This window comes from Ascaphus truei, chromosome 13, assembly GCF_040206685.1.
Source record: "Ascaphus truei isolate aAscTru1 chromosome 13, aAscTru1.hap1, whole genome shotgun sequence".
Lineage (NCBI taxonomy): Eukaryota > Metazoa > Chordata > Amphibia > Anura > Ascaphidae > Ascaphus > Ascaphus truei.
In genome coordinates, this window is record NC_134495.1 from 14,783,944 (window position 1) to 14,928,122 (window position 144,179).

At 43.5% G+C, this 144,179-nt stretch overlaps 1 protein-coding gene across 8 annotated transcripts; it reads right to left on the reverse strand.

Annotated features, from left to right (window-relative positions):
* Nucleotides 1-4,772: 4,772 nt before the first annotated feature.
* On the reverse strand, nt 4,773-91,193 carry SFSWAP (splicing factor SWAP). Of its 8 annotated transcripts, XM_075568646.1 has the most exons (20): nt 90,892-91,030; nt 86,287-86,424; nt 85,683-85,852; nt 84,988-85,128; nt 80,927-81,006; nt 79,866-80,091; nt 79,227-79,348; nt 78,723-78,867; nt 69,812-70,046; nt 67,344-67,475; nt 66,097-66,190; nt 52,047-52,212; nt 47,882-48,112; nt 43,928-44,115; nt 31,201-31,454; nt 20,243-20,377; nt 8,634-8,804; nt 7,546-7,618; nt 7,102-7,237; nt 4,773-5,746 (listed from the first exon to the last, which is right to left on the reverse strand). In XM_075568646.1, the coding sequence occupies exons 2-19, from the start codon at nt 86,376-86,378 to the stop codon at nt 7,124-7,126; spliced, it is 2,769 nt and encodes a 922-aa protein (XP_075424761.1). In that variant the 5' UTR covers nt 86,379-86,424; nt 90,892-91,030; the 3' UTR covers nt 4,773-5,746; nt 7,102-7,123. The 8 variants fall into 8 exon arrangements, with proteins under 8 accessions (XP_075424761.1, XP_075424758.1, XP_075424757.1 ...); XM_075568643.1 differs by lacking the exon at nt 86,287-86,424 and having other exon boundaries at nt 80,927-81,005; nt 84,996-85,128; nt 90,892-91,193; XM_075568642.1 differs by lacking the exon at nt 86,287-86,424 and having other exon boundaries at nt 90,892-91,193.
* Nucleotides 91,194-144,179: the final 52,986 nt, after the last annotated feature.

Here is a 144,179-nt window from a genome sequence, read left to right on the forward strand (position 1 = left end):
TGCCCACCTCTGGAAGTCTTAGTAGAGATTTGCAACATGGTGTGTTAAATCAAAGCCCACCACAACCACAAACAAATCCCACTTGTGAGCACATTCACATACAGTGCTTCCCCTGCAGTCAGGGATTCTGGGTAATGACATGCAAATGAGCAGTGTGTCACTTTTTGCTTCTTATCCATTTTAACATGGACCCCTATAAGCTGATGCCTGCCGCATTAAACTGCTTTTTTTTGGGGAGGGGGAGGTTTACATAAGTGCATGGCCAGCAACCCTACTCACAGACAGCTGTTTGAACCAAATACAAAAACCGTAAGATTTTAGAACACTAGGTCAGGTGCTCATTCTCTTGGTGTTTCTCACCTTTATCTTTTAAAATTATGTTAGTTATTATTTTAGCTTCCAAACAGTTTTTATGATTTTATACATATATTACCTCCCCCCACCCCCCCCCCCCCATCATTTCCAAAAAAAAAAAAAAAACCCATCCAAAAATTGCATCTGGGCAAAACCAGAGGCAAAACATTGTGTTTTGGCTGTAAAAAATAATTAAATAAGTCCAAGTGCCCTCTCTTAGAAATGCCTTCAAAGCTTACCATTTAAACAGGCACTTAAATCACTATTAAAATCCACTTGTTACATCCCGCACACATGAAGTGCATGCACGCAGATCTATAGATTTATATACACACACACACATTTCATCTTGTTGCATCTTTAGCCCTTGCAATTAGTGAAATGGGTTAAAAGTTCATTGTGTCAGGCACGGTGATGCTTTTAATGTATGCGTTTGTAATAATGAGTAGTTTGTGAAAGCACTTTCTATCGATTTTTCCGTTTGCAGACCCCTGCGCCTGTATTTTCTCTTTAACGCAGACGAGCTGTATCTGGGGAACGCAACAAACACTGGGTCAGTTATAATGATAGCAATTTCATTTTTTTTTTAATTGCCGGACAAGTTGGCACGACATGCTGCAGGTAGTTTTCTCGTAGCTCCTGGCTTGTCACCTGGACGCATCGCTCCAGCTCTTACTGTGCTGAATCCGCAGCTGCAAAGTCATTAAGTAATACGCTGGGCTTCCAGAAGAGCTGATTAAGCTCAGTGTGCAAGACGGCAGATTGACAGCAGCCGGTTATAACTATACCCTGCCAACGCTGCTGATGTTCCACGTTGCTAGAAATTGGTTTAAAGAACAATCCCTGAAAATGCAACTTTTGACAGGAAACATATCTAGCCCCATGGAAAACTAACAGGGTGCATTGTATAATAGTGACGAGTATCCGTACCATATGCAGGCAAGATCTACAGCAGGTGACCAACTCGCAGTCCTCAAAGGCCACCAACAGGTCAGGTTTTCAGGATATCCCTGCTTCAGCACAGAGCCACCTGTGCTGAAGCAGGGATATCCTGAAAACCTGACCTGTTGGCCACCCTGATCTAGTGTATTCTTATGTCTGAAATGTTGACTTGTGTTGTGCCGGCCTCTGCTGTTGCTTAGTACAGGTGTGCAAACACGTTTTAGTCTGCGCCACCCCCTGCCTGCTCTCCAGCTCCTCTCCTAACTTTTGTCCGGCGTCATCTGTCACGACGTCATGTGACAACGCTGTGTAATTTGACGCCGTGTCGTCGGAGAGAAGGCAAGTGACACATACATTAGCCTCGCACGCTCCCCCGGAATTTCATTGAAATGCTTTGGGGAAAAGCGTGGGGCCTCTGTAAGGACACACACCCCTCCCCCCAGTTTGCGCACCCCTGGCTTAGTACACAGTAATTTAATGGACAATACTTTGACAGATTAGTGTATTTACAGCGGGATATACAGGTATTAGCATTAACTACATAGCCCCATCTAACACGGTTATAAGCCATAACTACCTAGTAACCTTCCCATGTTGGGATCCCAGCCTATTACACAGGCTATATACCTCAATGATACTAACAGAGGATTATGATGGGAATTCCCCCTAGGAAAGTACTAGCAAAACCAATACGACAGTATACTCAATAGCAGTCTCTCAATAATTGAATAACTCTAACAGCAAATATTCCCCTACCCCTGTGCTCTCTCTGTGTTTCCTGGAGCCACATAGTGGCATTTTAGACATTAGGTCTTTTGTATATATGTTTAATAAATGTGATTTTATAACTGTACATGTATGGCTATGGAGTTATCTCCAAGGATTGAATTTTTCCTAGCCTAAGTCAACTGGTCTAGCGAGTGCAAATAGGAGTCTTTTAGGCCACCTCTGTGACCCACCACCCCTTTCAGCTCAATTACCCATCCCGTATGCACCCTATCCTTATTTACCAGTAAATTTTATTCTAATTTATGGTGAGCGGTAGCCAATCCCTATCTTATTACCCAGAATACCCAGCTGCAGTAGAAGCTCTGTAGGCTGTTATTATGGGATGGGGGGGGGGGGGGGGGGGGGGGGAGTGGGGCAATGATGGTTCAGTTTGTCATCATGTTAAGTTTGTAATGCTACTTACTACATAAGACAGCCCTACAATGAATGCCATGGGATTTACAACCCGCACTGCTTTATTTAGGCCCTTGTACCCAATGGAGATAAAACGGCACTAGTAATTACAGACTTATAAAAATTAACCGAGGAGCCCCTGTATATACTTGAAACAGACCGTAAAGTGAAAGGTGTGATAAAAAATAGAAAGTGAAAGTGAGTGTATGCGTGTCTTCAGCCCTTATCGATCCACTGCTGGATGAAGGCCTCCCTTATGATCTTCCCGGTACTGCGGGTGCACTCTAGGCCCTTTTTCAAGTGTTAAGCTTTCTTGGGTTGCTATAGCAATCATTTAGGAAGCCACAGCACTTCCTTTTAAATAAAAGCAGCCATATTGGGTGCCCTGGGAAGCAGGATCTTCAATCGATCACGGGAGAACGAATTGATCGGCAGCTTAGATAATTGCATTGGCGTAAAGGCTAAGGAACTGCTGCATTAAAACAAAACAACGATCAAGAGGCAATGCCCCTTTACACCCTCTCTGGGATTTCTGATCATACATAGTCAGTTGGTGCTCACACAAACTGCTGCTGCATTTGAAATGTGAGACAGGGACCCAGCCAACCCAATGATTACTTGCAAACATATTGTGACTTTATCCTCAGGATAATAAAAACAGCTTCAGAAGAGCTAATCCAAAAGCAAGGAAGAGGGTACATGTCTGAGCTCGGTGCCTTGCAGATGCTCCAGCTCTGGGTTGGAGATAGTATTGACAAGTGTGGAATGAAAGTGAATGATTAGGACATTTAAATTCAATGCGTTTTGTGCAAGCAACAGAGGCCCATTTATTTGTACCTTGATTTGTTGTTCTACCACATGCTACCTCTGTCATTTATCAGCTAAATACATTTCTCATACAGAGATGGATAGACATGCATGCACCCCCGCACAGATCGCTCAGAGAAATAACTTGTTTTCCTTCAGCAATTTATCCGTTATGTCCCGTTTTTAGTTTTATTCTTGTCTTAATCCATACTTTTTCACTACGTGGGGAAAAGAAAAAAAAGAAGCTGATTTAAGGTCTGAATACTCCAACTATACAGTATTAGAACGTAAGCTCTTTAGGGAAGGGGCTCCACTTACAATCAGAGCTGGCTCTGTATTGACATTCTGCACCTGTTGAGCATTATATATTAATCAAGTGGATAAACATATGCTCCATGCCACAGTTTTCCATATCACCTATAGGGATAGTGTGCTTGGACCATCTTCAGAAACACTGCAGCACTAATATTGGCTGTAGGTGCTCCTTTACCAGGACTTCAAAATAAACAGACTGATGATCGAAATGTCCATTCCTAGACCCAAAAAAGCGCACAAGTAGCAGATAGCCATGAGTATTTGCAAGCAAGGCGTGTGCAGAAGATCTTGATTACATTAAAAATGAGAGCACCATGGTGCAAATTAAGAGCTCTGGGCAGGTGCTTTTACCAAATACGAGAATATATCCCCTTTGTGTCTGTATAAATCCTATAGCAAAGAAATAGCGGCACAGTGCCGAGTGCCTAAATGAATACAAGCCATCGTTAACTGGCCTGCGACCAAGCACTTTGGATTATGATGTGAATCATGTTAGGGCAGCTGGCCTGAAAAGAACAGCACTTTGGCATATTTATAAAATGCATTAAAACGTTTACTGCGCTCCTTCCCTCAAGGACTTGATGTCAATATGTACTATAACAGATGGATCTTTGTTATGCCTCTGGACCAAAAAAGTGTATAATTTGTTTAGTCAAAGGTGCATTCATCTTTACAACCTCAGTTACCTTTTAACAACTTCATCTTCCTAATGGTTTCACTGACAGGGCTGTAATTGTTCACGTTTTACATAGTTGACATTGTAAATGCTCATACAAGCCTCTCAACGGCTAAATCGGTCTCAAAGCCATAGAAATTGGCCATCACAGCCTGTAAAACAAACACCACATTGGGGGCAACGGTTTAAATAGAAAAGTTTTTCCATTGTGTTTCCTGTTTTTAGGCCATTTCTAATGAGACTACATTTATAGAAATATACATGCGGTACTTAATTTTTTAAAGGCGTTTAGAATAGTCAGGAAGACAAATACCCTGTGTCCACTGGCAGAATTGGTTAGGTCAGTTTACAGCACTGTTTATGTTTTTTATCTTTTTTTAGTTTACACAAATATTTAAATTAAAAAAAGTTAATGACATGACACACCCATTTTCCCACATTTCTTTCAAAATACTCATCCATCTTACTGCATCAAGACATCAGGCATTTTACCCAATTTTAATTTTTCTCCACCAAATTTTATTTTGTAGTACTGCGAAACAAACAATATATACAAATATACACAGGGACAGGTCACTGTATACAGGAACTGAAAAAAAGTCAATCAAAAAGTGACCAATGACCTGTATTGTTTTCCCTGGGGACCCAGAATGCATTACTGCACTGACTTTATACAGGGGACACATGGCAGATTTACGGACAATCCAGCGCACTTAGGATTGCTTTGAGAGTTCTGCTGACCATCGCTGTGTGCTGGGAGCCTCAGGAACCGCTGCTATGCATGGGCTGGGAGCCTCAGGAACCGCTGCTATGCATGGGCTGGGAGCCTCAGGAACCGCTATGCATGGGCTGGGAGCCTCAGGAACCGCTATGCATGGGCTGGGAGCCTCAGGAGCCGCTGCTGTGCATAGGCTGGGAGCCTCAGGAGCCGCTGCTATGCATGGGCTGGGAGCCTTAGGAACCGCCGCTATGCGTGTGCTGGGAGCCTTAGGAACTGCCGCTATGCGTGTGCTGGGAGCCTCAGGAACCGCTGCTATGCATGGGCTGGGTGCCTCCGGAACCACTGCTATGCATGGGCTGGGTGCCTCAGGAACTGCTGCTATTCGTGTGCTGGGAGCCTCAGGAGCCGCTGCTATGCGTGTGCTGGGAGCCTCAGGAAACGCTGCTATGCGTGTGCTGGGAGCCTCAGGAACTGCTGCTATGCATGGGCTGGGAGCCTCAGGAACTGCTGCTATGCATGGGCTGGGAGCCTCAGGAACCGCTGCTATTTGTGTGCTGGGAGCCTCAGGAACCGCTGCTATGCATGGGCTGGGAGCCTCAGGAACCGCTGCTATGCATGGGCTGGGAGCCTCAGGAACTGCTGCTATGCATGGGCTGGGAGCCTCAGGAACCGCTGCTATTTGTGTGCTGGGAGCCTCAGGAACTGCTTTTGGAGGCTGCTAGCATTGCTCTCACTTTGGCCATGAGATCCTAAAAATAAATAAATAAATGAACATTCACTCAATTGCAGGTAGTGATTTGCATCATCGCCCCAAGAGCTGCAGAAAGCTTGCTGTACAGTCAACACACCAGCAAAAATGAAAAATCTTACTGTTAAATTGGGGACAAGTCCTTTCTTGACACTTACCCCAAACGGAAGGCAAGAGTCAGATACTAATCTGCAGCCTTCAAAAGCAGGCGTTTGCTGCGTATGTTGGCTGTAACTGTATATTCACTTTTCTAAAGGCATATGGCACCGCTAATGTAAGGCACACAATGTGGGTGTCAAAACTAGCCCTGTCATCCATTTTGCATTATGTTGTATTGTTTTGCAGACTGTGCTCTATGTATCTAGCAGTGTGTGTCAATACCACAAAAGACCAGAGAAAAAAACCCCAAAAGAACTAAGGCCAATGGCCTTCTTATGTTGATGTACCTAATCATACAGATCTAAACTACTACATGTCTGGATGCAACCACCATATGCTATTTACTTTGAAAATATACTGGGACCTTGTGGCCACGTTTCAGACTGTGTGATCGGAAAGAAGCAGAATGATAATTCAGTTTGCCTTGTTTTTATCATGGGGATTTATCAGGGCTGCAGGAAATTGCAGAGAAAAATCTCACCCAGAAGAGTGACCTTCCACTCAAAGCAATCAATGCACATGCACCTGCTGACGCTGTGGAGAGTATGCAGTCAAGAGGACTGCACCAAAGCAAACAAGGTTTCTGCTGTAATATTTATGTTAAGAACAATGGGTTCCTGACCTGTAGCATTTAACAGAAGGGAGCCTGTGTTTACAATGCACCCGGTCTCTGCGTATCAGATCGTTAACGCTTTTGCTGTTGAATTATGTCTGAAGCCGAAAATAACCAAAACTACACCTCTGCCTATGGATTTTAGGTGAAGGAATTAAAATGCAGTAAAGATCTTTTTTTGCTAGCCGTACAATACAGAAATGCGGGAAACTCCAGTGCTTGGTAAGTGTGGAAGCCCTGAGCTACATACTGTAATCGCCGTCACCTTTTATACTGCTGTCATACACGGCCAGGTTTCCCACGTGCCTCAATCCTATCACGCGATGCACACCTCTGTGTGATTTCCCTGTCTTTAATTACTCTGTTCATGTAACCTGTGGCCTATGGCGACACTATTAATTAGGGTCTGAATTGTGCCGGGGATCTTAACGAGGTGGAGGCGGTTCACATAATTAAGTTACTTCACACAGCAATTACTGCTCATTATGAACCAGAGTCAAATCTCAACCAGTGTGATTAACCCATTCGATTCTGGGGGGCTGCTCTGCGGAAGCCTGTATCGGACATACTCCATCAATTCTTACTGAGACAGAGCTAGGGAAGAAGTCACTGTGAATATTGGTAGGGAGGAGGGAGACGTCTGAAATATCGCATCTTTCCAGCTTTGTTCATTAACCCTCCTGATGCCAGAGGAGACTGGATTGCAAAGGGACTACATAGCTGAAGAAAAAAATAAAAAGAAATGGATTGTAAGGTTTAATTCTGTCTTTTCTAGGAGTGTCAGATAAAGAAACCAAGGTTTTGTGTTTCCTCTCTCCTCGTTACGGACCCTCCACACAAGGGCACAAAGTAAGAGCCAGGGAGATGGTACAAATAACGATTTGCAATTCTCTGCAGAATCGTTTCACATCAAGCAGACATCAATTTCTTTCTGCAACCACCTGTAGTGAAACATAATGCTACTAATAACGGCAGCAATGATGATGAATAGAGACCACGCAGCACTTGCAAATTGGATCCATTTTTACCTGAGTTATTTTGGACTGCACTGAAGAGGCAATGTCTGACGCGATATGGCCATCTTTGTCCTGAGAAACCCCCCTGTAAAACAAATTCGATGATCAGACTTCCAAACTGGACAACGTTAAAATCTTTTCAATGCGATAAGCCCAAATTAATCGCTATAGCAATGTGAATGCTAAACTCAAATCACACAATAGCCTTGTCACAACCACATTCCCTAGGTCAAATGATTAGCAATAGCCATGCAGAAAGGACGTTTTTATATTAAACCAAGACATTTAAAGGCAGACGGGTCATATTGTAAAAACATATGGGGACAATTAATCCCAGAGTTTACAGTCTGAGTTTTAGTTCGTGGGTTACAAGGCTTTAAGTGGGTTTGTCTGCAGTGTGACAGAGTCAACAATGGACCACAAACGGCAGCCTGCCACTTTCAGGGTGAGTGTGTCAACACGTGCTTATAAAGTTACACATACCATAGCGTCAGCGAGAAAACCAAATTAAGCGTATCCAACCCGACAAAGATGTAGCCGGCCTCATTGTTCCTAATGCTAACCCATTCCCAGTTAGAACTCAGAATATCAGTTTCATAGGATTCAATGGTTGTAATTGTGCATATTATCACAACATAACCTGTCAGAGGGAACAATGAGTCTGGCTGCATTTTTGTATTTTCATGGTGTGCATTATTCTGCTCTGCTTGGATTTCCTATTCTCCCCTCCAGGTACCCAGAATCCTTTCAATGCTCCACTAAATGGATGTAAGCATCACTGGTGGTTTTAAGATGGACCAGTTTGGCCAGGACATTGCATGATAGAATGGATTGAGAAATAGGTGGACAAGCCTTTGTGGGACCACCGGCCACAGTTGGATTTAGGTATAACTCATGGATTTGCAAACATTATGTGAATGCGGATTCCCAGTGCATGAATGGTACAAGTATAAATCATGCAACAGAATACAGGATTGGCTGGGGACGTGTACACATGAAGACTAGGTTATGCATCACTGTCTCTGGTATCTTGGTTTCTGGTCCAACCTTGTAGACCCCATACCATCAAATTATTATTATTACATGACTATTTCCATTACCTATAGCGCTCTTGGCTTGATCCCCTGCTCTCCATGGGAGAGACACTAGCTGAATGCACGGCACTCCTGTTTGCTCCCTGCTTGCTGGGCGAATATGAAGGGGAACCAGATCTGGCTTTGGATTTGGTTTGCGATTTAGAGTGTTTTTTCTTCCTGTTTTCGTGTGGACTGCTGCATGGAAAATAAAGGGGGATACAAATGTAAGGTAGAGAGAGAGAAAAAAAAATCAGATTGCCTAAAGCCCCAAATCCCGGTCGCACCCCGGCACACAGAATGAAAGGAACCATCTTAAATATGTCCCATGTTTTTATATTTACATGTAAAACTGAATGAACCTTTAGGTTACAAACCAGATGCAGACAAAGAACAGACAGCTACTGACTCCATTGTATGGACGCCTCAAAACTTTTGTTTGCACTGCTGGCCCTTCCCTTAAATTCTTCTCTCTGGGTTTTGTGTATTTTCAGGAAAATATTTGAGGGTTTTATATACAAAAAACAAACCAGTGCAGGCTTGTTAGATCATGTTAAACAATGCAGTTTACATACTGTAAAAGGATCAGTCTTTTGGGCTCATCTGCCTGTAAACAATGAACTGCAAATATGATCGGAGGTGCTTCCCTCTCACTCAGTCATTGGTCCAGTGAGAACAAATTATCACAAAAATGTGTGCTGCAAAAACAAAAAAGACACCAGCTGCATGTAAAACCCTATCCCCCCCACCTCTCTAGTGCCCAGTGTCTCACTCTCTCATGGTGTGTGTGTGTATGTGCGTGTGCGTGTGCGTGTGTATGTATATATGTATATATATATGTATATATATATACAGTGTTCGACAAACCTATACATTTGCTCGCCCCGGGCGAGTGGATTTAACCCCCGGGCGAGTAAATATTGGCCCAAGCAGCACACGTTTGGTACCAGGTGGCGAGTAGATTTTTTTTGTGTGGCGAGTAGATTTTTTGGTGATTTGTCAACGTGTGTGTACGTGTGTGTACGTGTGTGTACGTGTGTGTACGTGTGTGTGTACACGTGTGTGTGTGTGTGTGTGTGTGTGTGTGTGTGTGTGTGTGTGTGTGTGTGTGTGTGTGTGTATATATATATATATATATATATATATATATATATATATATATATATATATATATATATATGTATCTTTCTAACACAACAGAAAGAAATCAGCGCTAGGACTAAAACAAATGAAATATTATAAGCGAGTAAATGGGTGACTAATAAATGTACTGACCCAGGTGAAAAGAGCTAGCAGGATGCAGCCCTAATGAGGATATGCCTAGCCTGATTAAATGGAAGAAAAAAGGCGCAATCCTGTATAGCAATAAAAAACAGGAAAATTTATTAATTAAGCAAGGAAGGCTAGGTGACTGAACAGATTAAAACAAACACAATGATGCCAATAGACACAATAAACACAATACAGGCATACTCCGCTTTAAGGACACTCACTTTAAGTACACTCGCGAGAAAGGACATATTGCCCAATAGGCAAACGCCAGCTCACGCATGCGCCTGTCATCACGTCCTGAACAGCAATACCGGCTCCCTACCTGTACCGAAGCTGTGCGCAAGCGGGGAGACTATAGAGCCTGTTACAAATGCGTTATTTACATCAGTTATGCACGTATGGGACGATTGCAGTACAGTACATGCATCGATAAGTGGAAAAATGGGAGTGCTTCACTTTAAGTACATTTTCGCTTTACATACATGCTCCGGTCCCATTGCGTACGTTAATGCTTCCTACATTTGCGCTATTGGACATTTTTTGGTCACATTTCCCTTTTTTATTTTCAAGAGTACTCTTGTTTTTTATTGTCATATATTGTGTCTATTGGCATCATTGTGTTTGTTTTAATCTGTTCAGTCACCTAGCCTTCCTTGCTTAATTAATTTTCCTGTTTTGTATTGTTATACAGGATTGCGCCTTTTTTTCTTTCTTCCATAGAGACAGATAGAGATAGATAGATAGGAGATAGATAGATATAAATATAGAGAGAGATATAGATAGAGAGAGATATATAGATATAAATATATAGAGATAGAGAGATATAGATATAGATAGATATAAATATATAAATAGATAGAGATAGATAGAAAGATATATATATATATATATATATATATATATATATAAATATATAGGCGCGCGCGCACATTAACCAATGTGTTTAAAACCGTCATCTGAGACATATTAGCTCAGGGGTGCCCAACCGCAGTCCTCAAGGGACACCAACAGGTCAGGTTTTCAGTATATCCCTGCTTCAGCACAGATGGTGTAGTGGAAGACTAAGGCTGCGCTTATAGTGCCTGCGACGTCGCGTGCGCTTATAGTAAGTGCGGTGCGACGGTTTGGTCATGATCGCTGGAAGTCATCTCAATTAGATTTTTCCAGCGACCATAGCCGGACGTCGCCGGCACTAGAAGTGTAGCCTAAGCCACTTGTGCTGAAGCAGGGATATCCTGAAAACCTGACATGTTTGGTGGTCATTGAGGGCTGGAGTTGGCCACTCCTGTACCAACTAATGTTCAGCATTAAAGGTTGTTGGCCGACACAAACCAGCCAGCAACTGGTTTCACACAGTTACAAGTCTACCTTAGCAGTAACTCCATGATTAAAATCATCATAAGCATCGCAATGCTGGGAAAATACTATTGTTCATTGCCAAAATGCCTGGGTCTCGTTGTGACATCCTTTCAAAATGAAATATCAGTTAGAAAGTAAGCAGAGATATTGTGTGTGTGTATTTATATAGCGCCATTAATGTACATAGCGCTTCACAGCAGTAATACACGTGACAATCATATAAATAACAAATAATACAAATAACAGATCATGGGAAGAAGTGCTTCAGACATACAAGTAACATTAAGGAAAACGAGTCCCTGCTCCGAAGAGCTTACAATCTAATTGGTAGGTAGGAAGAACGTACAGAGGCTGAAGGAGGTACATTCTGGCAAGTGCGGCTGCAGGGGGCCAAGCTTTATGTATCGTGTGTATAGTACCAGCCACAGAGCTACTCATATGCTTCGTTAAGCAGGTGTGTTTTAAGGTGGGTCTTACAGGTGGAAGAGAGGGTGCTAGTCGGGATGCAGTGCTAGTCGGGATGCAGGAATTCAGTCTGTCTCCATCCCAGCAGGTCGCAACTACGTTTCTAACCAGTTTTAGCTGCACTGTAGCTCATGCAGCACCTAGTGCGCCAACATGTTAACCCCTTAGGCACTGGACATGTCACACAACCCATTCTATTGACTATCATTGTTTTGTTTTCTCTTTTCTATATGAATCACAAAGCATAACGTATAACATTGGTAATGTAGGACCTGCTGAAATAATTACCTTGGCATGACTGCTATTTTGGCCAAAAGTTTGAAATAAATGCCCCATACTTGAGAAAAAAAAACTATCAAAAATGAACTAAATAATTTGCCATATTGGGTGTGCAGTGGGGCGTCTGTTTACTGCTGCATAGTTACGGTCACTTTCCCACTAGTGGCCCAGTTGTCACAATCGGATATATAAATATAGAATACTGTGGGTTTGGAGTTAGCCAACAGTGTATATACTGTATCTACCTGTCTCGACCCTAGCGGTTTTCTCATAGGACTTGGTGTGTCAAAAACACAAGGAGAAATATAGCATTTAAAGTAATGGTGAGGCATAACCAGCGCCATCGGAGGACGGGCAGCACGGCAGCGGTTCCATTTATTTTTACTAGATGCGCTGGACACACACGTCAAAACAATACCATAGGAATCTTTTCTGCCAATGTTGAAGGTTCAATTTCAGGCCCCATCAGTGTCAGAAAAAAGGCCGGTTAGGACATAATAGTGGGTTGTAAACAAAAGATTCCATATGTACACACAGAAGCATTGTGGCACAAAATTAATGGCTTCCCAGCTGGGGGTTTTTTTGTTTGTTTTTTTTTTTTTTTAAAGGAAAGTGGGTTGACAAATCACAACATAACACTGCAGAGAAATTCCAGCTGCACTTCATGTTTGACAATGCTGGAAAAGGAGCAGTAATATAATGAAGAGTGAGAATAAACTGTATGCATGTATTTCTTTATTTATATAAAGTAATTTATGTACATAGCGCTTCACAGTAGTAATACACGTGACAATCATAATTAACAAATCATACAAATAATGGGAATAAGTGCTTCAGACATTAAAGTAACATTTCGGAAGAGGGGTCCCTGCTCCGAAGAGCTTACAATCTAATTGGTAGGAAGAACGTACAGAGACAGTAGGAGGGCGTTCTGGTAAGTGCATCTGCAGGGGGCCAGGCTTTATGTATCATGTGTATAGTATTAGCCATGGTGCTACTCAAATGTTTCTTTAAGCAAGTGTGTCTTAAGATGGGTCTTAAAGGTGGATAGAGAGGGTGCTAGTCGGGTATTGAGGGGGAAGGGCATTCCAGAGGTGCGGGGCAGTCAGTGAACGTTTTAAGGCGGGAGAGGGCTTTAGATACAAAGGGGGTAGAGAGAAGACATCCTTGAGCAGAACGTAAGAGTCGGGATGGTGCATAGTGAGAAATTAGGGCAGAGATGTAAGGAGGGGCAGAAGAGTTTAAAGCTTTAAAAGTTAGGAGGAGAATTGAGTGCGAGATTTGATAGAAAGCCAGGAGAGGGATTTCAGCAGTGGAGACTATCTATAAACACCATCTTTGACTTTCAAAATATTCTCTGGTACCAATAATACAGAGGACTATTGTGTGGATGAAGTCTCCTGTTTTACTGCTGGTTAGTAACCAGTGAGTGGCAAAGGTGTGTGCGTCTAAGGAAACGTGAGACACTGCTTCTGGAGGTGCATTTAGACAAATCAATACTGTTATTGGGTGGAAGAAACTGAAACTTTCCACTCCCCCAAGCATCAGCTGCCCATGCAGACCCTACACGCAAGGTGAAGATTGCATTGTAAGCCCCCTCCCCCCCTCTAAACAATAGCAGTGAATGCCAATGTGTCTGCAAAAACATGTACAATGATTTTGCTTCAGAAATAAATAAAATGCATTATAGTCGAAGAAATTATAACGCAACAAAAAAGTTTGAAACGAAGGAAGATCAGAGAATAATAAAGAGGGTCTTGTTGATTTCCCCTTTGCAGTCTAGTAGCTGACCCGCAGAGAGAGGGCACTACTCTACATGACCAACTCCCGCTCCTGCACTTAGACACATTCAATATGTCAATAAAATGCATTAGAAGATTTTTGTGTAGGTGGGTGATTCCAAACGACTGATGCACTTACAGCTGGAATAAAACAATTCCAGCATTTGGTTAATGTTTCTTCCCCACCCGAAACTCTAAAATGCAATCAATCCAAACTGAATTTTAACTGTAGGGATAAAGCAGCATAGTATACGAGATTCACAGCTACGATGATTTTGCAAGTTGACATTAAATTATGGTACCTGGGACGGAGGAGTTAGAGGGGTCTTTGTATTATTGTGCGCTAATGATTGAAGTCCATAAGTTTCCTTGCGATAGCACCTCATTGGACACTACCCAGTTTAAGGAACAACCCCCAAATAGGTTGCCCAGGTGACAAGTAGAACAGAGATGGCGTTACAGATAAGCCATCTCCCCCCTGCCCCCCTTCTCCCGGACACCCCTTTCACATCAGGTTTCTTTTATCATACAATCTTGTGAGACGTTCTAGATAGAGGAAGAGAGTCAAACCTCTGCTACTGATTACCAGGAGATCGTCACATGGAAAGCCTGTCTGTGAAGGAATTCATCTTTGCAATACTTGTTTCTACCTCTTTTGGGAATTTCAAATAGTCCAATTTTGACTATATCAGAACCAAGAGACAGTTAAGCCTAGTTCAGGCTTCGGAGATACCAGCACAATACATTGTACACCCTTGTAATTGTTTCCCCCAAATAATTATTTAATACTAATGCACACAGACATTTATATTCTATACAAACATATCCACTTTAAAGGAGCAGCTCCTCTTTTCCAGGGGTCTCCCTGGGCCACAACACTATTGTAAGATCTGTGTACCCCAAAATTAGATTCTTACCAGTGAAGTTACCGGGTTTAAGCTCTCTTTGAGGAAACAAAATGGCAGTCAAATCTCAGGCCAATAGGCAGCTGCATCATCAGTTATGGCTTCCTATTGGATGGTAATTTAAATTTCCATTTAAAAACCAGGAAGCAATATTGGGCATAACTTCACCAGTAAGTATCTTGGGGGGGCGAGGAACTAGAAAATGGAGGCTAGTTAGGGTGGATTGCTCTTTTAAGTTCTCTCGCCCCTATAACGTAAAATAAACATGCTGTACTACAGATACAGATTAGGTCTGTAAAATATCTGATGCATTGCAGGCTCACCTGGAAGTAAGTGTGTGTGAGTGTGTGTGTGTTCTCAGGAATATAACCATGCAATCTACATAGTGTTTGCGGTGTAAGGCTCATGAACAGGGCTAAACGCCAATGTCCCATACATATATAAAATGCCCACCATTGGTTTCCCCAGCTGCCTTTGTTAAAGCTACTTTTCCTTGTATTTTTCACTGCAAAGCAGTTCTGATTTATTTATGTGGAAAGTAAATTTTAATCGTATTGCTCAGGCGTTTTGAATTTGACCTAGACATTTTAATATGTTTAAGTCTGTCGGCTTAACAGTACTATGAAAATAAATCTTTAATTTGCCTGCTTAATAAAAACCAGAATCACTGCAAGACAATAAATCATAACGGAGACAGGCATCATAATATAACGTTTGATATTCAAAAGGAAAGAAAATAAACCAAAACCCATACACAAACAATGCAACATGTACGGCCCTCTCTCTGCCAGGGAATTGTGTTGCTGTCCTCTCTCAGAGTAAGGGCAGTTAAAGAGCCCCCTCCCACAGACAGCACACCAATGAAAGATCTCAGGCATGTAATTGAATCTCTGCCATTTAAGGCTGCAAAATCCAACAGCAAAAAACAAACAAAAAAACCCCCCACATGTACAGAGTATAAAGCAGACACTGACTGGCCTTCATTAGGGGAAAAGAGATTATACCTAAATGAGGTAACCGCGTTGCAACAATCCCAAAGTTGCAGTGAACAGAACATGAGTAACAAGCCACATTCATATTTAAGAGGCGCTGCAAAAATGATATCACAGATATTACCTTTAGATTGAAAACTTCTGCCGGCTTTGAAAGCTAAAAGAAACAATATTGTCTGGACCATCTAAGTGAGACTATGGCTTTTTACAATAAACCGTTGGTATATTATTCTGACCCCTCTGGGCTGTGATCAGGAGAGATGGCAATGACCAAACAGGTTTCTTCTTCATACAGTATAGGGGGCCTGCTGCTTCAGGAACAGAGCCTGGATGTGTGTTGGTAATCAGCTCATGCTTCCCTGCCGATGTTCCTTCATTTCAGCCTGCATCTCCCCCCTAGAGGCACACGGGCCAAATCCAAGGGCAGCACTGTAAGTTGTTTGGATGCCAGGAACCACATGAAGTTCCCTAAACCCCTTAAAGAGGAAATTGGTTACCCGTGTGTTTTCTTCTAACGCTGAAGTACAAAGTAGTGTTGGCCAAGGAATAAGCTAGAATACTAGAAAGTTATTCAGTATATTGCAATAATGGGCGCTCTAACAGTCCAGAAATAATTATTGATATATCCAATTCGTCAATAGAACTATGACATCCAGCTCAACCATGGAGTGGGTAAATTAGTGGGTGAGTAATCTCTCAAAAATATAGCATTATCCTGAAGGTCACAGAAAAGACATATCTATACACCCTCCACTGTGTGAGGATGATCCAAAGTGATGATTATAAGAGAATCTTACCCACTTCTAGAGCTTTGAGGTGTTCCTAATGGCGTGTCCAGCCGCGTGTAGAGTTGAGAGCAATCCAAAAGATAATGCAAATAAATGCACAATAGCAGCGCACTGCCAAGGGACACAGGTGTGCAAAAAATGAAAAGATTTATTTATCCGTCAGATAAATAAATAAATCTTTTTTAATTTTTTTGCACACCTGTCCCCCTTGGCAGTGCACTGCTATTGTGCATTTATTTGCATTATCTTTTGGAATACTAGAAAGTTAACTCCGCTAACATGCGGGGATATCTTCCAGAATCTATCAACATGTCATAATATTTGACTAGAAGACCTACTACACGCCTACAAATAAAACCACAAGTCCAATGTTACACACACTACTCTGGAGTTTCTCCCCCTCCCCCCCCCCCCCCCCCCCCAAAAAAAAACACAACAGCTGTCCTGTGTCAAATAGAAGGTTCATATAATTAACGCAATTCTCAAAGACACTACACCATACACATTTCTTAAGCATTTTATACTGCCCCAAACTGGTACAGTCTCAATAAAACACTATAGTTAATCACCCAGTAATTACTTAGCTGTCTGATGCTAACTTCACTTGTCTTCAGAGATTTCAGATGATAAAACCACTACACTCACATTTCACCCAAGTGATTTCCCTTTTCTGAATTTGCATGCCTTGCAGCGTTAACGTGTGTGTGTGTGTGTGTGTGTATGTGTGTGTATGCAGCATTATTCCCAGAAAACGCTCGAGACAAAGCGGAATGCCTGTGCAGTGGCAGCTGGTAGAACTAATTATCGTTTCTGCGCTCGTTACTGTCCCAAATGGAAAGGAACCCACCAATTTGTCATTACAAATTGAGGTCCCCACTAGTACTAATGGTACGGTTTCTGAAGTACCTAGCGATGGCTGCCTGTGTCCGAGTGAGTTTCCTTAAGCGCTCAGTTACCAGAGGGGTCGACAATGCGTAGTAAAGGCATTTCCGATGACCCTGGTGATACAGGGGTTAACTTGCAAAATGAAAGTGCCCCGTGTTCTCTCTGTCATAAGATGGACAATTGGTAGTCAGGGAAACTGGGTTTAAGTATTATTCCATGTTTGCAAGGAGAAGGAATTTTTTTTGTATTGCCTTCAAACATGCCTGACTGTATAATGAGACACTCCATGCCTACTCCTCCTTCCGAGAGAAAATAATGCATGGGAAAAAAAACTATGGCACTAGAAAACTTAAGATGCCAACTCCAAAGTTTTATGCTGCTGCTACGGAGGCTGGCAAAACACCAATGTTTTGTAGGGATTAAAAGCAGATATCAATGGAGTGCTTAAGAATAGAGGAAATGAAAGCACTGCACAGCTCTAAAAAGTTTGTTAAAAGGAGGCATCAGTAAAAACAGTATCATTCTTGGTCTTTGTGTTGAGACGAGAGTAAGCCAAAGTCCTTCTGTGCAAAAGGGATTTTTTTTCTGGCGTTTAGGAGAAACTATAGATCGTTGGAAGTGTGTAGGCAGACTTGGTACTGATGTATACTGAAGCATGGTCAGATTGGGGAGGGTGTTACAGAGAACAACATGCTTCTTGAAAGCATAGTCAGTTAAACAAAGGCCTCACCAGCTGCACTGCTCAATCTCTGATCACTACAGGTCAGTGATTCCCAACCAGGGAGTCTCAGGGGTTCCTCCTATGGATCACAGACCCCCCCCCCCCCCCACCAAGGGGGTAGGGGGGGGGATTGGTATGTATTTTGTAGGGTGGATTGAGTGAGTGGCGTAATTGACGGAAGGTAGGGGCGAGAGAGAAGAGAGGGGGCAGGAGGGAGTGAGGAAAAGAGGGAGTAAGAGTGAGACGCAAGGGATAAATACATGCGAGGCGGGAGAGTTAGTGAGATGGATGGGAGAGAAATACATGGGCAGAGGGTGGGAAATAGAGGTGGCTCGTGAGGTGTGCCTGTAGCACGGTCTAGGTTCATAGTTCTTTGTAGGTTATAATGATGTTTTACGGTCCTTCAAAATAAAGGCTGGTGCCTGTACACCACGGTGCATTATTTAACATAGGTTAGAAATGTTATTGCATCTTCAAGGCAATATACAAATAATTAAAGAATTGAACTCCACTACTGCACTGAAGTATGTCTGTGTGTTTCTACCCAACAGCTAGCTAGCACATCTGCGGTTTCCCCATATGTTAGAGTGGATGTAGAGGATTTACGTGTCAGCGCAGAGGAGGCGGACAGCACTGGTTACCAGCCCAACGCTGATAAATCCCTCTGCTGGATCACCCACAGACAGAACTAGATTTAAAGTGATTAATTTAACCAATTTCCAGAAGACTTGATGGCTAGATCCCAAATGGCTACAGGAGTGAAAATAAGAGCCAATAACCAGTTTTTATCTTTTGCAACTAGCAAAGCGGTTTTAGTATCACTTATCTGTATATATTTTTACTGCTGCCTGCACGTCTGTTTGGTTAAGTGGTAGCCATTTGTTCTATCCCGAGGGAACTCGGGGGAGGGGGGGAGAAAATATTTCACCTGTAAGACCTTTGGACCTATAGGCCACATAGAAAAGTGTGCCAATTTATGCAGGAATTCAACCATCTTTTCTATAGAACTAGTAATTTGTGGTTTGATCTTATATTCAATAGAGATGAAATACCCATTAGTAATGTAGTCACAATTCTCAAGATAATACCCAAGCAGATGGTTGTCAATTTGTTTTCTGAGTTGGATTGAAATAAACCGAGTGGCTTTTTATATTGATATTTCTTGCGGCTGTCTAAAAATTATTTCCTGCAATACTTTAGCACCTATTCCCAAATGCTAGATACAAACATATGAACAAGTTGAATAAAGTGCTGAGAGAGTCAAATAATTGGATAAGTAGTCACATATGAATAAGAATCAGGCTGTGGTCTTCATGTGCAATTGGCTAACAATTTACAAGACCCACATTTATTGCCACGCGCAGCACAAGAAGAAGAGCCAGGTATGTGGACAGCGCTCGACTGCCGGGGGAAGAGAAACGCACACTGTACGAGAGCACAAAGCCCTCCTGGCAGACGCATTGAGACCGGTCTTCTCTGGCCTAGCAAGCTGTGGAGAAGTGCTACAAAGTACAGCGAGATTACCAGGTTTGGAGGCAAGTCATTATCACATCTGTGGCTAATGTGTTGGAAAAGGCGCCACTGTGAATCAAACAAATGCACTGCAATAATGATTTCTCACGCCTGGACAGTCGGGCACAGAACAAACTATTTTATTATATATTATATATATATATATACACACACACACACACACACACACACACACTTTCTATGCAGGGATGTTGGAAGTTGCAGCTGGTTTCATTGAACGTTGCCAATAGTTCAACACCACTTCTGAAAAATGTAACTATATCCCCACGGTATCTGAAGTCACATTTCCATAGCTCGGAGGCAAACAGGCTGTGGTTAAAGTGCACACTTTGACTACACAAGTCAGTTCAACTCTAGCCTCAGTCTCATGCTTTTGCAGTGTAGCCCCCATTGAATACGCGGTGAAGCAGTTTTCCTTGTGCTGGAGAAGAATTCAGCTCCACTCAAATCCAACTGAAATCTTCCCCGGCTTTGGAAAGACTACTTCGCCGCATATTAAATAGAATTGATTTTGAAGATCAGATTCACTCCGTGCTTCGGGTGTAATAAGTTAATACCAGGATCAGTCAGCAATGCATGAAGTAGAGGGGAGATGATTACTATAGCTCTATGTATTAATATCAGTGAGTCGGAAGTGCTCGTCACTGCACACCCACCGTGAGCGTGGATGCTTCCTGCTGTTTCCGTGGCTACTGCCGACACGGTAGGCACTTGACACGCCTCTGTCCTGCTCCTCCTCTCTCCTCCTTTCTGACGGTTGGGAAGGTTTTCTCTGGGTTCTTGACCGTGATCTGGTTACGAGTAAAGAAAAAAAAAAAGAGTTGCCAATGAAACACAATAAAGCACGCCAATATTAAGTGCTGACCATTTTATGGAGCTTTTCAGTGGCACACAATTTTAGAAATGTGACTGGTGTCTTTACAGCAGCAATCCCCACCAAAATGCTTTTCAAACAATGTTCACAAAACGTTCCCCAACGTAATCCTATTTTTTAAAATATTTTTCTTTGTGTTGCACTTTTGTTGTTGCCGTTTGAATCCGTCCGTGGAATGCGGATATTGAGGGCTTGGTATCTCAGATGAAGATAACGTGTGGTATGGGCTACGGCAGGGGTTCTCAACTCCAGTCCTCAAGACCTCCCCAAACAGGTCAGGTTTTACAGATATCCCTGCTTCAGCACAGGGTGCTCAAGCAGTTGCGCAGTCAAAGATAGCCACCTGTGCTGAAGAAAGGACTGATGGAGTCACCTGTACTGAAGCAAGATTGTCACCTATGCTGAAGCAGGGATATCCTGAAAAACTTACCTGTTGGAGTTGGGCTCCCCTTGGCTAAGGAGTGACATATCGGAGACCACCACCGCATTGAAATTCCTGCTGCTTTGTGATCAGGCTTAATTATTAGGAGTTCTTATATAAGACACGTGTGTTATAAATAAACACCGTAGCGAGTTTCACAATTAAGTGCGTAAAGAGGTAAATAAAAGGTGCAATTTGTACATGTGTGGGACTGGCTAATTGGCACTGTATCTGTAACTACACAACCAATTGCCCGCTGTTATTTAATGCTAACCCTTTCGTGCAGTGCACTTCATGCCCTACTGGCACTAAAAAGGTTAATTATAATTAAATCATTACTCACATCCCATTAAAGAGATCAACACAAAGGATTGGTCTTATACACAGAACACTGGGAAAGCGATTAGCAAATGAAAGGTTTCCCTCGGGCTCACATGGCAGAGTTTGCCATTATCTGTGAAATCATTAAAGCTGTGACCCACACTGAAAGATGCATGTTTATCTCGTTCTACTGTTACATACAGAAGCCCCTTTCTGAATTCTGGACACACTGCTTTCTATTCCATAGGCACTAAGCACTTCCACGCCATCGGGAAGTACTTAGCTGATGACAATAACCATTATTAAATGCGTCTCACGACCAACATCAGATCATTTACATCAAAAACGCTCTCCATCTGTTCTGATTTTTCTGGAATAGGATTGAGGACTCCTAAAAGTTCAATACCACCCCCCCACCCCCACCCATCCCCTCAGTGCATGTACCATAGGCTTCCAAACCACAAAACACCATCAAACAGCAAAAAATATTATTATGGACTTGAGATTTCACCAACTTTATTTACATTCAAGAGACAATTCTGGTGCATGGATGCTCTATAAAAAGATGTTGTTTGATGCACTACACCAGGGGTAGCCAACTCCAGTCCTCAAGAGCCACCAATAGGTCAGGTTTTCAGGATATCCTCGCTTCAGCACAAGTGGCTAAATCTTCAACTGAGCCACTTGTGCTGAAGCAGGGATATCATCAAAACCTGACCTATTGGTGGCTCTTGAGGACTGGAGTTGGCCGCCCCTGCACAGCATTCTGAAGTCAGATAATATAACTAGAGTATTTACTTAATAAATCTTGCAGCATCAGAAGGGATGATACTTCTTTAGAATACCTCACCACGCTGCTACCTCCTTGGGTGCCATACAGCAGTTCCTCATCTGGGATTACTGATTATTTACTAAAATCAGCAATAATGATGTTTAATCATCACTGACCATTATTCTCTGCTGAGTATACAAGTTTAGGAGAGTGGGTAATATATATTCTGGGCGTTCAACTTACCCCAGCACATGGAATACCTTCTCCCCACTTGACCATCATACAGCAGCCCCTTACTTTGGGCTACATCTTCTCTGATAGCCAGTGATGGTATGTGAGAGAGGGACAGGCTCCTGATCTAAATATATAAGACTGAAATAATGTTTGTGTGTGTATTTGTTCACCCTGTGTGATTGGCCCACGGACACCGCCCCCCCCCCTCACATTGCGTGCACCTCTTGCCCTCACTTGGAATTGGAACCTCACTTGGCAGGACCATCTCACTTGGAAGCTGACTTGCTAGGAGAACAACTTTGCTACTCAACGCTACCCACACTCCTCGGCGACCCCGGCCTCACTGCATCCCCTCCCCCCACTGACACGCACACACACAGTGACTGACTGACGCACACACACACCCTGCATGAAGCTCTAAAGGGGGGGGGGGAGGAACTGTAAAGGGTGGGTTGAACGGGGGACAAACAAAGAGGGAGGAGGAGGGGAGAGAGGAGGGGGGAGGGGAGAGAGGAGGGGGGAGGGGAGAGAGGGATCATTACATCCCGGGCAACGCCGGCTATATCAGCTAGTATTATATATTATCAGATATTGTCAACTATATCTATCACAGGAGACCCCCTTTTCTCCATATGAGCATGAGACCATACTGACTTATCAAATCGACACACAGGCAGCTTGACAGTTATTACGGCAACTGACAGAGTGAGCCCCCCATTTACATCCTCTGCAAGTGGGGCTGCTATTCTGTCAACCGGACTACAGCTTTCATTTTTACTGTTGTACCGTAGTTACGGACTACCGGTGGTCGCTAGTGCTACTTATTCATCCACGGTTAGCACTCAAGTGTTTATTTTATGAACATACGGAATAAAGTTTTTTTTACCCCACTTTGTTACCATGCCGCATCATGGCTTTTCCCCCACGCATGCGAGAGATTTTTTTTAATCAACATCTATAGCTATATCGAAGGGTTATTCCCTAGGGTCACTAGCCCATTGCAGCTGTATTGATAGCCTATTATGACTCCTCAGTGGTTGTGCATTGATTAAGGGACTTTCTTCTTCTACCCCTCTGTGGGTTTCCTTCCCTATTTGATCGTCAGAAGTAGTAGAAAAATATTTATGCTTTGGGATTAGTGGATTTGGGACAAAAACCTATATCAAATCGTTTGAAACATCCTATTTTTGCAGCAAACCTTTATTTCCCTGTGATGTATACAAAAAAAGGAAAAAAAGGCCTGGCAGAAAGATGTTAAGGAAGAAGAAATTAAACACAATGTGTTACTAAATGGCGCGGGAAGACCAGCGACAGCTGAGGAACATCTTCAGAATCACACCCTGCAATGCCTGGCATAGCGCTACGCACGGCTTTATGGGGTGCAACTCTTTAGGTTCCGTTTAATGTCATCTACAAAGAACGGTTAGGTTGGCCCACTAAAAAGTATCACAACCTACAACAAATCTGCATTTCTCCAGGACCAACACGGCTAGTAGAACTTTGAACTACATTTTAAACCTTAGCAAAAGGATGTAAAATAATATGACCTAGGTCATTGGGAGCTTACATTTCGGCTGTCATCGCCTCACACTTCACAGGTCAGCGCTTTCAATGGAAACGCTAGGATACAGATACACTGAACATTTGCACTCAAGTACTTGCTTCCACTTAGGACTGCCATACTGCTACACTTCATGGCACTGTATATTCCCATTGCTTGCAAATCCTCTTGTCACGTCAATGGGCTTTTAAACAAAATGGCCCTTTTGCCAGCGCTGTGCATTTTGCTGTCTGACTTTCTTGCCAAGTTTTGTAGCCAAGGGTGGACAAAAATAAATAAATAATTAACCAACAACAACTTAGGAGCCAGCCAGACATTTTAGGAGCCAGTGTGTGCATGCACACACTCCAATGTTCACTCGCTGGCTCTCCTTAGGCTCAACTTCTCTTTGGGGACTTCAATTGTCATATTGATGACCAATCTCTCCCTTGGACTTCCTACTTTATCGAACCTTTTCTTTTGGCCTAAACCAATGGACTGCAGCCTGCACTCACAATGATGGCCATTACCTGGACCTGGTTTTCACTAAACCTTTGATTTCTCTATTTCCTCCTTTCCTCTCTCCGACCATCTTATCTCATTTTCTCAGTCCTCCATCTATCCCTCGTTTCCGCAGAGACCTGCGTTCCATTAATCTACTGGCTCTTGCGCTTCTCCGCCACATACTCCGTCTACATGGTCTTTGCTGTTCTTGCCCTCCTAACCCCAGACCCTGTCTAAACTGCCATATACACACACACTGCTCCTACACTTACTCCTCTGAACGCCTCTGGAGGAAATCTCACAGTCTTGCAGACTTCCTTCACTAGAAATGTGTCCGATCATGTTCTAACTACTTTTCTTCACTAATCACTCAACACCAATCCACGCTGCCTTTTCTCTGTCTGACTGTACTCAGACCACCATCTGTTACCTGTTTCTCTTACATTTCACCTAAGGACTTTGCTGAATATTTTAAGACAAAGGTGGATTCCATTTACCAAGAAATCCCCTCTGTATCCTCCTCATATTCTAGACCTCTTCCTAACTCTTCTCGTGCCTTCTTCTTTTCCCTCCGACAGAGGAGGATGTGTCGCTGCTGATCTCTTCTCCCACTAACCTAGTCATCGAACCCATTCTCCCTCCCATCTCTTCAAACATCTTGCTCCTACTCTAATCCTCAAACACATTTTCAACGCCTCCCTCCACTCAGGTACCTTTCCCCGCCTTCAAACATGCAACAGTTATTTATACCTTTGCTCAAAACAGCAAGCGTGACCCTACCTGCCTCTCTAATTATCGTCCTGCTTCCCTCCTGCCTCAACTCCTTGAACGCCTTTGTGTTCTCTCGCTCGATTTTCTTACCTCTCCTGCTTATTCCACTGAAACAGCTCTCACTAAAATAACTAATGACTAATAACTAATGACCTCCATGCTACCAAAGACCAAAGGTCAGGATACACTGCTCACATTACTAAACCTCTCTGCAGCCTTTGATACTGTGGTCCACCCTCTTCTTCATAGTCTCCATACTCCGTAACCGAGCTCCAGCCTGGATTTCCTCTTACTTCTCCCATCGTACCCAGTGTCTTGTTTGCCAACACCTTCTACTCTGTCAATTTCTCTGTGGGGGTACCCCAGGCGTCCAAATATCACCTCTATGTTGATGACACACATTGACTTTTCAACCTTTGCTGTACAGGCCAAAGTCTCTGAATGTCTCTCCACTATATCATCCTGGATGGCCCTCCGCCAACTCAAACTCAACATGTCAAGGACGCAGCGCCTCAAACTTCCTCCCAACACTGGCCCTACTGCCCCCTTCTACATTATTGTTAGCAGTACTTTCATACACCCAGTATCACAAGCACGCTGCCCAAGTGTCACATTTGACTCTTCCCAAAATAACCTGGCGACAAATATTGTCCAATGATAGGTCCTGCGATCTTCAGTGGATATGCACAAGTGCTTGCAGATCATGAAACGAGAAAAAAAAAAAAAAAGGGACAAAACATAGCGTACAACTGCTGGGTAACGTCAGCCTACACTAAGGACAAAACATACAAGCTCTTAGTAACAGACTAAAAAATAAATTTAATACAAATAATGAACTATGTCATTAAAAACAAAGACCACAGAACTGACAATGGAGGACGGCTGCTCATCCGGAGTTGGTAAAATCTAAACCCTACTTACAAGAAGCAGGGTGACAACGAGCGGTGGTGGATAGAGGTAAATGTCCAGCTGACATCAGGAAAAGTTCCAACAGAGCTCTACTCTGTGACGCTGGTGTTGTCGCCGGAATAGCTGATGTCACTCACGGGGAAGCACCGGTGGGGGAAGCAGGCTCGCTGGGGCACTCACGCCAACACCACGTGGAGCTACTCCTCCTCCCTCACTGCTTCTCCTCTCCGCCCGGCAGCTAGTGCGCGTGTGCCCATGATGTAAACAGTACACGAACCTCACCGCTTGATCACACGGATGGAATTGCAAGTCCTGCAAAGTGCTGTAGGCAGTCCATAGGGTGACTACTGACACCCGCCCTACGCGTTTCGTAGAACTAATTCTACGTCCTCAGGGGCTAATAACCAAGATACATACGGCTACTCCTATATACCCTTTCCAATTAAAAAACAAATAATGGTTAAAGAGATACATACTGTACATAGGAACCTGTGTATCTGCCTGTCACTAAACAAAATACATAAAACATACAATACATAACCCAGCATTACTACAATTCAGACAATACATATATAGATGAGTGGCATAGAGGATACTTAAGCACCTCATGGATGTAAAGCAAGATAATCCATAAGCAATTAACCCTTATTCGTTTCTCTTCCGTTTGGAGACTCAGAGAGCTGCAGCCAACAGGGATAGGTCTATACATTTATATACATAGATCTTACACTTGGCCCTTAAACTGATAACCCGGCTTAATCCAGAACCCTATGCAAAAGCTCCAATATCTGATTTATTGAACCCTAGTGGGCCAAAAAAGGCCCCTAGTTCAAAACCAATGTTCAACCCACTTGAAAACCCTCTCTCCAAGTGGGTTCATTGATGTTCAATTGCATTGTAGCAGCAGGAATAATAATAATAATAATAGCATGTTCCTGTATAGCGCTGCTAGTTGTACGCAGCGCTTTACAGAGACATTTTGCAGGCTGAGGTCCCTGTCCTGTGGAGCTTACAATCTATTTTTTGGCGCCTGAGGCACAGGGAGATAAAGTGACTTGCCCAAGGTCACAAGGAGCCGACACCAGGAATTGAACCAGGCTCCCCTGCTTCAAACTCTCAGTGCCAGTCAGTGTCTTTACTCACTGAGCCGCTCCTTCTCCAGGAAGAGGCGTTTTTTCTCCAAGACCCACCCCTAGTGACGGATTTCCGGTCCAGGAGAGTGTGACAGCGTTGGAGCAGTTCCTGCATCAGCCCGACGCCATTGGAGTCATAACTAACACCTCCCAGTGACTGCTAGTCAATGCGCATTTACTCATAGCATCTCGTGAGTAGGATTCCGGTTTTGTGACCGTACCAGTTGCCTGCTACTGTTTTCATTTTTGTTATTTTAAATATATGTTGTATTAAATTAGCTCTTTATTTTTTCAGCCTTGCTTGTATTTGTTTATTGTTTTGTATTGTTTGTTTAGTGTTTGTGTCTGTGTGATTAATCAGCAGTTTGCACTATGATGTTTTTTTCTGCTTGCTTTTCATATACCACGTAACATCTTGCCGTGGATCCTTGGAAGTACAAGATTTGAAGCAATTTCTTGCACTTCATTCCAATTGGACTCTATACAGACTGCTTTTGGACTTTTTAGCGCCGGTTTGTATTGTTTGTTTTATGGATTATCTTGCTTTACATCAATGAGGTGCTTAAGTATCCTCTATGCCACTCATCTATATATGTATTGTCTGAATTGTAGTAATGCTGGGTTATGTATTGTATGTTTTATGTATTTTGTTTAGTGACAGGCAGATACACAGGTTCCTATGTACAGTATGTATCTCTTTAACCATTATTTGTTTTTTAATTGGAAAGGGTATATAGGAGTAGCCGTATGTATCTTGGTTATTAGCCCCTGAGGAAGTAGAATTAGTTCTACGAAACGCGTAGGGCGGGTGTCAGTAGTCATCCTCTGGACTGCCTACAGCACTTTGCAGGACTTGCAATTCCATCCGTGTGATCAAGCGGAGAGGTTCGTGTACCTTTTACATCACGGGCACACGCGCGTCGGCACGCACTAGCTGCCGGGCGGAGAGGAGAAGCAGTGAGGGAGGAGTAGCTCCACGCGGTGTCGGCGTGAGTGCCCCAGCAAGCCTGCTTCCCCCACCGGCTCTTCCCAGTGAGTGACATCAGGCTATTCCGGCAACAACACCAGCGTCACAGAGTAGAGCTCTGTTGGAACTTTTCCTGATGTCGGCTGGGCACTTACCTCTATCCACCACCGCTCGTTGTCACCCTGCTTCTTGTAAGTAGGGTTTAGATTTTACCAACTCCGGATGAGCAGCCGTCCTCCATTGTCAGTTCTGTGGTCTTTGTTTTTAATGACATAGTTCATTATTTGTATTAAATTTATTTTTTAGTCTGTTACTAAGAGCTTGTATGTTTTGTCCTTGGTGTAGGCTGACGTTACCCAGCAGTTGTACGCTATGTTTTGTCCCTTCTCTTTTTTTTTCTCGTTTCATGATCTGCAAGCACTTGTGCATATCCACTGAAGATCGCAGGACCTATCATTATTGGACAATATTTGGCGCCAGGTTATTTTGTGGTTTGTTCTGATTCTGTCTGTATAGGGCAGTAGTTACCAGGCAGCCTATTCTTATTTAAGAGTTTATCACTGTTTAAACATTAATTTATTTGTAGACACTTTAACGCTTTTTCACAGTATTTTTTTCCATTCGACTCTTCCCACATTCACAATGTAGCCAAAACCTGTAAAATTTAAATCTGTAACTTTGCAACGATTCACCCTTTCCTCTGACGTTCTGCTGCTAACACACAGTCCCTTATTCTCTTCCATCTAGACTATTGTAACCTCTTAACATCCGGCCTTCCTGCCTCCTCTACAATCTATCCTGAACTATGCTGATAGAAGAACTCTACCTCTCCTGAATCTGTCTCAATATCGCTTGCCAAAATCCCTCTCCTGGCTTCCTATTAAATCCTGTATTACTCAAAAAAAAAAAAAAACAAGTATCCTTCTCTCTTTTAAGGCTTTACACTCTTCAGCCCCTCCTTACATCTCAGCCCTAATTTGTCACTTCACACCTTCCTGACTCCTATGTTTTGCTCAAGCATGTCTTTTCTGTCTACCCTTTTTGTATCTAAAGCCCTTGCCCACCGAAAATCCTTCCCACTCACTGCCCCACACCTCAGGAATGCCTTTCCCCTCAATATCTGACTAGCACCTTCTCTCCACCTCCAAGACCCATCTTAAAACACACCTCTGTAACGAAGCATATGGGTAGCTCTGCTGCGGATACTATACATCTCATGCTTTGACCCCTTGCAGACTCACTTACCAGAACACCCTCCTATTGTCTAAGTTTTCAATACTTATCACTGATACATTCATAGGCACAATGGGTCTTTAAAAGAGCCGTACACACTTTATAGGGACCAAATATTAACTGTGAGGTGTATCTACAAACCAAATCATATGAAGAATAATTATTTAGCTGTAACCCATTTTTCTTATTTTCTCCTGACCTTTACACTGGAAATGAGATGGAAGGGAATCGAGAGATTTGTATTATACAAAAACAGATCAGGGTATAACGATTCTAGAATCAAAACTAAAATGTTACAATGTCAGCAAGGGACGAGTTTAAGGACAAATACAATCTGGGAGATAGTTGGACATCTCCCAAGTATGACAATGGGATTTTAGTAATACCAAAAGGATTTTAGTTTATATTGCTTTCCCTTTGGAGTAAAGGGTTAACATGGGTGCCATGTGATTTACAATCATTTCCTCTAAGTTAGGGTAGAAGATTCCCCCCAGGTATAAAACGTCAATTACACTCTGTTCAAACCAGGAAACAAAGAGAAACTTTAGCTCACATTTAATTATTATTTTTTCCAAATTAAATAGCCCCAAGTCCAAACACACAGGTGTTAAATGTGTGACAGAAGCAAGGAGCGGTGAGGCAAGGATAGTTACAGCAATGTTAATCTCAGCTGACAATCAAGAATAACTTAAAACCGCAATCCATAGTAGATCAGGTTGAGAAATAAAAGATGTCTATCGAATTCATCCTATGTGAAATTTAGACGACAGATACTTTATCCTATATTTGTATTTACAGTATATTGATCCAGAGGAAGGAAAACAAAAAAACCCAGTGGCATATTATCCAATGCTGTCTCATAAGGGGAAAAAAATGTCCTTCCAGACCCCAGTAATAGCAATCAGATATCTCCATGGATCAACGTCCTTCTCAGGTTTACCGATTTGGTAAATAATCACGACTGCTCTTATTTTTGCGAAATTGATTTTACAGGATTTGAACCTCCGGAGTTGAACTGCTCCATTCCCGATATCCACTTTTCAGTGCCCCGTGCTCCCATTTCGGGGAAGCAAACAGGCTGTCATCTTAAAAATAAAATGCCAAAACGAAGTGTCTTATTCTGTATAAGACGAAGAGGCAGTGGGCACAATTTTCGGCTGAAAATCCCAATGGAAGTCTATGGGGATTTGTGGCAGTAAACTACGACCTTCGGCGTATATAACATTACTCCAAGTATCTCTGTACCAGGGGTCTCCAGAGCCGAGAATACAGCATTTCCTGACTACTACATTGAGCTCCATGAAAACAAGATGCCGTAGGAGCATAAGGCCTTGGCCATGTGTAGCGCTTGCTGGCGGAAGCGTGCTGACGCGCGCTCCCGCTCAGCACTGAGCCCCTACAGCCGCAATTAGAGCGGCTTTAGTAGGGGCTCACCTGCGCTTCCGCGCGCTTGCGGAAGCGCAGGTCTTAGGGGAATTTAAAATTCCCCCGCTTGCCGGCGCGACAGGCCGGTCACGTGAGCGGTTCGCCCAATGAGGGCGAAACAGCTGCGTGACGTCACTGGCCCGCTCCCGGCCAGTGACGCGCCCGCCCCCTGACAGCCCGCTGACGCCACGTGCGGTAAGCAACCGCAAGGCCAGGGAAAGCACCCGCTTTCCCTGCGCCTCAGCACGCCAGCAGGGAGCATGGCCGAGGCCCAAGTCAAGTGGAGCAAGTAAAAAATAAATAAAACACAGACTTTATAGCACGCTATGGACAGGAAAGGGTTATACCCTCAAAAATACAAACACTAATATTGAGAAGGATTTGTCAGCAATTTAACAAAGAACTTTTAAAAAAAATTTTTTTTAAAGAAAGCACCAGTTTAGTGAACACAATTTCAAACAGCACTACAAACCCTATTAAAGGAGCTTGGCAAAGCGATTTGTAGCTTACCTGGAACGTCTGACTGTTCTGTAGGCCGTGGGGAGGGAGTGCTTCACTTTTGCATGGGATCGTGACCTGGACTTGGACTCATAGTGGTATTTTGGTGAGCGAGATCTTGACCGGGAGCGTTTTTTGTGTTTCTTCTTCTTTTTCTCCTTCTCTTCCCGGGGATAGTCTCTGCTTGGGGACCTTCCTGACATGGGATATTCCGAAGCCGGCAAAATTCTATCTTCCGGTAGCATGTCATAGGTCATTCTGTTAACCTTTTAATGTACAAAAGTTCTTGGTTAGGTCACATTAAAGATGTCAAATTGACGTGTTCATACTTTACAGACACCTTCAGCATAAAATGGGTAATTGTAAACTATCTAGTGCAATGCTCCATAGGCCTGTCCATCATATCCCAACATAGGCAGTGTGGGGAAATAATCTCGATAATAGAATACAATGGTCCATCACTTACCTAGATGAACCCATAAGGACATGGAATGAAAAACTCTTAGCCCACTGGCTCCAACATTGACGTTAAAAAGTAGATACTTCAGAATATCAGCCTACATATTGAATAATGGAGCACCAACAGGTGCGAAACGCATTGGAGGGGTTGTGTGTCTCCTTTTTATCCATGGCATAATAAAATATATTATTCAACTTTACTCTGGCTCCATTTGGATGTGTGCCGCTTCAATTCTTTTCTGATTCATAGGGAATAACAAACACAAATGGCGTCCATCCCCTGCCAACATTGCCATCCTGACTGTTAAGTACTATCTTTGATAAACAAAGTAGTCCGTGTTCTGTGGTCAATTTATCCCTAATCAAGAGTTGTCCACCAACTAAACAAATCTTTGGAGCTACAGCGCTTGTTATACAAAAGCAGATCAGACGGAAAGTTAATCAATTAACATCTATCACTTTTGTCAGGGAAATATTTTGAATTCGACACTCAAAGGGCAATAAGAAATGGGAAATGGTTGAGTGGTTACAGAAGGCAATTCCCTAAGCTTGTGAGACCGAAGGCTTTAAAAGACATCCAATTAAAAACGACATACCCGAAGCCTTTTTTACATTTTGTAAGTGATAATTTTTTTTGTAATGCCTAGGAGAATTTTAAGGCCTAATTTGTTTCACAGCAGCACTTAAGTCTGGCAGTACTACTTTGGCCCTAATTGGAAGTGATGTCATCCTAAGAGCTGTGGTTGAAAAATCAACTTGAGAAATCAGCAGGTGTATCCTTTTAAATAGGCGCAGACCAACTTAACCAGTCCAAAGCTTTTAAGGGTCCTTTTTCTTTTTATCCCAACTCCTTTGCTACCAGAGAGCCAACCGTGCAGTTAAGTATTAATCCTATACATTTTGCGCATGGTCATTTCAATGGGACAGTCCTGACTAGATTCGAAGGCCCTTATTCTGTAAACTGCGATAGCGCCGATCCAGCAACCTTGCACGGGAAGACACAGTGTCTTCAATGTGGCTTTCAGTGCAGCAGCGCTGGATCAACGCCATCATAATTTGCAGAAAGCGAAAGCATCACCAGTGATCGTGACATGTTTGAGGGGTTTAATTTAAGAGACTGGTGCCCTATTTATAAAAACCAGACACCTATAAGTATTTTGGAATTTTTTTTAATGTTGGGTTTGTAAACGTGGTAAGCCGAGACTTGGGCTTGATTTCTTAACTAAACCTGTGTTCAGCAAGAGTTTGCACAGGTAAACCCCCCCCCCCACACACACGTTGAGCCTTCTCTTACCTTCATTGGCTAACAAAACACCTTAAAATGGGAACTTCTCTTACCCTGCCGTCATGTTTTCCCCTGGCTGCTTCATTTCAATACATCAAGGGCTCATTTATACTGTTCAAGGGTAATAAACTTTTACGAATATGACTGCTGGAATCTAAACTCTGGCTTGCTTGGTTGTGTAAATATTGTGTATTCTATTTCTACCTGCAGGTGAGCAATTTTAATCTTCTACTTCTGTATCGATTGCTCGCTAAACGGTTTCACAAACATGTCCCTATTTATAGTCATATCAAGCAATGAGACTGCTAAAGGTTCATTAATCAATACAAACATTTTTGGAGAATATTAAACATACTGAAAAGCCTATTTATCTCCACTGCTATTTAACCACAGCACTGCCACAGTAAACAGGTTAAGACACTGTCCAGGTTAATCAATTTCTTTAATAAAAAAAAAGGCTTCCTTTTGCTTCCGATTTATCAGTTCTATCCGAGTCTCAGCACACGCAAAAGGATCAATAAAAAAAGCTGAGTAAGTTTGAAGGACTGTTATAGGGGTTTCAAATTGCTGCGGGTATTGATTCTCCCGAAGAGGCAGGTGTGGGACACTGCTAATTTTTATCAGAATGAAGGGAGCTAAGCGAGATGAATGTAATCAAATCATCTGCAGACATTTGTGTTTCAAAGAAAAACAAGGCTAGAAAAGAGATAATGAGTTGCCTATTCCAATGTATTTACTGGTGTCTGTAACAGGATAAGAAACATGAGGGAAACAAAGATGTGTAAGAATATAGTTTACATTAAGAATTCTGTACCCGGCAACTTATTTTGTGTAATGTATTCAACCACACTAAGTAAAAAAAGTGACAAAAACCCTCCACCATACAGCAAATAAAAATATCACGTGTGAGCACATTCACGTGTCATACAGGTCTGCAATCCTGCTTTCCCCCATCATCTTAGCATACAGTGCTTCCACTGCAGCCAGGGATTCTGGGACCCAAATGTCAAAACAGCTGTATGTATGTTCACTGGCTATGCACTTCTTAAACCCAGACTATGCTGAAAAGCGGTGTAACACGGCAGGCATCAGCATATAATGCTCCATATTAAAATGGATAAGAAGTAAAATTTGACACTGTGCTCATTTGCATGTCAATACCCAGAATCCCTAGCTGAAATGGAAACACTATCCTAGGACAGCGATGCGCAATCTTTCCTGCGCTTGCGCGCCCCCCATCTGCTTCCCTCCCTGCTCGCGCCCCCCTTTCCCCCCTCTCCCTTACCTCCACTCCGGCTCTCGGCATCAAATGACATTGCGGGGTCGCGTGACGTCACGACGCCGCATTGCCATGGCGACGTGACGCTGAAGAGAAGGCAAGTTAGTTGCAGAGGCCTCACGTGATCCCCTGGCATAAATTTAAATGCCTTGGGGGGAAGAGCGCGGGACCCCTGCAACCGCTCGTGCCCCCCTGAATAATGTTGTGGCCCCCCCCCCCCCCCCCCCCCCCGAGGGGCGCACCGCTGTCCTAGGCGATAGAGAAAAGCAGGGTTGCAGAGGGCTGATCCATGTGAATGTGCTCACAAAGGATATTTTTAATTGCTGTAATGTGTAACTTACTACAATTTTTTTTACATACTTTGAAACTATACCCATGAAGATTGATTAAATACTAGTTCTTTTACCCAACGAACAACTATACAACATTACACTATATATAATGATTATATTATTGCTGTTTTAACTCTTCTATTTATGCGAAAATGTTAGTTAATATTTTATAGGTTAATCATTTGAATATACTGTACATTCATACGACTTCTAACCGTCCTGTAAATGTTATTTGTATTACAATTTGCTTCATCATGCCAGCTTGATTTGTTGGTGTAAATGTATATAAAAGCTACTGTAAAGGATGAACAGTCAAGGAAAATCTAAATACAGTATATATGCTATAACATGCTAAAAGATCACTGAAAAAAAGAAACAAAAATGGCTGTTGGTTTGGATCAACTGTTTTGTTTTCTTGTACTTTGAAAAACAAGCGATGTAAGGACAAAATAAAAGCAGATGCAGTATACTGAGCTTGAGTAATACAATGTTAAAAATAAAGCCCAGTACCTTCTCAATTGCCCCCCGGAACCCCCTTCAATCACCCCACTGGGAGTGAAATCACCCCTGGTTAAGAACCCCTGCATTAGAGAGATGCAAAAACAAATAAAAGGTTTCACACAAAAACCATCAGGCCTATATAGTCCTGCACAGAGAGGAATTAAAAACGTGATCTGTGGCTGCACTCGCCCATAAAAGCAGTGTGCATGGTAGACTTTTTAAGCTTCTCTTTTTGCAAGAATATAGGTCTCTCAATTTTGCTGTGCCCTCCCTACTTGTTTCTGCATCGAAAACAGGATAGCCACACGGCAAAGAAGCCGGCACCCAACGCACATTTATATTGTCATTACAGATGAAAATCGCCTTAATATCACTCATGGCTAACTGAGTGACAGAAAAAATACTTAAAAATAAAACAGACAGCTCACATCAAAACCACCCCATATTTGTGTCAAAAAGGAGTGCTACCGACATTGTCACCTCATGTTAGAACAAAACACAAAACGCTGCAGTGTTACATCCAATATAACTTGCAAAAGAGGGGGTACCTTGCCGTGGTTTGCAAGCGCAGGCTGAGGACCCGCTGCACGCAGCTGACTTTTCAGCGAGGTGGGGGGGGGGGGGGGGGGGGGGGGGAGAGTATGGGCCGTGGCCAAAATGGGTCTGGGGGGAGCGGCCATTGAACCCAGGGAGGGGTGGAGGAGGTTAAGGGTGAAGACGCAGGGGTTGTGGGTCTGGGAGGAGAGGGATAGATTGCACACACAGGCACACTTCCCTCCCACGCCGCCTCCCTCCCGTAGCTCCCCTCCTCATTGGCTGACTCGTGCAGCACGTGACGCGTCAGCGCTTCTGATCACCAGAAGCTTGCAGCATCGGCCGGCTGACGCGTCACAGCTCGCAGTGAGCCACGTCGGAAGGAGCCAGCGGGGACCTACACACTGGAGGAAAGGAGCTGGTGGCCCGCGGCCGCGCGCCGCCGACCGCAGCGCGTCCTTAGCCTTAATATGCTTCGGCTGAAAAATGTAACTAAATTAGTCTATATTTATGAAGAAAAACAGCTAAGTATTTAACTATACGATCCGTCGTGTTGGATGTATCACTGGGGCTTTTTGTCTTTTGTTAGACCTGCAGCTATGAAACGCTGCATAGTAAAAACACAAGTTTAAACATTAAGTTAGAATAATATTACATCTCTTAGGTTGGCAATAGCATTTTGACCGTTTTACTGCTTTACTATCATGCAACTCAGCATTCTCACTTTAATAGCATTCATAGCTATTAACCGCACTAGTTTTCTTCATATGTAGCTACTAGCTTTGAGAATAAACGTGTGAGATCAGAATCTCATACTCCCTACAATAGAAGAAAAACTCATGATGTCATTTCAGACAGGTCAAAAGTCACCAATACCAGAAATTGTTTATATATAACACCTTCCGTGGTAGATGTGACTAAAATGGATTCGAGAGCAATGCGTGCTTTTATATTCGTCAAGCAATAATAATAAATAAAAAAAAGCTGTGACACTTCAGAGCAGCAGCCTGTTGCTAAAAAAAATAGAATAACTTAATAACCCAGCAGGCTGTTGTCTGGCCTGCCATTTTACCAAGATTTGAAAGCCTATATAAGAAGATGAATCACAGAATAAGGGGACCCTGGGAAGGTATTTCCATAGCATGAACCAACAAGCCACTTCACAATCAGCAATCCTCTCCAGAGGATACAAAGAGAATTGGATTGGGTGACAAAACAGATTATTAAAATTATCAATCTAATATGGAGAAGCCCAATTCCTAGATTGAAATGCTTTCATAAAACATGAATCACAGCCTTCTGTGTGTATACAGTCACCAGAACACACTTTTCAATCCAGTTAGGGCATCTGAGGGCGTTTTACAAAATTGAGAGCTTGCACAGAAGGCCACATGTTCTTTATGGAAGTATATTAGCAGAAATGTCCTCATCATTAATACATTTGATTGATTCAATATAATTTTTACCTTTAAATTCTTCAATCCTTTCCTGATTTAAATTAAATATAGTATTTACGGTTTAAAATAATAAACAGGGCAGCATGGATTGCGGCTTTAAAATTTTACCAGGGAAGGCCTACTAGCACCCAAGGATCTGCCAGTTCCCGAGTGCCGAATAGGCTTGTCCACCAGGTAAGAATAAGTGCCTGATGGACAAAAAAAAGCCATATTTATATTTTTGGGTTGTAAAAACCAGCACCCCTCCCCCTATGGATATCGTGTGAATTAAGGGGTCTCCAGATGTTGGAGGACCACAGATAATCTCCAGGTACCCCCCCCCCGCCCCACCCCTTTAGAGATCAATGTAACTTATGAATAATACATGGTTTAAAAGTCACCAACAAAGAGTCTCTTGAGATTTCTCTGCAATTGAGCAAAAAGTGTTTGTATCGTATGCAATGGGAGATGACAAATTCTAGTGAGCGTGAGCACATCCATCACGATTAATCATTCATGTAGACATTTCATTCCACTTCTTCATATTCAAATGAAAGACATTTGAAAGATATATACTTACATCTACAATGCTCGCCGAGTCTTCATTTACGCAAAACATGCAAGAATGGAACCAGACCACCATCATTAATGTCATTGGAAGAAAATCAATGTCCTGAGTTTTTTCATTAAAAAGTAAATGGTTGAGTCCCAACATATTTGCTTTAAATGTATCATTTATACAACTTGAGTCCCAATTACTGCACCTTATTGGATATGAACAAAGAACCAGTCTTGGTTATGAGTGCTCTTCACAGATATGTAGATTAATATTCAGCTTTATGACAGTCAGAAAAAATCCTTTGGCAATCTCCCCATGATTTGTGCTTTCTAAAAGTTTGTATTTGTTAACATGCATTTCTGACAACGAAAGTACTTCAGCCTTGCTTCATGCTACTAAGTATACAGATTGATTCAACAAACATTTGGCACAGCAAGATGCAATAAGACACGCCTGACAGTGCAACTTCTAAATAAAACACTGCACAGAAAGCACCAGTCATGTTCTATTAGTAAAGGCTTTTCTTGAACGGAATACAGTCATTAGGTTCTCAAAAGGTAAAGATCACAGAGCTTAAATAACCGGACAGGTCAAACATTTTCCGCTACAATGTCTCACTGAAGCATGATTGGCAGATACATTTGAGTCCCTTACACACGATCCATAGTTTCCTAAACCTGCATGATGGAAGCTGGAGTCACATAAGGACCAAGACAGAAAAATAACTATACAGTGTGTCCTCGCTTACCGACGTCCCGGTTTCCAACTGATGCCTTATCCGCCGCAGCATCATGCAGTCCGCCGCACGCATTATCCGACACCGGACCCGCTTATCCGACGGTAACCGCCGCCGATTAACATGGGACCCGCAATCCAACGGTCTGTTAACCGCCTGTATAGACTATATAGCTCACCAGTCATTTTCCTAATTACAGTAATAGACTTGCTAGACCGTCAGCTTAAAATCAGAAGATGCAGAATCTTAACCTTTGCCAGCCGACCGTATTCCCTTCCAGTCGTGTCACCGCTCCAGGATTTAAAAAATGAACAAATGAGAAAGTTTGGAACTAGTTAAGACTAGCTGGTTAACACCACCTTTAACAAAAAATTATTTTTTATCAGATTTGAAAATAGTGCTTAGAAATTACTTTTGTAAATGTGAGCGGAAACGTAGAAAGGGGTTGATCTCCATTAGCTACACCCCACCCCCTTCTCCCCAACCTTTACCAGCCCACTAACAGGAACATGGTAGGCCAAAGGTTGAATAAACTTTTTTTTAAACAGGCACCCAACATTTAGATGCTTAATGAAAATAAAATTAATCTTAATTTAGAAAACAGCAAAACAATCAAATGTTTGCTTTAAGTATGACCATTAAGGAGCAGCCCCCCCCCACCCCCCCCCCCCAACTAAAGGAAATGTTACTTTTAATGTTGTTATTTTGCCTATATCGCCGGTTTATTTGGGTATTTTGCTGCCACCACGACGCGGTCTCATTTGTTAGTCGTTCTGTGCATTAACACTCACACATTTCTTTTACAAACACGACGACCTGCTCCAGCCACATTGTTACACGTTCACCCATCACACGTTGGACGATGTCCATCAAACGTTCTTGTATTCTACAAACAAATTTACGACTCCTTTTGCTACAAGAAGCAACCAATTTAATTACCATTATTTCAAATTGGAAGCAATTAAAATGTATCATTATCCTCCGTCAAAGTGTTATTTCTAGAGGCGTTCAGCTGCATCTTTGATCGGAGGTAATAAAATCGGGAACATTATTAGCGGAGATTAAATAAATGGAATGAGCATAAAATCTAATTTCCATGTATGTGTATATTTTAATCTGTTTACTTCACTTGCTTGACATTTTCAAATCATGGATGCAACCCATATTAAAACAGAAAGGCTTTTGTAATGTACGGATTTAACATATCTAGTAAAGGAGAGCATTCAATATCCACACTTGACAGTCCGATCTCCTATGAATGAATGGCAAAACATCAGGGTATTTGGCAGAGAAACATTTTTAAAGTTAACACTTTCAACAGTTTAGTTTTAAGCAATTGGTCAAGGGAAATGTAAAATGACTAGACACTAAAAAGAAAAAGCAATAATGTATCGGACAGTAAAAGCAAACTATGCAAATTCAACTAATGCACGTACCAGTCCGACAGTAGTACTAAAAACAGCCCCCTCCCTATTATATCTAAAAAAAAAATGTTTTAATAGAATCAGAGCCAAGAGGCCCTCTGAGCAGCTGTATTATTTATCTCAGGAGACAACCCGGTTCCTGAGACATTTATCTTTTTGGGCAATCAATATGACTAACATCCAAGCCTCACTCCTACAGCCCAATAGGATGCCTCAATGTCATCAGGGCATCACATCAGTTTCCTATTGAACGATGTTGGCAGCCATCTTTTAATTTATCGGTACTTATAGAGATAAAGATCTCGGGAACCAGGGGAAGGGGTTTGGAGCAAGGAATAAACTGGTTCCAATTCTGTAAAAAAAACAAAACACAAATGGTGGTGGGGGGGGGGGGGGGGGGTGGAAGGGAGTGTGTTCTTTTAAGTACATGTTACCTGAAAACTAGGGAAATCTAGGCATAGAATGTTCTAATCATGCAATGCCAACACAAACCTCTTTTGGTCAGCCCTGCCGAGACCTATAACTTAATGAATCCTTTGCAAACCTCTTTGTGAACAAAGGTTGCAAATGAACATATCTTGACTCATGTTGTTCCCCCCCTCTTCCCTGCGTACTAGTGTAAAAAAGACCAGATACTCCCATTTGAAAGTCAAAAAACAGTTAAACTTTCTTCAAAACAACTTCCTCTCAGCGACTAAAGCCGGGAGCCACCTGGCGATACCCTGCTTGATTAATCCTGGAGCTTACTGTTGGACCTGAATGCCGAGGTTCCTGCCTTCTAGGTATAACTAATGAGGCTCCCCTTCACCAATCCCCTCTATACATTTGCCTTGGAGTGAAAAATGAGAGTTGCAGACTATGTTTAGGTCTCCTGCATGGAGAGGATGTATGTCATTCCCACAGAGCTCCTTCATCAGCTCCCACCATTACATGCTACTTCTCGCAGGCACGGTTATCTTTCTGCGGCATACCGCAGAGAAGCCCCAGCCAGAACACACTAGCCATACACCATGAAGTGAAAAATATAAACTCTCATCCCCTTCAACTGTTATAGTGCGATGCAGTTTCCTCGCATTGAGTACTTCACCATTTTTAATTGCTGTCTGCTTAAGCTGGTATTCTGTGGCTAATTATTAATTATAAAAGCCACTGCACAAAAGGAAAAACAAGCGATAAGGATACAGGAAAGCTTCTTAACTTCATGAATGAAGACCTATTGATTGTGTTTATGGAGAAGAGCTAATTAAATAGTTCATATAAAAAGTCAGTTAAGAGAAATATAGTACTGTAACATTTCATTAATAATTTCTCTATCTGACCCTCTTTACACACTTCTCCATTTCCAGGAAAGTACAAGACAACACGCTAAGTAAATGTATCAGCATGTAACTGGGATCCAGCAGCTTGAAATTCATTGGCTCAAGTACGTGGCTTTGAATGAACTAGTGAGCCAAATCTAACCACAAAATACATGCAGAGAGAGCAGATCTCACACCATCATTTAAGAAATAATAAATAAGTGGCGTTTTCAGTCCTGTTTTATATGTAGTGATACATTTCACTACAGCAGCAGGAGTCATAATATCCCCCAATGCTACAGCCAACATTACTATTTATTTTATCTATAGTCTCTCTTCATAAAAATGGGTCATTTAGTTCAATACGACGGCCAAAATATTTTAAGCCTACAACCACGTCACAGTAATAAACTCATTTCAGTAGGTCCTACACTACCAATATTATACTGTCTTATGTATTTCTTCCACTGCATAGAGGAGAGGAAACAAAATACTGCATATATACTCGATAGAGGTGTGTGTGTGTGTGTGTGTGTGTGTGTGTGTGTGTGTGTGTGTGTGTGTGTGTGTGTGTGTGTGTGTGTGTGTGTGTGTGTGTGTGTGTGTGTGTGTGTGTGTGTGTATATATATTTAAAAATAAATAATAAGAAAAAGAATTCAGATAAAATACAGTGGCGAGAAACAGTTTGTGAACCCAAATGATAATTACAGAAGTTTCCTAGTTTTTCTATGATAACCTTCTTGAATCAAAATCAGTTATTTCTTAAATATTCAATATGGTTTATATTAACAATTCAATGTCTTTTGAAACAAAATGATGTATGAAATATACAAACAATGAGTGATTACGAGTCAGGGTATGTGCAAAAGTAAGTGAAACCCTGGTTTTATCAGCTAAACTAAAAGGGATAATTAGAATCAGGTGTTTAAATAATTAGGTCGATGTTCAGGGGCTGAGTTTGTGAAGCCCCACCATATATAAAAATCAGAAACATTGTGAGTTTGGTCTTCACCATACAGGTGTGTGGAAACACGTCATGCTACTATCAAGATATATCTCTGGGACCTCAGAAGAGCATTTATTGGTGCTAGTCAGTCTAGAAAGTGTTAAAAAAAAAACATTTTTAAGGATTTGGGGCTCCACCAATCCACTGTCAGACAGACTGTTTATAAATGGAGAAAGTTCAAGACCACAGTCACTCTACCCAAGAACGGTTGTCCTACCAAAATCTCTAAGAACAAAGCGGCAAATCATCCGGAAGTCACAAAGAACCCCAAAGTAACAACCAAGGATCTGCAGGCCACTCTCTCCTTGGCTTATGTGAGTGTTCATGACTCAACTATCAGATAAAGACTGAACAAGAATGGTGCTCATGGAAGGATAACCAGAAGGAAACTAATGCTCTATAAAAACAAAACAATAAAAAATAAAAACATTGCTGCCTGTCTGTAGTTTGTCAAAGAGCACATAGATGATCCCTAAGATTTCTGGAACAATGTTCTCTGGATAGACATTTCAAAGGTAGAACTTTTGGCCTCAATGAGAAGAGTTATGTTTGGCGAAAACCAAACACTGCGTTTGAACAGAGGAACCTCATCTCAAACGTCAAGCATAGTGGTGGGAGTGGGATTGTTTGGAGCCGCTTTGCTGCCTCAGGACCGGGACGACTTTCCATCATTGATACAACCATGAGTTCTACTTTGTATCAGAACATTTTAGAGGAGAATGTCAGGCCTTCCGTCTGTGAGCTGAAGTGAAAAGTGGGTCATGCAGCAAAACCATGATCTTAAAACATACAAGCAGATCTACAAAAGAATGGCTGCGGAAGAAATACTGCTTTTTTAGAATGGCCCAGTCAAAGTTTGGACCAACACATCCCAGTGGCAGGACATGAAGCGATCTGTCCATGCAAGGAAGTGCTCAAATATCCCAGAGATTAAGCAGTTCTATGTGGAATGGGCCAAAATGTCTCAAAACCAATGTGAGAGACTGACCAGCAGTTACAGGAAACCCTAATTTAAAGTCATTGCTGCTCAAGGGGGCGCCAGTTACTGAATCTAAAGGTTCCCATACTTTCACACATGGATATTGAATGAAAAATAATTTGTGGATGAATAAATGTTGAACACGTATCACGCTCGTGTCATTTGTTTCATCAGGTTATCTTTATTTATTATTAGGACTTAGATTAAGTTCTAACATTATTTTAGGTTTGAAATGTGTGAAAATCCTAAAGGGTTCACAAACATTTTCTCGTCACTGCACATAGTACTGTACTAAATGATTTGTTAAGTTGGATGTAGCATTGGGGACATTTTGTCTCTTGTTGTATATACAAGGTCAAAAACCCAGTAGCACTCCAAAAGACACAGACACATATATATATATATATATATATACACACATACACACAATGTAGGGGGTTTGGAGCTTGCTAAGACTGTGTAGGAGGCATAATATATTCAAGGTGTCAAGTGGTCAAAAATCTCCTCATCAGACGGCACGCACAGAGACAAACTATGAAGAACTTCGCTGCGGGTCTAATAAAGTATTACTACCGACAATTACCCTGCACCTTATCCAGGTCCAATATGCCTGTCACTTATCATCAATAAAGATGCATTTACTGAACTGTATCTGGACCAGTGTACTGAAGTGCACAAACATTCAGGGGACAGGATTGACAAGTTGAGCAATGTGTCAGTTCTTCGGTGCAGTAAAGTGTCACCTGAGTTGCTCCTCACCAGAGTAACACGAGAACGGTTAATACAGCATTTTACAGCAATTCTATAGGCATAGACATTCACTGGGGCCATTAGTATGGATGTAACAAAGCAACATAACTGTCACACTACCAGTACATTTATAAAGTAAATAAAATGTTATGCAACTGACCTCTGGACTATAGTTACTGTCCTCAAACCTTCCTGACTCAGAATCCAATGGATTTTTTAATGTTTGCAGGAACAATGCAGCTTTCCTTTTGCGTTCTGCCTGCAGCTGCTTTTCTTTCGACTCTTTGGCAGCCTGGGCCAGTTTTTCTCGGGCTGCTGCAGAAAGTCTGTCTTCCAGCTTTTGCTTTGCTGAAAGACAAAAACACATCACTCTTTACCCTACAAGTCCAGATATTTACCACCTCCCTAGTCCTCTAGGAGCAAGACTGTGATCGCAACGCCACCATCGCTAGCCTGTCTCGCTGACTTTACAGCTGGTCGGCTGTTTTCTTCAAATCAGTTGGGGATTTGACGCCCCAGGAAACTAATCCATCATCTGAGAGAGATCATTTTATAGCATTATTTGCATATATGAGATTACAGTCCCATAATGAGGCTATACTACAACCTGACAACCCAGGAGTTACATAGTTACACAGTAGATGAGGCTGAAAAAAGACGTACGTCCATCAAGTTCAACCTATGCTAAATTTAGACAAAAGATACTTTACCTAAATCTATACTTATTGATCCAGAGGAAGGCAAACAAACAACCCTAGTGTTATTTCATCCAATGATATCTCATAAGGGGAAAAATAAATTCCTTCCTGACTTCAGGAATTGGCAATCTGATTAATCCCTGGATCAACATTCTTCCCATGTTATTTGGAATATCCCTGTATATCTTTCCTTTCTAAAAAGATGACCAACCTTTTTTTGAACAAATTTATTGCATCTGCCATCACGGTCTCCATGAGTAATGAATGCCACATTTTAACTGCCCTTACGGTAAAGAACCCTTTCCTTTGTTGCTGGTGAAATCTCCTTTCCTCCAACCTAAAGGGATGCCCCTGAGTCCTTTGTACTACCCTTGGGGTGAATAGTTCATTTGAAAGCTCCTTGTACTGTCCCAGAATATATTAGTATATTGTTATATCCCCTCTTAGACACCTCCTTTCTAATGTAAATAAACTAATTTAGCTAGCCTCTCCTCATAAGATAGATTGTCCATCCCCTTTATTCATTTGGTGGCTCTTCTCTGCACTCTAGTTCTAGAACGTCTTTTCTAAGGAGTGGTGCCCCAAATTGTACTCCATATTTAAGGCGTGGTCTTATTAATGCAGTTTGAATACACACATTATGCATCTTACCTAGAAACCAACGAAATTACACAATAATAAAATGCCAATTGCAAATGTTTGGCCACACATTGTTTTTATAGATCTGCCTGTGTCTCTTTGGCCCTTACATTAGTTAAGTACAGGGAGGAGTGACTCAGCGAGTAAAGACGCTGACTGTAAACGATGACACAGAGCTGACATTGACTCTTGCTTCAAACTCCTTGTGACCTTGGGTAAGTCACTATCTCGCTGTGCCTCAGGCATCAAAAAACAATTGTAAGCTCATCTGGGCAGGGACTGTGTCTAACATTTCTATGTGCTGCGTACCGCACGCTATACTGTAATTGTGAAGCACTTTGAGTTCCATTGGGAGAAAAGTACTATATGAAATAAAGTTATTTATTAAAATACAAAGTAAGGAAAATTCCCATAATTAATGCTGAAACCAACTGCTCTGGTATTCAGACTCAAAAGCCACTGTGAAGTTGTGTTTTCTCTTAAGATGCTGCCCTTTATGCAAGGTTTGCTCTTCACTGGACAGGAAAAAGAAATAAAACAGAGTTATTACATCTTTGCCCTATGCTGCAGTGTTAGAAAAATGGATAACACATATGAGTCTAATTTCCAGATGACTGGCCATTAATATAAAGCCATTAATGTAAAACCAAGACTAAACATTTACATTGTATTAATTACATCCACTCAAAATCTCGTTTTGGAAACATGTTCCTTAATAAATATTTTTTTGTGGCTGCGATATTCAGTATTTAGCCACAGCAGGCTGTACAGCCTGGAATAAAACAGAGTTGGAAGAAGCCAACCATTGTTGAAAATATTGTACGGCTCCAAGGGGATCCTAAATTATAATGTTTATCTGGGTCAAAATCAAAGGTCTTTAATTACGTGGTTGTACTTGAGATTTCTAGATCACACTTTAAGAGATCAACGTGGTAATGAAAGTTCAATCTCACCACCTTTTATGTTTCATTAAAACAATGAAACCCAAAGATAAATAGCAGGAATACTGGAACCTGCTTAGTAAGGCACCTAACCACGCGCCCCCATCCCCCAAAACATGGTCATCAAATTCGAGAGAAATTAATCTATTTCCTGTCCTGCAGTATTTTTATTCCTTCAGATTCCGAATTTTGGCAATTTAAACATGAATATTTAAAATGCATATTCTGCAATTTACTAATGTATGCTTGTATCATGCAACACTAAATAATTTCTTACTTTTAATTTAGCCTGCGGTTCCTTTGTGGACGTTTTTATGCTGCATTTCACACACTGGTAGCATTGGACACAAGCACTAATTTACATTACGACTCAATGCAAAGTACTTTTATCCCCATTATTATTTTTGCATAGGAAAAGGGCAGATCCAACTGATGATTTTATTAATCCAACTGAACCCAGGCAGATTTAACAATATGAACCTCAAACCGAGGCGTGTTTTTGTATGAAAGTCCACTCTCCAAAATATATATATCTCAGCCTGCAAGTCCCAGCATGCTGCATGTTAATTCAGAATTGAGATGCAACCACTGCCATTTCTACAATCAAGTTGTTATATCTGTTAGGACTGGTAAAGACAAAGTAAAAATGAAAAGGTCAGGCTTCACATTATGCAAATCTCGCCCGTCTCTGCACAGCAATAACAAATCTAAGTCGGCAGAGACACCTCAGACTGTTTTCCCTTCAAGAGCAACTACCCAGAAAGTGGCAAAGTGTTGGAGGTTCAAAGCATGATGTGCTATTGGATTCCTGTTGCTAGGTCAATTAGAAGAGGTTTTGCTCTTGATTGCGAAGGCGTGATATGGACCTAAATTTAGCCACCACAAGATGGGACCACAAGTACAGAGTCAGCAGAAGACGTGGCATGGTTTAAGGCACCATTGTTTCTCTTGCTAGATTGTTTTACGACCGCAAGGTTAATGGGTGCAGTGAATCCTGGTAGAGAAGGACGTTGCAGAACTAAAGGACAAACGTCTTGCGCTTGTATTCCAGTATTTTGAAGATTGTTGCCCAATTTGCAAAATATTTGTGTACACACATTTACATGTGAACACGCGTGTTTGTGGCTGATCTCAGGAGCCTACTATTTATTTTCTCTTAATGTCATGCTTTCCAGCAAGGTATTTTTAATCTAAAGAAAACTTAATGACCTGTAATCAGGGTAACATTATGTAAACCATCTAACTTCCAGTGAATGCCCCAGGAGAGACCGTGAGAATGTGTTCCCAGACAGACTGTTTCTTTGTGCATTAGTATATAATTTAGGCTAAAAGGTTTCACATCCCAGTTAAGAGCTGTAATCGGGAACAGGAAGAAAAAACAATATAGACAAGGCAAGGTGTTCATTAAGGCACTTTAACTGTGTGCTGATTGTATGTTCCCGGGGCTGACAGCCCGATTCCTTTTTGAAAGCGACTGGTAATGGTGACCTAGGCAAAAGAATAAAATAATTCACATGGAGCCAAAAATGAAAAGGACAACATAAAAAAATAAATAATTCAACTGTGGAGATATGTCAGAAACAGAGCACGGAGAATAATAATGTAGACATGGCAATGCTGGCGAGTTTTGTTGATAACCTTCTTAACCACTTAGCTGGCAACAGTCTGCAGCCATGCATTGTAGGTCTGGCAACCAGCAGAGTATAAGGCAGGGCGGGTCAACTCCAGTCTTCGACTGAGCCACGTGCAGAAGTAGGGATATCCTGAAAACCGGACCTGTTGATGGCTCTTGAGGACTGGAGTTGGCCAACCCTGGTATAAGGCCACAACGTATACCTTGTTTGGCTTCCAACTCCTCTGGTGTTAGCTGAGGTCTCCTTTCTTCAACGATAGTGGCCACTGAGCCGAGGGCGTGGCTGTTTGAAGTGCTGGCTTTGTTCTTTTGGCCTTCCTTTCCCTCCCCCTCCTCCTCTTCGCTGTCGTCGTCTAATTTAACTCGTTTTCTCTCCAGGGGTAGTAGGTCAGTTTCTTTGACCCTAATTGCGAAGCTTATTGGAGCAAATGAAACTGAAGGGAGAGAAGGGAACACAATTCTCAAGCATGGTCTAAAAAGGTTATCGCAGTGCATGTAATGGAGGCATCTGTAACAAAAGACTTCTGTCTCAGCTTGGCTGGAAAGGGATTTGTTTTGACAATGTAAATGAGACTGCACCTTATAAACCCCTTTAAAGCAGCAAAACCCTATATGCTTTTTTCTCATCAGTTCTGTATTCAAGAATGGCCTGCATTTTTTTAACCTGATGCCATTTTGAATGATTATTTTAACGTACTGACCATCGTTTGGTCGCTACAGCAGCCATTTAGAAAGTCGTATCCACTTCTTGTGAAACAGGCTCTGACATCTTTCCGAGCACTGCACTTTGGCAACAAAGTATCACAAACAGATCTGTTGCTGTTTTCCAAAAGGCAGACTGTCTATAGTGAAGGGCCGGGACACTGACCGTAGATATACGACCTTCAATAATTAATATATGCTTTATTTCTCCATACTAACAAGCCTAAAATGAAAAGGTTAATTTATAGTTAGAAAAAGCCATGCTTGAGGAACACTACCTCAGAGCAGTAAGATAGAGCTAACCAAATACACTGCTCTCCGCCTGTAACCTGTGTAACATCTCATTCCTGCTAAGAACTGAAGCTTGGTATTGTAAAATGCCTCAGGAATAAATATATTGGAACTGCAAGAAACCGGTGTCGGGATCTGTACTTTCACACAACAAGGATCATATGTTATTCCAAGAATAAAAGAACAATAATTTATTTTCATATGTATTTGTTTTCTCTATATAATATAATAATTTATTATATGTAATCATTTATTATATGTAATATAATGTTACATAGACGCTGCACTATTTCACTGACTGCAGCATAAAGTCAGAAGGCAGCCATTTAGTTAGGCACACTAACAATTTTTACAGATTTATAACAGGAGCAGCAAACGAATGCTAGCGTAACCAAGACTGTAACATTATACAACGTCACATGCTTTACATATACAAAGATGAAAAAAAAAAAGCTGTGTGTGCTGTGCACGCGCATAGTAAGTGAAACTTCTTTGACTTTTGTCACAGAAATTGTGTTTGTGATGTTTTAATTAAAAATCAAAATACAATTTCATTGACAAAACGCAAATAAATTTTGACTTTGAAGGCGCGTGCTCGGCACACATCCCCTGTATTAGCTATTTGCACTAGGTGTGAATTCCTCGTGCGTGTGACTGTGTGCGTGTGACTGTGTGCGTGCGTGTGACTGTGTGTGCGTGCGTGTGACTGTGTGTGTGCGTGTGACTGTGTGTGTGTGCGTGTGCGTGTGACTGTGTGTGTGTGTGCGTGTGACTGTGTGCGTGCATGTGTGATGTATGCGCACCCCCCTGCACCTCACATATCCCCCTGCACCTCACATCACCTGCACCTGACGTCACCCCCCTGCACCTCACATCACCCCCCGGCACCTCACATTAACCCCCTACACCTCCTCACCTCACATCACCCCCCGGCACCTCACATCACCCCACTTCACCCCCTCACATCACCCCCCTTCACCTCCTCACCTCCTCTCACCCCCTACAACTCCCCTCACCCCCTGCACCTCCGATCACCCCCTGCACCCCCCGCACCTCACATCACCCCCCTGCCCCTCACATCACCCCCCTGCCCCTCACATCACCCCCCTTCACCTCCTCACATCACCCCCCTTCATCTCCTCACATCACCCCCCTTCACATCACCTAACGGCGCCGCTGTCAGACGCTTCTGCGCATGCGTGGCATCCGACATCGCCATGACTACTGCGCATGCGCGGCGCGGGCTGCGCAGAGGTTGACGGCAGCTGAACAGCTCCCCTGTACGCGAGTGAGCCCAGCGGGGAGAGCTCTGTCTGAGTCTCCCGCCCGGCGGCAGGGGAGTCTCCCGCCCGGCGGCAGGGGAGTCTCCCGCCCGGCGGCAGGGGAGTCTCCCGCCCGGCGGCAGGGGAGTCTCCCGCCCGGCGGCAGGGGAGTCTCCCGCCCGGCGGCAGGGGAGTCTCCCGCCCCGCGGCAGAGGAGTCTCCCGCTCCGCGGCAGAGGAGTCTCCAGCCCGTGTATCCGCGGAGGTATGTGTATGTATTTATGTGTGTTTGTTTGTGTCAGTGTGTTTGTGTGTTTGCTCCGGGGGCAGGGGGACTTGCAGGTTGCCGCTCGGTTCAAGCAGTAGATGCTGCCCCCATCACCGTGCAGCGGAAGCACTCGCCCCCGATGGCTGTCATTTGAGCTTGGCGTGCGGCTGGGACAGAGAGCGGGCCTGGTCCCAGGAGCCAGTCGGGTTGTAGCAGGAGAGCCGGGCCCGGTCCCCACTGCCCCGGACGCCGCCCGTGCCCATCTCCAACTGGGGGAAATTGCTGCCGGCCGTTAGGAGCGGCGCCGGCGGCGACTGCGGCCGTGTGGGGGGAGCGGGGGCCATTAGGAGCGGCGCCGGCGGCTATCGCCGCCGCCGCTTCTGATTTTTGGAGCGGGTGTGATGTCAGTGTTGGGGTCGGGCTGAGCCAGAACACAGCCCGGCCTCAACTGCCAGCACTGACGTCACATCCGTTTCATTTCTGTCTCCACAATCCTTTTTTGCCCCAGTTCGAATGAGGTGTCACTAAAGAAGTTTCACTTCAAAAAGCACATTTATGTGTGTGCATATACGCATACAAAACAAAATGACTGCAAGGCAATAAAATATAGCCATTGAGTCAGAAAAGACCTACGGTGTTGCAAAACTATCAACGAAAAATAAGAAAAGCACCATTTTGATAATGCAGGATAGCCCAATGTTCTGTTATTTTGTCGCCATGAAAAGCTATGTGAGATAAAGGAATTGTAATATCTATTTTAAACACTAAATATCGCTTGGCCACAAAGTATATCTCGTCATTGTTGAGGTAAAAGTTATTAAAAACATTCTTTGAGTGTGGTGAAAAAGGCTAAAAAAAAAAAAAAAATGTTCTTTTTAACATAAAACTCATTTAAGTAGGATTTTGAAATATTTTGGTAACTCTGAACTATGACTAAATGGGCACTTAATGAGTTGTTCAATAGAACTATCAAGAAATGCCATGTCAGGAAGTGAATTTAGTGAGTTTTTGCCAAAAATGCACTTAATGAGTTACCTGTACAACAACGATGGATATAGCTATATTTATATATAAAAGAAAAAAGACCCCCCCCCCCACCCCCTGAAAGCTTAAACAGACAAGTTATACCAACAGCAAATCTATGTCCAATGTAGACCTTTGTGAAAGAATATTCCACAGCTTCAGTTCATCTTATCCATGGGAAACTGCATGCTGTGGCGTACCTGGGTTATATAAAAGTAAAGACCCTCAAACAGCAAGTCAGTAACTGGCAGAAGCCCGGGCCGCTTTTATATTAGAATTGCAGTAAGTATTAGGTTTGAGATTATAGAGTGAAAATAAACAGAAGTAATAATTCATGCCTAGCCCCTTGTGTAGTGGTCCTCTACTGCTGAAGTGCCCGACAATTGTATTTTCCCCTGAGAACCGTGCACAGAAGTAAATGAGTCACAATGGGCAGAATAAAGTGGCTAAAGGCTGCAACATCTTAACCAGTCTCTCAATAATAAAGTGCTTTGTTTGCTTGTGTCCTGGTTATCAGAAGCGCCTTTATTTGTATAGTTCTCATCTCTGCACTTTTCAATTGCCTCTTGACATTCAAGTTACCAAAAACTGGCTGTCCAAATGAACACAGACAATCTGGGAGGAGAACAGGAACCAATTGTGCGTTTCCCTTGGTCACAATAGACTCAGTTTATTAATGTTTTCAAGAGGATTCTCCCAGAGACGTGCATACTAGTCCCGTGTATGCCACGTCCCGAGTAAAAATGTCCTTTATTTTCCCTTTTTCGTACATTTCAATATTCCAGTAGCTTTCCAGAGCATAGTGTGTGTGCTTGAAACATACCTTTCATCAGCTTCCCATCATTGACTGCTTTGCTGCCGGCCGCATCGCTCTTCGCATCGGAAGTGTCGTCTATCCCATCCAGAGCCACAGGATCAGCGAGAAACTGCGATTCACTTTGGGATTCTATAGAACTCAGAGTTAGGTTCGATTCTGATGTTGGAACAGGCTATAAATAAATATCAAAAATAAATCATGAGACCATCTTCATTGCATTAATTATTTATCCACAAACTATTACCAACAACTAAAACCCCCCAAAACTGGACAGATCGTAGGATATGAATAATGGCCCAGCAGAGATGCAACGGAACAAGAAAAAGAAACCCAGCATGGGCACTCTACCACCGTTCTGGATGATTGGTTAGTAATTTAATAAACTTTATTTACATTATCGAATTAAAATAATGGGCTTTAAGAAACGAGAATTTACGTACATGTGGTCACCTTGTCTAAAGAGTACTACGATAGGTAATCTGGATCAGAGAATCAGTAGAATAGATGGATATCGCAAATATATTCATATAACAAACGTATTAGGCGAGTACAGTATATAGCCCCACAGAGTGAGCAAACAAGGAGGGAGCTAGGAGTTAACCAAAACAGCACTTATTCTACCAAGAGGAGCACCACCACCGAAGCGACTTTCTAAGCTGATGCGGGGGTACACCCTATAGTTTGCCAGCAGAGATTTAACCACAAAGCCTATCCTCCAGTTTAGCAATCAAATAGGGACATGATGCACAGTTAGAACTATGCAGGCAATCCTTAATTACACACACTATAAATCTTTGCTATAATAAATACAAAGAAAATGTATTCTTTGACAAATATATCACCATGTGCAGCAGAAGATGACATGTAACACTGGGTACTAGGGATTATAAAATAATGGCTGCTAAAATCTGGAAGTCAAAGAATACATCCACTTCTAACGATCATATCAAAGACTTGCATTTTACGGTTTCGTCACTTTCTACAAGTGTTTTGTGCGCAGAGAAAGCTCTTGGGAATATGACAGGTGCAGGTTTTGTGTCAGTAGAAGACCTGAGAGTTTAATGGTGGCATATTTTAGGATCATTTAGTGAAAACAAGTACTTTTGATGTCATTAATAGGCTTCTATAAATGTGTATGATTTGCTAGTTTCACTCATACAGGGTAGCAACGGGTTTAATGCTAATCTCCATGACCTTTACTTACACTCAAATGTATTTTGTTGCTATGTTACCGTATTCCAATTTGAAATATACTATATATACACTACTTAAGTCACTGTGCGATTTAATACAGAGAGTACTGAATACAGAACATTCAGATTAAGTTGTATTGGTGCAGCTATTATATAAAAGTACCTGAATAAAGCATCAGATTTTAAAAATCAAAACAGCTTTGGAAATTGCCCAAAAACTGAGGCTGCTGCTTCAAAACAAATATATTGTATTCAAATGACAACCATTGTTATCCCAAAGCCCATTTTTTCCTCCTGACTGCGAGGACATCTCCGTTTCATGAGCTCTAGTGATGATAGATAGATATTTTATTTAGATTTAACAGAAGAACGCACATTAAGGTTTTAAAAGCTCATGTCAAACATCTCGTAGGCCCTACAGAGACCATTAAGGCCGCATCCATACTCCGCGTGAACAAAAGGCTGTACCTCTATGGAGGCAGGCCAAAGAGCGCGCGATTTGGGAAGACAAACAATTTTGTGTTTGTCACGCGACTGCCAGGTCACATGCGCCGTTCAGCCAATGAGGGCGAACCACTCATGTGACGTCACGGCCACGCCTCCCCGTTGGTGTGGATCACAGGCCACAGATTGGTGCTCCGCCGCCCGCACTATGGACTTAGCCCAAGATTCTGCTGAGCCTGTAAGCAAATAGATACACAGTAACAAAGGCAACAAGTGCAGCAATGCTCTGAGGTCTGCAGCACAACACAAATCTAAACAGAAGCAAGCGACTAAAACAGCATCAAAATACAGTATCAGCCATGCACAGAACTAAACATTTCCCTGAGGAAAGCACAGCCATGAATACCTGTACAGGGTACATGTAGTTCACCAACAACTACAATGGAGGGAAATAATCCCTCTGTTGCAATGTCACATTTCTCAATAAACTCATGTATCGGACACGGCACGTCCAACAGCTTCTCCAAATATATATAAATACTGTACATATGGATCCACTGAAGTAATTAAAAAAGGAAAGAAAATATAGGGCGCTGTATACAAACATTTGGGCCATATGTATCATGCCACAAACTACCTCATTTTAACACACTGCACCCTAAACTGATGCAATTTTGCTCCCTTTGCGCCAGTGAGGGATTTGGGGGTGTGGATATGGAAGACAGTGGAATATTAAAATTGCAATTGATGCTACCCAACTCAAAGAGATTAATGCAGTGTTTTTCAACAGGGGTTCTTAGGAATCATTGGGTTCCTCCGGCATCCCTAAAAAGTTCCCTGCAATTTTCAAATCATTTGAAAAAAGTGTACCAAATACAGAAGAATTTACAATGCATCTGGATCTCAGACGTGCTATTAGAGAGGGTTGGGGTTCCTTACAATGCATCTGATCTCAGACGTGCTATTAGAGAGGGTTGGGGTTCCTTACAATGCATCTGATCTCAGACACGCTATTAGAGTGTGTTAGGGTTCCTCAGAAATCCACAATATGATGATAGGGTTCCTTAATCGAATAAAAAGGTTAAAAAAACCCACTGGATTTATGTTTTGGTACCCTTTGAAACCTCTGCCCCTGGTTTCAATATCTTCATTCCAGCTACACAGCTAGAAAAACAGGGTCCCATACATACAGCTTCTATAAACTGATTTTCATTACCATAAGCCTGGGACACTTTTTTTCATTTAAAATAATAAAAACGGAGTTGTGCTGGGGAGTAAGGCTACACAGTAATAAGAACTTTGTTCCCTTACAATACTAAGGGGACAAGTGCTTTAGCAACAAAAAAAAAAGATGACTTGACAAGTTGGGTGCGATGATGAGAAATTGCGTCTCGTATTTCGTGTCTTACAAATTGACAGACGTGGTCCTAATGCTTTAACTTGATAAAACCGTCATTCATTTGAGATGAGCTTATGTGGCAGAGCACATCACTAGAGACAGACGGCAATCCTATGCTGAGCTTTACTAGTGCCTGACAGAGGCATTGTGCTTGTTTAATGTCAGTGGAGTTATACTGCTGCCAATGTCTGCTCTCTGGTGAAAGAATCCCCAGACATGGTCCTGATATTTACAGTATGCTTAACCCAGAGAGACCTGCAACACACTGAAAAGCAAGCTCCTTCCAGCAGTTTTGTCCTGGAACTTTGTTGCAGGTTGTGATGCTTTTTAGAAGTTAGAGTTTGTGTAGTGTGTACACAGCTTTCAGATCCTCACACGTGTCCTCAGTACAAATTAATTATGCTCTGATCAGAGGCCTTACAGGTCGATCCTGCCTTCACGTCAATGGCAGACAATGCCAGATAAAGCCCTTAGAGCAGGGGTGCTCAACTCCGGTCCTGAAGGCCCCCCCCCCCCATCAGGTCAGGTTTTCAGGATATCCCAGCTTCAACACAGGTGGTCCAATCAGAGGCTCAACCGAAGACTAATTGAGCCACCTGTGCTGGAGCAGGGATATCCTGAAAACCTGACTTGTTGGGGGGAAATAGAGGATGGGGAGTTGGGCACCGCTGCCGTAGGCCTCGTCCAGGGTGGTGCTGAGCGGGCTGGCGCGCTCGCCGCGATGAAACACATTGCGGCAATATGTGTGGCCAGCATGAGTGGTGCTTAGATGCGTGCAGAGCAAGCAAATGTGACGCTCGCAAGCATGTCACGTGAGTGGTTCGCCCAATGAGGACGAACCAGCTCCGTGACGTTGTGGCCGCGCCCTCAGACGAGCGCGCGCCTAGCCGGCCACGAATCGCCCGGCCGAGCAGGGCGCAGCACACGAGCGCCAGCTCCCTGCCTGGCCGCAGCCTTAGAGTTTATTCCTGCCAAAGAAGCCTATAGTTACAAAAGCGACTTCTATGTAGTCAGTGGTCTATGCTGTGCTCCTTGATTTAAAAAGGTTCTACAAATCAGTCTTTTTTTGTCAAAGTTGTATTCGCTTACAAGTTTTTCATATTTTCAGGTACGCAAAAAAAACCAGCTATTGGTAATGAGAATAAATGGGGGCACTTTTTTTTAAAGCGACTTTCGCTCATAAAAAAAAGGCTTTTTAACATTTTTTTTATTGGATTCTCCGTAGCTAGTGAATTATATCGCCACAAATGTTGCTTTTAAGTTTGATTGTTCGAAAGCTCAACTACGAAAAAAAAAACAGCAAAATGAAGTTCACCCATCTGTAAAGTCTACGTTTTATGTTGGCAGAATTAAGCTAAATACACACATTTTCATTTATTTGTTTAAACAGAATGGTTGACAAAGCACGGACATTTAAAAAAATAATGGTGGGTGATTAAAAAAAAAAAAAATTTGTCACAAAACCCACCACCGTACATCAAACAGCATTTTCAGCACAGCCTGTGTTATCCCAATTCTTTAACCCAGACTGTGCTGAAACAGCGGTGTAATACGGCAGGCATAAGCTTATAGGGGTCCATGTTAAAATGGACAACAAGCGACACATTGAGAGTACTCATTTGCATGTCATTACCCAGAATCCCTGGCGGCAGTGGAAGCACTGTATGCTAAGTGATAATGGGGAATGGCAGGGTTGCAGACCTGTGAGACGGAAATGTGCTCACAAGTGGGATTTGTATTTGCTGATATAAAGCACCAATTCCTAGCCTTTTTGTGGAGTATCTCCGGACGTGTGTCTTACAACTACTAGTGTGATTTTAATGGTCCTTGACCATGTTGGATTCTGTGCAGATTTTACCATAACTAATTGAAATAAAGGTGGAGGGGGTGTGTGTGTGTGTGTGTGTGTCATCAAAAACAGACCATTAAATTATAAAGCTCACTAATGTTGCTTTTAAAGAAAGGACTTTGGTTTTAAAACCAAGAAGTCCAGTTTCCTGCAAGAGAAAAACAAGACGGCCAAACATTAAATGCATTTTTGGAAGGTGTTCAAGAAATCTTTATTGCTGCGGTTTAATATCTGAAACTAAACATAGCGTAAAATAAGCTTCCCCTGACCAGTTTCAGAGAAAGGACTCAGCAATATAACACAACATCTGAGAAGTGAAGTTATGCATAAGTTCAAAACCTATTGTACGGTAAAAGTTAATATATCCTGAGAGATATGTCTGATGAAATAAGATGCTTTTGAAGCAGGTCGGATGAAAGGATGGCAAATATTATGCGAGGTGTAAATCCGTTTTCCTAGGTAAAATGTAAACATCTGCATTTTAATAGAATACATAACTGCAAATGAATCCCTGGTGGGCCTGTATCTCACAATACATTATGAAACCATTAATGGGTTCTCAATGTATATCAGCATTTTGTAACTACAGCTAAACCCCGTTATAACACGCCTCGTTATACCGCGATTCGGTTATAACACGGTTTTCCCGTGGCTCCCGTTTAAAAAAAAAAAAAAAAAAAAAAATTTTAATTTTTTTTTTCACACTGCACACACTGCACACACTGCACACACTGCACACACTGCACACACTGCACACACTGCACACACTGCACACACTGCACACACTGCACACACTGCACACACTGCACACACTGCACACACTGCACACACTGCACACACTCTGCTCATTGCTCACACTGCCACACTGCACACTGCACACACACTGCTCATTGCTCACACTGACACACTGCACACACACTGCACACTGCACGCACACTGCTCATTGCTCACACTGACACACTGCACACTGCACACACACTGCTCATTGGACACACTGCACACTGGACACACTGCACACACACTGCACACACACTGCTCATTGGACACACTGCACACACACTGCACACTGCACACACACTGCACACACTGACACACTGCTCACACTGCTCATTGCTCACACTGCACACACTGACACACTGCGCACACACTGTACACTGCACACACACTCCTCATTGCTCACACTGCACACACTGACACACTGCACACACACTCCTCATTGCTCACACTGCACACACACTCACACACACTTACAGACACTCACACACACACGCACACACACTCACACACACTCACACACACTCACACACACACTCACACACACTCACACACACTCCCACGCACACTTACAGACACTCACACACACTTACACACACTTAGACACTCACAGACACTCACACACACTCACACACACTCACACACACTTACACACACTTACACACACTCACACACACTTACACACACTTACACACACTTAGACACTCACAGACACTCACACACACTTACACACACTTACACACACTCACACCCACATACACACACCCATATACACACACACACTTTCTCTCCCATATATACATACACACACACACTCTCTCACTCTACACAGACGGGGGGTGGGGTCGGAGCAGAGGAAAGGCCGCGACCAGCACCACCACCCGCTCCCCCCCCTCCTCCCGCGCAGGCAGCGGGAGCGCCAGGGACAGCGGTGGGGAGAAGAAACCCCCCGCTACCACCTCCATGCAGGCAGCGGGATCTGAGGTAAGCGGCGACCTGAGGGACATCCCCGCTCTCATCTCCTGCCCCGCGGCCTGTCCCGCGGTGACAGGGGGAAGCGGGGACATCCCCGCTCCCATCTCCTGCCCCGCGGCCTGTCACACGGTGACAGGGGGAAGCGGGGACATCCCCGCTCCCATCTCCTGCCCCGCGGCCTGTCCCGCGGTGACAGGGGGAAGCGGGGACAGGAGGGACATCCCCGCTCCCATCTCCTGCCCCGCGGCCTGTCCCGCGGTGACAGGGGGAAGCGGGGAGCGGAGGGACATGCCCGCTCCCATCTCCTGTCCCGCGGGATGAATATGCGCTAAAGCGCGGCGGCCATTTTTTTTCTCGCGACCCCGTTAGTAACGCGGTGGTCTCGGGGTGGACCCCGAGACCCGCGTTATAACGGGGTTTAGCTGTATTCACAGTATCGTTATACAACTAAGCTCGACTTTTGACTCCCAACAACCATTCTTGGTAAATAAACCCCTTTAATGTCAAACAAATGATCGAAATGACAGAGGCCTAGGTTTATTCCATTAAAAAATCGGTTCTCCATGAACTATGAAGAGCTCTCAGGCCTTCAACGCACCAATTCCAAAATCTATGGCCCTAGAAATGCAGGATATGATTAAGCTCTTCAAACCTAACTTTGATTTCCTGTGGCAACCTAACTCTCTTACCTTGGAGTAAACATAACAAGATTACTCTGCTCCATGTATAAACTAAATTACCCCAAATTAATCAGAGATCTGAAGAAAGAAGTGATGAAATATTACTATGCGTCCCAACTCGGACAGATATTTTTTTAAGTGGAACTCCAGGAGAAATGTGAGGGGATGGGTTGACGTAGAGCTGTCCGAGTTCAGCATGGCTAATATATAGATTCAATACTTTGGCTGATTAAAATAGATCAGGGGTACCATTTCACCCAGTGATTAGGCATTCTATAGCCCTGTGGAACCGTCTAAAATGTAAGTATAAGGCCTCAGGCATGGTGCCTCGGGCCACGCTGATCAGGGCTCCTGCTCTGCCTCGCCTGCTCAAAATGGTGCTTTTTTTCTGTCCCGGCAGGTGAGGCAGTGCGCGCGCTCTGGGGGCGGGGCGGAGCAGAGGCGTGTCAGGAGGCGGAGCTAGTCCCTCGCTCCCATTGGATGTGAGCGGGCACGTGACAGCTCCTCCGCTTCCCCGAGCGGCAAATTTTACACTTGCCTGCCTCGGCAAATTTTCTGAGCCTCCGCACGCATGCGGAAGCGGCTGCTAAAGCTGCGCTGATGACAGATGCAGGGGGTAAGTGCATCTGCTCAGCGCGGCTCAGCAATGCTCATCCCACTATGTCCCAGGCCTAAGCTTACAACCAATCGCTCTGACACGATTCCACGCTTACGCAATTCGGACTTTGAGCTGGGGCTATCTGAGAGCCTTCCAGGCGTGAAGGGCAGGGGGCATTAAAAGAATTAAAGATATGGTATCAATCACAGGTCTAAAAACATTTCCCGATCTACGAGTGTAAAAAAATAAAAAGAAACCCACCAAACTACCCTCAGAAATATTTAGATACCTACTACTAAAGTATTTCATCATGTAATAGCACTCAAATCAATACCTCAACACCAGGTTGTTTCGAGATAATGTTTAGTGATGGGTATCTAAACAAAAGTTTGGTCTAACACATACCACACCTTAAACTGCTTGGAGCGCAACAGGAAAAGTGCTTATATGATCAAATGGGAGGAAGAGTTGGGAGAGCACCTAGAGGATGACTAGCAAGATATCCGGGAAACAGCTGCCAAAAGCTCGATTTGTACGACAATAAAATAAAAGGCATACAGGTTGCTTCTAAATTGGTACATGACTCCAGTTAGGTTGCATGCCATCTACAACTCGCTCCCTCACATGCTTTACAGGATGCGGTCAAAATGGATCTCTCATATTTGGTGGTCATGCCCAGTGGTGGTACCATTCTGGAGACAGATATTTCGGTTTATGAATTCACTCCTGAACACCTCTATAAGACCCCACGTTGGTCTGCCTTAGACTGCGCTTGGTGCCGGTGACAGCATGTCGGTCCAAATCAATTGACTCCTTCGCCAGCGCTTATAGTAAGCGCGACCAAAAATTTGGAAGCGGGCTAAATTTGATTTTTTACAGACTGTCGCCACATGTGACTGTCTGTAAACCAATCAATGACCCTGTCGCTAGCGACGTCGCTGCAAATTGAATTACAACTTTCACTACTGGTGACGGCGACATCGGTCGCGTCGCCGTCCCCATAAGCACGGCCTTACTGGGTAGATCTATAGCAAACACATCTAAACAACTTTCCAAGCCTATCACCCACATTATATCCTCCCCACAGTACTGTATCGCAGCATCCTAGAAAAAACAAAGCCCCATCCGTCAACCGTGTTAAATGTAGGATCTGGCACTTCTCAGTAATTTAAAAACGTACAGCCTTTTTACAGGGAGAAGTGCTATAAATATGCCCTTACTTGGGAGCCTTGGTTCACTTCGGGGGTAGACAAGGCCCGGGCATAGATATTGCTCTAGTTCAGGCCTTCTCCGCTAGAAGGATTCCACACTATTACAATAAGGGATGTTTGACAGGTATGTCAGGCAGACCCACAATTAGATTGACCAGTTGTTGGGTGGTAACCAAACGTCTTTTTTGTTTATTAAATATCTGCACTTGTGGACTGTTTCGATTTCTGTGTTCAACAATCATACCACGATGTGTATGTATATTATGTTACCATGCATTCTATTATATCATTATTTTACCCTTGCTTCCCCCTTTCTTTGTTCTGTATCCCATCATAATTGCATATAAACAGTTAAAAATAAAAAATCGCTTCTCAGCAAGTACGCTTTCAAATAGTGGAAACCTCATGAAAAAAAACCTGCTAGAAATGGGCGAGACGTGACAGATGCTGCCCTTGAACTAGAAATTGACTGAGATTCAACATTGTAGTCTATCAGCATCGCTATTGTTGCGTACTGGAAATGTTAAAATGAATCTAAGCAATGCAAACCTACTAATCTAATGCAGGGTTTTTCAACCAGTTCTCAAATGGGGCAGATCCAAAAAAATACAGTAGGATGGCCACAAGCTGATAGTAATGCAACTTTGGATACATTTAAATACGTCAAAATGATTAACAAAGCTAATAGTTCCAGCACGCTCTGACTATAGGAATAGTAGCAACAAGTGGGAAATGCCAAATCAAATGAATATTTAATAAATGCACAAGTTATATACAAGGAGCAAAGTGACACCAACACAATAGAACAAAACACACTAAAAAATAGAAAAAAAACTGGGAAAATGTGGAAGTGAAGAAAAAAAGGGGGAAGGGGAGGGTGTACACAATGGGGGATAAACAGGGGGGCATGTTTTGGGGACAAGCCCTTTCCTCAGGCCTCAGAACTAGAGACTACTATTGCTGCTCTGTACCCTGTGGGTTGATTTTGCATTATTGTGTACTCACTTTACACTCTCCTGCTTTGCTGCTATTACAGTGTACCGTAGCACTTTTTGCTTGTTAGATTATCTTGTGTTACTTAGTTTATTAGGGCTTATTTTGTTCACTGTTTTAGGGGTACTGGGGTAAGGGAAGTACCTCTTGCTCCTTTGGGACAAGGGGGAGCGGGCCTGAGGAAGGGGCTTGTCCCCAAAACGTTGCCCCCCTGTGTGTACACCCCCCCCTTTTTTTTCTTCACTTCCACATTTTCCTAGTTTTTTTCTATTTTTTAGTGTGTTTTGTTCTATTGTGTTGGTGTCACTTTGCTCCTTGTATATAACTTGTGCATTTATTAAATATTCATTTGATTTGGCATTTCCCACTTGTTGCTTCTTTTCCTATAGTCAGAGCGTGCTGGAACTATTGGCTTTGTTGGTTATTATGTAGGAGGATCTTGGGTCCTTCTTATGTTCCTTTGCACCCTGCATTTAGCTATACTATATTTTTCTATCTGACCGTGAGTGCTGCCTATCATTTCTGTTCTTGTACTTCAAAATGATTATACTACATTGTGCAATAACATCTGTATCATTAATATTTACATTACCCTAACTTACAAGTGAGTTTGTGTGAAAAACTGCCCGTAGCTGCCCAGGTAACTACAGTAATAAGAAATGAGCCGGAGAAGAAACTCCATGGGACACACGAAGGCTCCTCACCGGCTGAGTTTGTCCTGCTTCAGAGTATGTGTAAACATCTCTAGCAAGCCACTTGTTTTAACACATTACTGATTGGATGAACATTTCTAACACAAACACTTATTCTTTGACACATGTATTCTTAGGCCGCTCTTATAGTGCCAGCGATGCACCGTCGCGGCAAAACAAATGTTTTGCTGCCGTCGCGTGCGCTTATAGAAGAGGCGCGCCGGCGCGATGGCTTGGATGGATGGCTGGAAGTCAAGTCATTTTGATTTTTCCAGCGACCGCAGCGTGTCGTCACCGTTGCGGCGACGTCGCCGGCACTATAAGCAGAGTCTTACTCCCGTGCCTTGCACAACTACCTCTTGCAATTTTATAGCCATCAAGTTAAAAGCCCATGAATAGTAACACGATAAATTACCTTTTATCATGCCAATCCTGTCACTTTATGTACTTAATCAGTTTTTACCATGTAAAAGCTCATGCAAAACTAAATGCAGTAGCTGCTTCGAAATATTACAGCAGCTATTCCATGTACACACTATAAAACATTAACATTTATTTTTACTGTGGTGAAGTCCTTTTGCTGCTGATTGTAGCAATAACACCCTTTTTAAATTCTGCAGAAGCACTCTGAAGAGATCACCACTTTCCAGGGCAATTAAAATGGACTCCGTCATTCCCACACTCTGAAGCAGAGGTTGCTACGGTGACAGCGGACACCAGCCAAAACAAATAAACGGAAGTTTAAAGCAGCAATACTACACTTCTCTCCCCCCCTTTATCTATTCTTTCTTATTTGTATATGTAAAGCATGTGGCAATGTTTAAATCTACATTCTAACTTAAACTGGCAAATGTTTGGTGCTCCTGTTCTAAATCTGTCAAAATCCTGATTGTGTGCCTAACGAAATGGCCGCCTTCTAACTTTGTGCTGCAGTTTGTGAAATGCTGCAGCTGATATGTTGCATATTACTAAGTGTAACACATTATTGTTACAGCTTTCTGAGTAATAGACAATCTGCTTTTTGGAACACAGAAACAGATCTGTTTGTGATACTTTGTTGCAGAGCTGAAAAAAGTGTGTCAGACAGAGCCTGTTTCAAAAGAGTAAGTGAATATGATTTAGGCCGAGTCCATGTTTTGTGATTGCAGGCGGAGGCGCGCTTCCGCTCGGCACTGAGCCCCTAGAGCCGCAATGAGAGCGTCTTTAATAGGGGCTCGCCTACGCTTCCGCGCGCTTGCGGAAGCGTAGGTCTTTCCCGCTTACCGGAGCGCAGGGCCGGTCACGTGAGCGGTTCGTGCAATGAGGGCGAACCAGCTCCGTGACGTCACTGGCCCGCCCCCCGACACGCCCTCGGACAGCGCGCGGACCAAGGCCAGGGAAAGCACCCGCTTTCCCTCAGCCTCCGCGCGCCGCAGCAAGCATGAAGGCACCCTGGGCGCAGCCTTAATCCTTTTGGTTGCTGCAGCAGCCATTAATCAGTACAATTAAAAAAAAATGTTTTAAGGGCATTAGGAGTTAAAAAGAAAAAGGCAGACAGTATTATCAAATACTACAGAATTGATTTCTTAGAAAAAAAATAGGAAATCGATTAAGGTTATTAGAAGTTAAAATTTAACTACAGACAGAGCTCTCAAAATATTACTCTTAAAGCTAGTTCCAGAAGAGATTACATCTATGTAACAGTCACTTAATTTCTGTATTTCACTTGCCAAGTAATAAACTCAAAATTCGAGTTCAGCACATACTATTTAACTAGTAAGCTTCATATCCAATTAAAGTCTTCTCATTAAGTGGATTTTTGTACAACAAAATCCTGCCAAGGAGACAATATAATAAAGCGTTTACAAGACTGCGGACTATATGATTAACAGTAAACAAAGTGCACCTGACACTTTAAGGGGTGGCATTCTTTTTCCGACAACAGATTGGAAGACAGTATGTGGACGCGAAAGTAATATTAGGAACGCAAGGAGAGTTGTACAAGAAACCCAGGTATTAGTAGTCTTTACAGAGGAGATGTAGACAACAAGTTTAAGACAAGATAGTGTAGAAACATGATATTTCAAATGGCAAACTGGACCAAAAAGCTGTGTTTCTTTTCTATATCATTTGAAGGCTACAAGTAGAACAGAGCATCAGAAATAAGCTACTAGGAACCAACACCACAGCTTCCTGTGCCACAGCTTATAAAGAATGAATGTATAGTGCTCAGGGCATCATAGTAGTTAGGTGTGTTATTTTTAAAATGTCTAGTTAAAAAAAAAAAAAAAATAGAAGTTCTATGAATGATTTTACAGAAATATTCCAAAAACCCTATACTGACCAAATGCAGATAAAACTGCTAACAGAGGCATTTCTTATTACTGCAATGTGTGGCTTACACCCCTAGCACTGAATTAGGTTAAAATATATACACTTATTGTTGTGTTTAGAGAAGCCCACTATTTAAAAATGTAAACGTCCTGACACCCTTCCCTTGGTCCCGCCGGAAAATGTATGACCTACTTATGGTGATAAGGATCCAGAAGAATCGCATGTGGTATGCCAATTTAAATAAATATAAATTCTGGAAATTAAACTAAATGATCTGTTGCATAAAGTGACTTCAGGCATATCCAATGTACGAGTGAAAGATGCTGATTGCACACAACCTCAAATGAGAGCAATTTCATTTATCAAACTGCAGCGAGTCTCAATTTCAAAACGTAGAAAGGAAAAAGCAATGAGACCTTCACACGAAGGACAAGACTACTACTAAAACCCACAAAAAGGGATGGCATGGAACACCAGTCATTTAAAGAAGGTATCCCACCCAATAGAAAAGATATTAAGCGTAACGGATTGTAACTGCGACCTTGAAAAAGCGCTTACATCACGTAAAATAATCTAGTTAGCGACTTCAATGGGAAAAAGACAAAACAATGCCGCACTTAAGGGGTTTCTCTGTTCCAAACGCCTTGATTTTATTTTCCTGAGAATCCTCTGTTTTGATGAAGGATCAGGAACAGTCAAAAGTTTGAATTCTACTTTGTCTCCTGATCTGCCTCTGAAAGCCAACTGATCTATAGATTATCTATCAATGAGAGGGAGAGATTGTAGGTGTCAACTCTGGGGCGTGTCTTACTGGGATAAAAAAAATGACAGGAAATATAAAACGCGGCGGGCAAAACTGGAGAACATGCAAAAGATTATCATTTCAAAAGGAAGCGCAATCAGGTGACCATCATAAAGACAAATGGTATTCATACCTGGGCATTAAGGATACCTTCTTTTTGCATGAAAAAATGTTTCTTAAATTCATAATATGGGTTATACTGGTGCCAGGGTTGCAGGAAATCAAACCTATGAGAAAAACAAACATGACATTTACGGTATGCCTTACAGAAACCTTTAAAGACGACATAGTACATATGACTTGGGGAAAATGAAAACCGGTAATGCTGCACAGACAATGTTGATAAGGCCAACTATATCTGTCAACTACAACCATGAAAATCTTGTGTACTGTATACACACACACACACACACACACACACACACACACACACACACACACACACACACACACACACACACACACACACACACACACATTAAAGCTGCTCTATTTCTATCCGAAACTCACAAGCCCTTTATCCCCTGTACCCAATTTTCCAACTTTATCTGTCTATGAAATGTCTGTGAAGTGACTGTATAACCCTGTTCTTTTATTGTAACCATGTATTTTTTATAACTCTGTGCCCAGGACATACTTGAACACTGTATTACTTCCTGGTAACACATTTTTATAAATATTTTTTTTTTTTTAAAACACACATTATTGAAATCAACTAGAAATACCTTACACCAGGGGTTCTCAACACCAATCCTTAAGGCCCCCCTCCCCACCAGTCAAGTTAAGGATATCCCAGCTTCAGCACAGGTGGTGCAGTCTTGACTAAGCCAAGTGATCTGGATCATCTTAGGAGTGCCCTGGAGCCTGTTTCTCTCTGTGCCTGCATTTGGTCTTCGGAGTCACCCGTATGGGGGGAGAGGGAGGAGCCTACAATGAAGACGTGCCGTGCAACTGACTGCGGGAGATGGTCGCGGGAGCTCGCAGCGGAGCACACGTGGAGCGGTGAGAGGCGATTTCCCCACTGCCCAACCCGTGAGTACATTTCTTAACCATCAGAATCGCTGCACTTTATTCCTACGAGGGAGGACGATACTAGAGGGTACTTCCAGAGGTTGTAGAGGACTTACACTGTCCCCCTTTTCCCTACCCCACTTGGATATCGCCTTATTTGGATACGCTCCCCCTGCCCTCCCCCTCTTTGATCCACACAGACTGTTTCGTTCCATTTGCCTTTGAGCGCACGGCAGCTTCCTGCATTGTTGGGATATCTTTAAAACCTGACCTATTGGAGGGGGGGGGGGGTCTTGAGGACTGGAGTTCAGACTCCTGCCTTATAATTTACTGAAAGCCTGCAGAAGAGGGTGGAATGACAGGTCTTACCTTGAATCGTTCTTTGCTCGAACACTGGTTTCAAATTTAACTCCATTCCGAGCAACGTACTGGGCCAGCTTGTCAATGACGGGTTGGATGTCAGGAGGTGGGGGGATGATGGCAACCACTGGGGCGCTTGTGCTAGAGAAACCAGATGTGCACCATTCAGACAAAGAATACACTTCTACATTTAAAGGCCAAAGTCTAATACCAAAATAATTATACAAAAGAACATAAGCGAGGACAAGAAGAAAAAAACATTTCTATAAATATGAAATTTTAACCTCTACTTTTTCCAGGATCTCCAATTCCACAAACGCACTTTTTTTTTTTTTAAAGACTTTTTTGTTCTTTAAATGACTGTCATCATACTTGGCACCGAACCAATTCATGCAGGTCAAGTAACCATAGAACATACATGTGCATTCCAATATTTGTGTCTCAATGGAGATGTGACTGGCACTTTAAAGAATAAACCGGTGATGAGGAGATGGGGCTACAGCAAGAGAAGAGCTGCGGTCTTTGGTACAATTGCCAAAACCAAAAGCGCAAACATACAACAATATGATGCAAGCCCTCACGGCACGGAAGAGTTTACCATTTACTCCAACATTGGACCCAAACCATGTTTCTCAGCTGGTTTGCCAATTAGGTTTACTGTGAAAGTGATATTGACCTAGTTATTGCATCATAGTTCACCCGAGTTCTAAAAAGTAATTGAATTATTGCCTCCACGAAAGAAGAATTAAAAACAGCCCAGCTAAATGAGATAGCATACACTGCGCTTTAATCATAACCTATAACCGTCCCAAAAAAGAATAATAATGTTATGGCACATTATGATCAGCTGGTGCACAATAACACTCTATAAGCGGTCTCAAACAGCGGTACAGAAATAGAAACAGGACACTATTAAAGTGGGGTACATGTACTACCCAAATAGGCTGGAACAGACTCTGCACATAGACTTTTTGCTATGGTTGTTTTTTTTTCTCCTTTAAAATAAATAAATAAATTTTTATTAGATTCTTGGAGAAATATTTCAAAGAAAACGCTATAATAATGTCAGTGTAAACTCTCCAGGTTTTAATTAGGACTGATAAAGAAACCAAGCTGCATGCATATGAAGATACAATTCACAAATATGGAGTACAGTATACTTTGTGGATGTAAAAACAGCTTTTTAGGTTGAACTGGAAAACTGAGCGGGTATGTATATGCAGTGTTCGACAAACCTATACATTTGCACGCCCAAGGCAAGTGGATTTAACATCGTGGCGAGCTCCTATTTGCCCAAGCAGTACACGTTTGGTACTAGGTGGCGAGTAGATTCTTTTGTTCGGCGAGTAGATTTTTTGGTGATTTGTCGACCACTGTGTATATGATAACTATATATATATATATATATATAAAAAAAATAGCATATGTACCCAATGAGTGACAAAAGTGTGTTTCAAGCGCAAATAAACCCTCTCAAAGAAAATATATATAAAGTGCACGTGCACAATAAAAAATAATCACATTGAGTCCAGAATCAGGTCCACTGGAGTGACGCTACTAACCCAACGCGTTGCATTCAAACGAGCCCCTTGATTTCCCATGATAAAGCTAGTTTGCGTGAAACGCGTAGGGTTAGTAGCGTTACTCCTGTGGGCCCAATTATGGATTCTACAGACATTTGTAAACCACAGGTTTTGGTGTTCCTGCTTGGTGCGCAGGTGAGGACAGCAACCCAGAAGTGACGTCGCAGCCACACTGAGGGTGTCCGATAGCAGGAAGCAGAACGCTGCCACGTTTTGCCATGTGTGACCCACTTTGTGGTCTAAATGCGCATCTGAAATGCAGTTTGAGTGAAAATTTGTCTTGCTTTTTACATAAATTATGTTACACTATGCAGCTTTTTTGTACTCTTTAATGCTCTCCACCATTGAATCCTGGAGACTTATCTGATTCTACAAGTACGCTCCATCAAGTATATATGTGTATGTATATATGTCATTTATGAGGATTCTGTTTGTGCTCTGGCATCTACTGCCATATGTACCCAATGGTCTGTTAAACAAAACTATACTCCCCACTGGCGCATGGGGTACTGGAAAGAGATGCGGCGAGCCTAATCTGGCATGGTTAGACACACATTGGCACAGATTAGATGGAATAAGGATTTCTGCCTCAATCATTGCAGGTTATAAAATGTATTCCCTGTCGAAGCTAGCACTGCTGCATCACTTCAGCATTTAATTTAGTTAATGATGAAGTCGCTTAGTTGTAAGAACACCATCTTTGAGGTGGGCGAACCCAGTTTAAACTCCAGTGGTCAGCGCCACTTGTGAAAATAGGCAGGTTACTTTAGCTTCCTGTGCCTCAGCACCAAAATTAGATTGCAACTCTACAGGGCCCAGACTCACGCCTGTATAATTCTATGTACACGGTCAGAAGAAAGACAGATTATTATACATATAAATATGTAGCAGTACCTTGCAGGAGCAGTGTCTGGGGTCACCTTGCTGTTGGTGTCACTGCTGGGTAGGGACGGAGGTGGTGAGGAGCCAGACAGCGAGGCAGTGATTCCTCCTGTTGCAGTTTGTGCAGTCCCACCTGCAGGCACAGCACTGGTGCAATTATTACCATCCACTCCTAGGGGAGGCGGCGCGAGGCAATATGTCCCATCCGGCAGCATGTAGTAATTGTAATACGTACTACATACGGTTGCTAGAGGGGAAAATATTAAAAAAAAAAATCACAATTATTAAAATGACTTTTACCACCCGCACATACATTTTTCAAACCTTCACCAATGTTATGTTCCAAAAACGTTTTATTTTTCTTTAGTGACCGATAATTCTCGTCCATTACCATTACTCAAAAACATCAAGCTTGACCCTACCTGTCCTAACTAATCGACCTGTCTCCCTCCTGCCTTTTGCCTCCAAACGTCTTGTATTCTCTCGAGTGCTACACTTTCTCAACACCTATTCTCTTCTAGACCCTCTACAATCTGGCTTCCGCACTGCTCACTCTACTGAAACAGCCCTCACTAAAATAACCGACAACCTCCATGTTGCCAAAGACAGAGGTCATTACACTCTGCTCATATTACTCGACCTCTCTGCAACATTTGACACCGTGGACCACCCTCTTCTCCTTCACATTCTCCATACTCTTGGTATTCAAACAAAGCTCTATCCTGATTCTCCTCTTACCTCTCCCATCGTACTTTCAGTGTCTCTTTTGCCAACACCTCCTCCTCCTCTATTGATCTCTCTGTGGGGGTACCCCAAGGCTCTGTCCTTCTCTTTTCACACACTCTAGGTGACCTAATCACATCTTTTGGGTTTAAATATCACCTCTATGCTGACGACACACAAATTTACCTTTCAACCCCTGACCTTACATCTGCTATACAGACCAAAGTTTTTGAATGTCTCTCTGGAATATCATTCTGGATGGCCATCCGCCGACTGAAACTTAACATGGCAAAAACAGAGCTCCTTATACTCCCTCCCAAAACTGGCCCAGCTACCACCTTCCACATTACTGCTGGAAATACGTTCACCCAGTAGCCCAAGCACGCTGCCTAGGGGTCACACACTATTCCTCTCACATTCAAAACGTTTCTAAAACTTGTCGCTTTTTCCTCCGCAATATCACACAAATACGCCCTTTCCTCTGTTACTCGACTGCTAAAACTCTGACTCAGGCCCTCATTCTCTCCCGTCTCGATTACTGCAACCTCCTGCTGTCCGGCCTTCCTGCCTCTCACCTGTCTCCCCTACAATCCATCCTAAACACTGCTTCCAGAATCACTCTACTCTTTCCTAAATCTGTCTCCGCGTCTCCCCTCCTGAATCCCTCTCCTGGCTTCCGATCAAATCCCGCATCTAACACTCAATTCTCCTCCTCACTTTTAAAGCTTTACACTCTTCTGCCCCTCCTTACATCTCTGCCCCTAATTTCTCGCTATGCACCATCTCGACTCTTGCGTTCTTCTCAAGGATGTCTTCTTTCTACCCCCTTTGTATCTAAAGCCCTCTCCCACTTTAAACCTCTCTCACTGACTGCCCCACACCTCTGGAATGCTCTTCCCCTCAATACCCGACTAGCAGCCTCTCTATCCACCTTTAAGACCCACCTTAAGACACATTTGCTTAAAGAAGCATATGACTAGCACTGTGGATAATCCTGGACACGATACATAAAGCTTGGCCCCCTGCAGATGCACTTACTAGAATTCCCTCCTACTGTCTCTATACATTCCCCTACCTACCAATTAGACTGTAAGCTCCTCGGAGCAGGGACTCCTCTTCCTTAATGTTACTTTTATGTCTGAAACACTTATTCCCATGACCTGTTATTTATATTATTTGTTATTTATGATTACAACGTGTATTACTACTGTGAAGCGCTATGTACATTTATGGCGCTATATAAACAAAGACATACAATTCAATTATCACGATGCATGCTTCATTATGATGAAATATTCACTAATTTTTCCATTTTTGATGGCACATATTTGCCAGGTATACAGCACACCGAACATCTCCACCGTGAATTCGCTTTTTTTGTTTTCCGAAACCAGCAAGCAGCACAAATGACCCATCTTGTGGTATTTGCCACTGGGCTTGGCATAGTCTAAGCGGCATGTCTTCAATTAGCAAAAAAACTAAAGACAGTGGAGGTGCTTCTTTAATGAGTGTCACCAGTTTACTGTACCTTGCTAAGCATCACTTGATTTAAAAGTAGACCGTGCTATAGCACATGGGCGGCCAACTCCAGTCCTCAATGGCCACCAACAGGTCAGGTTTTCAGGATAGCCCTGCTGCAGCACAGGTGGTGCAGTCAGACTGAGCCACCAGTGCTGAAGCAGGGATATCCTGAAAACCTGACCTGTTGGTGTCCATTGAGGAAAGGAATTGGCCAAAATCTCTTTGTGGATATTGTATTTGCTAGGACAAGGACATGTTTACAGATATGTCATGTTAAACAAAAAAATGCAGCCTGCAGAGTTACAATGCTGCCTTGCAATCAGAAGGTTTTTAGGATAGCGATAATTGTTTTCTGGAGGGGAGAAAATATTAAGACTGCACAAGAGTGTGTGTATGGGTCAGCAAGGTTATTACAAAATGACAGCTCTCACCATCTGTAAGATATGAGAACAAAGGGAAATACAAAATGGGAGTAATAGGTAATGGGAAACCATGTCGTGTTACACACATCTGAAATAAAGGGGCTTATTGATCCGCGCTCATGCTTCCTACAGTCTCTGGTGTAAACCAACTCCTTCCTTTTGCTGCTTCTGTGAGTGCAGATTAGTCTGCGAAACATGTTGTGGTAAGAGCATTGTGGACAATGCATGCAAATTAGCCCCTTGGCTAATTGCCACTTGACTTGAGAGACTGAACTTGGGACGTGCGCACAACAGCACACGGACCGCGCGGTACTGCGAATACCCGGCCGGAAGCAGCAGTGCAGAGCAAGGCGGAGACACTACTCGACCCAGTGCGCGGGGTAGACTGTCTCGAGCTCGGCGTTGCTTCCCTTCTACCCACGGACGGGGCAGCATGGGCTGTACCACTTAAGATCTCACTGGATAACAGATTCATTATATGCAAGTTGATACTTGATATTTGCATTCCCTTTTATTGTAATATTATTCAACCTCGGTGCTTTTTGTTTTCTACATCTGAAATAAAAAACTAATTTTTGCTTCAAATGTATTACTTCAAATACAAATTAGCATAAAATGTAAAAATGTTTTCAGAGTGAGTGCCCTGACAATCAGGGTGTAAGTGTCGGATTACTATGTGAATAGGTAAATATTACAGTTCTATCATATTTTTTCTAAAACAATGGAGTAATGAAGACGAACGTAAAACAGTATTTCAAACTGTTACATAAAATCTAGCTGTTCTACTGCAATATAGATATTAAAAATATTTATTTTACTGTTGCAGGAATAACTACAAGCACAGTTTGAATGCATTCAATTTGCTGGCGCTGAATCACTTTCTGGCAACTTCATTTCGTAAGATGAGCAAAAGGTCACTTTACTTAGCTGTTATCAACCAAAGCCTTTGAGATGAAGTGCTTTTGGGGAAAAAATGCTGAGGGGTGTAAATGAAAATTTTTCTCCATATGATTGCTTTCACAGAAAAAGCCTCTTAGAGATAATGCCATCCTACGCATTAAACTTTGCAGAAGTATTACATACAAATATAACTACATGTATAGTATATCTATACCAGCCTTTTTAAGGCACAATCCCAGACGCTATTTTGCAAAAAAATATTTGTTACTTTTTTAATAAATATACCTATGACAAGCAGTGACTTCACGTAGCACGCCATAGATACCCGTTATTTCATTCAAAGCTTACATTTGGAATCCATGGGGTGCAATGCTAAATACCACAGACAATTCAAATTACACTACTTTGGGTGAATTGCATGTCTAAGTAAAGAAGCTTTTCTAATGGTGCAGTGTAACTATACTTTAAGTAAGCAGCACTGCGAAAAAGGCTGTAAATCTGTACTATTCATTACAACTAGACATCTGGAAGACTTCTCTCAGTGTAACGTGATAAAAAACAAAGTAAAGGCAGAATGTGTATAACAAACACAAACAAAATGTCTGCAAATAGGCAATTTTTTCTGCTTGGTCTAATCTATTAGGACACAAACAAACAGACTGCAAACATGATATTCTTGGCCAACAAAAATAAGAGTCAAGATGCTACTAACAGCAAAGAAAAGGCTTTGCTGGGAGCCTTCCAGGGGAAGACAGACCTGCCATTAGACCAGCGCTGCCCACACCGCTATATACGGAGCGTGCTGTGACACTTGAAAACATTGCACTCAAATCACTATATGTTTATTGTGAAGACTAGATGGCATTGACACGTGCTATAGTATATTCACTGCATTGTATCTAAAATTTAGATACAGGTAACAGCGACCTCTTTGAAAGCACAAGGACAATTTTACTGCCTATGACGCATTTATTGCAATAAATCATTAAGTGTTGGAAGCAGTGGCTCAATGAGTAAAAGCATTGACTACTGACACTGATTGAAGCAGGGGACACTGAATGAAGCAGGGGACACTGATTGAAGCAGGGGACACTGGCTTGACTCAAATGTCAGCTCCTTGTGACCTTATGACTGTCACTACCTGTGCCTCAGGCATCAAAACTAGATTGTAAGCTCTACAGGGCAGGGATTCATGGTGCCTGCAAAATTCAATGTACAGCGCTATTCAAGAAAAAACAAATAAAATAAAAAAACAGTGCCTTAGAGGGACCACATTCCCTTTCCATTCATTAAATGTATGTATTATTCCACCAGCATCTGTCACTTGGTTTACAGGATGCCACGATGGTACATAATATTCTCGAACAACATACAGAAACTATTCCTTAAACCAGCATCAGGAAAGTCTGATTCAATGCAACCCACAGCATAAGATATGTTTATTAAAGAAGAGATACCCTTACTCTCTATATATTTTTTTCACAGGATGGTAATCCAGACCTGAAACACGCCGGGGGGGACCCACTCCCCAGGTACAGGCATACCCCGCATTAACGTACGCAATGGGACCGGAGCATGTATGTAAAGCGAAAATGTACTTAAAGTGAAGCACTCCCTTTGTCCCACTTATCGATGCATGTACTGTACTGCAATCGTCATATACGTGCATCAGTGATGTAAATAACACATTTGTAACAGGCTTTATAGTCTCCCCGCTTGTGCACAGCTTCAGTACAGGTAGGGAGTCGGTATTGCTGTTCAGGACGTGCTGACAGACGCATGCGCGAGCTGCTCTTTGCCTATTGGGCGATCTGTCCTTACTCGCGAGTGTACTTAAAGTGAGTGTCCTTAAACCGGGGTATGCCTGTACTTAACATTGAAGTTAACAGATTTAAAATCTTCCTGCAGGGGAAACAAAATGTCCGTCAAATGTCAGGCCAATAGGAAGCAGCAATATTAACAGTTGCAGCTTCCTATTAGACGGCCATTTAAATTCCCATAAAAAAAAAATCAGTACAGGCATACCCCGCTTTAACATACGCAATGGGACCGGAGCATGTATGTAAAGTGAAAATGTACTTAAAGTGAAGCACTATTTTTTTCCACTTTACGATGCATGTACTGTACTGCAGACATCATATATATGCATAACTAATGTAAATAATGCATTTGTAACCAAAATAAATACAGTAGGCTTTATAGAAAGAAAATCTTTAATGTCAGCTAATTTTTTCTTACTAGTGCCCCCACAAAATACATACCAAAAAAACCCATCCCTCTAAATACATGTAACCCCACCCCGCCAATACATATTAAAAATGCCCCCGCCAATACATTTTTAAAAGACCCACACCGCCTCAATACATTTTTAAAAGACCCCCCCCCCCCCTATAAATATTTTTAAAAAATCAGGCCGCACAGGTAAAATTATATCTCCTCCAGCACCCCTCATATCACCCCCCCCTGCATCTCCCTCATATCACCCCCCCTGCATCTCCCTCATATCACCTCCCCCTGCATCTCCCTCATATCACCTCCCCCTGCATTTCCCTCATATCACCTCCCCCTACATCTCCCTCATATCAACCCCCCCCTGCATCTCCCTCATATCACCACCTCATATCATCCCCCCCCTGCATCTCCCTCATATCACCTCCCCTGCATCTCCCTCATATCATCCCCCCTGCATCTCCCTCATATCACCCCCCCTGCATCTCCCTCACATCACCCCCCACCTGCATGTACCTCACATCACCCCCCACTTGCATGTCCCTCACATCACCCCCCACCTGCATGTCCCTCACACATCACCCCCCACCTGCATGTACCTCACATCACCACCCACCTGCATGTCCCTTACATCACCCCCCACCTGCATGTCTCACATCCCCCCCCCACCCACCTGCATGTACCTCCCATCACCCCCCACCTGCATGTCCCTCACACATCACCCCCCACCTGCATGTCTCACATCCCCCCCCACCTGCATGTACCTCACATCACCCCCCACCTGCATGTCCCTCACACATCACCCCCCACCTGCATGTCTCACATCCCCCCCCCCCCCACCTGCATGTACCTCACATCACCCCCCACTTGGATGTCCCTCATATCACCCCCCCCCCCGATGTCCCTCACATCACCCCATGTCCCTCATATCACCCCCCCATGTCCTTCACATCACACCACCCCCTGCATGTCCCTCCTCCCTTTCTTTCCCTACCTAAAGCAGGGGGGAGTAATCGGAAGAACCGGGGGGGCTCGGGGGAGTGATCGGAAGAACCGAGGGGGGGGGAGGGGGGGAGTAATCGGAAGAACCGGGGGGGTGGGGGGGAGTGACGGGAAAAACCGGTAGGGGGGGGGGGGGGGGTGAACGGAATAGCCAGGGAGAGGGTAAGGTGACCGGAAGAGCCAGGGAAAGAGGGAGGGGGGCGGGGGGTGATCGGAATAGCCAGGGAGAGGGGAAGGTGATTGGAAGAGCCGGGGAGAGGATGAACCGGGGAACAGAAGAGCTGGGGGAGCCGGGGAACGGAAGGGCTGGGGGAGCCAGGTGAAGGAAGAGCTGGGGAGAGGAAGAGAGGGCACACCGCCACAGCACGCACACGCCGCCCCCTGGTGTCCGTACTCGCGAAGCACGCGTACGTACACAGGGGGTAAGGTGCAATTAAAAAAAAATGTACGTACTTGCGAGTGTACGTAAAGCGAGTGTATGTAAAACGGGGTATGCCTGTATAATACTACATGTTACCAAAGTAATACCATGTGACTGAAAGTTATCGGAAAAGCACCTCACTTAAAAAGCAGAAAAACTAAATTTCACATCAGATCAGTTGCAGTCCAATGTTATCAAATGCTTTTCGTACTGAAACAGTCCTGAACTCAAAAATGTATACATCTGCACCTTTAAGAGTGTGAACAATGCGAATTACACAGGAAGCTTCTATACACCGTGGAGTCCTGCACACCACAGCTACACTCTGTAGAGACTCTAAATATTTGGCTGCTAGACAGAATAATACATTTAACATATGTTCTTATATAAAATAGACAGATCCTTACAATCTGAGATGATTTGTCACAGTATTCTTGTGGCTATGCAACCATATTTACTAAATCAGTCAAGAGAAAAAGGCAGACTGAGCTTCACAGCTAACAAGGCCTTTCCCCCACTGAATGCCAAAAGTATATTTCAGCAGTTCTTGTGCAGCTGTCCCAGAAGAAGTGTTAACATTTGCAGAATTGCTCATGCTGGTTTTCTGTTCTGTTTGGACACTGACGCATATTGAACAAGATAAACATTGCAGCTTTTTAAAGTAACTTGGCTAGATCAGCATAGAATTAGAGAAGCAGTTCCCCTCTACGGTTACTTTCAGCTCCAGACGGCGTTTAAATCCTGTCACGCGGACCAATAGGAGGGTCACATCCCTTGCAGATTTCTATAGGCCCACGTGATGCGAGGGATTTAAACCTTCAAGAAGTACCAATGGCAGCATCCAAGGTTAGTATTTCAGGAAGCAGGGGGTCACCGGAGCTGAAATTAATGCGGCTCAGCTCCAGATACCCTACTTCTTATACATGAACAAAAATAGAGGGGTCCAGTGGAAACTGCTGGTTTACCTCTGTAAGAAGGTTTATATATAAAGCAGCTTGGAATCAATTAAGGGAAGAGGACACAACCGTGTCGCTAAACTTTCCATACCGAGGAAAAATAACAAGATCAAGTATAATTCTCTCCAAAACCTGCTCAGAAAACAACACCACATTATAAAGTACAAAACGTGATCTTCTATTAAAGTAGGACAGTATGTAGGCATTCAATGAAAATAGCTTGTGAAATATAAAGCACTACAAGAAGCAAAAAAACAATGCAATATTACAGTTGGCTTCTTTTGCGTGTTTTCATTCTTCTCAAGCACTTCACGGCATTGAACAATAACATTTCAATGGGGCCAAATTAAACCACAAACCAAGAGATGTTTGTAAATAATGAAAGTGGCACTAGAGATTTGGGCCACCCTTAAGCAAAATAAAAACACGGCATAACATCGCGTGGCGGTACGCTAGGGAAGTGCTTAAGGATAAGTCAATTAAACTAAAAAAGACACCACCTGTGTCTTCAACTTTAAAGTAATTATTACATTATCTCAAGTAGGTATAAAACAATAAATAAAGCTGATAAAAAATAAAAAAACAGATGCAGCAGCAATAAATAAATCAATCAATCAATCAATTAATTAAAGTATGGTGCATACAAAGAAAGACTCCATGAAATAAGAGGGACGTGTTCTGCAGAACTCCACCAGTGTTACAATTCTATCTCCTCTGACAAGCAGCGGTATACTGTGTGTTACACTTACAGTCTGTGGTGCATTCTGTTTGAGCTGCTGCTGCTGCTGCTGCTGCTGCTGCGCTGTCTGCAATCTGCTGAGAGGCCATCCTCTCACTCTGAGCTTTCCGGACAAGAGCTGCAAGTGGGTGGTCTGGATCCATCACCTTTAAGGGCTGGGGGTCACAAAGTAAAAAGCAATTTAACAAACATTCTTAAAACTGACTAAAAAGCACTAGTCCTCACTTTGTCCCAGTCTGCTTAGATCATATTATACAAAAAGAACTGTACAGCTTGACTGCCAACACAGCAAATACAGCAGTTTCACTTAAATCAAATTGAAGACGCACATCCCCATAGCAGAGAAGTAAGATATTGTTGGTTTGTTTGGTGTAGCAGAGTGTGGGTATACTTTCCTCTCGGGACAATATACAGAAGCTGAAGCACTCAACATACTGTAGGGATCCCAGATCAGACATTGTGAGGCTTGCCAAGGTGATGTCCGTGCCTTCACATAGGGGAATATCACACATACCTTTGTGAGCTCTTCAAGTCTGCTGCATCTTTTGGAGGCAAAAAGACTTGGATGCAGGTAATCACTTCCTTCATCGTCATCATCCTCATCGTCGTCATCGTCCACTGTGCTGGTAAATGATCCTGCAGGCAAACAACATATTTTCGCAGTATGAGAACCTGTGATACATTTAATTTTAATCTAATAACACAGGGAATAACCTCAAATCAAGGCTTCCCATGGCAGATTGGTGGGCACATTATAAAGAATTGGATGCATGATTACGTCTAAATTTACCTATGGGGGAAAAAAAAAAAAACTATTTACAACACACCATAACGCTTTCCCAATTTCTACAGATAAATGGAGAACCCACCGTTGCACAGAAGTTCAACTGCAGCTTTGCTAAAGGCAACAGATGAGGCAAGCCAGACGGGCTGCAACACACCAGCAGGCATTAGCAGTGAACGGGTTAAAACTGATACACTTTTACAACGTAAAACACTTTCCTAAAAAGTTTAAATATTTCCCTTTTTGTGCAAATGCAGCACATTGCCAAAAACAAATAAAACAATGGGGTCTTCCGAAACCGTTACATAAAACCCAAAGCCCTAAATATTAGCAGATTCGCAAAAAGTTCCTGCAGGCAGAAAGGCTTACTTTTCTTGTCCTCGCTTTTCTTCTCTGCCTGTGGAGTGTAGCGCCCCTCCTTCATGGCTCTCTGAATGTGCTTGTAGTACGGATTGAGGTAGTGGTCGAAGCGTAAGAAGTCAAATTGTGAGTTCCGTGCTTGCTTGGCTTTCAGCATGATCTCAAACTGAGCTCCTTGCTTGCAAACAAAGTTCGCTGTGCGCTCTATGATGGCATGCATCTTTCCTGTGGCTGGCTGTAATAGAACAATAAACATGTTAAATCAGGTAGTGTGTATATGGAGTCTTACTTTTGATACTAGTTCTTATTGCACATTGTGACAAACATTTACAGAATGTGAACCTGGGGTTCCATGAAGCGGAACCATGCTATTTTCCGCTCTGGGGTCCCTGGGTACCAGAGATACTGGTGAAGGTACTTGCGCTCAGTACCCTCTAGTGGAAAGAAAATGGTGTTTTAACCCGTCTGTCACATGGGCCAATGTTGGGTGGCCATTTAAAACCAAGCACAAAACCAGGAAGTAATTGCGGTACCTTTACCAGCAAGTAACTCAGGAGCCGTGCTGGTCTCTGAAGCTGAAATAACACTATTCAGCTCAAGGAATCTTCAGGGAGGGTTAGATAGGGGAGATTGCTGCTGCTTTAAGCCAAAATGCTTTCCAGTACTTGTAAACAAATCATGTCATTGTAAAGAGGACAAATTTGTTCTGCACCTGTTACTGTGTGATCTAGAATTTACCATCAAAAGTTACAACTAAGACTTGAACCATTTGTAAATGTACCTCTAACATGCGGATAAAGTTAGTATATCATGTTAGCATTTGTGGTATGACCATTCTAGTTTGTTGGGTATACTATAAATAATAATTTCTCTTTGTCCTAAAACCTGGAATTTAACAGTTAACTCACTGTTAAATTCCAGGGTTTAGGACAAAGAGAAATTATTATTTATAGTATACCCAACAAACTAGAATGGTCATACCACAAATGTTGACATGGTATACTAACTAACTATCAGCATGTTTGCAATTTACCTACACAGGCATTGTGCTTACAACGTAACATACATACCAGTTCTACATCAGGTGGAACATTCAGCCCGTCTGGTGCAATAAATGGTTCTTCACCACCATCTTCAGGATCACTCGCTTCTATAAATATATACGTACATTTGGTTAATGTTCGTTAAAATCCTTTGTTCTCATATTGTAACACGACAATAAAAACAAGTCCAAACTGTTGATTCTTTATTATCTTGAGATAAAGCACAACTGAAAAACGTTTACTAGTCAGAGAAACTGCTTAGAGATAACAAAAGTATCTTCTTCAGATATATTACAAGGGACTTGCGTTTCTGAATCTTGCAACCTATTAGCAGATCTTCCCCATAAAACAATTACTGTCTAGTAGACATCCATGCCCAGGATGGCATTATTCTCAACAGCTTGGCATGTAATCAACCCTAACGCATCGCACCACAAAATGTGCTAAAAAAAACCTAGCATGTCTCATCTAGGGAAAATCAGAACTGCTACAATGACAACTAAATATAGCATGTAAATTGGGGGGGGGGGGGGAGGAGAAGGGAAATACATGCCCCAATCATACTGGATAGCTGGTCACAGAAGGGCATTTTTTGTGTTCACTCGTTCACCCAGCAGAAATCTTGAGTATCAGACATTCATTAGTACATTTAACTTGGTAGGCTGCTCTGTGTGTCATATGAAGCAGAATTGGGCTCCTTCTCAACAATGACTAATTGGGCAGTAGAAGTGAATGTAGTATAAAAATATGACATTAACAATTAATTACTGTGCTTTTGAGGCAGCAGTGAGAACTGCACACAGTTCTGTTAGTTATCTGTTCTGACATTGAAGGAGTTAAAACGATATTAAGAACTGTTGCCAAGGTAAGGAGAGAAAATCACCCCGTAGGAGAAAATATGTTGTTTACACTTCTGCCTAAATGTCAAAATCAAATTGGAAAACTATTGACATGAAATATGCAGCTCAGCACAGCAATATGAGCTGTTACCTATTCAACCATATTGGCAAACACTAATTTATTCCTCTAACATAACACACCCTTCTCCCATACCATCCCCCCGCACCCCCAATTAAATATGCTTACAACTTTGGGTCAAAAATCAATGCAAAAATACATGCAAAAATTATTAGTACTCCACAGAGAAATGTGTATTTACACAGATCAATACAGATATTGCTCCCAATGAATACTAATCAGGCAACGTGGAAAGGAAATTGAGTCTATTTAGAAAGAATGATGTATCCAAGAGACATCAATTATGATGTCTGCCATAGGATGCAAAACCCTCAATTTCTTAAGATCGGTTTACTGCTCATGCAGGCTAAGGCTTGTTTTATAGTTGGCACGCGCGCCAATGCTCGTGCACATAAATCACTTTTTGTGTGTCTGGTCCGTGCTGTGCACGACAGGTGGGCGTGGCTATGATGTCACACCCGGCTCCCGTAAAAAAGCATAGCATTATATATAACATCTGTTAGTTAAAGCTGCAGTTCAAGCAATATCCTGCATGTGTGTTTTTTTAATAAAATCAGTTCTGTAGTAAGAAAAAATACTTTTAGCATTTTCTGTTTTAAAAAAAAAACAACTTTGAAAGACCAATTTTCTTGTATTCTATTTTAACAAGCATGCTTGTTCCTATAGCAACGATTTACATTCCCCATATTTAAAGATGTCGCCAAACTTTGTCGATCAATAGACGGGAGAACGAATTGACCGGCAGCTATGCAGTTCTTTAGGTAATTAGAGATTGCCCACATGAAACTACTGAAGTAAAAAAAAAAAAAAAACAACGGGAGCTTTAACTGCAGCTTTTTTTAAATTTATTTATTTTTACAATCTTTTTCCTTTATTGGAATCAAGCAGGGAACATATAGAGAGGTACATTACATTCGTATACACATAACAATTAAAGTACAGACATCGAATCCAACAAGGCATTTTCGTTTTTTGTTGGGGGGGGAGGACGGGGGGGGGGGGGGGAGCATGGTGAGATCGACTCCTTTTTAAACGTTATCTTGTTGGTGGGGCCGACTGGTTCGGGAACTTGGTTATGGGAAAGTTGGGACTCAGCGGTCTAGCCATGGCCCCCAGATATTGTAAAACTGGGGGATTTTCTGTGTGAGCATGGCCGTAAGTTTTTCCATGGTCATAACCGTGGTAATTCTTTTAAAGACCGTATTTTTTGAGGGTTTTAACTGCGGCTTTAAGGCAATAACGTTAAGGCAATAGCAATAAGAAAAAGTTGCATATAATTATATTAGTAAATAAGGCATTCCTTATGAAGGTGAAGAACAACTTTGCTGACATTACAAATGACTCCTTTACCTCTCTAATTTCTCTATTGCATATAAACCATATTACTTCTCCACCAGTTATAATCAAAGATCCAACAGCGCTCTCTCTTTTTAAAATACAAAGTAATTGCAGCCTCACTGCGATTGGCTAATAGAGCGTGACGTGCACCGGCAGCAGCGCGAAAAGACACCTTGTCTTTCCTTCGATCAGCCAGGTCAACGCTCACTGCCGTACGCGCGCGCCGGTAGTATAGAACATCAGATTTAAACACAGTCTATTATAATTGATGCGCGCAAGCACACACACTATATTACACGCCTAAGAATCAATGATTCAAAGTTGTTCCACAGATTACAGCAATATTTTAAAAAAAGCAATTATCAGTAAAATGCTGATTGGAGAACAAGCATTATATAGTTTCAGATACAAACAAAGCTGCTATTCCTAATCACACACACACAACATGCCTGAATCTATCAGTTTACTGCACAGTAAGAGTTCCCGGGAAATGAAAATACACATTCAAATTTGGCTGCAGTAAAACCGAAAATGTTTATTTTAAGACATATTAAATAAAACTCTGAATCTAATTATGCCAACAAGGGGTACAGATGCCAGAACTGACCTTTACGCAAATATACTTCACCATTTTCTGAAAACACGAGCTCATCATATATAGTACATTCCTTTAAAGGTAGAATGATAACATTAAAGGGTCTACCTAACTTTAAAGCCACTATAATTTATGCTTTGAATTACCTCTTAAACCAACAATAGTAATGTGAAAGAAAAAAAAAATGTAAGCATAAGATGGTTTCTATGCAACTTGTTTAAAGGAGAAATCTATGCAATATTGTACGCTTTTTTTTTTTTTTTTTTTTTAAATAAATCAGTTCTGTAGTTAGTATTAGATACAAAAATTTTTTTTTAAATGTAACTCAATGCCATTTTTGACGAGTTTTAAAGCAGTTCAAGCTTCCGTTAAAAAAAGTTCCATTCAATATGTGCATCAATACAATCTACACACAGACAAGTGATTAGCAAAGCTGCCGATCAATCGGTGAAGATTCTGCTCGGGGGTTCACAAAATGGCTGTTGGTGTAACAGAAGAGTACCAAAGATGCAAAGTTGTGTGGAAGATCATGTGACCAGGCAGATACAATTGGTTCACTGCTAGAGAGGGCAGGGATCAAACAGGGGTGTGCCAGAGCCCGTTTCAGAAGAGGAAGGGAATGTGACTTTGTAAATGGTTGCTATAGAAACCAAAAATGCTTGTCTTTAAAAAATAAAATGTAAATGCTACAACTTTTTTCTCATGGTACAGAACTGATTTAAAAAAAATAAAATAAAAACACGTAGGCCTATTGCTTGAACTGCAGCTTTAATGAACGTAGAGCATCCTTTGATTTCTATAGCAGGTGTTAGCCCACTTCCCCAGCAGTGCGACATCTTTGTAACTTTCCTGGTTGTGATAATTTGTTGCCAATATTCCCAGAAGTTTGAGCTGCAAACTGTAACAATAGATAATATTACCGTAGTAATATAAGAATACATTGTAGCTGCTGAGTTACACTGACTGAAGGATTGATTGTAACTGGAAGGCAGCCATTTAGTGAATCCTGGGAAAGCAGGATCTTTGCTGATCGATTATGGGATAATGAATCGATCGGCAGCTTATGTAATTAGTTTTCAATAAAAGTAAACAAATGCTGCATATATTAAAACAAACAAATATATTGTTTTTATTTTTTAAGTGCCGCTTGGATTGCTTTTTAAAAATCTATATGTACCTTTGTCATCTTTGTCCCTTTGTGAATCCTCCTCTTCTGTGGGCTGGGATGGATCATAATAATCACTTTTATAGTGAAAGCCCACAGAATTAAAAGTCCCATCTTCTGCCAGAGCTTCGCCCAGTCGCTTATATTCTTCATCTTGAAGGGAAATACCAACATTAGGATCACGAAAATGGAAGGAGAATTAAAAAAAAATAAATAAAAAAGCATAAAAAGTAAAGCTTTAGTACACTTATTTAAAACATCACCATAGTCTCGTGGCTATATTTTGCTATCAGTAACTTTTTTTTTTCTAAAATAAAAAAGAGAACAGGAAAAAAGGCAAATAAGTTCTCCTGATAAGTCAAAGGTATTTGGATCAGGAGATATAAAACAATACACTGCACGACATAAAAAAAAAATCAAATGTATGTACATTTGTTACAATACTGCGACACTGTTTTTAGGGTAATTTTTTGAAATTCCAGTCTGCCCTGAAATGCTGGGCAAAGTCAGAGGGTCTCTACAAATAAACTATCCTCTGGTCCTCTTTCAGACAGCTGTTTTTCCATTCCACTGGGTACTGTCAAATAGATAATATCAGAAAGAGTGAGTATAAAATAAACAGTTATTTTCATTCATTTAGTTTTTGTTGCTTTAAAACACATTGTAAACGTGTAATTGTTATTTTTTTTTGTGTGTTAAGTTTGTACCTTGCCTTGCTTCCTCTTCAAGCAAGTCCGTATGCAAGGCTAAATACCTCTCTTCATCACACAGCGCTTCTATACGAGACTCCTCTTCTGACAGGTTATAGTTTCTGTTCCACGAGTTATGCTCCGCATCGTATTCAGAGAGGTCATGCAGATGACCGCGTCCGTCATATCTGCAAGGTGAACGAGATGGTCAGTGCAAGGGATTTTAAACGTTCGTATTATTTTACAGCAACTTACCTGCCTACATCTAACTCGTCATAATAAAAGAAAATCGGCTTTAACACGGTCACACCACGTATTTGGACGTGAAAACTTTCTGGTTTGTTATCAAGACAATGTCACCGTTGTTTAGATATGAAATTTATGAGGTACGCTGATAGGATCGATAGAAAGTAATAAGGAAGTAACGCTACTAGTTCATACAGAAGGTTTTACTTCCTTGGTAGTGAAATAAGTTGGTCATTCTAATGCCAAGGTACCTACAAGCAATTAATTAAGAGTGCTTACCGTACGTGATTCAACCATTTTATTTGCATTTGTCTTTTCTTTTTGGGTCTGGAAATTGATATAGATTAAATTCACACGAGCCCGAACACATAAATACCTATCCGCAAGAACCAAAGGCTGGTCATTTCCTCGCTTCTTTCTGCTAAGTCCGCATCTCTCAGGAGAGATCTCCGCCGCAGAAACGGGCATCCCTTGCTGGTAAAATCATGGCTAGGCTCGACCCTTAGCCATATGGCTGAGGAAATAAGTGCTGGTTATGTAGTAGAGAGATACACACATACATGGCAACAGCAACATACATGTGCAAGTTTAAGGAGGCTTCGTTAATGTTAACACGGTTGCATCTGGTAAAATTTTGAATTGAAACTACTACAGCGACCCTTTTAAGTATGCTCACAAGCTGAGTTTTCAAGAAACTTTCCCATGCTTTGGAAATGTGTAACAATGTGCTCAAGCCCCACTGCTTGTTAGAACTAAAACTGCCACAATCACACAGCAGATTCCGTCAAACGGGGGAAAAAAAAAAAAAAAACTTTCCCCATTAATCCTAGCTGCTTTTCTCCTTTGAAAATTCATATGGTTTGGAGAACCACAGCAAAGCGCTGCAGCTCCATATACGCTTCAAGTGCTGGATTGTTCGTAGCTATCTTGAACACACAAAAAAAATCTATATTTTTTGCAGGTTGAAACAACAAATATTCACATATATAACATACTTGAGCTTTGAGACATCTGGGAAGAGAGGTCATCATGGTTACACAGGCTGAAGAGCATCGCTGCTCTCCGATTTGTGTTGTGAAATAGAAGTCATTACAACCAGCAAACAATTGAGAATTACAAAGAAAGCCTCCTTAACTTACAAGCTGTATCATCTTTTATTACATGGAAGGTTTGCTCTGTGATTTACTGCAAATACATCAAGCTTTTACTGGCACTTAGTGTTCATTTTATAACTAGCATATAATATCAGAAGATGCCAGCAGAAATACGATTATAGTTGAAATTAGGTGGGTTAAAAGTAAAACAATCAATGTTGATTTAAGTCCCTTTATGACTAATAAATACACTAATTTGAGCTCAAGATATATGTAACTTGTTTGTTACACATAAAAGACAGAGCAAACATTCCAAACAAATCTTTTCCAAATGAAAAGCCTCTTGGTTTTTTTTTTTTAATCATTGGGGTTATTAATAAATTGTAAGTACTTCTGGAAGAATTTTTTTAATGTTGTTTCAAATAGGGAGGATGAAATATCAGGTAGTGGTAACATTTTCTACTTTATACATGCACTTTTCACTGAATGGATTATGGATAAAGGTCACCCCTAGCACAAAATGGGTTACAGCTGTTTGCTAAAATTGGAACATACACAAATGGGACATTAAGATTAAAGGTGAAACATGGTAAAATAATAATGTTTTATGGCTAATTTAAAAAAAACAAAAATGGAATTCTATATAATAGTGGTCAGAAATGGGGCACAGATCCCAATACAATTAAAACCATTTGAAGGACTGATAGAAGTTTTGATTTGAAAAAGATCCCATTGCCACAACCCTACTTCCCACAACCAAAACAAACAAGCACGTTATATATAAAATAATAAAACAGGTGTCCCTAGAGATGTAAAGGGGAGAAGGGGAGTCCATCGATGAAAAACTTCCTCCTGGGCGTTATTAAAAACAAAACAAATAAAAACAGTGTATTACAGGTTATTAAGCACAACACAGAGCTCTCTGGCACTCAAGAGGAAGGACTGCAGTTGGTGTTCTGGGCCAAAACCCCTGAAAAGGTGTAAGCAGTGCAATAATGCAATGCTGAGTAGGACTATGCAGTTCCAACAGCATTTCTTTCTATTAAAAGAACAGGAGAACTTTATATTTATACCGACTATTGTGAGCCACCCAAACAAGTAAAAGTCTTATAAGGGAGACATTTGTTCCAGTGGTTTTACAACAGACCAATGGAAACAATGAAACAGAACAATAACTTGAAAGATGCAGGGATCTTCTAAAGAAGAGGTGACAGTAGGAGTTGAAAGCACAAACATACTCAGAGCTAGATCTTTCTACATTTTAAGACTTTACTTTTTCATATGGGAGATTAAAGATTTAAAATCTTCTGTCATGGATTAGTCAGTCCTGTAATACTTTGTGTCGTGTACGTGGTCAGTCCTATATTTTAGTTTATCATAACATCACAACAACGTCACCACTTTTTTTTTTTTTAACCAGGAAATGCAGCTAAATGATATGGAGGAAGATGCATTAAGTGTATAGACACAATATTATAATGACATTATCTGGCAATGAAAATGTACTAGTGCTACATCATACCAGGATCAGCAGCACTTAGTGCAGGGGGAGGCGAGAGACTGGAACAGCTATGTGCTGTGTGACACCATTCTCCATCCTTTAAATAAATGTTTGGCTCCATAACATTCTAGCTGGCTCCTAAATATAACATGTGTCATTCCCTGATTCACTATCCATGACAACTAAGGTACACTGCACAAAACTGATTCGCTGATCCCATTAATGTCTATGGGTGCAGCTGATGGGTCAAGAAACTCATGGGCGCAATTAAATGATCATATTGAAATGCATGGGTGTAACGATGCATGCGCAAGAGGGAGTGCATTTCAAAGTCTATGCACACCACTGATGCCAGGATCAGATCATCACTAATGCGTGGCAACTGGTGTGCATAGGAAGGCTACCGTGACAAAAGTATAGGTAAACAACCTCACAATAAGGTCAATCTGAACAAAATTACTTTCCCAGGGTTACAGGAACTGAAATTGGGCCACCTCAAAACAAAATCAGAAACACGAGCCATTAACACCAGGCCTCCCCGATTCTCTGCTATGTATATAACATTCTTATAAGATGGGGGGGGGGTTGAGTTTTGCGTGTATCATTTTTTGGGGGATATCGCATTTATTGTTCGAAAACACTAGAAAAACATTCTATTAAATAAACAATAAATAGACATTTAGGATTTTTGAATTTGATGGTTATCAGCGCATTTTCAATTTTAGGTTCAATTTCCCCCTTGTTGCTTTTGTGGTTGGACAGCTACAAAGGACATTATACTTAATGTTTCAGCTTTTATCCAGAAGTGCAATTCCATTGTGTTTTTTAGTTAAAATCAAAAACCAGAATCCCCATTTGTGCATCAAATCTTTTCAGCTGCAACAAAAACAGCCAAATTTATCACAGAAAATATAAATCCAACTTTAGACTGATCTAGAAACCTTCGTCTCAAATTTGGAAGTGTACAGAATTACTCAGCACCTAACACATCCACCATACCACCATGAACATGGGCTTAACCCCTTCACTGCCAGAGAGCCTGGTGTGCAAGACACTGCTGTTAACTCCTTTGCTGCTAGAGGGACCTGCAACATATGGCTTCACACACACACACACACACACACACACACACACACACACACACACACACACACACACAAAACAAACACAGTTTTATATTATATATACACATACCAATATCTGATATACATCTACCTCTAATTTAATCTATATCTGACAACAGAACAGAAAACATTCGAACTCAAAATTATAATGCTCTCTGACACACACACACACACACACACACACAAAAGCAACAATACTGAAGTGGGGTTTCTTAGGCCGCGCTTATAGTGCCGACGGCGGAAAACAAATGCATTGCCGCCGCATGCGCTTATAGTAATGTGACGTCGCGAAAACTGTTAACCGGCACAATTTGATTTTTCAAGGGCTGTCGTGTCATGTGACAGCCGTTGAACCAATCAAATGTCAGGAAACCCGCGATGCCGCCTGGCGAAATATAACTTTCGCCTGTGGCGACGGCACCCGCCGTGTCACCATCGACGGCACTATAAGCGCGGCCTTACACACTATCAGAATGTTTTATGTTTCTTGCTGTCTATTCCTTTTACAAATGTAACCTTACCCCTCTTCCCACTGCTGATGAAAGTATTGTCCTACATGCTCGCCACATTTCTCACTATACAATACCTTTCATTCATTTATTGCCCTATTTTCTATTCCGTCATATGTGGTCTACATCATCTGCCTTAGATTGCTTTCCAAGGCCGCGATTATAATGAGCGCGAGGGCACGTGCGATTTCATGCGTTGCGCGAACAAAGTGCAGCAGCTCTATCGGGCTGGCCATAGTGCACGCGAGCGTGGTGAAGAGCAACTGCGCGGCAGACTTTCAAAAAGACAACATTTTGTACTTTCGCGCGACGGCTGTGTCACGTGAGCGGTTCAGCCAAAGAGGACGAACCAGCCTGGTGACCTGTCCACCACACCGCCGCATCTAAAGTGCACACATCGCTCAGGCGACAGACGCGCGCCTACTATAAACGCAGCCTTACAGGAAAAGAGAACGCTTGAAAGCTTGTCCTAAAATATCAATTAATAGACGAAATTAAAAAAAGACGGTATACACACATTATATACATGTATTCGAATATATAATTTAGATTAGATACATACTGGCACACTAACATATGTTTACATATGACACTTGCAAGCACACATAGAGCACATTACTGCTCCCAAATGCATCACAGGCCCCTCTGGCAGCAGAGGGGTTAAAGCAGCAGCCAATGAAATCAAACATTAAATCAGACTTTTTTTGGGGGGTGGGGGGTGTTATTATTCCCTGCCATCAGCTTCCAACCGACCTATCGATCATGACGCTGGGCTCTCCCATCCACGGGATGAGGTGGCGGCCGTGCTCGTGGTGCGAGGCCCTCTCATCGTCTCGGAAGAGTTTGCAGGCGTATCCGAAGACCAGCAGCTCCACCGCCACCTTCCCGCCGCTCCCCCGGCTTTTCTGGGGCTGCCGCTCGGCTTTCCCCGTCTTCCGTGCCGCTGCCCCGTACATCCCGGACACCCGAATAATAACACCGAAGCAAGGGGCCCCCCTGCTGTCTCGCTCCGTCACCACACACACATAGTCTGACAAAATGGCGGCGGCGCGGGAACTTCCGCCTCTGGGGTCGCGCTGTTTCTTCCGCCTGGTCAGCAGATTCGAGACGATTGAAACGTTGCGGGAGGGATTAAAAAAATACCCATCTATAAAATATGATGTTATATTTTGTTGTAAGGTAGGTTGAGGTGATCGCATGGTTTTGTGAGGAAAAAACCAATTGAGATTGTGGAAAGTGCCTATCGTGTTGTGTGTCTAGAAATGATGCCAATCCCAATATGGCCGCGCCCTGGTCGCCTGGAAATGGTTGTTTGTTGCATTTATCTTGGGCAACATGCTGAACATATCTCATCATTTGGGAGAGACTCACTCATACTTGCATTACAAATGTATCTATTTTCTATTTTGTTCCTGGAATATATTCCCTTCTGTGCAGCCTCATTCTATTCCTTTCCAAGCATCTCTAAAATTAAGATACCACATTTATGAGTGATTTAACTGGGGCAGATTTACATGGGCCAGTAAGACATAATTACTATATTTTATTTAAATTTATTCAAAAGAAAACACAGTCTTGGTGATTGTAACATTTTAAAAATAATGTCTACAGTGATTCCGGCAAAATAATTATCTATTACACTTAGGGGTAACTCAGTAAACGGAATAAGTAAGTACTTTCTTGTCTATATTTCCACTTTGGGGAAAATTGCTTGGGGCAGGGCCCTTTTTCCGGATTCTATATTCTCTTCCCCTAGTTCCTGATCCTGGGTGATGAAGAAAGAGAAGCCTCACTGTGTATAGTTACTGCTGAGTTATAATAGAACTGTCACTCTATTGTTTTGATATAGGGAATGTGTCACATATTTGAGATTCAACACAGATACCCAGTAACCTCATATAACCCCCAAAAATGACCACAATATATATATATATATATACATATATATATATGTATATAAGTGTCAAAAGGAGTGGTACTGAGCGCCTTCCTTCATCTATGAGGATCCCATCTGTGTTCCACGTTCCCCTCCTGACACCGGCTATCCGGGATCCTCACTTCCCCGACTCATCTTCGTCTCCGGCTCCTCTCCTCGTACAGGGCCAACAAGAGTACGGGGTTCAGTTTATCTTGGACTCCTGGATTTCCAGAGGATTGATCCAGTATCTGGTACACTGGAGGGGCTTTGGACCTGAAGGAAAGGTCCTGGGTTCCTCACCACCGTCTTTTATGCTCCCAGGCTTATCCGGCTCTTCCATGCCAAATATCCACACAAGCCCTTCATGAGACGCCCAGAGGTCTCTCCTGAGGGGGTGGGGGGAGGGTACTGTCAGGATCCGTGATTCTCGATGCACTCGGCGCACCCGGTGCTTACCCTAACCCGTGCACGGGGCCCCTGCTCCACCCGTCAACCATAACTCTCTTCTTCCTCCTCCTGTGACCAGCCACTATGCTATGGTCGCGCGTGCATCCCATGCGGAGGTAAATACGCGTCCCTCCGGTCCCGCCTCCACAATCCGCCCACGTGGTGACATCGGAGCTGCACACGAGGGGCGCTGTCGGTGCGAACGAGTCACGTCATCTGGCATCATCAGGGATCCCTCCCACACCTGTCTCCTGCATCCCTTCAGCCTATCACGCCCTGCCTTACTGACACGCCTCCTCAAGCCTGTTCCTCAATGGTACCTCTCTCCTTTATAGGCTCAGCCATCACACTGGCAATTCGGCTGAGCATAAACCTTCCTATGTGCAAAGTGTTCACTGCTACCCTTGCCTCCACAGTCTTGCACAGTCTTGTCTTGTACGGTTCCTAGCTTCTTTGTTCCTGACCCCGGCTATTCCTCTGGACTCCGTTCTCCTACGCTCCTGACCCTGGCTAGCAACGACAAGCTGCACCTCTCCAATCCCGACCTCGGCAAAATACCACGACGATCCGCACCTCTCCAATCCAGACCTCGGCAAAATACCACGACGATCCGCACCTCTCCAATCCAGACCTCGGAAAAATACCACGACGATCTGCACCTCTCCAATCCAGACCTCGGCAAAATACCACGACGATCCGCACCTCTCCAATCCAGACCTCGGCAAAATACCACGACGATCCGCACCTCTCCAATCCAGACCTCGGAAAAATACCACGACGATCTGCACCTCTCCAATCCAGACCTCGGAAAAATACCACGACGATCTGCACCTCTCCAATCCAGACCTCGGAAAAATACCACGACGATCCGCACCTCTCCAATCCAGACCTCGGAAAAATACCACAACGATCCGCACCTCTCCAATCCAGACCTCGGAAAAATACCACGACGATCTGCACCTCTCCAATCCAGACCTCGGAAAAATACCACGACGATCTGCACCTCTCCAATCCAGACCTCGGAAAAATACCACAACGATCCGCACCTCTCCAATCCAGACCTCGGAAAAATACCACGACGATCCGCACCTCTCCAATCCAGACCACGGCTAAAGTACCTGCAACGATCCGCACCTCTCCAATCCTGACCTTGGCAAGTATCTCTGACTATCCATACCTCTCCAACCCCGACCCGGCTACCTCAACCATTCTACACTCCAGACGTGCCCACGTGGCTGTGGGTTGGTGTTTATATATATCCCCACCTCGGCCTCGCGGTCACACCTTGTTTGTGGTGAGCACTCCATTACAGAGATACTGTAGGGCAAGCATGTCAAACTCAAAGGCTAATACGGGCCAAATAAACAAGGTTTAATTTATGTGGGCCGCAAAAAAACAAAAACTCCAGGTACCTCATTCCCGCAATGCTATATTTTGGAGGGGAGGTGTTCCCTACCTGTCTTCTGGGTTAGTGTGTATTCCTATGTCTCCCGTGTGAAGCTTGAGTCAGATCTGGAAGAAATCAGTACAGGTTATTTCGGTGTAGGTATAGGGCAGTTATTCGTTGTGGTTTTGACATGCTTGCTGTAGGGTGGTGATGGGGGTCCAAATCTGTTTCCTGGAAGATAAAAGGGACAACGTGCCATGTACTCAAGATGAAGTACCTCAAATATGTGCTTCTGAAGACGTGATGGGAGCTGCTGTAGCAACAGGGCCTATATCTGATAGGTAGGGATACGGGGGTCATGCACAGGGTAACGGGGTGCTGGTCCCTAAGAGAAGGTGCACCCCTACAGCAGGGTCCGGGTGGGAGTAGGAGCACCCTCACTACACAAGGGATTGCCAGAATGAGCACTATATCACTTGTAACCAGAAAATAACCTCTTCGGGGATGCTGCACGTACACCCAAAGAAGATGTCTGTATGCTGCCATATGTAAATAAAGTTTGTCTGATTGAAAGAGTACAGTTCCTAGTATCCATACTTTATCATCACAGCTTACAATTCCAGCCTGCCCGGACACCAGCACCCTGAGATGTTAATTAAAGACGCTGAGTACCACTGTATATAAGATTGATGTAACTCTCCTTTTGAACCGGGCTAGGAGGGGCTACATATTTTTTTTCTACAGACACCTGTGTAAACTGGGACTGTCCCGGGTAAACTAGCACACTTAGTAGTTTTATCCTAAGAGAATATTTCACATCAGGGAAACTTTGGGGATTTAACCCAATCTATATGAATGGGATTAAAGGATCACTCATTTTGGGGTTTGCATTGGGCAACTGACAGATTTATCATTTGTTTGCCAAAATATGCAACTCATTTCAATAAAGGAACTGCAATGAATAAATACAAATGGTTAATCATAGTGCATTTCATGCAGCAAACGGAATTAGAGACATGACATGGTTAATGATGGATTTAAAAGGATGTGCACTTGTGTAGTTATATTTAACGTTGTACTGCAACATGATCATTTTCAACACGAACGGCTGCCATTCAGCTAACAAGGCGCTTATCTCATCACTCCTTTCATTGAGATTAGCTTATTGTTCTAACAAATTACGAAAGTCGTCTCCTCGCTGCAAATCCAGAAAGTGCCGTGTGAGGCCTGAGCAGAGTCACAGCGCAGGCACAGCTGTTGTTCTGCCTGGTTGGGGGGGGAGGGGGTGTTGGCGTGGAACCCTGTGATGAATGATGATTCCAATTTACATTAGACTCCTATGCCAGACTCTGTGGAGCCTGGGAGACTATACAAATTTCTAAAGGAAGAAATGAGTTAAAGCAGCAAAAACCCCGGCACGCGTTGCTCCGGATTGGGGCGTTGCTGACCATGTAACGGGCGCAGTCGCCCAGTCTGCTGGATTCATAAATTCCATCCATTTAAAATGATGATTTGGGAGGCGATAACCCCCCTTTTGAAAATGATGATGAAGGGGAGATGTAACAGACGTCCAATGGCCCGTGCACGCTTGAAGCAACGAGCTAAAGCAGCTCACGTCCCATCGGGCGTGGGGAATAAATCGTTTTTTTCGACAGAAAGCAACGTCTTCAGGAGAAGATCTTGTAAAGATCGCTTTGTGCAGCAGGCACGTCAGACCTAAAAATTGCGGCAAATTAGAATCTTTCTGGTTATTTCCAGAGCTTTTGTTTTTTTGTAAAGAAAATAGGTGCTGGTTCCCGGGGGAAAGCGCAGGGCCTCTTACCTTCTCCCACGCCTCATGTCCTCCAGCTACGTCACGTGACGTTGCGTGGTCACGGCAACGCGGTGCCATGTGACGTCGCGGTGTCATCTCGACAACCGCGTTGTGCTGGCGCCGCGCCGTCACAAGGAGAAGACGTCGGAGATGAGGAGCAGGAAGAGAAAGTAAGAGGCACGCAGAAGAAAAGGCGCCGGTACACTGTACCGCCATGTACCGTCACAAAAAAAAGTCCTGGCTATAGTCAGGCACCAATGATGGAGAGCAAGATGCGTTTTGATAAGCCAGAATGTAGTGCCGAATCTGTGAAAAATAAGGCTGTTTTGTGCCGGCAGAAAGGGGCAGAATTAAAAAAAAAAAAGGTAAATGGGAAGCATTGGGGAAACGTAAAATGCAAGTAATTCATTTTTGTTGTTTAATATCCTTGTGAGTACCTGTTCATTTCAGATGACGATGTACATTTTAAGCTGTTATGGAAGTTTTTGATAAAATTAATAAAAACGCACATCATCAGATCTAGTCGCCTTCACTGATTTGCTGTGAGTCTATTACAGTGTACCGAGAGATATCTATTTAGAAAAAAAATGGAGAGATCCTGTATGTGCTGCACTCCCCTGAGAAGTAGGTAAATGCTGAGCTGATTGAAAGTCAAACTTAACTTTTTATACATCAAGGTGTAATATAATGGGGGGAAAATGAAGAAATATATATATATATATATATATATATATATATATATATATATATATATATATATAAAATCAAAAAATAAATAGATGATACCGTTCTGTGGCTAACGAAATGCTTTTATTTGTGCGAGCTTTCGAGATACACTGATCTCTTCTTCCGGCGATGTGATACCTCTACATGTATATATATATATATATATATATATATATATATATATATATATATATATATATATATATATACAAATGTAAATACAACTGTATGCTCATCTGCATGTCTTGGGCAGGTCTGCAACCCCGCTTTTCACCTTTATAACCCAGCACACAGCACTTCCACTGCAGCAAGGGATTCTGGGAAATGACATGCAAACGAGCACACAGTGCCACTTTTTGCTTCAAAAACAATTTTTAACATGGCATAGGCTTAAGCTTGCTGCATGGTCACAGCTTTGAGCACAGCCAGGGTTAAGGTGCATACCCAGAATATATATATACCTCAGAGTAAATAATCTGAGTAAAGAGTGGAGTGGAGCTCAACTCCAGTCCCCAAGCCTCCCCTCCCCCCCCCCCCCCCCAACATGTCAGGTTGTAAGGATATTCCAGCTTCAGCACAGGTGTGCAGGTAGGAAAATAAGGCAGTGCACTGCTAGAGGGAACAGAAGGAGGCTCACGGCATGCAGCATCAAAAAATATTTATTCCATAAAAAGTGGACCAGATGTCCCCCCATAGTCACAGTAGGGGTCCACCAACGCGTTTCGGGCAGTATGCCCTTTCTTAAGGTGTACTCCTGTGTACTTTTTTTTTTTTTTTTTAAACAGGACTTGTTTTTTCTGATGCACTGGCTTTCTACATACTCAGCACAGGTGTGCCACTGATTGAGCTACCTATGCAGAAGCCGGGACTGATTGAGCCACCGGTGCTGAAGCAGGGATATCCTGAAAACCTGACCTGGTTGGTGGCCCTTGAGAACAGGCGTTGGCCACTCCTGATTTACACAGTCCAACTTGTTCATTCTTATATAGGGTTTTATTAGAGGGGCAGATAATAAGAAAGCACTCCTGTCTCAGAGCTGCGAGCACCGGGGTTTAATCCATCTCCTTTTCTTCCCGAATCCCCCTGCACGCGTTTTACACAGGAAAAACAATTCTAAGTAACACCCTCTCTCTTTTAGATCTGAGAAAGGCCCAATTTTCACATCTCATATTCGGAGCGGATCTCTTTCCTCCGTAAAAGGTAATTACTTTGCTTGAGGCCTCGATAAAAAAAGATTAAAAAAAATAAGCAATTATAAAAGATTTCTATCAGTTTATTTACTGCCACAGGCCAAAAGCTCTAATGCTATAACGTCAGAGGAGAGGGCGCGCGGTATCATCCTCACACTGCCAAAACCACAGCGCTTACTTTGTATTTGGTGTCAGTTACTCATTCTTATGTCCTCTCTTCGCTAATTCACAAGGGTCCAAGTATTTAAAGAGGCAACCCAAGGCGGTGGACTTTTGTTGCGAATGTAATTTTGTAAAATATATAAAGCTGAAACGGGGGGTCTCCAGAGCTGAACCCTATTCATTACAGCTCCGGGGATCCCCCCCTGCTTCCGGAGATATTAGGTGCCGATAGCCGCTTTCCTCAGCTACCAGGGTTCACAATATGGCCGCTCTTCAGATATTTCCCGGCCTGCGGGCCAATAGGAAGCAGTGACATCATTGGTGTGGCTTCCTTTTGTCCCATGTGATGCGGGAGCTTTAATCTTTAAAGCCCTGCTTGCGGAGCCAGAGCAGCGGCACCCAGTTCGGAGGTAAATATCTCCGGAAGTAGGGGGTCCCGTAACTGAAATTATTGAGGTTCAACTCTGGAGACCCCATGCTTCAATTCTATATATTTTTTTAATTACCTTCTTGGATTGCTCCTCTTACTGTGTGCTCATTTGCATGTCACTTCCCAGAATCCCTGGCTGCAGTGGAAGCACTGTATGCTAAGAGATAATGGGGAAAAGCAGGGTTGCCGACCTGTCTGAGACCCGTGAATGGGCTCACACGTGATATTTTTATTGGCTCTATGCTAATTCCCAGTGTTATTAATCACGCCGGATTTTGCTGTAATGTTGGTGCTAAAAATCCAATCTCGATCATACGAGACGACAACCACGATATTGCATCCTGTGGAGCGCTGCAGCTGGACGTACACAACGCGGCAGTGTGAGACGCGCCCATTGGTTTTCAATCAGCTGTGCGTGAGAAGGGGCCATGGCGCCGTTTTGCCTATGCGAGCGTGCCTCTAGTTTCAACAACGTTGCCGCATCTACACATTAGTTATGTGTCATCATTAGAGATGTGTAAACCCACCGAGATTTGCTTTGCCGCAGTTTTGATTGAAGTTATCCAAAAAGTTTGAAAAACCCGCAAAAATATCTATCAAAGTTTTGCCGCTAAGAGTTCAGGGGACACAAGCCACATTGTTCAAAATTGAGTATTTTGCGCAGCCCCACGCCTTTTTAAATGTAAAAGGTTTGATCGAATTTTCAAATCGAAATTCCTCAAACATGCGATGTCCGTTGACGTTTAGCGTTAAGCGAACTTGTTGCCATCGTTTTGGAACGAAGCAAACATTTTCACCATGCAACGCAACCCCCCCCCCCCCCCTTGTATCTCTCTGCCAGCACTAGAACACACAGACCCATGACAAATATCATACTCTTCCACCACAGGTGGGCTACTCCAGACCTCAAGGACCACCAACAAGTTCTTCGACTGAGCCACCTGTGCTGAAGCAGGGATATTATCCTGAAAACCTGACCTGTTGTTGCCCCTTGAGGTACTGGAGTGGGCCTTTCATAGGGTTTTCATTAGAGGACAGGTAATAAAATATGCATACCATAAAAGATTCTCTATGCTCCAAAAAAAAAATCAACTTCCAAAGATGTAAATCAGGGCGATTTAGGGATTCTGCACCAAAAATGGCATTTATCCCTTTCCGGGCCGCACACAACATGGTGGCTATTCGGTGCGGTGCTCCTGTGGATGAGATGTGCCTGGAGGGGACTGCGGCACTCTGGTGCCGCAACCTCTACAGCACGTCAAAGGTTAAATGGAAAAGTACTGACCCGTGTAATTGAGGTTCCGTTGAAGCATAGGAGACTCGATGCAAAAAAAAAAAGCACTGAGACTGACTCCAGAGCAGAGAGACACATGACAGATAAGTGCGAGTTTGACAGGTCCACTGCTCATCAAATGTGAACTTCAAATATCGAGCAGAACCGATTTCCAGCACAGTTATGAAGAGCGAGCTATTGTACAATGAACTGTAATGAAAATTGTAATGGGACATTGTAAACAGAATGACGATTTTCTGCATGAATGAGCCATAATAGAATCACCATATTTCTTAGCAATGCATAAAAGGAGATAAAGGACACACACGCCGTCTGCACCGGGGGGGAGGGGGATTCCAACGCGAAGCGCGCTCAAGCACGGGCGCTTCGTGTTTCAAGCGGCGGCTTTTTGTGCTGAAATTGCAACTTTTTCTTCCTCTTCTATATGGGGGGGGGGGGGGTTGGAGAACATCTAAGAGGGGGACGAGAATTTACTCGGATCTGCGCTCCCCGGATCATTTCTAGTTTCCATACTCCCCCCCATTGCTTTTGTCTCCTACTTGAGACTGCTATGAGAGGCGATTGCATTCTCCACTCTTTCTTAAATAAATGGTTTCAACCACACCGTAACTAAATTGTGGGGGGTAAAAAGTGACATAAAGCCTTCATCGTATAGCATACAAAAAATTACAATATCACTTTCACATGTCTCAGACCGGTCTGCCACCCTGTCTTTCCCCATTATCTCCTAGCATACTGTGCTTCCACTGCAGCAAGGGATTCTGGGAAATGACATGCAAATGAGTACATGGCGTCACATTTTGCTTCAAATCCATAGGGTGCTGTGTGTTGATTTGCATTTCATTTCCCAGAATTCCTTGATGCAGTAGAAGCACGGTTACTAGGCAAGTTACTTTATCGGTCCCCCTGGCTATCACCAACTGCGCATGCATGATCAGCACTTGCCGGCTGCTCTTGCGCATGCGCGACCCCCAAGTGCCAATCGCGCATGAGCAGCAGGCATGTGCAGACTGCGCATGCGTGACATTTGTCCCGGTTTTTGCCGAGTTTGCCGAGTTTCCTGTTGCCACCATCCTTGATGTCACCCAATTCAATAAAATGCTTGTAACCTAATTTTGATGAGCTGAGCCCTACAATTATTGCTGCTTTGCACCGCCTCTTCCAATTTTGGGGATTCTCATCTATGCACGAACATAGTCGCTCTATTAACGCAATATAGAGGACCTTTCTTAAAACACACCTCTGTAACGAAGCATATGGGTAGCTCCGCAAGCGGATACTATGAATCTCAGATGCACTGACCATGGCCCCTCTCAGACGCACTTACCAGAACACTCTCCTACAGTGTCTGTCAGTTCTCCCTAATTTAGGGTGAACATATTTGTGTGGGCAGAAATGGGCATGCGAGATCGGCGTTTGCCGGTCGCTCATCGCAGAGATGACAAGATGCCAGATCGAAGGTAAGAGGCACTCACAGAGGCCCCTCGCTCTGGTCTAGGACATCTGGTCGCAGCTGTTTCACCACGATTTATCCCGCCAGTTTTGACACGCGTCACCCCGCCGCCGCCTCCCACTTTGCCGCTAAGGGTAAGTGCCTAAACTCTCCCTACCCTAAAACTCCTTACCCTAAGCCCTTACGCTAAAACCCCTTACCTAGCCGCTAATACCCCTTAAATTAACCCCCTACCCAGTAATGAAATTTACCTTGGAAGCGGCCACCGGCGGGGATTCCAGCTGCAGACGGTTTATCTGCGACGAAACGGCCAAATGCCCTAGACCCGAGCACGGGGCCTCTGTAAGCGCCTCTTACCTTCTATCCGACTTCTCCTCTCTGACATCTCATCATCTCTGCGACGTCGCGGCGTCCAAACGTCCCGTTCCGCCACGCTCTTCCCCGGCGGTCAGTTAAACTGCTATGGGGAGGAGCGTGGGGCCGCTGTAAGCGCGGGGCTCGGTGTGATAACACCGACACAACCAACATCAAGCCGTGCCCTGATTGTAAGCTCTTCGGGGCAGGGCCTTCTCTTCCTATTGTTTTATGTCTGAAGTGCTTATTCCCATAATATTATAACACATAATGTCACGTGTACTGTAAAGTGCTATGTACCTGGATGGAGCTATATATATATATATATATGCAAATATAACTGTATGCTCATCTGCATGTCTTAGGCAGGTCTGCAACCCCGCCTTTCCCCATCATCACCCAGCATACAGCACTTCCACTGCAGCAAGGGATTCTGGGAAATGACATGCAAATGAGCACACAGTGTCACTTTTTGCCTCAATAACCATTTTTAACATGGTTCCCTATAGGCTTATATATATATATAAATAATGACAGGGCCAGCACGTCCATTAGGCTAACCTAGGAGGTCGCCTAGGGCGCAAAGGTTCTAGGGGCGCAATCGGAGTGGAGCAGCACAGGAGTTAGGGTAGGGAGCGGAGCAGCAGTAGAAGGCGATGTCAGCGGAGGGAAGACAGCAGGCGGCGGTGGCGCAGGGGAGGTGCACGCTGTAACACCGGCACCGGAAGTCAGACGCCGGAAGTCAGACTCTGGTCAACTTCCGGTGTTACAGCGCGTACCTCCCCAGCTGTCTCCTGTGCTCCTGCTCCTATCGGATGTCTTTGCCTGGCACATCCAAGCCACCGCCGCCCGCTGTCTCAACGTCTTCCTGCCGCTGACATCGTCTTCTACTGCTGTGCCGCTCCTTGACTCCTGTGCCGCTCCGCTCCCGCTGTGCCGCCGCTGCTGCCAAGCCTGGCAAGTGAGAGAGGGGAGGGGGGGGGGAAATGTCAGATAATACTTTCCGTATTATCCGGCATAATTGGTTGGGGCGCAAATTTTAAGTTTCACCTGGGGCAAAACCCTTGCACCAGCCCTATATAATGATATATACATATATACATATTTTCGATTAAAGAACTGTTCACTTCATTAATTGTAAGACAGAGAATTAAAAAATGAACATATCTTCATTAGTCATGTACCTTTATCAATCAAATATAGGTTTTATTAAGACGCAACATATTTCTGTACATCTATTTTAACATGACGCACTCCATACACAGGCTCTTGAAGTGTGAGCCAAAAGTAAGACCGGAAATAATGACATACCAACTTCTGCCGCTAATGATTTTAGGTGATACATTGTTTGTTTAATGAAGTGCACTCTTTCAATGCATTTTGAAAAAACCCAGCTTTATACCCTCACAAAAACATTAAAAGGATCAGAAACATATTGTAATAATCCTGACATTAATAGTGCACAGAAAAACCCCCCACTAAAAATGAAAAAATAATAATAATTCTATTAGTAAATTTAGTGCATTTAGCAATAACCTGCTAAGAACCCAAAGGGGTTAAATATTAAGGCATTCGTTGCCAGATAATGCCCTATCCTTCCGGGATTAATACATATCCATAGTTGTTTCAAAAATAAGTATAAAGGGTAGTAATTACTAGCCGTCACACTTCGCCCCCTTGTATCTCTTGATACTTTTTTATTTTGTATTAATTGGGACTGCAGAAGTGACCTACTCACTGTCAAACAAGCCACCGTTACAGCAGACACGGCTTGAAATCAAAGATATGCGCATTTATTTTTAAAAGGCAGAGACAGTCAACTCTGGGCCAGGCCAGCAATGCACGACTGGCGGTTCTGTAGAGTAGCTCTAATGCTGGAGGCGTGAGCAGGTCCTTTCTAAGCTGCAACCCTCACACCCAGTGCCTGGCTCTTGTTGCACAGGACTTCTGACTCTTCAAACGGCGCTCCTGACAATAGCCTGTCTCTCACATACAAGCACACAGGGTATTGCTGACAATGTCCAGGGGCGAAGCAATTAATCAGATCAGCGAAGATCTCTCAGTGCATCGCTTTTTCATCCAGACTGCTCTCAGAAATGCTGCCAAAATAGTGCCTTTTTAAATGTATTTTATTTGGTCTTTGTGCAGGATTACTTTTGATTTCTGTTCCAACACCTCCACATGTTATCTGATGCAGAAAATCTATGGGGCCTCCAGGCCTGTGTTCTATGTAACGTCAAACTTGTGTCAAAACAGACAATTCCTGACCAAGCAATTAAAAAGAAATTAACACATATACACCGACAAACAAACAAAAATCGTAAAAAGAGGGGATAATCAGGTAAAGAAACTTGGGAGGCCGCTGAAAACAGGGGTCTAGGGTAAAGGAAAATGAAAAACTGGGTGCTAAAAGCACAAAATCCTGGTTAAGGAGTAGCAATATGTAAAAGGGAGCCAGGCACACCAATCGATTGTCAAGGATGCTCCCTGATGAAGGTGCATGCGCACCAAACGTTGGATGCAACTCGGACTACATTGTGAATTTTCCAATCGTTTGATGTGCTTGGCTCCATTACATTAAACCAAAAAAGTCACGATTAAGATGTCGTCACCTGTACAGGATTTAGGAGGGAGATGTAAATGCGAGTTAACGTTTTTTTTTTTTTTTTTTAATCATAGAATCTAATTTTGTCCAAACACAAATCGTAAAAAAAAATGTGCGTTGCGAGTATGAAGACTTCATACCTATGACGCATTACTTTTTCCTATTCACTCATTCACCAGGACCAGGTCACTTTTTCACATGCATTACTTTCTAACTAGTATTAGTAAATATTCATTATTAATATAATATTATAATAATATTAATATTAGCCATACTGTGAAAATAATACATTTTGTTACCCTAAATAATGAAATATCTGTGCTGTGTCAAATAAATATTTGGGTTGATTCATACAGCAAATAAAAAAACCCACTGGTGAGCACATTCACATGTCTCAGACAGGTCTGCAACCTTGCTTTTCCCCATTATCTCTTAGCATACAATGCTTCCACTGCAGCTAGGGATTCTGGGTAAGGATATGCAAATGAGAACACAGTTGATACATAGCAACATGCACTAACACTATTAACATTAACATTATTTTTAGGGTTTATGCCAAATTGAAGTTGGCGGAGGATATTGACTCACTTTTGATTTTGTGGTGAGTCTATATTTTTTTTTTTTAGTATTGATTTATGATTGATTATTGCTAATAGACAAGAGCATTCACATATACCAGTCCATTTCTGGGTGCCAAAACAAATGCTGGTGCAGAGCAAGAAATGTGAGATTAGTACATAGATGCACACTGGCGCAATTGAAATGGCGTTTGACATGCGCCAATTTCGCACCAGAAAAGCTGTTTTCTGACACTTAGTACATAGGACCCTAGGTATCACTTACTGTATCTAACAAGTGGTAAACCAACCCCTTAGTTCCCAGTGGAGTCAGCAAGACATTGAGGTGTGTATTGGTTCCCAGTGGAGTCAGCAAGACATTGAGGTGTGTATTGGTTTCCAGCAGAGTCAGCACGACATTGAGGTGTGTATTGGTTCCAAGAGGAGTCAGCAAGACATTGATGTGTGTATTGGTTCCCAGTGGAGCCAGCAAGACATTGAGGTGTGTATTGGTTCCCAGTGGAGTCCGAAAGACATTGAGGTGTGCATTGGTTCCCAGTGGAGTCAGCAAGACATTGAGGTGTATATTGGTTTCCAGCAGAGTCAGCAAGACATTGAGGTGTGTATTGGTTCCCAGTGGAGTCAGCAAGACATTGAGGTGTGTATTGGTTCCCAGTGGAGCCAGCAAGACATTGAGGTGTGTATTGGTTTCCAGTGGAGCCAGCAAGACATTGAGGTGTGTATTGGTTCCCAGTGGAGTCAGCAAGACATTGAGGTGTGTATTGGTTCCCAGTGGAGTCAGCAAGACATTGAGGTGTGTATTGGTTCCCAGTGGAGTCAGCAAGACATTGAGGTGTGTATTGGTTCCCAGTGGAGTCAGCAAGACATTGAGGTGTGTATTGGTTCCCAGTGGAGTCAGCAAGAGATTGAGGTGTGTATTGGTTCCCAGTAGGTGTGTATTGGTACCCAGTGGAGAGGGTGGTGATGGAATACACTTTATATCTATTTGCTGAGTGTAAGGATGGGAATTATTCGAGTTTGAAGATCTATTAGGCGGGATGATGGACAGTTGTACAAATACTGGGTCAGATCTTGTAGAATATATACAGCCTCATAATACCCATCATTACTTCAAATACTTTATGGGCAAGCTACCTGTATCTGAACAAGCCCCTCACCCCTATTACACGTAGCACTTATCATCTGAGCTCTGACTCCAAAAGACTGTTCATGGTTCCAAGGCTCAGCAAAGTATCCAGCCGCTCCTCCATCTCTTACCGTGCACTCCAAAACTACAAGATTACCTGGGTGATCTCCCTCTTCAGATTTTGAGTGCATTTATAGGGCCTTATCTGTATGTATTGTGTCTTTACGTCATACAGTGTTCTTTGTATTTTGACACTCCAAAACTAGAACAATCTACCGGAAACTCTCACCAGTCTAAATTCTTTCAAAACTAAAGCTGTCTCACATTTTAATCTGGTCTGTAACAGTTACATACGCCTATAACATATATTATCTCTTACTGTGCATGAAATGTCTTGTATATAATGTATAACCCAGCTCACTTAATGTAACTATGTATTTGTAACCATGTATCTGTTATCATAACTCTGTGCCCAGGACATATTAGAAAACGAGAGGTAACTCAATGTATTACTTCCTGGTAAAACATTTTTATAAATAAATTACTAGAGATGTACTAATGTGTCTGAAAGAGGCACGCACATTTATTTAATGTATTTTTGTGAATTTTGCCAAAATTGCGAAGGAGAGATTAGTAAAGAATCCAATGAATTACATACCTCCAAAAAACGCCGTCTATACCAGGGGTGCTCAACTCCAGTCTTCAAGCCCCCCCGCCCCCCCCCCAACAGGTCAAGTTTTCAGGATATCCCTGCTTCAGCACAGATGGCTCAATCAGTCCCTGCTTGAGCACAAGAGGCCCAATCAGTGGACCAGCCTCTGATTGTGCCACCTGTGCTGAAGCTGGGATATCCTGAAAACCTGACCTGTTGGGGAAGCTTGAGGACTGGAGTTGAGCAGTGTGAAGGAGAGATGCCTGTGAGCACTTCAGCGATACACGGACATGCGCACATTTAAACAGATTTAGCATGTTCAAATGAGCTGATTTTCCAGGTGTCTCTCTTCTCCTCTCCAGGAAAAGTTCTTTTTCAGGGTCCGGATTATATGGAATTGGTGAATCGCTCGTCAGTTTTTTTTGGGGGGGGGGGGGGCTAAAAAAAAAAAGGGGGGCACATTTTGACTGTTTTTCAACTTTTTGATGGAAAGTTTTCTCCAATCCTTACACCGAGAGTGTGCTATTTAACCCCTTCTTTACTGGAGAGGCCTGCTTTTTGTTGCAATGCTGGCCCCTCTAGTGGAAAAGGGGTTAATGTCTATGGTTACGTCACTAGTTTTTACTATTAAGAGACACAACACTGTTGCATTGTTGCACCAAATCCTGCTGTGACGTGCTACAGTATGTACATGGATAGTGCTATACAAATAAAGATATATATACATTAGGCTTGTGGGGGGGGGGGGGGGGGGAGGTCCTTAGGGGGTCTACATAACCATTCTTGTTATTTTACAACACATTGTCTTTCAGTTATTTCAAGATTACAACAAATTATAATAGCGTGTCGCCCATCACAGGTATATGCAATGAAGGGTGGGTGGAGGGTGAGTGAAGCAGGGGGTCTCCGGAGGTGAACCATATTCCATTCCTTTCAGCTACAGGGACCCCTACTTTCCGTGAATGCCGGTACTCCAGGATTCTTAATCCTCCCGTGGCACGTGGGGCTATAGGAAGCCGCAACCGATGACATGGCGGCTTATTAGGGGCTCCTGGGCCACGGAAGATGTAAACCGCAAAATTGTTTACGCGGCCGGAGATGCTACCAGGGGCACCTTCGGGGTTCGGTATCACGGGAAGCAGGGAGTCCCCGAAGCTGTAATTAATGTAGTTCAGATCCCCTGCTTTCCACTTAGGGGGGGGGGGGAGGTGGATACTCTAGGCCAGGGGGGCGCAAACTTTTTTCCCTGCGCCCCCCTGCCGGCTGTCCCCTCACTCCCGCGCCCCCCCCAACCCCAACTTACCCGCGCTCCGGCGTAATGACGTCACGTTGCCATAGCAACGTGACGTCACATGACCTCGCAGCATCATTTTGACGCCGCGTTGCCATGGCGCCGCAGGGAGGAAGCCGCCGGAGCCACGGTAAGTTAGGTTTACAGAGGCCCTGCAGCTCCCCCGGCACTTAATTTAAGTGCCTTCGGGAAGCGCGCGGGGCCTCTGTAAACCCCGCGCCCCCCGTCGGCAGTGTCGCGCCCCCCCTGGGGGTCGCGCCCCACAGTTTGCGCACCGCTACTCTAGGCCATGGGTGCGCAAACTGGGGGGGGGGGGGGGAAGATTTTCGAGGGGGTTGGGGGCTCGGTGGTTGCAGAGGCCCTGCGCTCTTCCCCAAGGCATTGAAATGAAATGCCGGGGCACCACCTCTGAAACTTCCCTTACCTTGTCTTCGTCCACGAGTCGCGATGGCAACACAGCATCAAATGGCAACGCGGGGTCACGTGACTTCATTTGACGCCGAAGACAAGGTAAGAGTAGGCAGGGGGGCGCAGTGGGGAAAAGTTTGCGCAACCCTTTGATCCCAAAATTGCAGTAATGGGGAAAAAAAGGACCTTGCAGAGTTAGACTGTCACTAAATAACCCCTAATGTATACTGTAGGACCCACAATTGTCTAGCACCACTTCTAGCAACACCTGCACATCCTCTCCTGTGGATGGGCTTTCCGTTAACGATTGGGCAAACACATTAACCTTTGTGACCCTGTTTTTCTCTACTACTTATTTATACATCCACGCTGATTGCTCGGCCTCCGCATTTGCCATTCCCCACGTTTACCAATTTCTCCCCTACCTTTCCATCCGGCTCGCTCCCTTAAAATCGATTCGGAAGGAAAGACAAGCGAGCGGCAGAGCCGATGCAATTCATTTGGGCGTTTGGTCCCCTGGGGTACAGCCCCTATCGCTTAGTTTTACTCTCACGATTTCTAGGAACAGAAGCGTGGACCAAAGGAAAAACAAACAGCGGGTAACTTCCTGTTGGTTACTTTAACTCACGGGTGGGCATCTCCAGTCCTCAAGCCGCCCCCCCCCCCACCCCCAACAGGTCAGGTTTTCATGATATCCCAGCTCACTGATTGAGCCTCCTGTGCTGAAGCAGGGACTGATAGAGCCACCTGTGCTGAAGCAGGGATATCCTGAAAACCTGACCTGTTAGAGGAGCTTGAGAACTGGAGTAAAGCACCCCTGGTCTAACTAATGGCAATAATGCCATTTTCAGATAAATATGCTAAACTCCTGCCTGGTTCTTTTAAAGTTGTTGAATCTCTGTGCATGTGGTTGCCTAGCGGGTCCCATAGATACACTTTATGTTGGTCATATTAAATATGGAAGCTCCATAATATTTTCTTATATCACTCCACCATAAACACACCTACTCTCATGTTGCTGTGTGCTTGTGTACATGAACTGTCAGGAAACATGACATGACTGCCACCCAAAAGCCATAAAAATGGATACTTTGGGGTTTATGTATCAAGGCAAAAGTGATACAATTTAATGGTGAAACCGCCAGGACATTTCTCTGTATATAAACAGCCGGGGTCAACGGTTGGAGGCTAAATGTCCGTGTCCCATTCCGTTAGTGTTGAACTGGCCCTATAAAAGGCCCTATATCCTCCTCCACCTCTTAGCCCGAATATTATAGGTTCACTGTACTGTGCATCTAGTCAGCAGGAGGAGTTTGAGATGGGCCTCTGTGGGAGTGAGGGGGTTAACGAGGCTGGTGCTGGGCTGCAAGCCTAGCACGCTGAGGTGCCGAGGCAATCAGCCTCTCTGCCTGATCCATGTCTGACAAGAGCAGCGCAGGGGCTCAGGGCCGGGGGGGCAGAGAATGCACAGGGAAATGCTGCTGGACTTGTTCTAGATCTGGGAGACACTGATGTGAATAAGGCTCAGGCAGAGTATATAGACAGGACGTGCACGGTGGCACCAGGCTCATTATTTTATATGTATGCATTTCTGTAAATATGTTTATTCTACAATAAAGGCGGCTCTGAAGTGTCTGTCTACACAGAGTCTCCGCATCTACAACACGGCCCCGAATACGCCCCGTTACACAGTCCAAAATACGCCCCGTTACACAGTCCAAAATACGCCCCGTTACACGGCCATGAATACGCCCCGTTACACAGTCCTGAATACACCCCATTACACGGCCCAGAATATGCCCCGTTACACGCCCATGAATACGCCCTGTTACATGGCCCCGAATACGCCCCATTACATGGCCATGAATACACCCCATTACACGGCCCCGAATACCCCCGTTACACGGCCCCGAATACACCCATTACACGGCCCCGAATACGCCCCGTTACACTGCCCTGAATACGCCCCGTTACACTGCCCTGAATACGCCCCGTTACACGGCCCTGAATATGCCCCGTTACAGAGCCCTGAATACACCCCGTTACAGAGCCCTGAATACCCCCATTACACGGCCCCGAATACGCCCCATTACACGGCCATGAATATGCCACGTTACACGCCCCGAATACACCCCGTTACAGAGCCCTGAATACGCCCCGTTACACAGCCCCGAATACGCCCCGTTACAGAGCCCTGAATACCCCCCGTTACACGGCCCCGAATACCCCCATTACAGAGCCCTGAATATGCCCCGTTACACAGCCCCGAATACGCCCCGTTACACAGTCCTGAATACACCCGTTACACGGCCCCGAATACGCCCTATTACACGGCCATGAATACGCCCCGTTACATGCCCCGAATACACCACGTTACATGCCCCGAATACACCCAGTTACATGGCCCCCGAATACTCCCCATTACATGGTGCTGAATACGCCCCGTTACACAAATACGCCACGTTACACGGCCCCGAATACACGCCGTTACACAGCCCCGAATACCCCCATTACACGGCCCCTAATACGCCCCGTTACACAGCCCCGAATACGGCCCTTTACACAGCCTCGAATACCCCCGTTACACAGCCCTGAATACGCCCCATTACACGCCCCGAATACACGCCATTACACAGCCCCGAATACTCCCCATTACAGGGCCCTCGAATACGCCCCATTACATGGCCCCGAATACTCCCATTACACGGCCCGAACACGCCCCGTTACACAGCCCCGAATACACCCCGAACACGCCCCATTACACGGCCCCGAATACTCCCCCTTACACGGCCCCGAATACTTCCCCTTACACGGCCCCGAATACTCCCCCTTACACGGCCTCGAATACTCCCCTTACACGGCCCCGAATACTCCCCCTTACACGTCCCCGAATACTCCCCCTTACACGGCCCCGAATACTCCCCCTTACACGGCCCCGAATACTCCCCCTTACACGCCCCCGAATACTCCCCCTTACACGGCCCCGAATACTCCCCCTTACACGGCCCCGAATACTCCCCCTTACACGGCCCCGAATACTCCCCCTTACACGGCCCCGAATACTCCCCCTTACACGGCCCCGAATACTTCCCCTTACCGGGCCCCGAATACTCCCCCTTACACGGCCCTGAATATTCCCCCTTACATAGCCCAGAATACTCCCCCTTATACGGCTCCGAATATTCCCCCTTACACGGCCCTGAATATTCCCCCTTACATAGCCCAGAATACGCCCTGTTATGCGTATTCAGGGCTATCGAAGACTGAGCCACTGACTTGAGCCACCTGTGCTGAAGCTGGGATTTCCTTAAAGCCTGACCTGTTCGGGGCTTCCCTGACATAGAGCATACAACATATGTGATGTGACCCAGGCAGGAACTGAACACACAAACTTATAAATGCCTTTGCTACTAGCAATGACATTGCATCAGTGAAGTCAGAAGGAACGCAAGACGTCTGCTACACTGTCGGAAAATATATCAGTTTCCTGGTCCTGGCACCAGAGTCCTTTGCTGATTCCAGCACAGGTTGTGCTTTGTCATTTAAAAGGCAGCATGAAAGACACTTCCTTGCTTGGGTCTGACACAGGCAGATCTTTAATCAGCTGGATAATTGATGGGATAGACACATGAAAAGCTTTGCCTTCTGCAAGTGTCCTTGTGTTTATGACATCTTTGCAAACCTAAGGTTAATCTGCAGTCGATAAAATGAGCTCTAATTGATATGAGGTAATATTAATAATGAATGTTCTTAGAAGATGTAAAAAAACGTTGGATACAAATGTATTTATAAAGGGGCACAATTATAAATATTCTAATTAATAGTAAAGAGAAGTTGGCTTCATGGTACATATTAAAGAGAGGCCTCAAGTGGCTCTAAGCTTTATAACCCTCAACATGAATTTAATGGAAGCCAAACGTTTTGTAGCCCAGACCGCTTTCAGGGGGGCGAGTACCGGGTTAACTGTCCTGACTGGCTGAACCCGGAAGTTAGGCCTGACCGGGTCAGATGAAAATCCCGGGATTGGCTGGGACCCTTTCTCTGCTGGACCCGGCCATGTGCAACAGGTTACCCCTGTAACAGGGACTTATCACTGTAACAGGGACTTATCACTGTAACAGGGACTTATCACTGTAACAGGGACTTATCACGGTTTGAGAGAAACTGCCTCTAAATCCAGCAGGGAGCTGGTTAATTGCAGACAGGCAATTAACTAGACTCCACCTGGCCACATTAGAGCTCAAAGAAATGCAGCCTGTTGGAAACAGGAGAGAGATTCCTTAGCTCACATTTGGGCTGACAGAAGGAGAGCAGAGAAGCCTACACACAGACTTTATGTCTTGAGCACAAATGCTGTGCTGAGATCACGACACCCAGAGATCCAGAAACCTATATTTCCTGGACACAGAGGACCCAGGAACCTGCCAGAGACTGACTTGGAGGGCCACCTGCTTAAGGTACATCCTGAGACTTTGGGGTGATAGGCTGGTAATGGGAATACCCTTCCAGTCCTGCAGATAGGGTCTGGAGAAGTAAGCTAGCCCTTGCAAAGGGATAGGGGTTTGTTATTTTGTTGTTTTTGGATGTTGTGCCTCAATAAAGCAGAGATATAATTTTCACCCAAATCGGTCTCCATTATATGAACCTCTGGACACATCTCTTACACCCCTTCTGCCTCAACAGGGCCTGCGCCCTCCCAACGTGTCTCAGAACACCCTCCATCCCCAACACCTCAGTGCACAGGTGCTGTGATCTCGCCCGTGTGCCAGGAATGCTGATGGCGGGCTTGCTTGTAGCTTGCACCGTAGTGTTCTCTCAGCTCTGAAATGGTTAATCCCGGTGCCACCGCACAACTTTTCTGGTCTCTCCGGGAGCGATCAGCACCGCACTCAGCTTAAGTGCTATTTGCATTATTATTATTTTTTTAAACGACTGCAAACAGGAATATTAATTGCTTGTCAACACAGCTGGGAAGGTTTTGAAACATGAAAAGTGCCTAGCTAATGCATGAACTAATTAATGGAGATCTCAATTTCCCCTCGTGTTAACCACTCAAAAAACAAGTTTATTGTTTTCCCATTAGGTTTAAAATGAGCGTTCTCCCGTAGAAAAGGGATGAAAACATTGGTGATGGAAACCTTTACCATATATACATACACAGTGTATATATATATATACAGTGTATATATATATAAATCATATATCATATATCATATATGTGTATTGTAACAGGGACTTATCCCTGTTTAAATAAAGCTGCCTCAGATCTCTGAATCCAGCAGGGAGCTGGTTAATTGCAGCCACTCAATTAACCAGTCTCCACGTGGCTAAATCAGAGCTGTAAAAAACAAAAGCCTCCTGTGGAAAACTGCATAGAGAGATTTCCTTAGCACACAATGGAGAGATAAGGGTTCCAGTCCAGGCTGTGGCTGGAACCCACCGTTACCTGGCTGCTGTGGACATTTTGATTACCTGGCTTGATTTTGCCCTTACCTGGCTGCTGTGGACATTTTGATTACTGCCAGCCTGCTATATTGGCTGCACCTGTTCAAGGGCTTAAATAGCAGCCCGTGAATTCCAGCCCCTGCCTGACCATTGTATATTTTTCAATGTGTTCCTGGCCACCCTGGGCTCTAGTTCCTGAGCCTTCCTAGTCCCAGAGTCTTCCATGTTCCTGAGCCTTCCGTGTGGCTTGCCGATCCCTGTGGCTTCCCTGTTCCAGAGGCTAGCCTGTTCCTGTGGCTTGCCGATTCCTGTGGCTTCCCTGTTCCAGAGGCTAGCCTGTTCCTGTGGCTTGCCGATCCCTGTGGCTTCCCTGTTCCAGAGGCTAGCCTGTTCCTGTGGCTTGCCGATCCCTGTGGCTTCCCTGTTCCAGAGGCTAGCCTGTTCCTGTGGCTTGCCGATCCCTGTGGCTTCCCTGTTCCAGAGGCTAGCCTGTTCCTGTGGCTTGCCGATCCCTGTGGCTTCCCTGTTCCAGAGGCTAGCCTGTTCCTGTGGCTTGCCTATCCCTGTGGCTTCCCTCTTCATTTGGAATTCATTTTGCTGACCCCGGACCGTGACCCCGACCTCTCTGCCTTCCGCCTGCCCTGCCCTCTTGCCCGTCGCCTGGATTCTGCACCCCTGCCACCTGCCCTGACCCTTTGCCTGCTTACCGACCACGGATACTCTAACCGGACTCTGTCCTTGGCTGTGGTCGGGTAATTGGCACCCCTACCTCAGCCCTGCGGGTCCGCTTCCTGATCAGAGACGAGCACCGTCACAGGTGCTGACACAGGACACATGTCTTGAGCACAAAGGCTGTGTTCTGAGATCAAGACACCTGGACACCACTGACCTGAAGGGCCACCTGCTTAAGGTACCGGTTGAGACTTTGGGGTGATAGACTGGTAAGGGGCTTTTCCTCCCAGCCTTGTAGAGAGGGACTGGGAAGTGAGTTAGCCCGTACACAGGGATAGGCTGTTTGTTTATTTTGTTTTTCTATGCTCTGCATTGTTTAAAGGGACAGGTTCAATATAGCCATGTTTTAATTCCCCCCCAAACTGTCTCCTTGTGTGTACGTCTGCATCTCCCGCTTACGTGTGTGTATATATATATATTTATATATATTTAGATAAGGCAGTTGGCACTCCAATAGGTGCTGGTAAGCCACAGGTGCACGTCCCATATAGAGAATGTAGTTATACGTTACCGTTCCAAGGATTGGTAAACAAGAGACAGCACTCAATGTTGAAAATCAAAGTGTATTAGTGAAAGCAAAAATACATCCAGAAACCCAACGTTTCGGTTCTACAGACCTTCCTCAGGGGGATATGCCTCTATATATATCCCCGCCCCTATCTCCACTGATACTGACTCCCCAAAATTGGAGAATAGCCCTTGATACATTGATGCACAGTGTCGAAATTACGCAAAGTGCTTGCACCTGGAGCATTGATCGGGTTTGCAAAATTGATACATATCCCCTTTCATATGCTAGAGAAATGAAGGCGTGCTTTCCACAAATGTCCTGGCCAGAAACAGTCCTGGTTTGCAGAAGTCACTATAGATGCACAGGTAGGTCACACATAACTGCAGAAAGTCTGTGTATCAAGGCAAATCTTGAAGCAGAACCAGGGCATTTTCACCATGCACCAATGTTTTAGAGCAATTTGCACCAATTTTGTACAGTCTGCCCCAGCTTGCCCCTTTGGGGAAAGTCAGTAGGAGGAGTTGGGGGGGATGTGGGGGGGGGGGGGGAGTTTCATGGTGCACAGATTATAATGAGATGTATCCCATTCTGCGTCTCTGCCCCAGCTTGTACCTTGGGGAGAGTCAGTAGGAGGAGTTGGGGGAGGAGTTACATGGGGCACAGATTATAATGAGACATTCTGCGTCTCTCTGCCCCAGCTTGTACCTTGGGGAGAGTCATGCTGCAGCGCTGCACCAAAACACGGAGCGATGCATCAAAAACACCGCACTTTACGTTGATAGATGGACCCCAAAGATTTATTAAAGATCTCAATATATTAGAGTATCTTCATCCTATTGCAGTTTCATGTAAAACCCCAGCACTGTAAGCTTGATAAGACAGGGACATCCTGCTCTTACTATTATCTTATCAAAGGTTTGATGTTTTCTCACACAGAATTGGAATAATCCCAGTAAATACAAAGGATCATTCTGCTAATGAGGTCAGTGATTGAGAAAGCGCTGGTCAGTCGTATCCAGCGAGCCTGTAGGATTATACTACATGTCATAGGGGAATGCTGCATTCCCCTTTTCATCTGGCAGCTCACGTAATCTGTATATTGTGAGTACAGTAAGGGGATGCAGAGGTGAGTTTAGGCCAGGCAGTACTGGGTGTGTGGGATAAGGGGGCTGAAACAAGCCTGTGTGTTCTGTGTACGAATCTATGATAGGGTGGGCTTGTGGGCATCATAGATCAGGATGAAAAATGAAGCCTGAAATTAGCTGAAGTAAAACAAAAATGTACACTCAAAGTCTAACTTTGCAAAACACTGTGGTGTCTAACAGAATATGCAATACATGCTGTTTGTATTAGGGGCTTCTTAACTCTTTCAGGGCTAGGAGGACCAGCCATGACCAAGCACACGTGAATGACCTGTCTATTAAGGCAGCTCTACCTCCATTAAAGAAGTTATGAGAGCTTTTTGCAGGTGTAGCAGTGTTAGGAACTACAGATGGGCCATAGCATGATGTGGTTACAGGCTTAATATACTTTGGCCAACGACTTGAACTAAATGATCCTTACTTATGAGAGGATATACAGATAAGTATTTAACTATATAATATGTTGTTAGATGTAGCCAAGGCCTTTGTGTCTTTTGTTCGGGGCCAGCAATGTATTTTGTCTCCAATTGTCTTTGTCTCCCAACAAATCATTTAGATTGTAAGCTCTCCAGGGTAGGAATTACTTTTCTTATTGCTTTGCGATGCATTGCCAGAACCCTCGGTCAGCCAAGGGGTTAATGGCTGTAACATCTGTTCTGTGAAGTGCTGTATCTATGGTTGATGCTGTATAAATAAAAATAACCCTCATGCGAATTCTGTTACCCCTCCATGTTAAAAGCTCTAGATGCACTCACTGTGCAGACATCCTGCCATGTAAAGCCGCTGTCCAGCTGCTGAAATGTCCTTCCCTGAACCTGTAGGGGACAGATATCCAGGTTGGGATGCTGGGAGCCTGAAGCGAGGCCCAGTGAAGATGCACTGGCATAAGCCTGAGCTGGTGGAAATAGCCAGAGGCTTACACACTAACTTCCTCTTAGTCTCTTTGTCTGCTGCCAACATCTGTCTGAAGAATGCCTCTTAGTTCTAAACATGCATTCGCTTCTATTTTTATACCACATGTATTACTACTGTGAAGCGCTATGTACATTAATGGCGCTATATAAATAAAGACATACAATACAATACAGCACATTCTCAAACCACAAGACGCCTCTTCTGGTATTACATTACAGGATAACAGGGCTGCATTAACCCAGCATTAATAGGGCTGCATTAACCCAGCATTAACAGGGCTGCAATAACCCTGAATTAACAGGGCTGCATTAACCAAAAAAAAATCACCGGGTGAGCAGCGATACCCCACTTATTGGCAGGTTCTGAAACTCGTGCAATTCTAGTAGCCTCTATTAGTTTATCGAGGCTAATTGCGGCTCTACAACGGCGCGTTTCTCCCAAAATCCTCACGCCAGGAAAAGTTAACGTGAAGCTGGGGAGAACCTGCGGAGAAGCGGCGGGAGAGGACTTAGAAAAAAAATGCTTTTTTTCCTGCATCAGATTGATGCCGGGAGTCTCCGTAGCTGATACCCATTAATATCAGCACCGGAGACCCCCTGGCATGAATCCCATGCAATAAGAATGCATTTACAGGCAACTTCATTACCTTTGCGGCTAACCGCTAAGGCAATGAAGGGGTTAACTACCAGTGCCATATTTACTGACGTAGTGGGGGCTGGGGAAGGTGGTATTTGGCCCTTGGTGGGTGTGTAGGTCTTGCGGGGGAGGGGGGGTTTGCGATTGGAGTTAACCCTTCATTACCTTTGGGGTTAATACCGCTAAGGTAATGAAGGGGTTAACCCCTCCCGCTACCACCCAGTAGGCCTAAACATCCATCCTTGGGGCTACTACCCCCTTCACCCAACCAACAATAAAAAAAATACACGCAACAAAACTACTACCCAGCTCCTTAAAAAAAAAAAGTGGGCACATGATACAGCATCCAATCAGATTGCAGCTGTACCATCTGACCCTAAAATTAGACATCACCGGCCCTATATAGGGCCTGTTCTGTGTCATTTTAGCTCAAGAAGACAACAGGTCAACATCCGTGGTGGATTTAACATGGGGTTTTGGAAGATAGAAGATTAAAGAAAAGAAGAAAATAATGACAGAAGAAGATAGAATATTTTTGTACTGTACTTGATGCTGTTCTTCAAGGAGAATGGAGATGGATTACGGGTGATGACGTCGCGGGTCGAGAGCTTCCTGATACGCCGGGATTCGGAGGATGAAGACTTTTAAAGGTAAGATAAATATTGAATGTATGTAAATGTCTTTTTTCATGTTTTTGATTGTATTTATTTATTTTGACTGCCAATGTATTAATCTGTGCCCCTATAGGGTATAGATAAATAGCGACTGCCACTGGTGGTTAACCCCTTCATTGCCTTAGCGGCTAGCGCTAAGGTAATGAAGTTGTTTTAATATTTTTTTTTAATACTAGTGTATGTGAGCAGGGGCTTTACGGAGCAGAACCGCTTTGATTTTGAGGTGTAGGGGACCCCCTGCTTCCCGAGATACGGGCCCCGTTACGGTGTGCCGGTATCTCCTATGTATTTTATTCCCACGGTCATGTAACGTGAGACATTTAAAGGCATAGGAGATTCCGGCGCCCCATAACAGGGCATTTATCTCGGGAAGCAGGGGGCCCCCGTACCTTATATCAACATGGTTCTGCACTGGAGACCCCCTGCTCACGTACGCTAGTATTAGCATTTTTATTAAAACCCTGCGATCGCTGGTGAGATATGCGCAGGGAGAGGCGGCTCTCTCTCTGCAGCTGGAACAAATCGCCGGGTAAGCCCTTTTGAGAGAGGTGATCATCACGCCGCCGGCTACTCGCCCGGTTTGGGAGTTTTGCTATCACAGGTAATCGAGGCTTTCTGAAACCGTGATAGCAACGCTCAAAAAACTGCAGGCCAGCGATTTCTGTTTTTATGAAGCCTTATAGAATAGGCCCCTTAAAGTTACGTTAGTGAGGTCAGACCTAAACTTGGCGTTACTCACATCCAGACCCTGAATTAAGGATTTTCAGGGTCTGGATGGGGTTAACGCCGTCGTTATTTCCCTCTCTTGTCATCCCTTTTGTAACTTTAGTTAAACGCGTATTTCAGCGCCTGGATGGGAATAACAAAGGCTTATTGGGAGTTTACTGGAAGATAACCCAAGGTTACACTATAACAATGCGGCGGTGTTTGTGCATATATACGTAGCTTCGTGCATATATTTCCTATGTACTGCGCACTGCGTGCTATTCTGTAAATGTGACGCGCTTTGTGTCCCATTGGGGAATAAAGTGCTATATTAAATAATATGATTAAGAAAAGCAAAATTTTTGCTCCAGATGTGTGTTCTATATAAAGTGTCTTAAGTCCAGAGAAAGACGAAGCATTTGTCTGTGTCACTGATTGCACGGGGACATCCTTTCATTGAAAGGACACAGACAGAGATCACTGTAAGCATTAGGTGGAATCAAACCAAATAATCCCCGCTAAGGAGAAATGAGTTCAAGATGAGCTGAAGTCCCTGATCACTGCAAACTGACTTCTTATTCTTTGGTGATTACAAAGCTTGGCTGGTTTTGTGTTACTAATTTACTGTTCAGCAAAGCTCACTTCATGTTCCAGGTTAATCTGAATATTGTTCTTGGGGAATCGCTGGCATTCAAAATTCTGCAACAAATAAGAAGCTTTGACTTTTCCTGTTCAATAGCCATTCCCTGCATTGCACAGCCAGGGACCCGGTGGTTTACACAGTAGCAAAGTACATGCATAAAACACTGCTCTCCTAAAGAGCTTGCAATCTGTTTGTAGCATTGACTTATCCAGTAAGGAACCCCAATATCATAAACTCCCCTTACCTACTGTAACAATGTATGTTAATGTTTGTTATTGTATTGCTTGTCATCCCTATTGTACTACGCTATGGCATATGTTGGCACGTTATAAATAAATAATTATTATTATTATTATGTTCTTGCCTGGTTCACTTAAGTCAAATATCTGCTCTCACGCCGGCCGACAGCTTTCCGCTGCCCAGGACAGAGGGAGTTCAGTGGGAGTGGATAGGGGGGAGGTTGTGCTTAATCTCATCTATCTGATGGGGTTAAGGGGGGCTCTGCAGCAGGGGGATGGAGCTCAGGGCAGCACCCTATGGCAGGGATTCTCAACTCCAGCCTTCAAGACTCCAAAACAGGTCAGGTTTTCAGAATATCCCTGCTTCAGCACAGGCGGTGCACTCTTCAACTGAGCCACTGATTGCGCCACCTGTGCTGAAGCAGGGATATCCGTTAAACCTGACCTGTTGGGGGGAGCTGTTCTAATGCCTTAACCCTCACGCAGTGTTACAACTTATGTATCACGCATTACACATGGCTGTTTTGCTGTTATATGGATGCCACTTAACCCTTTGAATGCCGGCGGGGAGAGGGACCCAGCACCTCCGGCACATCCCCAATCCTCGGAGCGATCACCTGATCGGTGAGGGGTCACCGAGGAGGCGAACAGAAGTGGATTCCTTCTTTTCTGTTCCTCTGTCACCGGCATCGAGTTGAGCGTTCCGCGGCAGCGCAGGACGCGGTCTGACCTAGAAAATGGACTGTAATCCCATATCATAGCCTTGGCGTCAGGGAGCCCCTGAAGTGTCACACACCACGATGTGGTGGCTACGGCATGAGGAACTCATAGGACTAATGGGTTGTTGTCCAATTTGGGGTGTGGTTATATTAATGTTTCTACCTCTGTCCAACACCGTTTGTGTTGATTTAAAGGAGCAATTCACGCCCCTTTTGTATTTATTACTTTTTTTTTAAAATTCTTTATTTACTAATCGCATTTTTGTAACAACGAACATACAACACAATATAATACATTACAAAACAATACAATACAACATAAAAATTATATTATACATATATATATATAAATTATTGAATAACATATACAAGCACCAACAAAATAAAAATATTCGATTGATATAAAATATAAAAAAAAACAAATCAATCGCGTGCTTGATAAACCAATTTTGTCTCTTTAGTTCTCATTTTGGCAGATGATTCCTCTTTCCTCTCCTTTCACAGTATTCTGTTACCAGTGAACTCTGACCCTGGTCGCCAGAGGAGTTCCAATTTTAACTCTGTATCAGTAGTTATGTATGAGAGTCGCTCCATCCTCATAACCTCCCATATTCACGACTCCCATTGTCCCATACTGTGCGCCTCCAGTTTTTTCCAGTTGGCAGCGATAGTACATCTTGCTGCATTCGGTATGTGAGACACACAATGCTTATCGCTCTCCTAATTATTCTAATTAAAATATTCTTATCTCATGGTGCATAGGGTAGAGTTAGCATGGACACAAAAATCCAAGTGGGGCAGAGATGCATGTGTCCATGCATTCAGCATATGTATTAATAGAGATTTCCTAATTCTATACCACCTCGATCCCTTCCCTATTTAGCAATAAAATACTCGGGTCTTCTGGAATTCTAATCGTATTTATTACTTTTTAACATAGGTTTGAAACAGGGGGTCTCTGGAGCTGAACCCCATTCATTTTAGCTCTAGGGACCCCCCAGCTTCCTGAGATAGTTACCTGCAAAGGGGGCGCCGGTATCTCGGCAAAGTTTAAAGCGCCCGCGTCACGCGGGCCAATAGGAAGCCGAACCGGATGATGTCATGGTTTCCTATTGGTCCGCGGGGCACGGGAGGTTAGAATCCCCGCCATTACATGAACCCCAGCTAGCAGCGCCCACTACGGAGGTAAGTATCTCCGGAAGCAGGGGGTCCCTGGAGCTGAAATTAATGGGATTCAGCTCCACCGACACCCTGCTTCAATCCGGAGTGTTCAAAAAAACCTTCGAATTGCCTCTTTAATGTAAGACACAATCCTCTTTCCTTCCTATAATACCGACAAACAATGAAAGCGTGGTATATAACCCTCCGGCAATGAGCATGGAGCTCGTGCGCAGTTCCAATTCAGTGACTAACATCTTAAGTGCGCCAAGCTTGAGAAGTAGAGAGGTAGCAACCCATTCAGAGACACATCCGTAATCTCTGCACTACATCTTTGCCCTTGTTATTTTTTTTTTTTTTTTTTTACCATTGTTAGTTTCATTATAAACATGGCCGGGCTTAATTATAATCGACACTTGTAATTAAAGGGAATAATATGTCGGGAGGTTTGGCTGTGTGTAATCTTCTGCGGCGGCTGCTCTCTGACTGCAGGGGATGCTTCTTCGTGTACACAGATGATGTTGGTATTAATTCATTTATTTTCTTGCTGTGAAAACTCCCGGGGGACGAATGAAAATCTGCGAGACTCCGGATAAGATGAGTTATCGGCCAGAAGAAATCAAAGACAAAAGGGCAGAATTATCTGTAAAGAGGAAAGTACTGAAAGCTGAAATGTCTAACTGTGGAGGAATTAAACCCCCCCAGGAGGCTCACAATGACACAGACCTGCGTTAGAGGAGACGTCGGAGGGTTTATGGCATAACACATTTGTGTCACCAGTGGCGGATATAGCTTGTTGCCGCCTGTAGGCTGGGGGAGGCCGTCCTCCTCGGCGTATGATGTCACAAATCCGCGTTGTGATGGCAACGCGGCGTGTGCTGTCATGTTGTCATGGCAACAGACGTTACGGCGGCATGTGATGCCATGTTGCCATCGACAATGCGGCGCCGTGGGACTTCGCGTCGGCATGATGACGCAACGCTACAAGACTGCTTGCTACGGAAAAGGTAAGACACACACTCACACAAACAAATTGCCTCCCAAAATATTGCTGCCGTCCCCCCAAAAAAATTGCCGCTATAGCCTCCGCTGCCCCAAGGGAAATCCGCCCCTGTTTGTCACGCAGAGATCTCAACCATTTCGCTGCCGGTGACAGAAATAATAGCCCGGTCTGAATCTTTAGACGGGGATCCAAATCTATGGAAGGAAATAACATCTCAGGAACTGGGATCCTGCTGACACTATGGGTTAAGTAACAGGGCAGGGGGTGGGCAACTCCCATCCTCAAGGGCCACCAACCCGTCAGGTTTTCAGGATATCCCTGCTTCAGCACAGGTGGTGCAGTCGAGATACGAGGGGGGCGAGAGACAGGGTGACCGGAGATACAAGGGGGTAAGAGAGAAAAGGAAGGCAGGAGACACAAGGGGAGAGGGATAATGCATTTGATTAAAGACAATTTCTTTTAACATTATTAATTGTATTAATTCACTATACTTATAACTTCATGAACATATTGCTAACAAATTGAAGTCAATACATAACACAAGCACACTACCTTGTAACACAAGCATACTACCTTGTAACACAAGCACACTACCTTGTAACACAAGCACACTACCTTGTAACACAAGCACACCACCTTGTAACACAAGCACACCACCTTGTAACACAAGCACAATACCTTGTAACACAAGCACAATACCTTGTAACACAATCACACCACATTGTAACACAAGCACACCACCTTGTAACACAAGCACACCACCTTGTAACACAAGCACACCACCTTGTAACACAAGCACACTACCTTGTAACACAAGCACACCACCTTGTAACACAAGCACACCACCTTGTAACACAAGCACACTACCTTGTAACACAAGCACACTACCTTGTAACACAAGCACACTACTTTGTAACACAAGCACAATACATTTTACCACAAGCACACAACCTTGTAACACAAGCACACCACCTTGTAACACGCAATTATTGTGCCATATCATAAACGTGCGCCAGACCATGTAGATATGTTAGAATGTCCCTACTATTATATGCACTATCGATCCGAGAAATCCGTGCGTCTGCACCCCGATATCTCCGCTTTTGTGGCGCAGGATGACCTGCTACCAGCCGATCTTAATAAATATCTCGCACATGTTGCACTTTTCGGAGGCCATCTATGGCTTTCCATATTGTTGGGTTACTCCTGCTTAAATCCGTTTGGATTTTCCAATGAGCAGCCTCCTCGTGGCTATTGGTCCGATCTTCTCTGTTGAGGACCCTGTTATAGGTATATAGTGACCACATTTCATGTGGAAACATAGCTAGAAGTCTTCTATTTCCTCTGCGATTTGGGCGGCCCATATAGTAATCTTCAAACCAAATGACTTGTAGTTGCAATTCTTCCTCAAATTCCGGCGCCAATCTGTCCATGGCCTCATCTAAATCTGCGTCTGGCACAAGTGCGAGCGTCGTAATCATCTTTGTATGTAACGCAAAATCTGCATCATTGTTGTATCTACTGGACAGCTGCAGTTCGCATAAATGCTTTTTCATGTTGTGATCCAGATCAAAAAAGCATCCGTACAAGAGCACATCAGGAAACGCGTCTGTACCGACGCACATCAGGAAACGCATCCGTACAGGTGCACATCAGGAGATGCTTTTGTACAGGCGCACATCAGGAGATGCATCTGTACTAGCGCACATCAGGAGATGCATTTGTACAGGCGCACATCAGGAAGCGCATCCGTACAGGCGCACATCAGGAAACGAGTCCATACAGGTGCACATCAGGAAACGCGTCTGTACTGACGCACATCAGGAAACGCGTCAGTACCGACGCACATCAGGAAATGCATCCGTACAGGCACACATCAGGAGATGCATTTGTATAGGTGCACATAAGGAAACGCATTCGTACAGGCGCACATCAGGTGTCTTCTGCCTTTCTTGTCTCTCCTGCCCCATTCCTTGGCTCTCCTGCACCCCCCTTGAGTCTCTTGCCCCCCCCTTGTGTCTCCTGCTTAACCCCTTGTCTCCTACCCCCTTGGCTCTTCGGCGCCTCCCTTTTTTCTCCTGCCCCTACTCTGTGTCTTCTGCTCCCCTACCCTTGTGTCTCCTGCCCCACCCTCCCCTTGTGGCTCCTCCCCTCCTGGCTCTCCTATGATCCCACCCCCCTTATGTCTTCTACACCCCCCTCCCTTGGCTCTCCTGCCCTCCCCATCCTTGTGTTTCCTGCCCCCCCCCCCTGTAAATGTAAAGATAAATGTATAAAAATTTTAATAATTTATAAAATAATTTCTGAATTTTGGCTAATTGGTGGCGGGAAATTTAAGATGATTGTGGCGGCGGAAGCTTTAAAAATGGCGGCGGTGCTGTGTAATTTAGCTGGAAATCAATACGTGTTCTTGAGGGATCTGACAGGAAATCAAAGAGATACGTGTGCTGGAGGGCGCTGAGAATACTGATGGCACGCACACTAAGGCGATCCTTAGGACATCGGCGACCGCGAGAGAGCGAGATCTACTTAGGACATTTAAAGATGGCGGCGGACAGGCAGCACCGAAGTGTCTTGCGGTGAGGAGTCCTGCGGTGAATAGTGAGTACAGTGATATGCCGGCGACGGTTTGGTCTCGGCCAAAGTCTCATTCAGCCAGGTACTGTTGGCGACAGTGCAGGATAATTCTTGGCATGCTGCATGCTGGGTATGAATTTCTTCCGAGTTTGGTATCCGTATAAAAGTTCCATACCTGATTGTGCCAGAATATGCAGCTGTGTTATTATGTTTACCATTGTTTCTTTATTCAGGACATTGTCTCATTTGTTGAACTAACTGGACTCATTTAGATGCCACCTGTCTCTCAGGCGTCCATTCAAGTTCCATTCAATGGCGGCCCTGTTACCTGGGAAGCCGAGAGCTAGCATGGCATTAGGGAGAGAGTTCCCCACAATGCAATGCATCACTGGCTGCAGCAGAGGTGAAGGGTTGCTGGGTAATTGGAGTTCCTTTGCCCCTCTTTTTTCACCCTTTCGCTGCCTGACAGGCGCATTGCACTGGCAACAATGACGTTAAGGTAGGAGTTCTCAACTCCAGTCCTCAAGAACAGGTCAGGTTTTCAGGATATCCCTGCTTCAGCACAGGTGGCTCTTATCAGTGGCTCAGTCTTTGACTGCGCCACTGGTTGAGCCACCTGTGCTGAAGCAGGCTCTTCGACTATGCCACGGATTGAGCCACCTGTGCTGAAGCTGGGAAATTCTGAAAACTTGACCTGTTGAGGGGTCTTGAGGACTGGAGTTGATCACCCCGGCGTTAGGGCATTAAAATGCCAGTGTAATGTGTTTGAACGCCACGATGCTGAGTAATTACATTCGCGTTTGCCCACGATACGGGATCTGTTCTGCCGAGTGTCCTGCTGTTCAGCAGCCCGTCCCTTCTCTGTCTGTAATAAATAGCCCTCTCAGATTTTACTTCTTGTTAAATCAGTAAACAAAGAAACAGATTTGGCAGAAAAGAATGTGCAGCTACATCTAAGCCGACTGCACCAAGGAGATAATGGCAGGAGGTGCCATTCCTCACTCTGTAAGCAAACAACAACCTCTCCAAAGAAGCCCTTGTAAGTTTTGTAGCTCTGGGAATAAGGAATTCATGCCTGGAAACAGCAGCAGATTTTGTTGTTTGTTCCAGCCTGGCTCTGTCACTGAAGGAAGCCAAGAGTCCAATTTGTCAATTTTTACAGTCACCATGAGTTGCCTCATTTATTAAAAACTCACATTAAAGCAGTTATGGTGGGTAAAAACTCTGGCAAAAACCCTCCATCGTATCGCATAGAGCAAATAAAAATATCACTTGTGAGCACATTCACACGTCCGACAGGTCCGCAACCCTGCCTTTCCCCATTATCCCTTAGCATACAGTGCTTCAACTGCATGCTAAGGATTCTGGGTAATGACATGCAAATGAGTACACATAGTATCACCTTTTTGCTTCAAATCCATTTTTAATATTTAAAACTCACTGACACACCTGTAAACTAACAGGATAGCTTGACCCAGTCCTTCTGAAAACTCACCCGATTGTTCGGAGATCTGGAAGCATGTTTGGAAAAGCCGAATAGGGGTGTTCGCCTGCCTGAGTTTGCCCGGACTTTTTTGGTTACCTGTTTTTGCCTTTTTTAAGTCCTAGGGATTCACTGTGGTTTGGTAAATTAGGTTCTAAGTGGGACTCACCTTTTAACCATCACTCACTGTCACTTGTTTTTTTTCGGGGGGCTGCTCATCCAGGGGAGGCCAACTCCAGTCCTCAAGGGCCACCAGCAGGTCAGGTTTTAAGTATATCCCTGCTTCAGCACAGCTGGCTCAGTCAATGACTGAGTCACTGATTGAGCTGCCTCTGCTGAAGCAGGAATATCTGAAAAACCTGACCTTGTTGGTTGCGCTTGAGTACAGGAGTTGGCCTCTCCTGCTCTAACCTATTCAATGTGATATTGTTATGAGGTCACTGAGGTCCAACATGAGACTGACCCTTCAACCCATTGAACATATCACTGTCATTAGGTCCCTTTGGTTTGGAGTTACTGCGCATAAAGTACCCCTGCTTTAGAACATGTACGGCAGGAAGCATATTATTTTGTAGGCCAATCAATCACACATTACATTCAACAAATGGGCGTAAGGTGCATAGGGTTTTTAACCTCTTACTTGCCGCAGGAGCCATTTATGGACTAGCAACTGTCAGCTGAGGCCACAGAGGAAATGAGAACCTGCAGAAGGCGACGGCGTCCCTGACTGCCAGTTGGCCTGGCAATGCCTTGCGCTGCAAATATTGGCGACACAATAAAGCAGCTTCGTGACCACGGTGTGTTGTCAGCTGTTCTTGCCACTGCAGCTACAGTAAGTCGCCTGACATCCCACTCACGACCATGAGGCTGTTGATGGTGATACTGTCTCCTAATGCAGTGGTGCTGAACTCCAGTCCTCGAGAGACCCCCCCCCCCCCAACAGGTCAAGTTGAGGATATCTCTGCTTCGGCACAGGTGTCTCAATCAGCGACTCAGTCGAAGACTCCCCCCACTGTCCCAGTGAGTGGACTCTGCAGGCCTGCCAAGGGTTGAATCCTGCTGTTGGCCTAGTTCTGCCCTCTGCTTATATGAATATCTAAACTCCTCTAGTCGTCAGTCTCAGGAGGGGCTGGTTCTGCACAGCAATTGGAAGCAATTAATGTGCCTGATTTAAAATGTTAAACTAATTATATATCCCAATGGAGACTTAAATATACCTCTTCATTCATCATCTGGAAAAATGAGCCGTGGTTCTACGTGCTGTCAGGGGGATCTTGCATGCTCATCATTGTCAGCTCTTCCCTAAGAAGAAACTCATCAATCATGTAGGCGCATTTAACTGTAAAGTTAACCTTCCATGGAAAGGTCTCCTGAGCACAGGAAGTCAAATCTCTGCAATAAGGAAGGAATAAGCAGCACTCGCAGGCACAAAGAATACACGTTCTCTCTGGATACCATGTAACACCCACTGAGATTTCCTTACTCCCCATCAATACATTATTTACGTGGATTTTAATGGGGGTAAAGTCACCTTCACTTATTCTCAATGTAAATGGCTTGACAGACTTCGGTGGTGTGTCCTCACCATTAAAATGTAATATTTGGTTTCAGTCCCCATCATTTAATTAATTGGGTCATTAGAGCTTGGTTAAAACCACCCTAGACAAGCATCTCAATTGAAGGAACTCAATATTCGAGAGCTATACTATCATTAGTAGTATTACTCCAGTCATTTATATACCACCTGTCGTCCATTAGCTATGTCTTTATTAATTGTTACCGTTCTAGAAGAGTTTTGAATAATGTGACATCAAGTATACAAAAGCGGAAGTACACTTTAACTGTTCAAGCTACGTCAACTCGACATGTGCACCCTGAATGAAATAATGGAGATTTGCAAGAATGTTCCATTTTTTAATAGTACAGGATACAATACAATGATAGGAGTTAAACTATATAGTCCCATTCAGCAATTAAAGGTGACCAAGGAAATGAACCAAAGTTCACATGATTAAAAAAAAGTGTAACTTTGTTTAAATAATTGTCTGATTTATTTCTCAGCTCGATTGAACTTCTCCTGGCTGGAAACGTTGCTATGAGCATGTTAAGTTGTCTTTTAAGTCTTGTTTCCATAGCACATCAAAGTGAATGTTAAAATTCAAGTGTGTAGCCCACGGTCTGAATTGTTCTGCTCCCACAGCGGTGCACGTGAGGGACACACCTTTTTGATCTTTCCGGGAGAAAAGAGTTGACCAGAACATGCTTTAAATAATAGAACTGCAGCTATTGTGTGCTCCATGAATCTCTGCTATAAAGGATATTATACTTGTGTCCCCACACGCACTGTTTTACTTGCAAGATTGTAATATTAGGCTAAGATTATAGTAGGTGCTCGAGCGATTGAGGAGGCGTGGTGGCATCACCAGGCTGGTTCGGCCTCATTGGCTGAACCGCTCACATGACGCAGTCGTGATGACGCCGCTGCGCGAAAAAACAAAATGATTTGTGCTTTGAAAAATCTGCCGTGCGGTCGCTCTGTATCGTGCCCCGCGAGTGCGCACTAAGGCCGGCCCCTATCAGCTGCTGCACTTTGTTCACACAGCGTGCGAAATCGCACGTACCGTTGCGCTTACTATAATTGCCGCCTTAGTCCTTGTTGTCTCTACACTCCTCTTACCACCGCCTTGTTTTATTGGAGTGGCACACATCATGCTGGGGCAGGGGTGGGCAATTCCAGTAATATCCCTGCTTCACCACAGGTGGCTCAATCAGTGGCTCAGTCGAGCCACGGATTGAGCCACCTGTGCTGAAGCAAGGATATCCTGAAAATCTGGCCTGTTGGTGGCTCTTGAGGACTGGAGATGACCACCCCTGTGCTAGGGGGCAGGAGAGCAAAGCAAACCTGGGGCTTTCTGCTTCCAAGGACAAAGAAGAACCAGGGGAGCGTTGGTACCTTAAAAATAAATAAAATACATAGTGCAACACTGTAGCAATATGAAACAAATGGAGACTCCTGACGAAGCCGTCATTCAGAACGGCGAAACGCGTAGAGCGTGACCCTACAATCTAGAGGGAGAGAGACTGCTGGGAATCCCGCGACGTCATCTTCGAATCGGCTGCAATACCGGAAGTGACGTGTCGGCTCCAACACCGGAAGTGACGTGTCGGCTCCAACACCGGAAGTGACGTGTCGGCTCCAACACCGGAAGTGACGTGTCGGCTCCAACACCGGAAGTGACGTGTCGGCTCCAACGCCGGAAGTGACGTGTCGGCTCCAGGCAGTGATGCACCATGGCGGCTTGAAGCAGCAAAGACGGCGTGATGTGATGTTTTGATCACCAACATTCTATGCTGTTATCCCATTGGGATCCTGTAAGCCTCCACTTTTATTGTTTTTGGATAAATTGTGAGATTTTACCTTGGCTCCGTGTGTCTCTCTCTCTCTTTAGAGATTACACCTCCATCTGTGGCCCTCTAGTCTGTTATTTTTCAGTTATAGAGGTGCTCTTTTGGGAGCTCCATTTGTATCATATTGCTACAGTGTTGCACTATGTATTTTATTTCTTTTTAAGGTACCAACGCTCCCCTGGTTCTTCTTTGTCCTTGTTCGTGTGGACCTTGAAACAGTCCTTCTAAGGGTTTGAGTGTTCATTTGTTCCTTTATTTGCATGTGATTTCATTTTGCATTTTATTTTCTGGTCTTTTGTTTACATAATATTAGTATTCACTTGCACTATGTTTAGTTGTTAATATATTGAGCGCCATTTAGTTTGTTTGTTGCTTTCTGCTTCCAAAGCATCTCGCATCGGCAACACGTTTTTTTTTATAGCACAGACCCTACATGCGATACAATGTATCACTCCATTATAAGTCTGGACTTCAGTTCATAAAAATGAAAGGGCTTCAAATTAAAATGCAAGTTCAGGTCACTAATTGAGGGTAAATGAAACATCTGCTGCTTTGATTGGGTAGTGGCAGTTAGATTGTACCCATGACAACATTTGGAGGCAAATCAGACAGCTCTGTGTCTGAGAGCTTTGCCCGAGGTTCCAGTTGGAGTGTAAGACGAGAACCAGGGTTTGACAGAATACAGCATTCTGATTGGTTAGTGTCCCATCCAGTGTACACCTATTATCTCCTACAGTAAAGGATGGAAATATACAATACTGTGTGTGTATGTATGTGTGTATATCTATCTATATCTATCAAATTAAAAGATCACTTGTGAACACATTCACATGTCTTTGACCGGTCTGCAACCCTGCCTTCCACCATTATCACTTAGCATACAGTCCTTCCACTGCAGCAAGGGATTCTGGGAAATGACATGCAAAACGAGCACACTGTCACCTTTTGCCTGAAATCCATTTTTACATGGAACCCTTATAAGCTAATGCTTGCTGTTAACACAGCTTTTAAGCACAGCATGGGAATCAGATGCAAAGCCAGAGAAAACACTCACAGACATGTTAATGGATCTCATCAGTTGGTTGTACTGGCTTTGCAATTTTCAAGGCTGTAGGATTTACCATCACATTTTACCATCACATTACCACCATAACTTAAAATGTGATTGTGTGTGTGTGTGTGTATAATGTATGTATAATTTATGTATATGTGTGTGATCCATGCGAAATCAATATTAATCTCCGCTGATAATCATCTTTTATAATCAATAATTTTTTATTATAAAAAGACATCTCAAGTGAATTAGTTGATCAATGGAAGCAATTGGATTTCCATATGACGTGGCTTCACATGAAAGGCCGTGCTGCAACTTCTCCTGTTAGTGCCGTTCAGCAGCCACGGAACCCTGCATGAGCTGTCTCCCTTTTCCATGGGGGACTTCTACGTTTGTGACACCGCCGACAAGTTGCCCGCGTTGTCACAACACAGAAGCTGAATTGGAGACAGGGGCGAGAACCTGGAGACACGACGCAGACCCCTTTCATGATACGACGCCAAACCGTTTCATTGCGGGAGTACCAGCAACACGCTGGGGTTCACTTAATAAAGTCTCCCGGCGGCAAAGCTGGGGACGAAAACACTTGTATAATAAAGAAAGCAATCTATTGATTCCAATGTTTTTTTCCTTAAAAAATGTGGTGATGTTTCCTTTGGCGCCAGTTTGGCAGCTAAGACTAGGTCCCCGCTGCCTGCTGCAGTGCGCATTATGGCGTGCGCTGCAGGGACAAGAACCGCCCCTCAATGGGGCCGGCCCCGCTACCCACCTTGCCCGCCATGCTGTGCGGCCAGATTTCTCTGAAGACAGGAAATCTGTGCTCACAACTTGCAACGGAGCGCTGGCCACGCCCCCCCCGGCAGTTCAGCCAATGAGGGTGACGTCATGGCTGTGGCCCTGTCACCCCCCCGTCTTTCCCCCTGCAGCTCACCGCAGACCGGGGATCTCAACTACACTAGCCACCAGCCTGGCAGGCGCGAGTTCAGCGCCGACACCGGGGCCTCAGCCTAAGAGACTTTGATGAATGACCCCCGCTGGTCTGTAACCATTGGACCACATTTCCGTTTAGGGAGGTATATTGGCCGTCAAGCACACGCCCAAGCAACTAACGTTCTGCCATTTTTAACAATTAGTAACGGTGAGGGAGTATACAAGAGGTTAAATAACTCTCACTTTAGCAGACCAAAAGAACCACACCCAGGCTTGTAGGTCTGTGAGCTGATTGGAAAGGGGAGGGTTTAAAGGGCAGACAGCAGATTCCTTCCTGGCTCTCATTTTGCTCTCAATCTGTGAGGGAACAGGTTGCACAGAGCCTGTTCGGGGAGAGCCTGAACTCCCTTCGGGGATACCGGCAATTAAGGACTGTCCTGTTATTTTGCAGGCTGATGCTGTTTAATTTAAAAGACTCTATTTTGTTACCTGATAACTGCAACATGCAACCCCTGACGCGGGGAATAAATGACTTTCATGACAAGAAACTGGTGTGTGACCTCCTTCCTGACCATACTTATAATGGCGCTCCGTCACAGTAACGTAAAAGAATAATGCATAATACAGTAGGGCCCCGCTTTTCGGCGTTCCACTCATATGGCGGTACCGAGAAGAGGGCCGCCATGCCTGCGCACGCGCAGAACGCGGGGTGCCGAGGTTGCGCATGCGCAGAACGGAGGTCGCTCATGCACAGAAGGGTGGGTTGCAGGTCTGCACAGCCGGAGACGCCGAAAATCACCAGTTCCGCTTTCCGGCGGCCATATCTGGGCCATAGAACGGAACCCACCGTATTAGTGGGGCCCGCCTGTACACAATAATAAAAATGAGTATTTTGTTGTTGTTTAGTTACAGAGTAGTACAGATGAATAAACAGCCGGATTTACTAAACCACAGAGATGTTTCTGCTAAATCTGGTAATTCGACAGCAGCAGTACAAGTAACAATGTACCGAGTTTAGCAAATCCACTCTGCACGCCCAAGCTGCTAGAAACTGATAGGAATAGGAGGGCAACTGAGGAAGAGAGTCCGGAGCCCCATGTGTTTATTGCAAAGAAAAAGAACGAATGGTTTAATTACTGAGCATTATCACACGGGCCCTATTGTTAGGGAATTAATGTACATGCCATTACTCACAGCTCTGAGCAGAACCCAGATAACATCCCATTTCCTGGGAGGCTCGGGCAGTGACAAGGATGGATAATCAAGGCACCATAACATTTAGATAAAGGCAGTTTATTATTTATTGACCTTTACAGTAAAAGTCAAATCAGTGTGTTGTTTTTTTTATAATAATATCATTTTGCTATGTTATTATATTTGTCTTTTTTTTTTTTTAGGTGTAGGTCTTTTTTTCCCCCTCCTGCGTTGCTATGGTAGTTGAAAATACCCTCCCCGTTTCTGGACCTCCTTCACTTAAGGTCCTTGTAATTGATGAGTTACACATTCCCTCTCTGTCACCTATTGCCTTCATTGGGAGGCTGTGCCCTTTCCAACATATGTAAGGTTCTTACATGCCATCCTCCCAACCAGGACAGCCTCAGGGAACAGAGGATAGAGGCTATTATTAAAGGTTAGCAGTGAGAGAGGAAAGGGTTAATACACCATGGCCCAGATGCTCTAGGTTCCGTTAGGCTTTTTAACATGACAGCAACCTAAATTAACATCACGTTAATAGTAACATTGTATCCATTAAAGTGAATAACGCAACGTTAACCCAGTTTTACTTCTTTTTAAAGAGCTGCATTAGTGAAAAGGGCCCGCAAGTGATTTACAAGTGAGCCGTTATCCTAAGCATTCCATACCCACTGAGCTCACTTAAGATATACGCTGGGAAATAACCGAGCGGTAGATGATCTGGGGAAGGGCTCCAGGTTTGGCTGGGTTGGCTGCTCCCCCTACTGCGGTTCGTCACCTGGTGGGGGGTTGGACTCTGCCCCTGGTTGGGTCGGCAGGTGGCGCTCACATAGGAACCACAGTATCTGTGGGGCTCAGTTTAGGTCTGGCCTCACCTGGTAACCCCATCACCATTTTTGTTGGTATTAACAATGGTTATTACTAGATCACTAGAGCTGTTTTTCTTGTAGTAATGGTGAGCGCATAAGAAAAAACGGGATAAACACTGTGTGAATAATAACCCACTAGATATAATATATATATATATATACATACACACACGCACACACGGAAAGGGTGGTGGAATATATAAAAGCTCAGCTCCGGAGACCCCCTGCACATCTACACTGAAAGAAATTTATATTAATATATTATATTATAAATAATTTTCGGGCGACATTTCAGCTGTGAGAGGCGGCTCTCTCAGAGCCGCTCTCTCTGCAGCAGAAATGAATCGCCGGTTTAGGCCTTTTCAGAGGCTCGATGCTCTCGCTGGCAGCAACTCACCCGTTTTGGGAATTTTGCTATCACAGGTAATCGAGGCTTGCTGAATACCGTGATAACAACCCCCCCAAAAAACGGCATTTTAAATGCCCTGGCGATAATTTTTATCAACCTTCTCTGAATGAGGCCCTATGTATGTATGTATATATATATAGTTATACGTTACCGTTCCAAGGATTGGTAAACAAGGGTATCCCCCTGAGGAAGGTCCAATTCTGTAGGACCAAAACGTTGGGTTTCTGGATGTATTTTTGCTTTCACTAATACACTTTGATTTTCAACATTGAGTTCTGTCTCTTGTTTACCAATCCTTGGAACGGTAACGTATAACTACATTCTCTATATGGGACGTGCACCTGTGGCTTACCAGCACCTATTGGAGTGCCATCTGCCTTATCTGACATATATATATATATATATATATATTATATATATATATGAAGTGCTGTGTGCTGGGTGATAATGGTGAAAGGCAGGGTTGCAGACCTGTCTAAGATACATTTGATAGAAGACCTTGAGAAAGGTCCCACTGGGGGACCGAAACGTCGTTTTTTGTGTCTTCTATCAAATATAGAAAATTCATGATTTACTTACCTGCGTGCTGTCCCTTGATGAGTTACTTACTTGCGTGCTGTCCCTTGATGAGTTACTTACCTGCGTGCTGTCCCTTGATGTCGTGTTGCAACCGGTATCGTATGATCTGTTATTGCTTTATGGGATAAGCACCAAAACTTATTTACTTGCAAATGGTGTGCCGGCTGTGCATTGGATTCTATATATATATATATATATATATATATATATATATATATATATATATATATAATGAAGTAGAGGTATCTGCACCGTGTTAGCTGAGCTTTAATAATAAGCTTTAAGAATAAGTAAAACCCTTGCCTGCTTTATTCATTGTAACATCGCCGGAAGAAGAGATCAGTGTATCTCGAAAGCTCGCACAAATAAAAGCATTTCGTTAGCCAGAGAACGGTATTGTGTATTCATTCTTGATATATATATATTTTTGCGTGTGTGCATATTAGCCCCCTGTGGGCGCACATCTCTCCCGTACAGAGACAGCTGCTACCTATAGAGCAGATCACTACATATAATCTGCTTCTCTTCAGGAAAAAAAAAATAGCTATTAAAATCATATCAAAATAATTTAAAACAACCAACCCGAGGGCAGCGGGGCCAAGAGGAAATTAATCACTTGTGATAACTCAGACAAATGTCAATGAGTCGTTAGCATGGCAATGCGTGTGCCATCCGCCTGGCGGTCATTTCACATTCGGATGAATGTCTCCTTGGTTACTGCCTACATGGCAGCGTGCCCACTTCCCAGATGCATTTAGCACAGGCTAACCTTAACCCCTTTGCAGCTAACGGGACCTGCAACATATTGCGGGGTGTGATATTACGTGTCACTGTATACTATCTATAAAGGTCTCAGATACGGGATTCTCGGAGGAAGAGACTGTAATGAGCTGATGATTGGGCGCTGCATTATTGCGACACATCTTCTTTATTGGGGAGAGAGTCTCACTGACTGGCAGACAGTCTCACTCACCAGGAGTCCGCCTTACACACTGGGACAGGGGTGCTCAAGCCCTATCCAACGGGTCAGATTTTCAGGATAACCCAGCTTCAGACTGAGCCTCTGATTGAGCCACCTGTGCTGAAGCAGGGACTGATTGAGCCACCTGTGCTGAAGCAGGGACTGATTGAGCCACCTGTGCTGAAGCAGGGACTGATTGAGCCACCTTTGCCAAAGCTGGGATATCTAGAAATCTTGACCTGTTGGGTGGGCTTGAGGACTGGAGTTGAGCAGCCCGACACTAGAACACACCCAGTCACTGGTAGGGAACCTCACTCACCAGGATTCAGCCTTACCCTCTAGACCATTGTCTCACTCGCTGATAGGAGTATTCACTCACTGAAAGGCAGTCACACTCACTGGAAAGTGTATTCACATCATCCTAGCATCAATGGATTCAAGACCTCATTGGATTGTCTCTCAATGATGACCACTTACACACCTAAAGGATCCACCTTCAAGAGTTCAAATTAGTTAGACATTGTGGCCCTGGATAAAAAAATGTAATAATTCAATTTTTGGTCTGGGGCCACAATGACAAACTAATTTGCACTCTCGAAGACTATGAACAACCTACTGTATGTTCAAATGGTGGAACCTTTAGGTTTGTAAGGGGACATGTTTCTACGATGGAAGACCTGATAATGCACAGCAGACATACTTGCAAATGCGCAGGACACCGCTGAGCTTCTGTGATATAAGAAAAGTAGCCAACGGCTCCTAAAGATACAGTACAATTCTGAAACAAATGAAATCTCTAATGTTTGACAGATGTTTATCTGACCAGTACAAAGTCTGGTTGCTCTAAAACAAAAACAACTCAGCTGCATTGCACAAAAAGTGGTAGAGATAACTTGGTCCTTTTTAAAGTGTGAGACTGCCTTCCATTCAGTGAGAAGACCTTCCATTAATCAGTGAGAAGACCTTCCCTTAAGTAAGACTACCTCTTGATGAGTGACTAAGACTAACTTACGTTTAGTAAGACTGCCTTCCCGTATGTGGAACTGCCTTCGAGTCTGTGATAATTAATTCCAGTGAGTGATAGTGCCTTCCAATGAGAGAAAATATCTCCTAGTGAGTTAAATAGCTCGGGGTTATTATTATAAGAAGTCAATTTATCACAGCACATTGTGGTTTGTGTGACTTGAACGAGTGAATCGTCAACAGACTGCGTTGAGATATCATGGGAAAGGAAACTACGTGCTAAGAATGCACCAACAATGCTTGATTGAGTTTCTGACAAAGATTTCTCAAAGTAAGATTTAACACAGAACTGGAAACTCCATACCGTAGCATCCAATGAGATACATCCAGGGCTTGTCGTGTGGGAATATTTTTTACTTGTATTGCACAAATGGAATGCTTACTGTCCAGTGAATCATCTCTTAACAAAAGAACATGAACTAATAGCTTTATTTAAAGTTGAAATACACATTAAAGTTTTAGCAGTGTTTTATGTGGTGTAGTAAGAAAATATTCTATTTACAGCTTCCGTTCATTCAAATGTATTATAAAAATAACTGCTAAATAGTCGTCAACTGATAATGACATAATCATCCTTTCCACTAAATGCACTTTATAGACAATGTCTATAATAAGCTAACATTTTATTAAGCACTCCAAATTGTGATATATATATACAGTATATATACAGTATACACACACACACACACACACACACACACACACACACACACACACACACACACACACACACACACACACACACACACACACACACACACACACACACGATTAGATGCAAAGCCAGCAAACTTACCCACAGGCAGCTGTTTCGACCTTTTGGGTCTCATCAGTGTGAGGCTGGTTGTACTGGCTTTGCAATTTTCAAGCTGAGTAGGTTTACCTCACAAGTGATCTTTTTATCAGCTATACGGTGAAGTTTTTTTGTCGCCTTTTTCAGCCACCATAACATAGATATATATATAAAATTATCTCATGCTTTTCTAAACGTTACTTTAGTTTATGTTCTTATTTTTCCAACAATCATGTACAAAAACACCAAGCAACCAGAACAACTGTAGTAAAATGAGGGTGCATATGATGGTGAGTCACTGTGGAGGCAGCCATCTTAGATGTTACCCATATAAAGGGGTTCAGTGAGTAAAGACACTGACTCTGTAAACAATTACACTAAGTTTCAATCAGTGGAACCCGGTGTTGCCTCCTTGTGACCTTGTGCAAGTCACTTTATCTCCCTGTGCCTCAGGCACCAAAAACATAGATTGTAAGCTCCACGGGGCAGGGACTGTGTCTGTAACATTCCTATGTGCTGCGTACCGTGCGCTGTACTGTCATTGTGACGCGCTTTGTGTCCCACTGGGAGAAATGCGCTATATGAAATAAAGTTATTATTATTATTATTATTATTATTATTACTAAAGCCATAACTTTACCTCCAATGATGAGACTGATGATGTGTTGATTTGTTTATTTGATATAAATGTATTTGTACATTTTCATCGTGTTTATGGTGTGAATGCACCTTTGCAAATTCACATGTATCATTACCTAAATTTAGATTTGTGTGGGGAAGGGACAAGAAAAAAACTGTATTGGTGACTAGCTCAATCTCTGTCCAGTGCTACCAATTATATATGGTGCAGTTAGCATTTTCATACACATGCCTGCAGTGTAGTGTTTGAGGCACAGAGAATGATTATATATATATATGTATATACATGGGGTTGTAGTATTCTATTTAATCATGTGTATAAAAATAGCCACTGCTCTTGAAGGGAAAGGGTAAATATGCGTTTTATGCCCATTAATGTTATTTTAGGGTTGAGTATAAATCTTTTAAAAACCTTCTCCGATCGATGGGAGCTGTCAGCTGGCATTAGCACCTGTGTTCAGTAACTTCACAGTGGGAGTATTTGCTGGAGGGAGCCTGCGGGGACATGGTCTGAGCTTTCTTAATATCTGAAGACCTTGAGATGATGTACGGAGATAGGACACCCATAACACTGTATAACCCAATAATACCTCTAGTTATTGTACTCATATCACTCTGAGGATGCTGACCCAGCACAGCCGGCGGCTCCTCATATATTTACTATGTAGAGAATGCCACTCAAGCTCGTCCTCATTTTAAAGGGTTCTTCTTCATCCCGTTGATCACTCTCTGACCCAAATCCATTGCCTCTGTAGATTTCAATTGGGTCACCTCCAAAAAGTTAAGGATCATCCTCTTAAATGCATAAGGAGCTCAACAGACATCAATTGGGTCACGCTCCTAAACATATTAATTGCCCCTTTAGAAGGGAGTAGGGTTAACATTTTACAAAGGTCAGTTGCGCCTGTAGACTTCAACGGGATCATCGTCATACAGAGATTTAATGGATTCCCTGGGGCTTATTCTCGTGGCTCCGAAGTGGTTATTTCCAAACTGCACAGTTATGTTCAGAAGTCGCGGAATGAAATTTGAGGGGGAAAAAAAAACCTATTCTCTATTGCCAACCGTTTCTTCTAAACGGCGTCAATAAAAAGTGACAAACTGCGCAGTCTAACAGCCAAACCGCCCAGATTGTACGCGCTTTAGAAGCAAAATGACCTGAGTTGGTGCTAACTCCATCCCCAGTCTGACATGGGTTTTGCTCTCTCAGCCAAACCCATATATCAGGCTCTGAATGTAACTTGCGGTACCGATCTCGCGCCCGCGAGGTGGCGTGAAAAAAAATGCTTTTAGGAGCAGTTTGCAGAACAGAGCTACTAGAATGGCAGTCGTGGGCAAAACATTTGATTTTGAGGATTTTTTTGACAAACAGATCGGATTGGCAGAGCCGGAGTGAAACCGCTTCCAAAAAAGCCTTTTAGACACGGATTGGACATGCGAGAAGGGCTTACAGCATAGCAAAGCACGCCAATTCGATACTAAAGTATACTGTAGAAGCGGCTGGTCACACTTCGGCGCTACCAGAATAGGCCCCACAATCTTAAAAAGTCAGGATCGGCCCAATTCAGCATATAAATTGCCTCAGTAGGCTCATCAGATACCCCAGCGCATGCTGATGCTGAAGAGCTTAACAGCTAAACGGGAATCTCATTACATAGGAGAGAAAAGAAATGTGATGGAATATCATCAGACACGGCTACACTTCTGGGTTCACGGGGAGTCAGAAGAATAATTGATTTCGATTTAACAGTAATGAGCCTAACAGGGAGAGTTTCTGATCACACGGTAACAGTCAGAATCCTGGCCACAGATGTGACAAAGAAAGATAGGATAGTGGCTGACAAGCTCTGCATATTACACTGGGTTTCCAGTGAGCACATGACTTGAAGAAACAGCTTCAGCCAGCGCTAACTTTAAACATTGGGATGAAAGAATTCAAAGCCCCAAATGGCTCGAGGCGTTATATTCTGTTTTCACACATCTTGAGTAGCCCCCATATTTAAAGAGGCAATTACTACATGTATTCTTGCTTCCTCTTTCTCTCCCCCCTCCCCCCGTCTCTGTTTTTCTTAAATTATTAGCAATAATTGACTGCTTCTGAGATTACTTCTAACTTTAGTTACCTTGGAATGAATAGAATGTTCAACCCTGGGCATGCCAAACTGGACCAGGAAAATGGAAGTCGACCAGCAGAGGTCGGCACAAAATAGAGCCACAATAGAGAGTAAATAACACTAAGAAATGAAGATGATGGGTGCTGCAGACTGAGGTTATCCTGGCCGTAGTGAATCTAGATATTCAAATAGCAGAAGTGGGGCACACCACTTGAACCAATAAGTAGCAATTTATTCACTCGTTGAGCAACATGCCCCTTTTACTTATTTATACAATGTTTTACCAGGAAGTAATACATTGAGAGATACGTCCCGTTTTCAAGTATGTCCTGGGCACAGAGTTATGATAATACATGGTTGCATAAAATGAACAGTGGTTATACATTCAATGACCAGTTAAAGATAATATATCATCATGGTCGTATGTCACAGTTACAGACATGGTTAAAATTGTGTTAGGAGAGGTAGGATAGGCCTGCAATGTGCTGTGTTAGAAGAAGTAGGAGATGCCTGCAATGTGCTGTGTTAGGAGAGGTAGGATAGGCCTGCAATGTGCTGTGTTAGAAGAGGTAGGATAGGCCTGCAATGTGCTGTGTTAGGAGAGGTAGGATAGGCCTGCAATGTGCTGTGTTGTAAGAGGTAGAGCAGGCCTGCAATTTGCTGTGTTAGAAGAGGTAGGATAGGCCTGCAATGTGCTGTGTTAGAAGAGGTAGGGTAGGCCTGCAATGTGCTGTGTTAGAAGAGGTAGAACAGGCCTGCAATGTGCTGTGTTAGAAGAGGTAGGATAGGCCTGCAATGTGCTGTGTTAGAAGAGGTAGGGTAGGCCTGCAATGTGCTGTGTTAGAAGAGGTAGAACATGCCTGCAATGTGCTGTGTTAGAAGAGGTAGGATAGGCCTGCAATGTGCTGTGTTAGAAGAGGTAGGGTAGGCTTGCAATGTGCTGTGTTAGAGGTAGAATGGGCCTGCAATGTGCTGTGTTAGAAGAGGTAGAATGGGCCTGCAATGTGCTGTGTTAGAAGACTTTACCCAACCCGATAACCGAGCAGCTGTAAGAGAAGCAAATGGCAGCGGCTGACACTCTTCGGCTGCCGCCAGAGGCTGTCCGCCTTTGGGGAGACGCAGATGTAGGCTGAAGGAGTTATAAATGAATTCAGCTGGGCTTTGAAATTCTTTTGTGCAGAGTCATAAACACTGCAGGGTTTTGAGTTGAGGAAACATATAGCAAGCAGTCCCAAATGTTAACCCTTAGCATGCTGGTTCTGTGCATAGGAGAGCAGCTCTATGGGAAATCCTTTCAGTAGTCCGTCTTTGGGGCGACTCAGATGTAGGGATATATCAGGGGAATAGTAAATAGTAAAATGTAATAAAATGTATACCTTATACTGTACCTTTTAAACACCTGTAAGGTATACTTGTTTCTATTTGTGCACATTACTGTATCCCTGATGAAGAAGTATGTTGAACAGAAACGCTGGATCATCATATGTGGCTCAACATGAGTGAATAAATTGCTACTTATTGATTTAAGGGGTGTGCCTGGCCGGCTATTTCCATTCTACACCAGAGGCCAGCAAGAAGTCCAGGAGCCAGGGGCTGCGTGACAAACAAGACCACACTAAGAAAAATGTCCCTTACATGGTTACTTGGATACTTTTTGACAGCAGTACATTCTCCTTCTTATAGGTCCTCTGACTGGGACTGGGAATCACTGGGACATCTGATTCCATTGACCGCACTATGGCTCTTATTCTGTGAACTCCGACTTCCATTGACTTCCATTGGGCTTTCCATGCGATGCCACCATATTGGCAGTATCGGAACTTACAGAATAAGGGCCTATGAAACCAAACAGCCAAATGTATGCTTTGTAAGCCAAATGGGAAGTTCTGTACAATTTGAATGTGAGCTAAGAGTGACTATCCCTATAGTCCACCACTACCAATATAAAAAGTAAAAATCCAACAAATCTGACGTGGCTCTTAGACTTTTTGGGCCTGGTGGCAAGTTTGTTCACATCTTCCTATCCATGGTCTATAAATGTAATTAATGTCTCAATCTACTTTAATTACAACTGAGAGCTGCAAGCATTGTAATAATTGAGCATTGATCTGACCACAGCTTAATTTATACAGAGAGGATTCTTAAACAGACGATCCATTAAATAAAAAAAGGCAGGCAAATAAATGATTAAAAAAAACAATTATATTGTAATTAAAGCCTTGTTCAGTTTTTTTCTCCTTTTTGCTTTCTTGCTGAGGTTAGGTTATTTTATAGGTTGTGTGTTGTTTAATTTAAAACGTAATTATATTAAAAAGTCTATGTACAAAGACGCTAACTAATTAAAACAAGGAGTAGCTTTAACCTGAACAGGCCATTAAATGAAATGGTGTTGTAAGGGGAGCTCTCCAAGGTACAGCTCCCGGCTAAAGTCATGTAACTGTACAGTTGTTTTCATTAAGCAGTGACTGCTAAAGCAGCTACAATGTATTTATACTGTTCCGGGCTGCTACAGAAAATGCATTGTAGGGGCCAACTTTTACATCGACAGTGTGAAAAACAGTATTTCAAGTCAGTTCTAGAAACTAAAATCTGATTGGCCAACAACAGAACCAAGTTCCATAAATCGGTGCTACCATGATGGTAGGTTCATTTCCTCACCTCCATTGTGAGCTACTTTGCAATACATTTTTATTGATATCTGGAGTTACCCGTGAATACTTTATTTTTTTCTATGTGGATCCTGGCTGTGCTCCTGCTTCTACAACTGAATCTGCTCAGTACATTAAACCTCATTAAAAATGGTTTTAAGAGTTGAATTATTTAGAAAAAGGCAGTATTATCTAATACTACAAAACTGTTTTTTTTCCTTTTTAAAAACACACATAGGATATTGCACTGATTGATCCTTTAAGACATATTGGACTCAGCAGAGATTTGTGCCGCAGTGAAAAACAGTAACGCCCCCGTGTGCAGAAAATGATGCGTCCCATTACAATCTGTGAGTCGTGTATCTTCTCCCCAACTCCTCCTGTAACCACTCACCAAATTGTAGGTCCCTTCCAGCACTAAAGGAGTTAGGCTCATATTTACTAAATTGTGCTATTCCATAAACACTTTCCAGCCCTGGAAGTACCTGATGGGCCTTTCAAGGGAATTGACTGTAAAATGGGTCTTCTGGTGCCGGGCGGGCGCCTGATGGAATAGCCCCACTTAAATAATAATATGTTCCTTATTGTGACTTGGGTGATTAGAAAACTTTAAGTAGCTGTTGATTGCAGACACAGCTTCAACAGGTTCACGACTTCTAAGTAACTCACCATCAATGTAGGGAACCTGTTTGGTTTACCTGGAGCCCTCAAATTAACTCCTCCCCCAACCACACACCCCCTTTTTAAACATGACCATTTGCAATCGGATTATTTGAGGATGTTGTAACCAAGAGAGTTTCAGCTTCCTGATGCAAATCGTCTGGTATAGTACGTGCTGTGAAATGCACATTCACGGAGCTCAGCCAATCAGAGCGCAGTGTGTATCATATGGAATGAGCCGTTATTTCCTACTTAGTTTTATAGTAGAATAAATGTAGGTTTATGCTAATCACTGGCTTCTGATTGGCTGGCAGTCTCCACTCTTCTTCTAATCCACATTTAAT

Coding starts and splice junctions, on each gene's coding strand:
- SFSWAP (XM_075568642.1), bottom strand. CDS start 91,094: ATGTACGGGGCAGCGGCACGGAAGACGGGGAAAGCCGAGCGGCAGCCC. Junction 20,378..31,200: donor AGAACAGTCAGACGTTCCAG/GTAAGCTACAAA, acceptor ACTCGTAACCAG/ATCACGGTCAAGAACCCAGA. Junction 8,805..20,242: donor AGGAAGCATCCACGCTCACG/GTGGGTGTGCAG, acceptor TTTTCCATGCAG/CAGTCCACACGAAAACAGGA.